Below are 144,179 nucleotides of genomic sequence, written 5' to 3'. Positions count from 1 at the left end.
TTGTAAAACAACCGGCTGTAATCTGTAGGATTATAGTGAAATTCCCAAGAGGTCTTGGAGAGTGGATGTAGGTGCTGGGGTGCACCGAACCACTATATGTTTGTTGTGTTTGTAATGCTTCTTGTCATTGTCTACCTTACACACTTACTTACTTAGATAAATTGCTTGCTTAACTATTATCAGCGCATTCTTTAGTTGCAAGCATATTCAATCAAGCCACATTACTATACATCAAACTGTTGCTAAGTTTAACTTTCACTGTGCATCTATACAACTTAGCATAATTAATCAAAAACTTTCAGAAGTAGGTTAAAAGTTTTAAAAGACCCAATTCACCCCCCCCTCTTGGGTTGTATCTACTGGGCAACAAGTGGTATCAGAGCAGGTGCTCTAAGTTTAATTATTAATCTCACGATCAAGAGCCAAAGATCATGACAACTCAAATAGATAGTTTTCTAGGAGAAGGACAATCAATTGATACACCTCCACTATTTAATGGCATAAACTATTCACATTGGAAAATACGCATGCGCATTTTTATTCAATCACAAAACTATTATTTATGAAAAATCATAATAAATGACCTTCACACACTTTCTGAAACTATTAATGAAAAGGACTTAGCACAATTGAATTGCTAATGCTATGAACATATTATATTGTGCTATTTCAAGAAACAAAGTTTAATGAAATTTCTGCATGCTTATCTGCTAAGGAGATCTGGGATACTTTAGAAAATATTTATGATAAATCTCAGACTAGCTCACATGTGCTTCAATTACATACTAACAATGAGACTGCAGAAAAAAGGTGTTGAATCTCCCACCTCAGTCGAGTCGACTCCCAGGTTGTCTGAGTCGACTCCTAGAGAAAACAGAGACTTAGTTTTGGAGATCCTGTGAACGAGTCGACTCCAAGTATTTCAGAGTCGACCCTCAAGTTAACCGAGTCGACTCCAATAAGGTCCGAGTCGACTCCGAGGCAAATCAGCTTCCTAAAGACAAAGAAGAAGAGGAAGCAAGAAGAAAGGAAGAAAGAGATAAAAAGGAAGAAAGCCTTGACCAAGAAAGAGTCAAGCAAGAAAATAAAAGTTAGGAGCAACAATGATGATATTAGCTCCAAGGAACTACAAGAGGTAACTAACTTGTGCTTTATGGCACAAGAAGACAAGGTAAAAACTGAATCTACTCTTACATCAAATGATTTTCAAGAAGAATTCTCTAATGATGAATTATTAAATGCTTTTCATGATTTGTATGGTGAATGTAGAAAATTAGCTGTGAAGAATAAAAATCTTAAGAAACTAAATTTGAAAATTTCAAAAGAAAGAAATTCTAATGATGAAATACAAGATAAACTAAATTCTGAAAATGAAATCTTAAGGTCAAATTCAGAACAATTGATCCAGAAAAATCAGAATTTAATTAAAAAAAAATCAAAACTTAAGTAAAGAAATTAATCAATTAAAATCTTTTATTAACAAATTCACCGTAAGTTCAGAACGATTAAAAATGATGTTTGAAAGCCAATATGTTGCTTATGATAAATCAAAACTTGGCTTGACTTCTTTACTTAACAATAAATCTCTAGAGAAAAAGGTTATCAATTCACCAAGCAAACCATTAAATAAGATAACTTATTTCAAACATGAAAAGAATGGGCATAACAACTTTTCTCATCGTTCTAAACACAATTAAATCAAATGGTAAAGTTATTACTATTAAACAGATTTGGGTTCTAAAAGGAACTATATGTCCTAACTCTCAAGGACAAGCAAGCTTGGGTACCCAAAATGAAAATATGAGGATGTAGACATAGATGTGCCAAGATACCCATGGAACAAATAGATTCATACAAATGGGTGTTTCTAGACACATTGAAACTTAAAACATACTTATGAAAAGTAATTTTAAATAAACATAATAATTATAATAATAAGAAAATTAGTAATCCTTGCATCTCATCATTATTTTTTGTTTTAGTATTTGATTAAAGTATGAATTGCATGTGTTGATCAATTTTGTGATATAGAAAATACTTTTGGAAATATAATCAAATCACTTCATTTTATAGGATACTTTACTCACTATTGGATAAAGTTGCTAAATGATTAATCATTATTAAGATTAATTCTATGAATTCTCTATATGCTTGATTGAGAGTTTTTTATCTATGGCATTATTGTTTATTGATCATAGATATGATAATGTGTACTTGGTATGCTTTTGAATATATGCACTATGAATACCAAGATTAAAGAAACCATCCTTGGCACATAGAATCAACTCATGCTAGTATGTACTTAATCTCAAAAGACCTTGCCATAGGCTTACTTAGATTATCTACTTAAAGGTCAAAGTTTTGCTATGCATGCTAACTAAAGGAAACAAACAAAAATCATTTCTAAATCTAAAGATGTTGTTTCCATCTCTAAGTTTTCAAAAGCTTACATTGGATTTGTTCTTGGAAAATAAAACTGAAGTATTTTTCTGTATTTACTAAATCTTGTAAAAGCGTTTCAAATGAAAAAGGTTTCCAAACTGTGAAGATCATGGCACAGTGTTGAAAACCAAAATCCTGATTAAGGTTATACAGAAAATAATATTAAATTCAATTATTTCAGCTCCAAGGAATCATAAGTAAAATAGGGTTAATAGAATTCTTGAAGAAATGAAAAAGACAATTATGTATGATAGTCATCTACTTAAATAATTTTTAAAAGACTATCATCACTGCTTGTCATACATATGATTTCTATTAGATCTATTTTTGATGAAAATTTTGATCTTCTGAAAAATGGAAAATGAACCATTGCATATCTTTCATATTTTTCAGTCGTACATGTTATGCTTGATATGCTCTTATGAAAATAATGCCAAATCTGATAGAGATATGTCTATCCTTGGATATCATTCATCAAGCAATGCATTATAGAATATTCAATGAAAAGATTTTAGTTGCAAAAATATCAAGTCATTTTATTCTTTATGAGACTAATAATTTATTATCAAGATACTAAAATTAAATTATGTATGTATATGGTTAATATTTTACATATAACAATCTGAAAACTTGTTAATAATTAGAACCAAATTTGATTTTTCAGATATGCACTTAATGAAGAACAATTGATGACTACTAAAAGACTAAATGAAATAGATCTTGATTCTTACATGATTAGAAGTAAAAGATCACCATCATCATTTGCTTGCTTTATGAGCTTTATATTCTATCAAATGAGTGTGTAGAATGGACTCCTATGTGCTTCCTCTATTAAAGAAGATAAATGTTAAATAACCACCATATTTGAAAACACTCATTACAAATATGATTAAAGCAATATATAACTTGGAACAAGCATCAAAAGCATGACATAAAAGGCTTAAGTAACCTTTTGATAGAAAGTAATAGTGATAAATCTATGCATCAAAAAGAAGAACTTGTGATATCTTATTTGCTCAAAGTATGCATTGATGACATCCATTTTTGGTTCTACTAATGAAGAGTTATATGAAGATTTTACTTAGCTCATGCAAGGTGAGTTTGAAATATGTATGATGAATGAATTAACATCTTCCTCTCAAACTCCAAATTAAGACAAACAAGAAAGGGGATCCTCATTTGACCAAAGTTAGAAAACTCTTATAGAAGATTGCATAAAGAAGGTATGTCTATGACCCCATCTTGTAGAATTTGAAAAGGATGAGCAAAGTAGATCCATTGTTTTAAAGCTGTAATTGAAGCATGATAGAATAATTATTTTATCATACAGCTAGTAGACCAGATTGTATGCTCATTATGTGACCTTGTGCAGACTTCAATCTAACTTTAATGAATCATATTTTATGATAACAAATAAATCATAATCTGAATTTTGATAGAAACAACCGTTTAAGATAAGTTGATTAAAACTTAGCTAACATATCTTATTGATAATTATCTTAAGCAAATAGAATCTAAACTAAATTGATTTTGGAAGTAAGAAATTGATTTGACCTTGATAAATCTTTCTATTGCCTCACATGCGTGTCCTTGAACTATCTTGGTTAATGAAACTATCTCCTTAGTTCAAGTGATATGTGCTTGCTTATATTTAGGCAATCTCTTGAGTAAAGTGACTCAACATGCAACTATTGTCATATCTTATATTGAGTCATCTAGTTAAAAAAAATTATATATATTGGATGAATGTTTTGTATCTTAAAGAAACTAATGACTTTCCTTCAAGAAAGAAAAATGAGAGATTTCAACTTGAAGGATATCTTCATGTAAGATACACTAAATATTCACATGCAAACAAGAGAGAAGACCTTCTTCAGCCAAAAGTTCATACATAAGAAATCTAGTAGGTATTTGACTGAAGAATACAGAATAAATTGGTAATTCTAGATACTTCTCTCATAAATTAATTGAGCAAAGTCAATAACTTAAATCTTATTATGGCATGATTAAGGCTTTAATTATTAATTTTTGATATCATGTCTATATGTATATATATTGATTAACTTATACTTTTAGAAATTGTTTCATGGTTTGCCCAAACTAAAATATATCTTTGCCTATGTCATAACCATGAAATACACAAGTTCACACTTAAAATTTTGATTTAAAATGACTTGTGAGAAGCTATGAATTCTTGAGCATAATGAAAATGTTGTTTGCATGATATACCTATATATGATACATTTGATTATTTCTTTATTCTGCTCTTTCAAGTGAATTACTTGAGAATAACAAAAGAAAGAGAAATAAAGAAAAGATAATGGATATTATTCAAGAGAAGTAAAATCTGAGTAAAGGCAAATACTCCAATCTTAAGGAAAAGCAAAACAAGCATAATATATTCGGGACATTTGTGAGACGTTTGGAAGGGATAAAATCTGTAATTAATTACATTCAAACGGGGAGAGTTAGAAGTGAACATTTTAACCTTTCTATATTGCTCATCATAGGGATGGTGCCAATGGGGAGGCTAGTGGTAGTACCCGGCACTATTTGACCCAACTATTCGGTGTAGGGCATATTAGGGACGGCACAAGAGGGAGGCTAGTGGTAGTACCTCGTGCCCCTTCCCAACTCCACCGGATAGGGAGCAAATAGAGTATAGAGCATAAGAAAGTAAAAATGAAAAACAAAGTTAATGAAGGTATATAAGAAGAATCAAGTCATTTTTTTCTTTCGCTTGAAAACACTATTTAAGGATGAAATCGATGTAAGATTATATTTAAATAGGGGGAGTTTATTTGAAAAGAATTGATTTTGATCCTTGACATGCTTGTTCTTATTATTTTAATGCATGACTTAACACATAATATATTTTGCATGTGGCATGATGCCTTGAATTATGGGTTCTTCAATATTTTGTAATGCTTCATACTTAGACGATTTGATTGAATGTTTGAAATGCTACATAACATCTTTTGTTTGGTTTTATTGAAAAGAAATTTCAGATTTGTCATTCACAATCATCGTTAAAATCTGAAAGTTAAATAAATTTGTAAAAAGGAGAAGAGAAGGATATCTCTATTTAGGCAAAATGAATTGATTTTGTTTTATCCTTCAACTTGCTTAACTTTGGTATAAATTGTGCTAAACATAAATACAAATATTCTGAATATGCTCTTATATGTTTGAAATACGTGTCTTCAATCGTAATGATTTAAGATGAGCTACAATGTGGAAGATCCATATCTCAAATTATGACCTTAAAAGCCTCTATTGAAAAATCTCTATGAAATTCAGAATCTGATTTTGTATAAAAGCTTAAACTCAATATGATTTCTAAATAAAATCTTAATTTTAGAAAAACAGAATTAATCTTGATACCTTGGTTGATTGCTCCGATACGCATCCGAAACATATCATTTCTTATCTTCAAAGTGTATTAATATTGGTCCAAATGATGTGTCTTTCGATGATCTTGATTGCAAACAAAAATTTCTAAATATATGATTTTATTTTGATATTTAAAAAAATTTATTGAGCTTCATGTATACATTACTGAAAAAACTGTGATTAAGAAATTGATTTCTATAAATACACATACCTCAATGATCATCTATATGTTTTTCTCTCCTACATTCTTAAAGACTTTCATCAGAATATATATATAGAGTGAATGATCTTTAAAGCTAGAAATATTTCAGCTCACTCAAATGATTCTTAAAAGAAAGAAAATGTAAATGCTTTTTGAAAGAAACTGAGCTTCAAATGAATCATTTTCTGTTTAATATTTCTATACATTTTCTCTAAGATTAGGGAGAAAGCATAACTTGTTCTTAAAGGATTAGAAAGAGTGATTACTATAAATTTTGAATAATTCTAGATCACTCTACATTCTTGATGTCATAATGTTCAGTTTTATTCACATTTATCATTAAAATCTGAAATTCAACAAAGAAAAGAATGATTAAAGAAGTATGCATCTTTTGAGGGGGAGCTTTAGATATTCAGTATCTTATCCTAAAGCTACTTCAATTTGAAGCATACCTTGATTTTTATGGATTGATTTTGATGAACCTCCTTATATTATAATATTTGCTTTAATTATAAGTTTATACCTTGAGATGAGTTCTATAAAGGTTGACTTATCTCATACATTGAGTCTTATGAAAATAAGCTGAAACTTATAGAAAACATATTTTTGAGATTGACAATTTTATTGAACAATATCTTAAAATTCTAAAACTCTTAATTGGAATGATCAATTAAGGGGGAGAAAGAAAATTTTTTTATATACCTTGAGGCATGTTATTTGGTTAATATATCCTTCTGCACAAATCATGAACCAAATTGCAATTCAAATAGTTGATCTTAAGAGCCTCTAATTTAATGAAAAAAGGGGGAGAATAACGTGTTAAATTCTCTTGAGTATCTCTTAGAAAATCTATTTTGAAATTCACTAATGAGTCCTAATTGGCTTACTCTTTAGAACTTCAATTTTGTGCCAATTCATATCTCTATATATGTATCAAATTGTGCTTATTTTAATAAAAGAATAAAAGAAAGTTTTGTAAATGAACTCTAAGATGTATCAAAAACTGCATGAATTCCATATTTTGGTATTTTGTGCCCCAATGCTCTTATTATCATTAAAGAACTTTGAAGTCATTAAGAATTAATGATCCAACATGATGATATGTCTTTCAAATATATAAGTTTTGATCTTTTATTCTGAAAATCAATTAAATTGCTCTCATGTTGATAAAATACTTAATAGATTGGGCAAAAGGTCTTAAATGAACAAGCTTTCATACTTAGTGAAGAGAGGTTAGATTTCCACTCATGCCTTTCCTTGAATATCATTCGTGGTACTTCTTGAATTAACTTAAGAAAGATTCCACCTACACTTGATTAGAAAACTATCTATGGTATCAAATTAGAAAACTTTTTGAAATCACATTTAATGTGTTCTGTTCTGAAATTATCTTAATTGGCTCTGATCTGTGCTCATTAATCTGATTCCAATATTATTGCCTTGAGTTATATGATTCATATCCTTTGCAATAATTTGACATTGCAAATCAGAGTACAATAAGGAAAAGAAATATTTGAGTATTCTTATCTTTGTGCTTAATGTTTCACTATCTTTTGATGTTGTCAAAAAGGGGGAGAAATATCCTAGTATATGCTCATAAATGCTTTATGTTTTGAATTGAATACAAATCAGCTTAAATTTGAAATATGTTGATTGTGTTAAGCTGATTAATTTAAAGCATTATCAATGAAGTATGTTTAAATATATATATGTTTTCTACTTTCATGCAACTTAGCTATGTAATTACTTTCTAGAACACAATATATTTTATATTGCATATACTCCAAGTTTGTCATCATCAAAAAGGGGGAGACTGATGACCCAAAGATTGATTTAAAGATTGATTTTGATGATCACAAAACCTTGAAGTATGAATACTAATGTTTGTGTTGCAAGGAGAAAGATATTTATTTTGCAAGGAACATAGCAAGTTGGAAGAACACAAGAAGGCCTCCAAAGCTCTCAAGAAAAGCTGGATGAAAGCTACAATTTATTGTCCCAAGTTTAAAGTTCAAAAGATTCAAATTGGAGAAGTAAAATCAAAGGAAAAATTCAAAAGAATAGTCTTCGAGTCGACTCCTGAGGATTCGAGTCGACTCAATGCTTGTCGAGTCGACTCCAGGGTGTAAACAGGCAGAAAAGTCAGAGAGCGATTTTCGACCCTGAGATTCGAGTCGACTCCTGTGGAACGCGAGTCGACTCCGATGGTTGGCAGGTCGACTCCAAAGAAAGCGCGAGCCGACTCTCAGTGGTACACAAGGAAAAAGTCAGAGAGCGGTTTTCGGACTCTGAGATTCGAGTCGACTCCCAGACAGCTCGAGTCGACTCCAAGGCAGCGCTACACCAAGATGGCAGGAAGGCTGTGTTTCGGAAACTGAGAGCCGAGTCGACTCTGAGGAAGCTCGAGACGACTCCAAGACTGGACGAGCCAAAAAGACAGAGGAGGATCGGGGAGTTCGGGCTCTGAGATTCGAGTCGACTCCCAGGACAGTCGAGTCGACTCGAGTGGACAAAATTCAAAATTGGATCCACGGACTCAGTGGATGAGCCGACTCCGAAAATGCGAAGTCAGCTCCAGAAGTTGGCGAGTCGACTCCGGGTTAAGTCGAGTCGACTCCCAGTCAAGGCATGCACTTTAATTCAAATTTGGAACAGTGGTCGAGTCGTCTCCAGTAAAGCACGAGTCGACCCCTGCAACAGACGAGTCGACTCCTGATCGCGCGAGTCGACTCCGATCCCAACCGGTAATATTGTCAGGAAGTGCAGGACTGTGTCCAACTGCTCTATTTTTGTCTCTAACGGCTATATTCTTGTTTCCACGCCATCTAAAGCTATAAAAACAAGAAGAGAGCTAGGGGAGATGCATGGAAGTGGGAGAGAACATTTAGGAAAGAGATTCCAAAGAGATTACAAGGAAAATCTCCCATAAGCGCAAAAGGGCCATCCAAAGCGTAATAGAGAGAAGAAGAGCATCCAGGAGAATCCCAAAGCTTCCTCTCCATCCGGTGCTGCCTCGGTGATCCTCTACTTCGTGCCAAATCAGAAGAGGGTCAAGTAAAGAAGAAGCCGAGCTCCTCCATCTTCAAAACTCGTTTGAGGGCTTCTCTTTACTCTATTTGTTTATATTGTTATATTTGCTTGTTTAAGAAGCTTTGATTTGTTTTAAACTTTGTTTTTAATATCTTGTAACTTGATTCAATCAAGAGATTGAATCAAGGAGTTAAGGTTTGTTGGTGAGCCAAAGGAAAAACCAACGGTGAGAGGTTTGTGGTGAGCCTAGGTCAAAACCAACGGTGTAAGGGTTTGATTGTGATCCCGGAAAAACAATCGGGGAGGTTCTAGTCGGTGAGCCTGGGAAAACCGACCGAGTTCGTTGTGCGCTCGTAAAACAACAAGTTGGGTTGTGAGCTTGTAAAACAACCGGCTGTAATCTGTAGGATTATAGTGAAATTTCCAAGAGGTCTTGGGGAGTGGATGTAGGTGCTGGGGTGCACCGAACCACTATATGTTTGTTGTGTTTGTAATGCCTCTTGTCATTGTCTAACTAACACACTTACTTACTTAGATAAACTGCTTGCTTAACTCTTATCTGCGCATCCTTTAGTTGCAAGCATATTCAATCTAGTCACATTCTATACATCAAACTGTTGCTAAGTTTAACTTTCACTGTGCATCTATACAACTTAGCATAATTAATCAAAAAGTTACAGAAGTAGGACAAAAGTTTTAAAAGACCCAATTCACCCCCCCTCTTGGGTTGTATCTACTGGGCAACACGAAGTATAAGGGATCTTGCTCATCCACTGAATCTCTTCAGATGGGTTGGGGCACATCTTCTTGAAGAGATTTACCCCATGCCTAAGGGGTAATAATCCCCTTTTAGAGGTTTCCATGCCGAACCTCTTCAACACTCCCTCTATGTAATATTCTGTGACAGGACAAGCATCCTCTTAGATCTATCTCTATAGACCTTAATTCCCAAAATATAGGATGCTTTTCCAAAGTCTATCATGGAGAATTCCTTAGACAACCAAACCTTGACTTAGGATATCATCCACGTACAATACGAGGAATGCAATAGCCCTCCCACTAACCTTCTTATAAACATATGGTTCCTCCTCGTTCTTGAAGGAAATCAAAACGATTTGATATTATATCGTTTGAAACGAGTGTTCCAACTCCGAGATACTTGTTTTTGTCCATAGATGGACCTTTGCAGCTTACAGACCTTGTGATCACCATCACAATATCATGATATGCTACAACAACAAGCAATATTCGAATGGACTTCAACATGGCTACAGGTGAAAAAGTATCCTGATAATCAGTGCCTTCGCACTGACTATAACCTTTCGCCATTAGCCTTGCCTTATAGGTCTCTACCTAGCCATCCGAACTTAATTTTCTCTTGTAGATCCATTTACACCTAATAGGTACTATACCTTCCGGTGAATCTACTAAGGTCCAGACTTGGTTGGAATGCATGGGAGTCTATCTCTAACTTCATGGCTTCCAGCCATCTCTCGGAATCGATGTCTAACATCGCCTCGTTGTAGGTATTGGGATCCTTACCTTGATCCCTATCTCCCAATGAGGAACACTTCCTCTACATCCTCTGTAAGTATACCTAAGTACCTTTCAGGAGGATGGAAGATCCTACTAAATCTACGAGGTGGAGGAGGCACAACATTGTACTGGCTCGATATGAATAGGTTCTATAGGCACAATGGCTCGTTGCTCTTTAGAGACTTTCTCTTCGAGCTCAATTTTTCTCCTACTGCCTCTATCAAGGATAAACTATTTCCATGAAGATAGCATGTCGGCTCACAAACACTTTGTGATTCTCTGGGATGTAAAAATTGTATCCAAATAACTCTTTAGGATATTCTATAAAACGGCACTAATTGTCCTATCCTCTAACTTGTCCGCCTGTTGTCATTTGACTTGGGCCGGACATCCCAAATCTTGAAATAACCAAGACTCAGCTTCTTACCATGTCATATCTCATATAGTGTGGTAGGAACAGACTTAGAGGAAACACTATTCAATATGTAAATAGGCTGAAAATAGGGCATCTCTCTAAAGAAACAAGGGGTTGATCAGTGAAGCTCATCATGGACCTGACAATATCCAATAGGATCTGATTCCTCCTCTCCGACACTCCGTTAAGCTGAGGTGTACCAGGAGGATCCATTATGAAACTATACCATTCTCCTTGAGATAATCACGGAATTCTCCACTAAGGTATTCACCTCCTCGATATGATCGAAGAACCTTAATGAGTTTTTCTGTTTGTTTTTCTACTTCATATCTGAACTCTTTGAACCTTTCAAAAATTTCAGATTTGTGTCTCATACACATATCCATACGTGAGTAATCATCGGTAAATGAAGTAAAAATTACAACCCCTAGCTTGTACATCGAATGGGCCACACACATAAGTGTTACTAGGGTAAGTATCGCAGTGACCTCTCCCATGTCCTAAAAGGGATAATTTGGTCATCTTTCCTTGAAGGCAGAATTCACAAATCGGATATGACTCGAAAGTCAATGAGCTCAGAAGCCCATATTTCTTCAATTTGTTTATTCTGTCTTCTCCTATATGACCAAGCCTGAGGTGCCACAAATACTTTAGATTTATCTCATCTCTAGATCCTTTTGGATCCTATGGTACTCACTGTTTGCTCAAATACATTCACAGGTACATCCAAATATAAGTGATAGAGACGGTCAATCATAAAACCATATGCATCCAATTTATTTCTCAAACAAATTGAACAATAGTCTTACAAAAATCTTTCTGTGCTAAACAAGATACAGAAATCAAATTTCTGTTTGCAACAGGTAACAGTCCCTAAGTATCCTTTTAATAATGAGCATATCTGGCATACCTTCTGAAGGTCTGTCACCCTTCTTACTCTTTATGCTTTCCATGTATGTAGGACAGTTCCTCTTCCAATGGCCGTCTTATGATGCAATGGAAACACTTTTCCTTGCAATCGGCCTTTTTTTTGGAACTTCCTTACTTGGCCTTTTCTCGGTCTTCTGCCTTTCACAGGTTTCTTCTTCTTCCAAGTAGACTCTCTCTTGGAAGTAGAAACCAACTCGACAGCGAGAACGATGCCCCTTGAACTCTTCAAGGTCCCTAAGGTAGTTGCCAATTTTATTTAACAATTCTATTTTGGTGCATACAATCTTGTTCATATGGTAATTTACTATAAACTGTTCATATGAAGCTAGAAGGGATTGCGGGATCAAATCCGTTTGCAATTCCTTGTGCATGGTCATGCCGAGCTTCTCAAGCTCCTCTAAGTTCTTTATCATGGTCAAACCATGATCATGGACAGACTGCCCATCACACATCTTGGCCTTGAAGAGCCTCTTGGACACTTCAAAACATGCTGCGTGACTCTGTTCACCATACAACTCTTGTAAGTGATATAATATGTCCCTGGCAATTTTTCATGTTCTCATGCTGGCATTAAAATTCATTGGACATGGATGCCTTTGTGCAGCACCTAACTTTATTGTCATTGTTCGTCCACTTAGCATGCGTCATACGCTGATAGTGACCGGACAAACCGGTAACACGGGAATTTCATGGTCTAGCACATACCCTAATTTCTCACAATTCAAAACTATTTTGTAATTGCAGAGCCAGTCATTATAATTGGGTTTGGTCAAACAGTTGTTCTATAGGATATGAGTTAAGAGTCTAGAAGCTAACTTATAATCCTCAGAGAGTAAGATTCTAGTTAGAATTTTGTACTTGAATTCTATTTATTTTAGGGCCTTTTAAAACAAATATATCTCCCACTATTTTCTCGAATCTCTCACACTCCTCAGGTAGAGAAACGGAAACCTTGCGACTCTAGGTTTCAAGTGGGGTGCTGCGGTCCCACTAATTTACATACCACCTCACCTAACAGTTATTGGTGACAAATAAACGATGAGTGTACAACTCTTGTACAATGCTTCTCAAGCAAGTTGTAGCGCTATCAGGTCTCTAAGTAATGAAGACCTCACCTAACAGTTATTGGCCCCATTCCTTAGTTAAGTCGGACCCACCGTTATAACCGCAGAAGTAAAGCCGTCATTGGGTCCCTCACCTAACAGTTATTGGGCCCAACCCTATCTTTACCCCTACAACATCTCATGCCTAATAGAGAGGTCCAGTCCCCCATGCAACTTGCCCACTGTATCCAGCCGAGACAAATCAACGTCGGAAAGACCTTAGCAGCTCTACTACGGTGGAAGACCTATGGACTTAATATTTTCGAGGAGATTTAATTTAGATCTCTTTTATTTAATTATCTACATCTCATGCAAATAATTATCTAACCGCTATGCATAAACATAAACATAAACATCCAGGCATAATAACAAAAATTAAACTGGTGATGATCATGGATCCAGGATGGGGTCATAGTACAAGCACATGCACGTCAATTGGTTAGATCGTCTTCAACTCTTGACTCGATCTTGAGCACCCTTGGTCCAATTGCCGATCAACTCCTTAATCCATCTCCAATCAACCCCTTGATCTCGATCCGCGCAAATCGTGCTTGTAGAGGCATGCACCGATCAACCCATTGACATGCCAAAACACATCACAGATTACATCCCAGATAACTTTAAAAAATAATAAAATTAAATAATAGTTACAACCCTTTTTCATGAACACGCAGGTCTCTAATACATCAATATAAGATGCACGCAGGCATCTAAAAATCTGATTTATATGCATCACATAACATCACAGAACATCTCAGACATTGCAGAACATTTCAGCACAATTAATGGGTCCATCCATGATCATCACCCATACGGCATCTCATGCATTAAATAAAATTTATAGATCTGAATATTTAACAGATTATGTCATCTTATGAGTTGCTGATCATGCAAGATATGATTCTAAATATTTTTAATCTCATTAACAAATCAATAGAATCATTAATCTAATCGCATAGAAAATCAGCATGCAGAAAAATCAGCAAGCTGAAAATTCTGCATGCAGAAAATTCAGCAAGCATAATCTTTAAATTTTCAGATCTATTATGCCTTAATCATTTAATCCTAATCTTAATCTACGCAACCATGGCTCTGATACCACTGTTGAAATCCCTCGCACGCCGCAGAAAATTTCAGAAAAATTCTGCGCGCAGCGGAAGACATGCGCGAGATTCCGTTCATCGGAATGAACATATTTTAAAAACCGTCATTCGTAGATAGATTAGGATTAAATACTTTTATATGATTAAGAAGATCAGATCTTCACCTTGTGCGGGTAGATGATCACCGCAATCTGATGATCGTGGTATTGTTGAAGGTTCGCTTAAAGCCGCACACGCGTCCGGCCTCTACAGGTATCCACACGAGGAGAGGACCGATCAAAGCTCTCGAATCTCCCCGGGGTGCTAGCTCCCTTGCAGAGATGTCTTTTGATGGTTAAAAACCTCCCTTTGAATCAACTCTTGATTGCTTTGGGGAGGAGGAAGAAGAAGGATGGATCCAAGGGAAGAAAAACAAAAGCCTTGCAGCCTTTTCTTTTTCCTTTGTCTTGGAACCAAAAATGGATGAAGGAAAGGATGCACGTCTCCCTATATTTTTCATTGTCTCACGGGCTGAAAAAACTAGATTGGAAGAGTGCTGTTCATGACTCTTAAGGAGAGGAGAAATCCCCACCTATTTCCAAGGAGGGAGGTCCAAGGGGGGGCCCGCCATGCCCTCCTTTTTTTTTTTTTTGTTGGCGGCTGAAAACCCAGAGGAGAAGGGGGCTTCATCACGGCACAAAAGGGAGAGGAATTACCTGGTACGGCTGCCCCCTTGCCCTCATTTAATTTGGCATGTGGAGCTCCTAAAAAATAGGAGCTCCAAACCTATCCATAAGGAGAGAGGAGGGGCGTACGCCCCTCCTTCTTTTCCTTACGTAAAACCCAAGGAGGGGCGTACGCCCCTCCCTTTTATTCTCTCTAATCTCATGCCCCTATGGTTCAGCCCCTACTTAATCTAATTAAGTGGGGAAAGTTGGGTCCAATGATGAGTCTAATACCTACTCCCAATAGGATTAGGTGCAGCCTTTTTCCTTTCCTTTCAAATCCTAATCCAATTAGGATTTAATTGAACCATGACTCAATTGAACTCTTCAATCCTAATCCAATTATGAGTCTTTTAAATAATTAGATTAAAATTAATTAGGACTTAAGAAATCCTAATCTAATTAGGACTTATATAATTCTAGTCCTAATCCAATTAGGACTCTAATTTGAATCCGAGTCCTAATCTAATTAGGACTTCTAGGAATCCTACTCCAAGTAGGATTTCAAGTTGAATTCAAAATCCTAATTCAATTAGGATTTTAGGAATCCTGGCTCTAAGTAGGACTCTAATTTAATTTGATCAAGTCCAATTAATTAAATCTAATTAATTCAATTTAAATTACAATCCAATTGCAATTATTCCTTCTTCAACTCACTAACTCTTAGTGGGTTTACCAATTATCAATCAAATTGATAATTATAAATTATTTGTGATTCTAAATCATAATTCAAACCATCGGATCGGTCAATACTCTAATGTGTGTGACCCCATAGGTTCTATTCTGTCTGGTAGTGAGATATATTGCGATCTCTATCACAATATCATTGAAAACTCCTTTCAATGGGTTGGAACAATTCCAACTCAACTCACCAGGGATCATCGGATCATCAAGATAGTCCCTGTGAGTCTCACCATCCACTAGTGACACCTAGCCAGCATGTAGTGGCAACCCCAGCAGAATGGAATGATGAACCTCTAGGTGCAGTTATCGTATGATACAGTCTTCTATCGTGGATCCCTACAGAACGGAGGTCATGGATAACTCGTCAAAACCCCGTCGTCTGTCATATGTCTAGATTTATTCGACTTAAGTTCGAGAATGGAAAACTCCCTTTTCCACTGTTACATACTAACCGGCCGGCGAGGATTTTACGAACTCAGTCTCATAAATCACATAGGGATCTCTCTTAACCTATCAAGATCGATAGATTCCATCTAGATGCACCCCCTACTCCTACAATGAACGCTACCTGCAGCCAATCTGCACCACAAGAACCCAATTGGCTAGGGCTCATGTTTATGTGCTCGTCAAACTACATGGCAACCTCACTGTGAATAAGCCGAAGGCATCGCAGGTCAAAGGACTAGTCATACAACTACAGCATAAGTAAGTCACTGACGAGTGGATAGACATCCCAAGTGACTACTTGCTATGGTCACGCTTAGTACCCTTGTTCTCTAACAAGCACTTGCACAATTGCTCCAGTGTCGCCACACTGTGGACTCAAGACTCGTCCATCAAAGAAAGCGATCTGTGCACTAATCTCAGCGGATCGATCACTGTCCTCGTGATGATCCATCGATCAGGAGCAATTCAGAAATTAATCACCAATGACACATGCCTCAAATTCTCAACTCTTGAGAATATGCGTCATCATCTTATTAATTTCTTGGACGATTCATGGACACATAAGAACATGAATGAAAAGAATGCCCATTCTAATAAATTCATTATTAGGTCAAGTACAAATTTATGTCCCAGAATAAAATAATGCGTCAGCCAAATTGGCTTCTAGGGCATACTTCTAACAGAGGTCGTGGAGAAGAAGCTCGCCAAGGGCGAGGCCAAGTGGAGGGAATCCCACTGTGAGGGTGGAGGCTCTCAAGTCCGGAGCTTAAGCTCATGGTTGAGCGTTTTCAGGAGGCGGAAGCTTTGCACACCCTCACTAGGTCAACCCTTCGTGCTGCTGAGGCCCGCTTAGTTGATGCCCAGTCTGAGCTCGCGGGCCAAAAGTACAAAGGGGGAGTCCTCAAACTGAAAATCGAATAGCTGAAGGCTCGAGAGAAGAAGGCTCTAGAGCAGGCTCAGAATGCGGTGCAGCTCTTTCGTGAGTCGGCCGAGTACTGGGAGGAGCTAGAGGAGGAGGCAGTCGATGAGCTTATCCGCGGCTTTGAGGACTTATGGACCCAGGTTCGGAGGCTTTGCCCTAAGCTCAACCTTAGCGGTCTTCAGCCTCACCTAGGGGTCGCTAAAGACGACAATGCCCCTGGAAGCCCCGAGTCTTCGGACAGCGCATCTGCTAGGACCGAGGCCAAGGTGAACCCCCAAGTCGCTCGTGAAGTCGCCCTCGAGGTTGCTTCCGAGGCCGCTTCTGGGGTTGCTATTGAGGCCGCTCCCAAGGCCATTCCCGAGGTCGCACCTGAAGCTGCTCCCGAGGTTGCACATGAGGCTGCTCCCGAGCTCGCACATGAGGCTGCTCCCGAGGTCGCACCTGAAGCTGCTCCCGTGGTCGCTCCCGAGGTCAGCACTGCTTCAGAAGCAGCCTGAGCTTCTTTTTCTTCTTCTCTTTTTTGTATTTTCCATTTTGCTGATGAGGTTGGCCACCAAAACTATTGTACAGCTAAACGGGCCAACCCTTATTTTTGTACTTAGCCTCAGGTCCTTTCATCAATGAAAGCAATACTTTTTCCAATTTTGTTGCACCTTTAAACTTGCTTCTGCTTGCGTTTTTGATGGGCTCTTGTTTTTGATTGCTCGGCTTGGACCTCTTTGGGTATGATCTCGCATGCCGCCTTTTTCGAATCTAGTTACGACATTTTTATTTTAAGTCTCCAGGCTCGGATCTAGCTGTAGTGTGGGTTGAAGGTGTGTCATTATTAGGTCGTAGGAGTTGTGAGTTAGCACAGGCTTGAGTGCTCTTCGATCGTGACATCTGCCTCAGGCATCCAGGACTGTAGTCGAATCTTCGTTAGGTAGTTCCCAAGATCAGAGGAGCCTTAGCCCGCAGTTGACTCGGCGGGGCGTCTCGAACTTGGTCGGGACGTCTTTTAGGTTGTACCCGAGGTCATCACAGCGGATCATCTCAACTTGGTTGAGGCATCGAGAGCTTGGTCGGGGCATCCGAACTTAGTTGGGTATCCGAACTTAGTCGGGCATCGTTAGGTTGGACCCAAGATCGAGGGAGGCTTGGCTCGCGGTCGATGCAATGGGGCATCCCGAACTTGGTCGGAACATCTTTAGGTTGTACCCGAAGTTGTCGCAGTGGGTCATCTCGAACTTGGTCGAGGCATGCCGAGCTTGGTCGGGGCATCCAAACTTAGTCGGGCATCCAAACTTGGTCGGGCATCGTTAGGTTGGACCCGAGGTCGAGGGAGGCTTGGCTCGCGGTCAACGCAACGAAGCGTCCCGAGCTTGGTCGGAACGTTTTAGGTTGTACCCGATGTTGTCGCGGCGGGTCATCTCGAACTTGGTCGAGGGATCCCGAGCTTGGTCGGGGCTAGGGCTGTTAATGAGCCGAGCTGCTCGGGCTCGGCTCGGTAAAAGCCCGGCTCAGGCTGGGCTCGTTAGTCAAACGAGCCCGAGCCCGAGCCCAATATGAGGCTCGTTTACATCCGAGCCCGAGTAGCTCACGAGCCCAAACGAGCTTTAGTCTCCCATGAAAGATCTTATTTCAGCACTATAATTCATAAAAATCTGACCACATAGAAAAAAATAGCATGTTATCGAGCCCGATCCCGAGCTCGAGCCCGATTACGAGCTCGAGGTCGGGCTCGTTCTGGAGCTCGTAATTGAAATGAGCTTTACAAGCTCAAGCCCGAGCCTTTGCTTTGCCAAGCAAGCCCGAGCTCGAGCCCAATACAGAGCTCGTTATCGAGCCCGAGCCCGAGCCCGAGCTTCTGTGAAACGAGCCGAGTCGAGCTCTCCCAGGCTCGGGCTCGGCTCGGCTCGTTAACAGCCCTAGTCGGGACATCCGAACTTAGTCGGGTAACCGAACTTGGTCGGGTATCCCGAGCTTGGTCGGAGCATTCTGAGCTTGGTCGGGGCGTCGCTAGGTTTCCCCTAAGGACTCGAGTCGTTTCAGGGTCATCCTGAGGTTCACAAGCGGATCATATTTAGAGGAAGCGTTGAATAATTAAGGAAAATTCCCAAGAAATGCCTTATTGGCTGTATTTTCTAACATTGGAGACCCTTAGGAGGGCTTCATTGATAATACATCTGGAGGTTCTTGAAGTGCCAACTTCGGGGAATGGGGGTCCCATCAAGGGAATCCAACTTGTATGCTCCGTGTCGTTGGATCCGAGCAACTCGATACGGTCCTTCCCAGTTTGGGGTGAGCTTTCCTTGCTCCGTAGGTTGAGAAGCTTCAGTTTTCTTCAGAATGAGATCTCCTACGTTGAAGAGCTTGACTTTCATCCTGGAATTGTAGTATTGTGCCGCTTTCCGTTGGCACCTAGCCATGCGGATTCGAGCGGCTTTCCTTGCCTCTTCAAGGAGATCTAGGTTGCTTCTGAGTCATGACGAGTTGGAGGCCGCATCATAGTTCTCCACTCTTGGTGACGGAAGCCCGATGTCTAAGGGGATGACTGCTTCTTTTTCATAAGCCAGGTTGAAGGGGGTTTCGCCAGTAGGAATTCGGAATGTAGTTCTGAAGGCCCAGAGTACATTATAGAGATCTTCGACCCATTTTCCTTTGGACCCGTCGAGTCTAGCTTTTAGCCCTTGAAGGATAGTCCGATTTATCACCTCCGTCTCTTCATTGGTCTGGGGATGGACGACCGAGGTGAAGCGATGGTCGATGCCAAGCTCAGAACAGAATTCTCTGAAGCGGGCATTATCAAACTATCAGCCGTTGTCGAGGACGTGGGGGAGCCCAAACCTGTAGATTATCGATTTCCAAATGAAGTCTCGCATCTTCGACTCAGTGATTTGGGCCACTGGTTCAGCCTTGACCCACTTGGTGAAGTAATCGATGGAGACGATGAGAAATTTTTTCTTTATCCGGTGGCTTGGAAAAAGGTCCTAAGATGTCGATTTCCCATTGGGCAAACGACCAAGGGGCACTGATCAAGGTCAATGGGATGAGGGTCGGCGTTGAATATTGGCATTCTGCTGGCATCGGTCACACTTTTGGACAAAGTCTACTATTTCTTTCTAGAGTGTAGGCCAATAATATCCCTGGTATAGAATCTTATAGCCTAAGGCCCTACCTCCTAGGTGGTTCCCGTAGATCCCCTAATGCACCTCTCGTATGGCATTGTCCTCCTCCAAGGGACGGAGGCATCTGAGGAGGGAAGACGTGAACGATCTGCGATAGAGATTGCCTTCGTACAGGAGGTATCGAAAAGCCTGGCGTTTAATTCGGCGGGCTTCGAGCCATCATCAGGGAGGACATCATTTTGCAGGTAATTGACGAATGCGTCTATCCAGCTCGGCTCGGTTTCAACACAGAGAACTGGTTCAGGCTCCTCGGTGCTTGGTGCTTGGAGGTACTCGAGCGTTGTAGTCTTCGGGAGCCCGCTCATGCGGGAAGTTGCCAGCTTTGACAATTGGTCGGCCCTCGTATTCTTTACTCTGGGGATGTGCTGGATATCAAAGGTGTTTAATGTGGAAGTGATATCTCGCACCTTTTGGAGATATTTTGCATTGACGGCTCCTTCGCCCCTCAAAATCTTCCGAGACCTGGCTCACGACCTGTTGGAGTCACTGAAGACCTTTAGGCTTTTTGACCTCGAGCTCTTTGCTAATTTGAGCCCGCAATGATCGCTCGTATTCTACTTCATTGTTTAAGGCAAGGGGAACTCGAAGCGTAGGGGCTTATTTCGCGACCTCCATCCGGGCTGGTGAGAAGAGCCTGCACCGCTACCCTCGAGGTTGAGGAGCCATCACATGTAGAATCCATGGTTGCTCCGGGGTATCCTCTTTTAGTGTGAGCTTGGTCTCGGGGTCGTCTGGTAAGGTGCACTCTACTATGAAGTCAGCTAAGCACTTCTGCCTTGATCTCCGGCCTCGGGCGGTACGCGAGGTCAAATTTCTTCTGAGCTCGACCGTCCACTTTACGATTCTCCCGCGCGATCCGACCGTTGCAGAACTTGCTTTATAGGTTGGTCGGTTAAATACGGCCACGTATGACCTAAAAGTACGGTCGGAGCCTTCAGGCTGAGATGAGCAACACATAGATCGTCTTCTCTAGCTTGGAGTACCGGGTCTCTGCATCCCGCAGAACTCGGCTGGTTGTAGTATATGGGCTTTTAGGATTTGTCTTCCTCTCGAACTAGAACCGAGCCTCATTGCTACGGGGGAGACGGCCAGGTACAGATAAAGGAGCTTGCCCTGCTGAGGTTTTGTGAGCAACGGAGGGGAGCGAGATGGCGTCTGAGCTCTTTAAAAGCTTGTTGGCATTCTTCGGTCCACACGAAGTCCTTTGGTCGTTTGAGAATCTGAAGAGCGGAAGGCATCGTTCTGCTAACTTCGAGACAAACCTCCCTAAGGCCGCGACTCGTCCGGCGAGCTATTGTACTTCTTTAACCATCCTCGGTGGCGTCATCCCTTGTAGTGCTCTGATCTTTTCTGGATTCACTTCAATTCCACGTTAAGTCACCCACAAAATCGAGAAATTTGCCCAAGGTGACTCCGGAAGGTACACTTTGTGGGGTTGAGCATTATCTAGTACCTTCTGAGGATGGAGAATGCCTCGTTGAGGTCGGTTATGTGGTGTTCGGCCGTTTGGCTCTTCACCAATATGTCGTCTACGTAGACCTCCATGTTTCGACCAATCTGGTCTTTACAGATTTTGCTGACCAGCCTCTGATTGGTAGCCCCGATATTTTTCAACCTGAATGGCATCACCTTGTAACAGTAGAGGCCTTTGTCAGCGATGAAGGCCGTCTTTTTCTCATCCTCGGGCGCCATCCGAATCTGGTTGTATCCCGAGAAGGCGTCCATGAAGGTCAGCAGCTGGTGTTCCGAGGTGGAATCGACGAGCTGATCAATCATAGGAAGGGGAAAGCTGTCCTTTGGACAAGCTTTGTTTAGGTCGGTGTAGTCCATGCACATGCGCCATTTGCCATTAGCTTTCTTTATGAGGACCACGTTGGCGAGCCAGTCCGGATAGAAAATCTCTTAGATGAAACCGACCTCGAGGAGTTTGTCGACTTCTTCGGCCGCTGCTTGCTGTCGTTCTGGCGCGAGCTCCATTTTTCCTGCCTCACGGGCTTGTAGTTTGGCTTGACCTAAAGTCGGTGAACCATGACCTCGGGATCTATTCCAGGCATATCAGTGGGCGACCAGGCGAATACATTTGTGTTGGACTGGAGAAACTCGATCAAGCGATCCTGTTCGTGAGGGCTCAGGCCGGAGCCGATCTGTACGGTCAGCTCCGGGCGATCTTTTCTCAAGATGATTTGAAGGAGAAGCTCGCCAGGCTCTGTCCGTTGCTTTTTAAGCTCGTCTCGTACCTCCAGGGTTTCGATGGGCAATGCCTGGGCCGAGACTTGGGCTGATGCTTCAGCTGGTTGTTCTGCTCGGCTCGGCATTTCGATCAGTTACTTTGCTTTAAGTGTCGCCATGTAGCACTGTTTGGCTATTGCCTGGTCTCCTCGAACCTCGTCAACTCCCTGTTTGGTGGGGAATCGCACGAGCAGATGATAAGTCAAGACTACAGCTCGGAGGGCATTAAGGTCGATTCGGCCAAGGATAGCGTTGTAGACCGAGTTCACGCGGACCACTAGGAAGTCCGTCCTTACAGTACTTTCTCTGGGGACGAGCCCGACTATGATAGGTAAGTTAACTATGCCTTCGACCAGGACCGAATCTCCGGTAAATCCGACCAGCGGAGTATTCATTTTTCGGAGCCGACCCTCCGTCATTCCCCATTCTTTGGCAAGCATCATAAAATAATACGTTTGCTGAGCTTCCACTATCGACCAAAATGCGTTTTACATCAAAATTTGTTTACAATCATAGAGATGACCACAACGTCATCATGGGGAGTCTCAACTACTTTCAGGTCTTCGGGGGGGGGGGGGGCTTCTTTCTTAGCCGGTTCTTCGGCCGAGCTCCCTTCGGCAAGGCCTCCCCCTATGGTGTTGGTGCCGACAATGGGTCTATTGTCGTTTTGATTTTCAGGTGGCACGACATTCTCTGCTGGTGCTCCTTCGTCTCGCCGGTTTCGTACGAACTGGTTGAGTATTCCGCAGCGGATGAGCGCTTCAATCTCGTCTCGGAGCCGGAAGCACTCCTCGGTGTTGTGGCCGTGGTCTCGATGGAAGTGACAGTACTTTCTAGATCGTTACCGAGCTTCTGACTCTCGCATTGGTGGTGGAGCTCGGAGATAGCCTCGGCCTTCTATCTCCATGAGTATCTCAGACCGAGTAGCAGTGAGGGGAGTATAGTTTCCGTACCTCCTTGGTGGTGTTCTCTGCCAAGGTGGTGATCTCGGTCGGGGTCGCGGTCTCGGGCGGGGTGGACTCCTCAACCGAGGCAAGTTCTTCTCATGGCGAGGTGACCGGCTCCTCGGGCGACCGCGTTCTTCATGACGCCTCTTCTACCCCTTCGTGGGTCGTTCGGTGGTGTCTCGCCGAGAGCCATGGCCTCTTCAGCCTTTGCGTACTTTCGAGCTCGAGCCAGCATCTCTGTGATGTCGGTAAGGCAATTCTTCTCAATGGAGAAGAGAAACTTATGAGCGAGCTCCTATCTTCAATGCCGACATGACGATAGATTGATCGAGCTCGCGGACCTCCCAAATTACGGCAGTGAAACGATCGATGTATTCCTTCAGGGATTCTTCTTCCTTCTGCTTGATGTCGAGAAGAGAATCCAATGTTCGCCGCTGGTGCCGGCGGGCGGCGAAATTGGCCGCAAACTATCTGCCGAGCTGCTCGAAGGAGAGCACGATACTCGGCTTGAGCTCGGAGAACTAAAGTTGAGCTGTTCCTCGGAGGGTTGCAGGGAAAGGCTTGCACAACAGAGCCTTCGAGGATCCTTGCAGCGCCATAAGTGCTCGGTAGCTCTCTAGATGATCCAGGGGATCGGTGGCCCCGTTGTAGGATTCTATCTGGGGCATCTTGAATCTTGGCGGGATCGGCTCGTCCTCGATTAGACGGGAGAAATGTGACTTGGTAGTGAAGTCGGGGTCGCCCTCACGCCCAATTCTTTGATCCTGAAGCACCTCGATTCGCCGCTCGAGTTCTTCAACCTTCTTGTCGAGTTCTCCGCCTTGGAAAGTCGCCATGGTGGTTTGTTCCGGTACTATGATGCGGTTGGATCCACTAGACCGCCTCGGACTTAATCATTTGGTTATTTTTGCTTTTGAGTCCTTGATGTTAATTTTATTTCAGCATAGCCTTGCTCGGGTTAGCCGACTTGGCCTTTATTAGAGTCGCTTTGGATTTAGTTGTTTCTTGAATTCAATTAGATCAAGTCAAGTTAAGGGGTCAGGTAGCCACCTATAAATAGATGTGGTGAGCACCTATTTCAGTATGCAAAAATTAATTGAAAGGCTTTTGCCCTAGCTCTCTTCCCTTCTTTCTTCTCTTCTTGCGACGCCTTCCCCCTCTCCCTAGGCGGCCGTCCAAGGCCGCCGCCCCCTCCTTCATCCGGCTGCACCACCTCTGTCCCGAGAGGCCAGCCACCTCCTCCCTCTTCTTCCTCTCCTCCTTGATCCCTTCCAGCTTCTTCAAACAACTCCATCCCGTTGGATTATCAGCCCGTCCTTCCCTGCGCAGTCATCAGTCGAAGGCTGATATCTTAAGATCCCGACGTCCTCTCTAGACCCACGACCTACCGCTGGAAAGCTAACGCGGAGATCTACAACATATCCAAAATTGCGATTGATCTGACGGACGGATCTTTAGAAATTATGTCTGCAATCAGGTCGGAACTACCCTTCCAGAAATCAAGAAGAGTCAAGAATCTTGGGATACGGATCAAATTCTATCGGATCGCATCAATTTGGTATCAAAGCAGTTCAATCCTTGGCCTTGGAAGATGGTGAACACCCGCTCTACAACCTCGAAGCAGCAAGAAGCGGCATCTTCAAGGGGCGTCGACCCACATCAAGAAGGCTCGCGATCACCCGCGGCCTCGGCGGACCTGAGACCCGATCTTGATTCCACCGACCGTCTCTTGGAGTTCTTGCGTGGGAATCAAACAACTATGCAGCAGAGCTAACAACAATTGATGGAGAAGATGGATACCATGCAACGCCATATCGAGATGATGTTGCAACTATTGCTAAATCAGCGGCAAGAAACTCCACTGGGGGGAGCTCCGCGTCAGACCCGGGTGGAATCTCCGGCCCCTACCCGTGGACGACCAGGACGGAGGGGACCCCCTCCTCGTGAGCCTCTCCTTCCCAACCCACCAGAGGAGATGCGGCTGGACCAAGGAGAAGATCGACCTAGACCTCGACCCGAGCTCATACCGATTGGCGCACGCGCTAGGGCTCGGGGGATGAGCCCGATTGGCATCGACGACGAGTCGGATATGGAGGATGATCCCATCCAGAATTTTCAGATGAGGAACCAGCGTGTGGGGGAGTACCCACGCCGAGGATATGAACGAGATCGGGACCGTAATGGAGATCGAGAGGGAGGAAATCGCGGACTGACTCTTAGGCTGAAATTTCCCAAGTTTAAAGACGGTGATCCTCTCGATTGGGTGTATCGAGCTGAGCGGTTCTTTCACTACCATGGCACAGCGGAGGACCAAAAGGTATTGATCTCATCTTTTCACCTAGAAGAGACCGCCCTGCGATGGTTTCAAATCGCCGACCGAGCCCGACCTTTCAACGGTTGGGAGGATTTTTCTGTAGCAATTTGTCGGCGTTTCGGCCCTACCGAGTACGATGACTTCTAGTCTATGCTATCAAGGATCACCCAAAAGACTACTGTTAGAGCCTTTCAAGAGGAGTTTGAGAGGATCAGCAACCGAGTGGTGGGGTGGAACGACTCTGCGCTGAAAAGCGTATACCTCGGAGGACTTCGTGTCGACATTCAAGCCGAGGTGAGGACTTTGCGGCCACAATCTCTGGAGGTTGCCTTTGCCTTGGCCCTAATGGTGGAAGAGAAGATCAAGACCACTCGATCAGCGGCACGGGGCAGCTGGACCAACCCCCGGGCCGGCCAAACCGCAGGGGGCTCCATCGGCCAGCCGAGAGCGCCGACGGTTGCAGCAGCCAACACAGGGCCGAGGACCCCTCTTCGCTTGTCAGGTGACGTCAAGAGGGTTGAGCGTCCACCCGGGAGGACCTTGACACCAGCACAAGTGGAGGAACGTCGAGCAAAAGGCCTATGTTTTTCGCTGCGACGAGAAATTTACACCGGGACACCGGTGTGCGCGGCCCGTCGGAGCGGTGATGTTGATCGACGGATTGGAGGACGAGGCCGTGGCTGAAGATGGTGATGAGGTTGCTGAGGACGAGCCCCAAGATTTAGAGGCCAAGGAAGAGGACGTGCCACCTTAGATTTCATTGCATGCCTACTCCGGATCGGCGACACCGAAAACGCTACGCGTGGACGGCATGATCAAAAGACGTGTGGTGCGTATCCTCATAGATACGGGCAGCACCCATAATTTTTTGGATGAGAGGCTCGTCAAACAGATCGGTCTCATAGCAGAGTCGACATTGGGCTTCGACATGGCATTGGGTGACGGAGCCACGTTGAGGGCGGAGGGCATATGCCGAGGCATCACTTTGACGATCCAGGGCAGCCAATTCAAGCTCGATCTCTATCCGTTGGCATTACGAGGAGCTGATTTGGTCCTTGGTACGCAGTGGCTGCAGAGTCTTGGCCCGGTTACATTCGACTTCGCCAAGATGTGGGTGACTTTCAGACGGAGCGGACGACGAGTTAGATTGGATGGCATTCGGCCTAGCCCAAGGGCTGCACTTCAGCCCCTAGTCGGCTTGCCCGGACCCGGCGCGCACAGCTACTTGATGCAGCTCTTACCTCTGTCGACGGAGACCACGACGGAGGCAGGTATACCTACTGATTTGGCTGCTCTCTTACAGGGGTTCGCAGATTTATTTGAGGAGCCTCATGGTCTTCCACCCGAGAGGGAGCATGATCATCACATAGAGATTGTACCGGGAGCAGAACCGGCGAATGTGAGGCCTTACCGCTACCCGCACGTTCAGAAGGAGGAGATCTCAAAGATGGTACGAGAGATGTTGGAGAGCGGCATCATTCAGCCCAGTAGAAGCTCATATTCATCGCCGGTGCTGCTGGTACATAAGAAGGACGGGACGTGGCGATTCTGCGTCGACTACCGGGCACTTAACGCGATCACCGTTAAGGACCGGTATCCGATTCCAGTCATCGAGGAGCTGTTGGATGAGCTTGCTGGTGCGGAATACTTTAGCAAACTTGATCTCCGTGCCGGATACCACCAGATCCGTGTCAGGCCCGAAGATGTGCACAAGACGGCGTTTCGGACACACGATGGCCATTATGAGTTCCGGGTGATGCCGTTCGGCCTCACCAATGCACCAGCGACGTTCCAGGGGCTCATGAATGACATATTCAGACCATTACTACGACGGTATGTCCTTGTATTCTTCAATGACATACTGGTTTACAGTCGTTCATGGCAGGAGCACCTAGAGCACTTAGAGGAAGTGCTGAAAATTCTGCGCAGAAATCAATTGAAGGTAAAGCAATCCAAGTGCCTATGGGCCGAGCCGAAGGTCGAGTACCTAGGCCATGTCATCTCTGCTGCAGGTGTGGAGCCGGACCAAGCAAAGATACATTGCATGACCGAGTGGCCGCTACCCAAGAACCAAAAGGAGCTGCGAGGATTTTTGGGCCTAACCGGTTATTACCGCCGGTTTGTGGAGGGATATGGAAAGATCACCGCGCCACTGACCCTGTTGCTGCGAAAGGGCGAGTTTAGATGGACCGAGACAGCGACGGAAGCGTTCGAGAAGCTCAAGGAAGCCATGACGACAGCCCCGATTTTGGCGCTACCCGATTTCGCCAAACCGTTTGTAGTCGAGTGCGATGCTTCCGGTGCCGGCATTGGTGCTGTTTTGATGCAGGAGGGACGGCCAATTGCTTTCATGAGCAAGGCGTTGTCCCCTAGGACCCGCTCGCTGTCCACATATGAGAGGAAGATGATGGCGGTCATCCATGCAGTCACAAAGTGGAGGCCGTACCTTATCGGCCGCCGATTCATCGTTCGGACTGATCAGCAGAGCCTTCCATTTTTTCTTGAGCAGCGCATACATACTCCAGCCCAGCAGAGGTGGGTGTTGAAGCTTCTCGGCTACGACTATGAGATGGTGTACAAAAAGGGCGCAGAAAATCGAGTGGCGGATGTACTATCGCGCCATCCCGAGTCCGGCGAGTTGGCGGCTTTGACTACGCCGGTTTTTCCTTTTATTTCAGACTTGAGGACCGCCACATGCCGGGATCCGGACCTAGTACAGATCCAGAGGGAGTTGGCAGCAGACCCGAGCAGTCATCCCGAGATGGAGGACCGAGATGGGATGATTCTGGACCATGGGTTGATCCGCGTGCCCACCGATTCAGCCATGCGGCAGGTATTGATCCAGCACTTCCATGATACTCCTTTTGCTGGACACGAGGGATTTTTTAGGACTTATGGGCAGACGGAGGTGGTAAACCGCTGCATCGAGCAGTACTTGCACTGTATGATTGGTGATCGGCCCCGAGAGTGGCTTTCTTATTTACCTTGGGCCGAGTATTCGTACAACACCGCTTTCCACTCAGCCATAGGGATGACACCCTTTGAGGCGGTGTATGGATGAGTACCACCGACGCTGCGAGTTTATGATCCACTGTCACATGCGGACCGGACAGAGGCAGATTTTGAGCTCTTAGACCGCGATGCTACCTTACGGCGGTTAAAGTTCCACATAACGACTGCGCAGAACAGGATGAAGCAGCTGCATGATCGGAAGCACAGAGATCCAGTATACGAGGTGGGCGACTGGGTATACGTCAAGGTGCAGCCTTATCGACAGTTGACACTGCTGCCCATGGCGAACCAGAAGCTCTCTCATCGCTTCTATGGGCCCTTTCAGATAATGGAGCGCATTGGACCCGTGGCGTATCGCTTGGACTTGCCGACTACATCGAGAGTTCACCCGGTATTCCACGTGTCGCTTCTGAGGGCCCGGCTTGGACCCAAGACATCTGTCGGCCCAATCATACATGAGCCACCGGAGGACGAGGTAGTGGAGCCGGTTCGAGTGCTGGCGAAGCGCAGAATACGAGTAGAAGGACGATTGGAAACCCAGATACTAGTGGAGTGGCTGGGGAGAGCAGCAGACCAGGCCACATGGGAGTTTGAGACTGAGATACTTGATCGTTTCCCTGACTTCCGACCTTGAGGACAAGGTTAAGGGAAGCGTGGTGGAGTGATGCGGTTGGATCCACTAGACCGCCTCGGACTTAACATTTGGTTATTTTTGCTTTTGAGTCCTTGATGTTAATTTTATTTCAGCATAGCCTTGCTCGGGTTAGCCGACTTGGCCTTTATTAGAGTCGCTTTGGGTTTAGTTGTTTCTTGAATTCAATTAGATCAAGTCAAGTTAAGGGGTCAGGTAGCCACCTATAAATAGATGTGGTGAGCACCTATTTCAGTATGCAAAAATTAATTGAAAGGCTTTTGCCCTAGCTCTCTTCCCTTCTCTCTTCTCTTCTTGCGACGCCTTCCCCCTCTCCCTAGGCCGCCGTCCAAGGCCGCCGCCCCCTCCTTCATTCGGCTGCACCACCTCTGTCCTGAGAGGCCAGCCACCTCCTCCCTCTTCTTCCTCTCCTCCTTGATCCCTTCCAGCTTCTTCAAACAACTCCATCCCGTTGGATTATCAGCCCGTCCTTCCCTGCGCAGTCATTAGTCAGAGGCTGATATCTTAAGATCCCGACGTCCTCTCTAGACCCACGACCTACCGCTGGAAAGCTAATGCGGAGATCTACAACATATCCAAAATGGAGATTGATCTGACGGACGGATCTTTAGAAATCGTGTCTGCAATCAGGTCAGAACTACCCTTCCAGAAATCAAGAAGAGTCCAGAATCTTGGGATACGGATCAAATTCTATCGGATCGCATCATACTAACTGACCCGGGGTCGATCCGGCTTCCGAAGGCTGTGGCCTTTTATCCTGGCGACTTCTTAGCGGCTCTCTCCAGGGAGATGCTCGGGTAGAGCCCTGGTGACGGCGCCGTTCTTCATTGTTGACCTTTGAAGAGTCATGGGGATCTCAGTCTTGGGACATAGGTCCGTCTGGAAGGAGTGCCGAGAGGACATGAACCCACGGAGGCGGCATAGGAGGGGCCTCCATACGTAGTAGGCCTTGGACTACTGTTGCTAGTGCCTGAACTTGCTGCACCAGCATGTTGAATTGCTCAGGCTGGATCTGCGAAACTTGATCTGCCGGAGGCCTTGGTGGTGGGTTTTGGATTGAGCGGCCAGGGCTTGGCACATGATGCCGGGAGGCATTAGAGGCTCCTCTGCTCCTTAGTCTCATGATCACGACTCGGGCCCTTCCTCTTGTTGGAAACCCTGGTGGTCGCATGCATATATTTTTAAAAATTTTACAGCGGAAGTATGAATTAAACTATTTAATTCCTATGCATGCTAGAGATCATATCTCTACAACAAAAATAGATCCAGGACTTTAAACATTTATCCTAAACAAGTAGGCATGATTCTATGTCTAACATGTAGTCATGCAGAATTTCAACAATCTAGTTGATTTCTAATTTTAATTTTTAATGAGATCAGATCTCATACCTTTTTGCTTTGAGAATTTTGATGATGCCTTGATCATCTTGTATAGCCGCACACGTGTCCGGCCTCAATAGATAGTCCACGCGAAGCTCTAGGAAGATCCACAATTGCAGGAGTGCTAGCTCGTGCACAGGTGCTGCAGTGGCTAAACTTTTCTCCCTCGAAGCACTCAACTTTTGATTCTTCTTCGAGAGGATGAAGGATGGAGATGAAGGAGAAGAAGGAGGAGAGAAGGTGGCTAGCTCTTAGAATTTTTCCAGAATTTAGAACCCTTTCTAAAGACCATCTCAACAAACCCTAGGTGTGGGGGTCCTTTTATAGCCAAAAGACCCCCCACGCCTCACACCTCTTTTGGCCAATGAATTTGGCAGATAAAATTCTCAAAAAAAATTCTGATGAATCGGCAGCTAAGAGATGAACAAATTCTCTTTTAATCTTGTGCCAATAATCCTTAAAAATTAGGGGGTTATTGCGCCCCAAGCTTCAGCTGCACGCCACCCTGTTTGATGCGTCATGCAGTCCCTACAAATTAGGGTTTTGATTTCTATCTTTTTAGGAAGATTTGAGGCGCCATATTCTTTTGAAAAATAGCCCCACGCCTTCTCTTTCCTCACGTCAAAAATTGGCCAAAAATAAAGAGGATAGACACCACTGCTTTTAGGGATAAGGATGAGGTGTCTTTCTTCTCCAAGAAAGAAAGCTAGGGTCCTAAATTTTAGAAATTCTTCTCCATAATAAATTCTAATTATTTGGACTCTTAATCCTCATCAAATAAGAACTCTTAATTGACTTGAGTCAATTCCAATCCAATTGGGTCAAGTCCGATCAATTAGGTTATGCCCAATCGGCTCGGATCGAATCCGATCGAATTAGGTCAAACCCTAATTTAGCCCAAATTGAATCTAATTCAATTTGGCATAATTAAAGTCCAATAATTCAATCAAATTGAATTTATTTGCAATCCAATTACTAATTAAACCTCCAATAATTCAATAATTATTTTAATGCAACTTTTGCTTAGGATAATTTTTCAAACGAATTGACCGAATTATCCCTGAATGATTCTTAATCATCAATCAGCCATTTGATCAACCTAGAAACTTCTATGCGTGTGACCCCATAAGTTCGAACCTAAGCCGGTAGCATAAGAACAACTTTTTGTACTAATCGAAATGACCATCTAGCAATGGTACCCGACGTCCGAATAGGCTGAATGATTGCAAAGCAACATTCAAGAACCTTTGGACTATGGTTATCGTATAATTTATCTCTGTGACTCCTAAATGTCAGGATGACTTCAGAGTTCTGTCAACTCTGTAATAAGTGCATCCATGATATGATTCAACTTTAGAAATCCTGTGACTCCTCACAAGGATTACCCTGGCTAAGGTTTTGCTAAATTGAACATAAGGCATTATCTCCTGTTTCCAGGAGGGGTCAATTCCATCTTGACTCATAATTGACTACGCAAGTACTTGACTGTACCCAGTGACCTTCCGTCACTGAATTAGAAATTCAGGTAATCCGGTACCAAAGTATAGTGAGTTGCTTGCCAGTCACAGGTTGCGGTCTCAGGTCAGAGGGCCAAACTTATACCCATATCCACTCAGAACTTCTCTTGACAGTAGAGCGTTCCGGATTTGGTCACGTTCAGTGAAATGTACTCCTACACTTCACCTGTGTGACATATCAGTGTCTCCACACTCCTTGGTTAAGAGGACAACTAACGTATATGTCACACAACGACCTAATCTCGATAATGCTGTCGTCCTAGTAACAGCATATCATTTGATCGCGAACAGTTTTAAGGACTTGAAGATAAATTCTCCTTTATCATAAAACAAGTCCTAAGGACTTCATCATATAAGAGTTCATTTGAAGATGTACAATAAAATGATGAATAATGCCAAATAACACTTTATTAATTTATCAATTCATTTACAAAATTCAATCATCAATATGCGACGATTGATATTTAGGATACAATTTCCAACACCTTTAGCGCCAACTGTTGCTGGAAATTGGAACCGGGGGCGACCGCGGACCGAGGAGGAGGAGCTCCAGCTGGTGATGTGGTGGCGGACGACTGTCTCCAGCGGACTTGCAAGAAGCCTATGGCCGGGGGTTCCGGCGTAGGCCCTCCGATGGTTAAGTCAGAGAGGAACTTTTTATGGAGAGAAATAATGTATAAATGTATTTTTCGGGCCGAGGAAGAGGAGAGAGTCCCCGTGCCTAGAGCTCTCCCCCTTTTTATAGGAGGGGATGTAGCGGTTATCTATGATCGGACGTGATTGTGCGAATCAATGAATTACCGTAAACAATCCGAGATTTCGGACTAGCTGGTGATCCGTTGAGATCATGTGAATTCAAATGTTGACAGTTGTTGAAGCGGAGATCGCGGGATTTGATCCCGGATATGGAGGACTTGATTTTCAGTGAAGTGGGGGTCGGTTTCTTCCTTTAACTAGATCTTTCTTGGCCTTGAGGTCGATTGGACTTAATTCAGCCGAGACCATGCCTGCCAAGGTCGTGCCGAGATTAAGGTCGTGAGCTCTGGGGTCGTCAGTGCCGAGATCGAGCGCTTAGGGGTCGGGCGCTCTGAGGTCGGGAGCTCTGAGACCATGCGTGCTGTCGTCACGTTCGTTACCAGGCTTCGGTGATTTGACTATGTGCCCCGAGTGTTCCATTTTTTTTCCAATACCAGGTATTCTCTTTCGAGAATTTTTTTTTATAGAAACCATATTTGTAGGAGGAAAAATGATTTTCATGAACCAAACGAGCCTTGATTCAATTCCGGACATACTTTTGAAGTTTTGGACAATACGATCCGGTTTCCGGATTTTTACGCTCCGTGAACTTCACACTGAAATTTCTAACTTACGGCGGACAAACGTACTTCACCGATCACAAGACCGATCAGACAGATTAGAATAAAGTCAAAAGGTTAACAAAAAATTCAACTGGCGCAAACATAGCCCATGGCTAGTTGGCTCGAGCGGTGTCTGCTGGGACCCACTCCCGCAACTTGCCTGCCTTCTTTATGCTACCTGCAGCTGCATTACCGTCGTCCGCGGCTGCTCTCTCCAGTCCGTATTCTCGACCCTCTTCTTCCCAATTCTCTCTCTCCTCTCTTCCTTTGCAGAGTTCTCCCCGCTTCGAAGGAAGGAGGGGAATTCGATTCATCTTGAATACGTCCTACACGAACCAGTCAACATGCATACCGAGTCGTAGTAGACGATCGCCCATGGTTGGATAGCTGATTTCTCTGCTCCCCGGCATACGATCGCCTGCCCTTCCTGCGCCGCCCCATCTCCAGAACTTCTCCTCTTTGTCCTTCTGCAGAGGTAAAGCAAAACCCCCAAACACTCACCTATCTCGTCTCACTTTTTCTCTTTTTAGTATTCAGTCGTGGGATCTTAGGTCAGCGACAAGATTCGTAAAGCAGGGGCTGCTGGGATCTTATGTTTGGTGATGAGAGGTTGTAAAGTCGTAATAATTGAGAATTTTAAAGTAGAGATTGAAGTGGAAGCAGCATGAGAAACATTCTCAAGAAGCTTCACATCGTGCCAAGCCAGCCAGAAGATGCTGAGGCGTCAGCATCGTCATTGCCGACTAGAGGCAGCAGCATCAGCAGGTCTCCTTCTCATCACCCATTGAACCCTGAGCAGAAGCACTTGTCTGGTCTCTCCAGTTGGTTGAATTCTGTTACCAGCAGGCATGCCAGTGCCGGGCCAAGCCCTCCTTCTTCATCGTCCTCGTCATCATCCACCGCCTCGTTGATTGCTAGGGGAGAGATAAGAGAGCAGAAGGATGGCTCGGGCGACTTCTCGTCTGCTGCCTCGGAAGTCTTGCTTGACAGGGTGAGGAGGGCCTCGGAGTCGAGCAGGCTGGAGGAGCCGGACGCGGAAGAGGAGTATCAGATACAGCTCGCTCTTGAGATGAGCGCAAGGGAGGATCCGGAGGCGGTCCAGATTGAGGCTGTGAAGCAGATTAGTCTTGGCTCATGCGCTCCTGAGAATACCCCAGCTGAAGTCATGGCTTACAGATACTGGGTTAGCCATCCTCTTTCTTTCTTCCCAACTCCTGTTCAGATGCTTCTGCTTTTGCTTTCTTCTACTAGAGTGCATGGTTGAATTGATATCTTATGCTGAAACTCTATTATTATTACCATGGTGTTTGCTACTTTGTTTTCCTTTTCCTCTGTGATGTTAATGCTGTCATGAAGTTTATATTAGAAAGGTTCCTCCTTGAATCATTGATGGCTGCTCTCCTGTGCTTTAAAAGTTTAAAGCAAGCCTCCTGCCTTTTGTATCTTTTTTTCTTTATTTCATAAAAAATACTTAGTTAATGCTAACTGATCTTTTCTGTAGATAAGATCCATTGATTTGGTATCTTTTTTTTGGCCCTCAATGGTCCAACAACTAAACCAAAATGATCACTATACTTGTAGCATCTAAATTTGCCAGTACCGAAACCCTTATGTTTAGATAGGTTGGTATCATGTTGAAATTTGAAAAGTCTATGCTTCTTTGATTGTTTCTAAAGACTTAAAGAAGGGAGAACAGGGGAGAACCACAAATCAAGACCTTAACCCCAAATATGGAGAGGTGTATTGCTATCTAATCATATGTAGCATGAAAAACTTCGCTATAAAAAAGATGGTCCTGTGCGTAAGGGTCTCACCAAGGTTTGCCAGATCGGTATCGAGGCTTGTACTGACCGGCAATCGGTTCGGTGCAATATAGGTCTATACTCTATACCGTACCATGTTGGGGCGTACCAAAACAGGAAGAGGGAGGGGGGAGGGAGAAGTAGAGGGAGAGGGAGGGAGGGAGGGGGAGAGAACCTTAACCCTAACCCTAATCCTATGAAATATAGGGTCAAAGAAAAGAAGAGAGGGAGAAAGAGGGACAGGGAGAGGGGGGAGAGGGAGAAGGAGAGGGAGGGAGAAAGAGCTGTACCTAGGCGGCCAAGGCAAACTGTCCCAGTTTCCTGTCCAACCGTAGGTTGCTTTGTCGTTCGATGTTTACTCTAAAGATCTTGTCTCTTCTCTGGTCTCCACGATATAAATTAGTTACTTAGAGAGCATGTAACAAGCGAACTTTTTTATGCTTCTGCGCCCTTGCTGACAACATCCTCTACAAACCTATCCACCACAGCCACCTATAACACCTCCTTAAACATCATCTTTTCTAATAGCAATTATCTTGTTATACAATTTATTTCCTATACCAGAGCAAGAAAAGAATGCTGAGCCTGAAGCGATGGCTTTATAGTTAAGAAGGATTGCAACTACCCAAAATCGGTGCTCAAAAAATTTTTCTCTTGACCCAGATGAAATATATAACGTGTTTATTTCAATTTATCTATATTAGAAATTGATTGAAGCAAGGTACGCCATCTCGGTATCGGGCCCTGTACCGGTGCTACCTTGTTACTATGTCAGTACGCCCAATACGGGGCCGGTTCGATGTACCAAGTGTCGATATGTCTCTCATACTGTATACTGGTACCAAATCGGTATGATGGTACACTCCGTACCATCTAGCTCAGTATCGTATAGTGTACATTGGATAAGTTTTAGCATCTTGAACAAAGCTATAGAAGAACAAGGTTACATAGTAAGTGATTTATCAACCATTTGAATATTTATATTGGAGAAGTGATCAAATTACCCCCAACAAAAAACCTTTGCCCCTTTTGTCACTGAATGGGGTTAGCTTTATGGTTGAGGTATATTACCGATCAAGTTGTAAGGGTTTCATTGTCACACCTTGAAAAACTTGATCAAATTCCTAGATGTGACCACCATTATCTATCAAACTAGCATCAAAATTTAATCCTCCTCAAAAATAACTTATATTGGTCAAATTATAATAACATTTGCATTATCATCCATCTCTTACAGAAAGTCCACTTGCAAGTTTGGACATTCCCTTGGCAATTTAACTAAGCATAAAATACTATATTTCCAGTTTTGTTTCACTGACACTAGAAAGGCAACTTCCACTTATCAAGTTCTCTTTGATGAAAAGACCCTCTTCCTCATTAATCACACTGAAAAGATTATGTAATAAATGCAGTGAGCTACATGAGCTACATAGCTTAGTAAGCAACTTGACTGTGGTCCAAATGTAAGTATCCACTGAAAACAAATGACTTTTTAGTTGAAACACACAGGAAGAACATGACTAAAGAACTCAAATATAAATTTACTAAAATCATTTCAGAATCAAACTGATAGGTCAAAGTATTTGAGGGGGAATAAGATACTATTAGAAGTTCATAACACGTGTTCGGGAAAGGACTCAATAAGTCATGTAAAACCATATATTGAAAAGTTGTCCAAAAGTTAAAGCAAAGGTTCAATGGAAGATCTTAGTGAAGAAAATTCTGGAAATTAAATCCCTCTTATAAGGAAGAAAATGATCATGATCAAAACACCCTTTCATTAAGCTCTGAATTTTCACATATTCTTATAAGATTTAGTTATTCACTCGAGGCCACTCATATCCTCATTTCAAATATAAGCGAGGCCACTCATATCCTCATTGATAATTTGAAAAAGACCATTTATTATCCTCATTGATAAATGCAAATGAGGCCACTAAGTATCGTCGAGGTCCACTCTTACCACTTGGCCAAGGATTCACACATACCACCTAGGTAGAGGTTCCCATTGATATTTGGACTGAGCCTGCTCATGTGTAGGGTTGCAAACCAGCCGAGCCAAGTAGTAGGTTGCTTGAACTTTGCTCCACTTGAATTAGATCTTATATGTCCGGAACTTAAACAACTTGACTTCAACTGTTTAAGCTTAGTGCATATAATCTTTGATTTGTGTGTTTATCGAGCCAAGCTTCACTATTGTTTTTGGCAATTGGCTCATGTTCAAGCATGTCTCATTTATGAGCCGAGCTCCAACAACTATAAAGATGAACACCAAAAACTATTTGAGCTCTACTCATTTTCTAGTTAAGCTGAGCTTGAACTGAGATGAGTCCAAGCTACTGAGATGAAAGATGACCACTTTCATCTTGAATTTCTTTTTCTTTATGAATCCATTTTTTTTTTGTTTTGACAAATCCCATTCTCTTTAGTGATTTGTCATTGTAGACATCTGAGTACAGTAATTCCTTCTTGGTCTCCCCTTCTAAGTTCAAATTGAAGTAAGTGAAGACTAATGTCAGAACCATACCATAGGAAAGTGAAGCTCCTTTTCTCTGTCCTTGAGCTTCCATGTATCTAATCATCAAGCAGGGTAGGTTCAGTGGTAGTCCTTGAATAACATGATGCCTTACTAGTATGTCTCTTTCTGAGATATGTTCAAATTTTTCTGTCTTTGGGAATAACATCTTGTTAATCATGTGATGCAACAGACGCATCTCTGCATTCAGTTGATTGGCACTGACTTCAGTCCAATCTTCTGTGACTTCTCTATTCAGAATGGTGCTTATCCCTTCATTTCTATTTTCTAAATGATCTCCATTCTCTCCATCATTTGGAATCCGAAGAGCATCTCTGAGAATCTCTTCTGTAATCAATATAGGAATATCTTTAACCTTGGACGAGATCAACCTTGTCCAAATCTGGCATTGTTATAGAACTCTCGTACCAAGTTTGGATAGGTTGGCACATTTAGTGAACACAGATATTCCCAACCCATCTTTAGATTTTGACCTAATGGGAAGTTCTCCTTCTCCAAAAACTCGAAATCCACTCTTCTTCCGGTGGAGACATTTCTTATGGAGAGGGGACCTTGCTTTGAAACGGAAGACGGAGGTGACAGAAGGGACGAATCGGGCTGAGGTGGCGGCGTTTCTTGTCTTTGTGGATTCACGGCTTTCTCTGCCCTAGCCTTCGTTCTCCTCTTAGTTTGCGGAGTGGTATTTTCCTCTTTGGTCCGGATGTGAGTTGCTTTCTTCTCACCATTGGAAGATCAATCGGGATCTCGAAAAGATTTTCTAGGATTTTTGGAGATTTTTTGTTTGAAAGAGTGTTTGAAGACTGAAAACGTTCTAAGAGGAATGAAACGTTTCAGGTTCAATGTTTCAGAGAGAGCGTTCTTAGAATCCGTTTAAAATAGTTTCACTTTACTTGACTCATTCATCTTATGAGTCGTTCCCTGTAGATTAGGGGTCGACTCTTTTAATTTAAGAGTCGTCTCCTGTAGGTTAGGGGTCGACTCTTTTAACTTAAGAGTCGTCCCTTACTACATGAGTCGACTCCTCATTCACATAAGTCGTCTCCCCAAACAGTTCAAGAGACAAAATGTTTTTAAATAAGATTTAAAAATTGATTGCAAACCACATATCAAATCAACTAAAATTCAACCAATAATAGTCAATCAAAATATGCAATTTAACATTCATAATCAGTCATCAAAATGGATCACAAATGCATAATTTACCTCTAAATTTACAAAAGACTTCTTCATTAAGAGGTTTAGTGAAAATATCTGCAATTTGTTTATCAGTATTTATAAATTCCATTTTTATATCCCCATTTTGAGCATGATCTCTTATGAAATGATATCTGATTTCTATATGTTTAGATCTTGAGTGTTGTATGGGATTTTTAGTCAGATTTATGGCACTAGCGTTTTCATACCTTATAGGAATTTTATTTTGTTTTATGCCATAGTCCTCGAGTTGTTGCTTAATCCATAGGATTTGGGCACAGCAACTTCCTACAGCAATATATTCAGCCTCAGCTGTAAATAGTGCTACGGAATTTTGCTTCTTGCTAAACCAATAGATTAAGTTTGTTCCAAGAAATTGACAAGTTCCACTTGTACTTTTTCTGTCTAATCTACACCAGCAAAATAAGCATCTGAATATCCAATTAAGTCAATTGTAGATGTCTTAGAATACCATAAACCTAAATGTTGAGTTCCTTTTAAGTATCTTAATATCCTTTTAACAGTAATTAAGTGTGATTCTTTAGAATTTACTTGATATCTTGCACACATGCAAACACTATGCATTATATCAGGTCTACTTGCTGTAAGATAGAGTAGAGAACCAATTACTCCTCTATAGAGCTTTGAATCAAAAGATTTACTATGCTCATCTTTTTCTAATTTACAAAAGAGGCTCATAGGAGTACCTAATGGTTTTGAATCTTCCTACCAAACTTCTTTAAGATTTTCTTTGTGTATTTGCTTTGGCAGATGAAGATTGCATCTCTTGTTTGCTTGATTTGGAGTCCAAGGAAGAAGTTGAGTTCACCCATCAAACTCATCTCAAACTTACTTTGCATGAGCTTAGAAAATTCTTCGCATAAACTTTCATTAGTAGCACCAAATATAATATCATCAATATATATTTGAACAATCAGAATATCAGCATTTTTCTTTTTAATAAATAGAGTTTTATCAACATTTCCTCTTGAAAAATTACTCTTTATTAAAAAGTTATTTAATCTATCATACCAAGCTCTAGAAGCTTGCTTCAAGCCATAAAGTGCTTTGTTCAATCTAAAAACATGATCCGGAAGTTTATGATTTTCAAATTCGGATGGCTGTTCTACATAAACTTCTTCAGTTATGAAACCATTTAGAAATGCACTTTTGACATCCATCTGAAATAATTTAAAATTCATAAAGCATGCAAATGCAAGTAATAGCCTAATAGCTTCAAGTCTAGCTACAGGTGCAAATGTTTCATCAAAATCAATTCCTTCTTCTTGATTATATCCTTTAGCTACTAATCTAGCCTATTTCTAATTCCATCTTCATTTAATTTATTTCTGAAAACCCATTTTGTCCTAATTCCAGAAATATTTTCAGGCATTCTAACCAAATTTCAAACATTGTTTCTTTCAAATTGATTTAGTTCTTCTTGCATAGCCATTAATCAATTGTTATCTTTTTCAGCTTCTTCAAAAGATTTTGGTTCTATTTGAGAAACAAATGCAAGGTGATTACAAACATTTCTAATAGAAGATCTAGTCCTAATGCCATATGAAGGATCACCAATTATTAAGTCTCTAGGATGACTATATGCATACCTTCATTCTTTTTGTAGACTAGTTTTACCTTTAAGCATTTGATCTTCTTCTTTTGATTTTCATCATGTTCTGAATTTTCAGATGCAGAAATATCCTTTAGGGTTAACTTTTTGATTTGCTTGTTAAGTTCTCCTGCATCATCATCGAGATTTACATTCTTTCTTGAAGAAAGGTCATTAGATTCATCAAAAATAACATGTATTGATGCTTCTACGACTAGAGTTCTCTTGTTGAATATTCTATATGTTTTGTTTGATGAAGAATATCCAAGAAAAATAGCTTCATCTGATTTAGAATCAAACTTTCCCAAGTTGTCTTTACCATTATTTAGAACAAAACAATTGCAACCAAAAACATGAAAATATGAAAGATTTGGTTTCTTATTTTTCATAAGCTCATAAGGGGTTTTTTTTAGAATAGATCTAATAGTAACTTTATTAAGAACATGACAAGCTGTATTTATAGATTCAGCCCAAAAATACTTAGGTAAGTTACTTTCATATAACATTGTCCTAGCCATTTCAGTAAGAGTTCTATTTTTTTTCTCTACAATTCCATTTTGTTGGGGTGTTCTTGGTGTAGAAAAGTTATGATCAATACCATTTTTAGTGCAGAAATTTTCAAAGTCATGATTTCAAATTCAGTTCCATGATCACTTCTAATTTTGATGGTTTGCAGTCCATGTTCATTTGAAATCTTTTTATACAGTTTAGTGAAAGCTGAAAATGTTTCATTTTTGTGCGCCAAAAATAAAACCCATGTATATTTAGAAAAATCATCCACAATAACAAATCCATATAGTTTTCCACCTAGGCTTGCAGTCCTAGTTGGTCCAAATAAATCTATGTACAGAAGCTCTAAAGGTCTAGTTGTGGAGACAACATTTTTAGATTTGAAAGAAGCTCTGGTCTGTTTTCCTAATTGACATGCAGAGCAAATTTTATCTTTTTCAAATGATAATTTAGGCAAGCCGAAAACAAGTTCTTTTCGGATGAGTTTTGAAATTAAATCCATGCTTGCATGAGCTAATTTTCGATGCCATAACCAGCTAGCCTCACTATTTTTGGTTTTCATAGCTACCAAACAATCCACGTTTTTCATGAGTATTTGATCTAAATCAACCAAATACACATTTTCATGTATATGTCCAGTAAATATTATACCACTGTCATTAGTACTAGAAACTAAGCACATAAATGATTCAAAAGTCACAACATATCCTTTATCACAGAATTGACTAATGTTTAGTAAATTATATTTTAATCCATCTACCAATAAAACATTTTCAATAAAAGTTGTTGGAGTGATCCGAATGTTACCAATACCAATGATTTTGCCTTTTCCATTATCACGAAAGGTAACCATTCCTCCATCTTTCTTTTTGAGGGACATGAATTGGGATTCATCCCCTGTCATGTGTCTAGAGCACCCACTGTCCAAATACCATCTTCTGTTTGATTCATGGGATGCTAGACACTCCTGCAAAACAGAATTTAGGCTTTCATTTTAGGTACCCAAGCTCTCTTGGGTCCTTGCAGGTTAGCAATAATACTTCCTTTTGAAATCCATATCTTTTTTAATGAAACATTACTTACAAGATTCTGGCTTTTAGGATTGCATGCATTGTATTTCTGTTTCAGTTTGTCTAACTTAACTAGTGCAGATTTCGGTTGAACATAAGTTGCCTTTACAAATATGTTTTTCAATGATTTATGTTTTCTCCGAGGATTATATCCTAAACCAGCTTTATCATAGACAACTTTCTGATTTTCAAGAATTAGATTTAATTTTTCAGAACTTAGGGTGAATTTGTCTACTATAGGTTTCAGTTTTCCAACTTCTTTAGCTAACTTCAGATTTTCTTCATGCAGTTCCTTTTCATTATTCAGAAGCAGAGCATTTTCTTTTTCCAATGATTGGTTCTTAATCTTTAGCTCCTTATTCTTTAAACTAAGCTTTTTATATTCAATCATAAGCTCAGTAAAAGCATCCTGAAGTTCATCAAAAGTGAAATCATATTTAGTATTCAAATATACCTCATTTTCGTGTGCCATTATACACAAATTTGCAGCTTCTTGTTGCTGTTCTTATTCTCCAGAGCTGGAGTCATCACTGTCACTCCAAGTAGCTAGCATAGCTTTCTTCCTTAACCTTTTCGGAGCCTTTTTTAATAAAGGACAGTCAGTTTTGAAGTGTCCTGGCTTTTTGCACTCACAGCAAACATATTGCTTCTTATGATTATTTTCTTTGCTTTGCTCCTCCTTGATTACAGGCCTTTTCTTGAAGTTTTCTCTATTTCTTCTGAAAAATTTTCTGAACCTTCTTGTAATCAGGGCCATTTCCTCACTGTTATCAGATTCAGAATCCTCGCTCTCATCTTCATGTAGAGTGGACTTAAGAGCAATGGTTTTGCGCTTCTTGGGTTCGTCCTCCTCAAGGTTTTGTTTCATTGAAAGCTCATGAGTCATTAAGGAACCCAGCAGTTCTTCCAGTGGGAGAGAGTTGAAATCTTTAGCTTCTTAGATGACAGTGACCTTTGCTTTCCATGCTCTAGGAAGAGACCTAAGAATTTTTCGAACAAGATCACTGTTAGAGTAAGATCTATCAAGGCTTTTCAAGCCGTTTATAATATCAGTAAATCTAGTAAATAATTCAATTATAGACTCACTGTTTTCCATTTTAAATAATTTATATATATGCACTAGCATACTGATTTTAGATTCTTTGACCTGGTTAGTGCCTTTATGTGTAACTTCCAGCCTATCCCAGATTTCTTTAGCAGTCATGCAAATAGATATGCGATTAAACTCATTTGCATCTAAAGAACAGTAAAGAACATTCATGGCTTTTGCATTCAGCTGAGACATTCTTTTATCATGGTCATCCCATTCAATTTCAGGTTTGAATAAGGTGATGCCATCTATAATCTTAGTTGGTGTGTGAGGTCCATTGACAATAACAGTCCATAAATCATAGTCAAGTGCTTGAATAAAAATACGCATACGAGCTTTCCAATAAGTAAAGTTTGTGCTACTGAAAAGAGGTGGTCTGTTGGTAGATTGCCCTTCGGCAATAGAGGATCCCATGATGGCTGCCATGATCTTTAACTCTTGATTGTTAGATCAAAAAGTTACTATGAGTACCAGGCTCTGATACCACTTGTTGCCCAGAGGTGCAGCCCAAGAGGGGGGTGAATTGGGTCTTTTAAAATTAATAGCGTGAAGTGACTGAGTTACAGTTATCTTCTAGTAACTTGTAGACTTAGCAGCGGAATTAAAGTTGCACAAATAAAGCAGTGAATAAGATGAGGAAAGCAGTTAGAAATATGCAGTGGAAGAAGAGAGATAAACCACACACAAACATCAGAATTTATAGTGGTTCGGTGCACTCCCAGCACCTACATCCACTCCTCAAGCCTAGCTTGAGATTTCACTATAACCCAGCAGATTACAGCCTGATTGTTTTTCGGGCTCATAATCAAAAATCCAGTTGGTTTTTCCAGGCAACCAACCGAAAATTTATCACCGTTTGTTTTCCGGGCTCACAAACAACCCAATTGGTTTTCAGACAAACCAACCAAAAATTTTACACCGTTTGTTTTTCCGGGCTCACAAATAATCCAGTTGGTTTTCAGACAAACCAACCAAAAACTTTTTTCCTTGCTGAATACTTCCGATTCAGCAACTTCCAATCAAGGCTTGGAAGAGCCTTTATAAGTTTCAGACAATTGAAACTGTTACAGCAACAAATAATCCAAATAAATGAATGCTGTAACTAGAAAACTTAAAGCTTCAGAGTATATAGAATGAATCAATAAAAATGAAAGTTGAAGCTGATGAAGAGGTTGGCTGTGGAGGAGTGTCCCAATGCTCGAACACCAACTCTTCTTGATGTGATGAGAAGCTTCGACTGATTTTCTTACAGGAGCAAGTTTCAGATGAATGTCGGTGAGGATGATGAATTGTTTAGCTTTTTCTTCTTTCTTTTGTGGAAACTTTTCTTTCTTTGACTGAATATTTCTCTCTTTTCCTTTGTTGTTTCCCTTCTAAGGTTCCCTTGAATTTATAGACGAGTTCTTCAGAGGGATTTGAATTACTTTCTTTCCGTTCTGATGGGAATCTTTTCTGTTACAGAAGAAGACAAAAGTTGTTGTTGCAAGCTTCTCGTTGTGGTCCTAGCAGTACAGGGGTCGACTCATGTAACTTAGGGGTCGACTCATGTTTATCCTGGGTCGGCACTTCAAGATATTAAGACGGCTCTTGCTGTGATAACTTCAAAAGGTCGACTCTTTAACCTTAAGGGTCGACTCATATTATTCAGGAGTCGCCTCTTTAAACACAAGGGTCGACTCATCCAATAATTTTTCTGTCTGACGCTGAGACTGAACTGGGGTCGACTCTTCGAATGCAAGGGTCGACTCTTCAATTTCGGGGGTCGACTCATTTGGAACAAGGATCGACTCTTTAAACTTTGTCTCAGGTGGTAAAAGCTCTTTGTTTAATTTGAACTATACAAGGGTCGACTCATTGACTGTGCCACTTGAAGAAAACATGCGAGAGTCAACTCAAACTTGTTCTTTTTGCTTAGGGGTCGACTCAAGTTTTTCAAACAGAAAACTTTAGATTTCATTTTTGATCTCCATGGATTAGATTAAGATCATTTTCCTTTTAGAACATATCTAATAAAGTGTTTATGAAGAACTAATGATTTTGCAATGCTTCATTTCTTCTGATTTTTCTTGACTTATAAAACTTCACAATTAAGCCAACATAATTAGTACACAACATTATCTCAAGTGTTTTGTAATCATCAAAATTCATCCTTTAGGGTTGACATCACATAATTCTGAAGTTTCCAAGTTAAAAAAAAGACTGAAAATAAATTTATTACTGAAATTCAGATTTACAAATAAGAATATATTAATTTCTATACAACTTTAAAATTGAAGTCAATTAAATAGTTTGAAATTCCAAAGATCATAACTTGAGAAACAATATCATTGTTTAGACCTTCAAAATGGCAGAATCTTGATATTGACTGCAAGCTTCAAAGAAACAAATAGAATTTGGCTCCAAATCACATGAAAGAATTACTTGTAGTCCACTGATTTTTGAAAAGATGCAAGGATTCTAAATTTCTAAAGACATGTAAACATGGATGTGAGTTAAGAGATTCAAAATCCGAAAACAAATCTTAAAACCTTAATTTCTAAAGTCATGGAAGAGTTATTTGCAGAGAAATTCAAAAGTTTTTGAAAAAGACTATGCAACTTGGAGTATCAAAATATGAAATCTTGAGATTGATTTCAAAATTTAAATAAATAGTACTTAATAAGTCAGGATGTATGGAGAAGTTACTTACAAGGAAAAAACATATAAATAGGAAAGGACAATGCAGTTTAGAAATCGAAACCCTTGATGAACATAAACTGATCACGAGTTTCAAAACACTATTTAAATGAAACCTAAATTCAAAATAGCATTGACATAATTACTTACAATTTGATGTTAATGAAACCCTTCTTCTGATTCTCCTCTCTCTAAAGGTCCACACAGTCCCCACACTTCTTTCTTCCCTCTTTAAGTTGATCTCCTTTGCCCTATTTATAGGGAAGGATGGGCAGTTCATCTATCGGGGCTCACCAGGTTGGTTCCCAAGTAGGTTGGTTGCCTTAGGTCATTTAAGTGGGATGGTGCCAATTCAAGTGGGTTATGTGCATGGCTCTGTAGGCAGGCTAACAAGGACAGATTGGGAGACAAGTGGACTAAGTTTCATTCCATTTCCATTAACTTCAGGCATTACATGTAAATAAGGAGGAACCACCCATTTGAATTCCATGAAAGTATTTAAAATTTCAATTCCTCAAGAATAAAAAGTTGATTTCCCAATTCTCGTTCAAAACTTGATTTTTGGCTCCAAGTCAACATTTCAATTTTCAAATGCTTTGAGTCAAAATTTCACTTTTCAAATGCTAAGGAATGTCTTAAAACTTAAATTTTTATAAAGGGAATTTTGCTTATATACCCTTGTAAAAATGCCCAATTGGGTATTTATCTTCGCAAAGTTACACTTTGCATATTTTTCCCTAGATCTAGTTCATTTTACAAATTTCCCCCTACCTTCATTCTTTGTTGGTAACCATTAGATGACATGTTAAATTTCTGTTATTAGGTTTATGAAATGATATCTACCAAAAATAGATATGAAATGACATTTTGACCCCCGTAGAGTCCGCTCAAAAAAATCTAAATAAAATATCTTTTAAGAGCTAAATCGAATCCCTAACCATCAAGTGAAAAATAAACATCTTAACCACCAAATCAACATTTGATGATAGCTTAAAATGATGATTCATTTTACTTATAATGATTGAATTGAATTGTTTCTATTAGCTTATAATACTTGAATAGCCATTTTTCCTTTTCGAAAAAATGACTCTAGAAATTTTTTGAAAATTAGATGATTTATGATTATTTTATGTTTATTTTGCTGTTGAAAGGTAGAGCAATATTTAAAATAAAAAATTATCAATAGCTATGAATATTCTTTTATCTTTGACAGTAAATAAAAAAATAAATATACTCCATTTTATTTTCTAGATACTTTCAGCATTTTATTGCATAAAATAAATAAAAAATATTAATTTCATTTGAGAATAATTAAAATACATCATATAAGTTATTTTAAATAATTAAGTTTATATTCAAAAGATTGAGATGAAATATATTTATTTTATTTTTATGTCAAATAGGAAAGAATATGCATATTTGTTGGTAAATTTTTAATTTAATTAAATAATATTGATGTGCATTTTATATTACTTTTTAATGGAAGAATAAATGTAAACTATTCATAGGTCATCTAATTTTTTAGATTTTTTTTTGAAAATTTAATATATACCATGTAGAAAAATATGCAGAACTACTACTACTAATTAATATCTTTTATTTGTTTTAAATAGTAAAATTTTAAGAATATCCAAAGACTAAAATGAAATATGTAGTATGTCAAAATTTCTATCAAAACGGAGTTAAAAAAATTGATTATTTAGATATTATAAGCCAGTAGAAATAATTCAATTCAATCAAATATAAGTATGATTAATCATCATCTTATGTTATCATCAATTGTTGTCGTGGTGGTTAAGTTTATTTATTTATTTATTTTTAACTTCATAGGAATTTGATTCAGCTTTTAAACAATCTTTAGTTTAAATTTTTTAGATCTGGTTCTTTGAGATCAAAAAAGTGGTTTTGTAAATTTAATAACACTTTGATGGTAGCTTAACGATGTCATTTAATGGTACCCAAATTGAGGGTAATGGCTAGGGTAAATATGCAAAAAGAACTGGATTATGAATATGTAAATTGTAACATTGCAAGGGTAAATATGAAATTGTGTATTTTTACAGTGGTATCTATACAAAAATCCCTTTTATAAATTTTATTATACCTAAATATTGCTAAAATCCAAAATTCTGGCTAGAAAAGTCTTATGCACTAGTGTCTAAGTCTCTAAGATGCATAATCTATTATGATACTAAACAACACTCAACACCTTGGCAAACTAATTCATTTTCGTATGTCCACGAACATTCAGATATATGTATTTTCTAATATAAGTTGGGTTATTACATTTATAAGTTTCTCTTAAATTGGTGTTGAATCCTGTCAATGGCAACTTCAGGCAGGAGTGAGATCTATCATGAAATTTAGATTTATAAGTGGCTAGTAGCATGACCTACCTTGTTAGTTATGCAATTATAGATCATGCAAGAACAACACTCTAATAGGATTGGTTCAACCATCACACATCATAGTCAGTCCATATATGGGCCATTTGCTTTTATAGGAGACAATCTATTTCTTTAGCCCCTTATTATTGTCAAGATGTTCATCATAGATATCCTTCAGGCCTGAAGGATCTACATCGGGACCGACAGCCTGTAGTACGTATTGTCTACCACATTCGCTGGTTGTGGATGAAGTAGAATCAGGATCTAATAGCTTGCCATATATCATTTTTCTTATTCTTCTTATTCTTCTTCAGCATTGTGTCAACCCTCTGCTGCTTCGAATCTCTACTGGGGAGGCAAGTGGATTTAAATTATGGATTGCTACTCCTGGTAGAATCTCTTTGGATGACTTTTTTTTGCTACCAAAAGCCTTCAGTATAGATGCAATCCGGCCACCGCCTCTGCTAACGGCCTTCGTAACTGAGGAGGTCCTCTTAAATTTGGATATGCCCTGTTGCTTGCAGAATGAAGCCCGATTTGTAGTACGAGAGACCAAATCGAGCCTTATGCCTGCCCACTTTCTCCTACTGCCACGAATTATTTCTCCTTTGCTGAACTCTGTATTACACTAGTTGCATTGCCACTATTGCCGGCCCGAGAGCATTTGCTCATGCTCCCAGCCAATTCACGCTATAGGTCCTTTTTTCTTGATAGCTCTATTCCTATACCGGATCGATCAAGTACGCTAGTTTATTAATTATTTAAGATTAGCAAAATATTAATACAAGGACAGTAATTTTTTTCTCAAAAAATACATTTGATTTATCTAATACATAACCTTAATTTTTCTTATTTATTTATTTATTTATATATTTTTAATAATTTTTGTTTTTAAAAATATTTATATATCATAAATTCAGAAAAATATGATTTCTACCTCAGAAATTACTTCTGAATTATGTAATACGTACTACTAATTTTTAGTATTAATTATATATTTTAAATTATTTTTTATTTAAAATTAATTTAAAATATTAATATTTAAAAAATAAATTTTAGCTCAGATCTATGTAGAACCTGATAATAGATGCTACATATATTTTTCTAGGCTCTTAGGCATGCATAAAAAGTTATTTATTTTTTAATTTTTTTAAATTTAGGCTTAGACTACTGTGCGCATGATTGCAACAAAACTTGAATTAATGGACACCAAATTTTTATATAGAATAGTTTGCATGCCCCTAAATATGTTTCTGATTATATATATATTTTTTAAAAATTTTATTCTTTTTTAATTCAAAAAATATTTTTAAATTTTAGAAATTATATAAAATTTAAAAATAAAAATTTTTATGTCAGCGTGTACGTCGGCCATAGATCTACAACTTATAAAATAATCAAGCCCAAATTCAAAAATTTGGTATGATCTCTTATTTTGCAATATTTGAGCTAATATTTTAAACCCCTCTAGAAAGAAAAAAAGAACGAGATAAGGGAGAGGAAGCATACCTTATTTAACTTTGCCTCTTTTTTCTGATAGCCTGAATCAGTGTTTGTGGATTTTTTGGACAGGTGGTGATGATGGCACTGTGGCAACTCACCGCTGGAAAGGCCTTCTTGGGCCTTCCCAATGCCGCTGAAGGGGCTTTTATAGCCTCCAGCAGGCCACTGCTGCTGTGGCAATAATGCCACAGTGCTACCTGATTCGGTGCCGGTCGGTTCGCACCGAGTCGACATCAAACCGGTTAGTTCCGATCGGTTCTGACCAGTTCTCCACGGTTCCAACTTGTTCCAACCGATTTCGGTCGTCCCGGCCCGAAAAGGACCGGTTTCATCCGGTCCCATTGCGGGCCGGAACCGTTTCTATTAGCGAACAGACCTGATTTACAATCGGGTCGGGTTCGGTACTGGCTGAACTGGGAGGTTTGGCCTGGTTCAGCTGACCTTGCTACATACTAATACTTGAGATGGTGGATGCCCTATTCTATCCTGGTCAATTTTTTGACCTCTCCCATCCCGACACTTGGGAAGGTGGCCTATCCTGAGACTTGGAATGGTGTGATGCCCTGCTGTCCCACCAGTATTTAAACCCTTGATTTGTCTACTGATTTTTTTTCCTCACGTGTCATCATCGTCTTTCTATTTTCCAGATCCTCTAAGGAATCAATTAATGTGCATAAGGCAATATATAAACATGAATGCATGATTTACAAGCAAACAAAGGTCACTGCTTGTTTTATGAAATTTATATGGTTTTATAATCTCAAGCAAGCAACTAGAATTATGAAGAAGATGGGAACCAGTAGATATGAAGTCACCTAGCGATCCAAGAACATATCTCAACAACACTATAAAACAGTAATATCATGAGATTTTATATTTTGATCAATGGGCAATAAGATCAAACATGCATTTCATTTAACTCATCCAACTGGTAGCAGAGCTGGCTGATTGATAATAGATTCCTTGAAAAGATGCAACCATACTGTGAGAATTGTGAAAGCAACAAAAGAAATGCATAGAAGAGAGAAAAGAAAAGAATAGAAGAGAGAAAATATGTAAAAGAAAGGCAAACAAAGGTACTAATTGAACAATTATTATTTTTGTGCTAGTTGACTAAGTTAAATGGTTGAAAATACCCTCCATTTGCAGGCTGCATACACAGTCAGATTCAGAACAGACCCAATAACTTGTAGAGGACAGTGAAAGATATTTCATGTAATCTTCAACATATTTGACTCCATTTTATTAATAGAACCCCGTGTACAAAACATGTTCAATATTCTCATTCAGCATCTGAATTGTTTTTCTAAATTTATTTTTTTGGCATTCTTTGGCGTTTGGTATGAAATGAAATGGACATGTCCTGAGTTACTGATTCAGGAAAGGTCTAGATAGGTGGGTCCAGCTGCCCTTTTCAAATGTATATAATTACATTTTATTCTCATGCTAATTGTTCTCATGTCATATGATAAAAAAGTCATGGTAAATTGTTATGTTAATTTATTCAACAAACAGTGTGGTGTCCTTGTTAGAAATTTTTGCATTTTGTTTCCGTATTGTTATCCAGGACTACAAGTTTCAGTAATATGCTTGTATCACATGAACTAGTTCTACAATATCATTGTGCTGTGATATTATTTGTAAACTTCTGCAAAATCTAAGAAGCCAGATGCATTTAGGCCAATTTGAAATCAAAAGAAACCATTCATCATTTTGAGGTGTTATTGACCTTGTTCTCATGTTTCATGTTACCATTTTCTGTTTCCAAGTTTAAATTGATATGTTCAGCAATTCTCTTGCTTCTTTTGTTTTCTAGCATCACGCCACTACTTAGTTATTGTATGTTGTTTCCTTCTGGCATATTTCATCTTCGTATGATTACTGAAAAAGCCAACCTCAAATTGTTTGGAAAAGGCTAGATGATGATATGATTATTGGGAAAAAAAGACTGCTTTTCCATTTAATATTCATGATTATTATGTGACTTTTAGTGTTGTTATATTTTCATTGCAAGCAAACTTTATCCAGGTAGAACGACATATATATGGATGCTCTTAATATGGTGGTATACTGTAGCATCTTTCTTTTTTTAGTTATATCAAGAAATATTGTTCCAAATTTTTGGGTTTCGATTCTCTTGTCACGACTTAATCCTTTTTTTGACTTGTCTCTTATGGTAGATTTGTTTGTGCTTCACAGAATTATAATGCCCTTAGCTATGATGATAAGATCTTGGATGGCTTCTATGACCTCTATGGTATTTTGGTTGCGTCTTCATCAGTAAAGATGCCTTCCCTTGTTGATCTGCAAGGAATGCCGGTTTCTGATAGTATCAGTTGGGAAGCTGTATTGGTCAATAAAGCTGAAGATGCTGACCTCTTAAAACTTGAGCAGAAGGCCTTAATGATGACTCTTGAATCAAGGTCAGAATCTTCTAATTTTGCTGCCAGTGTTTTGGTGCAGAGACTTGCTATTTTGGTTGCCAACTACATGGGTGGAATATTTTATGATCCTGAAAGCATGTTGAAATCATATCAAAATCTTAGTAACTATTTAAGAGCAAGCTCTGGAAACATGGTGTTGCCTCTGGGCCGTTTAACAATTGGTTTGGCTCGACATCGTGCATTGTTATTTAAGGTCAATAACCCTTCTTCATTACTTTAAGTGACACTCATAAATGAATTATTGAGTTAGTCTGCTTTACTCTACACCAGATATATTGAATGTATTTTATGCCTTACCTATTGTTATTCATAAAATGGTTGGATGGTTACTCTTGGTTGATCCCTAGCTGAGCAATATCTCGGTGCTTGCTGATGAACACTGACACATTCTTTTATTTTTTTCTATATAGAAGCAGTGTTTTTAAAACCAGACTGGACAACAAACTAGCAAGCTGTTCGGTTCTTGGGTCGACCGGTCGAACTGGCCAATCCAGTCGGTGATGTGCGCAAGGTGTCATTATGATGTCATAATTATATTTTATTTTTCAAAAATGATAAAAAATAGGAAAATCAGAAAAAAGAAAAAAATCAAAAAAAACGAAAAAATAGCAAAGATAAAAATAGAATTTTTTAGCCTATTTTTAATTAATGTACACCAAATTCATGCAAATAAATCAAAATAATATGAATCTAGATCAATATAATAACTCCTAACCAATCCATAAACCGTGATCCTAACAAAGTCCTCATACAAAGTTCAAATCCACATACAAATACATCAAAACTTGTATCCTCTGCATGCCTTGATCAATTAAAGAGCAACACATTATAATGCCCATGTGTCTCTAGTTCGTTTAACAACCATGCAAAAATATAGAGTTTCAAACAATAAGCATGTTCTATGTAGTGCCCAGGAGTGTGTGTTACTTGTCTACAAATTCAACACAAAGCTCATGTCAAAGAAAGGGAGAGACAAATAGCTAAACTTGTGACTATGGTTATTGGAGGCACTAGGACAAATTGACTAAAGAACAGGGAATAAACCATGGGCGGTACTTAGCATAAGGTTGCCAACAATAATGGCATTAGAAGGAAAGATCCAATACCTCTAAAAAACCAGAGACCCAATACCTCTCAAAAACAACTAAAAGAATTTGCTGAAAGCAAGAATAGAGATAAGTAGTAACAACTAGTAAATGATTCACAACTTCGACTCATCTGATCCACTAGTATGCTTGAGATCTTTGTTTGGTAAGCCACCACCTTAAGTCCAAGCTGCTTGATGCTATGCAACATCTTTGCTATTGACACCATTGCCTTTCCTTCCTTTTTTTCTCTTGGTAAAGTGATATCTTTTCTGTAATTGTTGTTGTGGTGGAAGTCATAACTAGGGTGCCCCAAGTAAGTAGTGACAAGGTCGTGGCATAAGGTCCAAAGTAACCGAAGATTCTCATGGCTATGATCCACCACCACAGTAAAAAGTGCCATTACAACAATAAAGTTGGAAGACTTCTAGGCTCTAGCCACTTAGAATCCTTCCAAAACTAAAAATCATATTCATTCCATAATTTCTACAGTAGTGTTAGTGTGTGCAAAGCAAAGCGCCAAACAAGGAACACTCTTCATGTTCGGTTCCAAAAGAAGTTTGGGTGGCTGCAAAATTCTTCCAACACTAGTTTTCATTGGAGCGTTGATTGTGGTGATGGGCCATTACCATGAAGAGAACTCCCGATCTGGATTAGTTCGTCTGGTTCTACCAGATTTGACCAATTGTTGACCATTTTTTAAATACCCTTTGACTCGAACTAGATTGGCGATCAATTCTCGATTCTACTGGTCGAACTAGTTGGTCCGATCTGGTCTAGTCTGGTTTTAAAAACATTGTAGACGAGCAACCCATACTTTAATTGCAGTCTATTCTTAGGTACTAATGATGAAAAGAAGTTCATCTTCCTAATCCTGAATAGATTGGAAATGGAATGCCATTCATCTCTAAGTATCAGTACGTTTAGGCTGATTTCCACATGCGAACCAATTGTGCAGACCAAATGCAATTGTGACAAAGTACAATCGTTAAGTATATTTTTCTCCAATTATCATTGATAATGAGATATTATAAATTTGTTAAGCCTATGCAAGTCCACGTCTTCAACCGTCTGTATGCTCTACTGATGACATCTAGGGTGTGTTCGGATGCACAAGTTAATTTTGATATTCATGAATATACTTTAATTTTAAAATTTGAAATTATTATTGTGTTATTTTTGTTACGCAATGAAATATCGTAGAAATCCTAAAAAATGATATTGGAAATGTTTTCTTTGGCATATTATATTTTGTACACTTTATAAAAAATCTAAACATTCAAATTCAAAAAATTAAATGAAAAAGATAAAATCATGAAGGTGGCTAAGAAGGAAGTTAAGGAAGCGGTACAAGAGGCTAGATTTAAAGCATACAAAAAGTTACATTGCAAGTTACAAACTAATGATGGGGAGAATGATATCTATAAGATTGCAGGACTAAGATAAAGGAAAATTAGAGGCTTGACTCAGGTTAAATACATCAAAGATGAATATTAAAAAAATTTGGTTAAGGAGGACGAGATCAAAGAAAGATGGAGAAGTATTTTGATAAGCTATTTGATAAAAGTGATGTAAATGATTTAGGAAGCCTTACTAGTTCCATTGAGGATAGAAATATTAAGTGTACACATAGAATTAGAGTATCTGAGGTAAATGAGCCTATGGAAAAAGATTAAAAAAAGGAAAAGTGGTTGGACCTAATTGATCTCTATTGAGATTTGGAAGGGTTTATATGGTGTGGGAGTAACATGGTTGACTAATTTATTTAATAAGATTTTAAAGATGAAGAAGATTCCTGGTGAATGGATGAAGAGCACTATAGTATCGATTTATAAGAATAAAAGTGATATTCAAGATTGTTTTAACTGCCACAGTATTAAACTCATCAACCACTGGATGAAACTTTGGGAGAAGGTGATTAAGCATAGATTGAGGTATGACACATATCAGAGAATTAATTTTGTTTTATGCCAAGAAGGTTGATTATAGAAGCTATTTTTTCTCCTTTGGAGGTTAATGGAGAAATATAAAAAAAAGATACAAAATCTTCATATAGTTTCTGTTGATTTAGAGAAAACATATAATAGAGTACCTAGATAAATCTTATAATGGGTGTTAGAAAAGAAAGAATTTTCCTTTAGATATATTAATGCGATTAGAACATGTACAATGGAGCGGTTACTAGTTTGAGAACTATTGGTGGTTGTATTAGTAAGTCTTCGATCACAGTTGATTTACACCAGGGATCTGCTCTAAGTTCTTATCTTTTTGTGCTAATTATGTATAAGCTTACTAGGTATATTTATGGCGATATTTTTTGGTGTATACTATTTATAGATGATATAGTCTTACTGGCTGAAACTAATGTTGGGGTTAAATCATAGGTTGGAATTATGGAGTGCATTAGAATCGAAGGGTTTTAGATTAAGTAGAACTAAGACGGAATACATGAAATGTAGTTTTAGCAAAATTAAAAATAGAGATGGAGTGAAAATTGATGATTATAAAGGTCCTAAAAATGATAATTTTTGGTATTTGGGTTCGATTATCTGTAAGAGGAGATTGAAGATGATGTTATTCATAGAATTAAAGCAATTTGGAAAAGATGGAGAAGTGCAACTAGGATATTATGTGACCATAAACCTGCCAAGTTGAAAGAAAAGTTTTATAGGACAACCACATGATCGGCTATGCTTTATGGTACAGAATGTTAGGCGGTTAGAAAACATCTCTACAAGATAAGTGTGGCTGAAATGAGAATGTTGAGATAGATATATAGTATAGAATAAGAAATGATGTTATTTATAAAAGGTAGAAGTAGCATCAAGTGAGGACAAATTGAGAGAAGGATGGCTTAGATGCTTTGGACATGTAGAATGTAGGCCGAGTGATGCACCGGTATGAAAGAGTGAGTTGATACATGTAGAAGGATAGAGGGAAAGAGGTAGACCGGAAATCATTTGGGCTGAAGTAGCATGTAAGAACTTGAAATTTCTACATCTTTCAGAAATTGTAGCCCTAAGTAGAGTGGAATGGCGGAAAAATATTTATGCAGCCGACCTCAACTAGTTTGGGATTATGGCTTATTTGAGTTGACTCGAGTTAAACAATCTTAAATTTTGTAGGTAGATATTAGCTGTAACTATATAGGGTTCTTTTTCCAAGTATTTTCTTAGATAGCGGGATTGTTTACTAGCACAACTATTGCGACTGACTTCCAAACTGATGTTTTATATACAAAGACTAAACCATCAAACGACGATAAATGATTAGGAAGTTATATCTTGTAGGACATGATTAAAAGCCAATGATATAATCTTGAGCTTATAGGACTTATCGTGTTACATTTATCTTGATTGTTCCAAGTTAAACCACTCGCCACCTTCTTGAAGGAGTGTAAAAGTATATAGGCTGTGGACCAACATGATACATATATTTTGTTGAATGTTACAACACTAGGTCTAGACTTGTATGGAATCATATGCTAGTCCGCATAGAGATTTGCATCTTGCAATAGTATAAGTTGTTTTTCGTGTTGCTGTTATTAATTTAAACCAATTAATGGTTTGTGCATGCATCTTTTTACTAGATGAACATAACTAATTCATATACATTTGGCATGCTAAACTATCAGAGATATTTGTGTTGATTTTGATTGAGATTTGCATTGTGTAGTTCGTAAGTATTTTTTTGTACTTCATGTATTAACATGTTTTGGCAAGGTCGGCTGTGCTGAAACCGGAGCCCAGACTGGTTGCTCGGCAATACCGAATGGTATGCCCCCGTACCGTTTTTTGCCGGCCCCGTACCAACACAGTAGAGGAGGCGGGGGAGAGGGCGAACGAGAGAGTGGGGAAACGCGTCCCCGACTCGTGCCCGCGCGCGTTCCACGCGGTGGGAATTGCGGTCGACGCGCGGGGAACCGCGCGCGCGATTCCCCGCACGAGCTCGTCGTGCGGGGCAGTGAGCCCACGCGCTATCCCGCGTGGCCGCTTTTAATGCACACGTTTTTTTTTAAGAACCGAACCGGTACTGGTCTTCACCGATACGTCGGTTCGGTCGGTTTGTCCAACCTTGCCCTGAACAGCCCGGTTCGGGACAGTTTCGCTGACCCTGCGTTTTGGTATCTTAAATATTTAAGTTCCTGTTGGTATCTTATCTATTGCTTTATCATTCCATATACTATCAAATGTGTGCATTGCACCATACAACATTGTGATTGCCATGGACTGCGATGACCCAAGACCCCACCCAAAACGGCTAGCTAGAATTTATTGTTTGTGATTCTTGGCTTTATATAATTACCCAAATCTCCCAAATGCATAGCCAATATGGGACTAAATAGACATGGAATGGAATCAATGGATCCTCACATGCTTCCCACATTTATGCCCTAGTGTCTTCTCCAAGCAAAGGGTCCAAGTTCAATTACAAACACCATAATCGGCTTGTGGTTAGTCCACAAAGGGCCCATGTTGCATTGCTTCCTAGTCCTTATGGGCCATGGCCTTGGTTTGCTTTGATACCATTTGTAATGACCCATGACCTCACTTGAAAAGGCTAGTCAAAAGTTATTGTATGGGGTCCTTGGCTTTGTAAGTACCCTAGATATCCCAATGCATAGCCAATGTAGGTCTAAACACACTCTTGCATGGGTCTCACATGGACAAGCCCATCCGCTTATCCTCCAAAGTGCCTAGATAGGCAAGTGTGAAGGAAGTCTATAATATATTTATCTAAGATTAAAAAATCAAAAATTTGTTGATATAAGAATTATAAGATCGAGTGAAGTTTTCTCTACTTAGTATAGTAGAAATCAGTCTTTAGACTGAGGTTTTTACAGTTTGGTATCTTTTTTAACTTAGCAGGTGAATGAAATTGAGATATCTTGGCCAACATGAAAATCTATAGATATTGAGCTATCTTCATAGGTTTAAATCCTAATATTAGGATCCATTTTGGTATGAGGCTAGGTCAATCTGATATTTGGGTGGACCAAAATGGTCATTAACAAGAGTAAAGAGACAAAATCAAAAAAGTTTAGTATGTGAGAACATGTGCAGTCATGTCATTAGTTCCATATCGATTGTGCACTAGGAGGATCCTGAGTACTTATACAAGGCCAGGGAATCTAGATAATACCTTATTTGGCTAGTCTTTTTGGGCGGGCTCCTTGGTGCTTGACTAGATGAGACTCTGCTACACTAAGACGGAATTGAAAGCCCATGCTAACATGTCCTGAAGCATAGAAGGTTAAGTTTTCACAGGAGAACCAGGGTCATATGTGTTACTAGATTGGATCACCAATCTAGGAGGTTACTTTGATGTGCCTGACTAGATGCAGATATGCTAAACTAAGATGAAGTTGAAAGCCCATGCTTACATGTGGTGAAGCATATAGGGTTATTAATTGGCAAGAGAAGAAGAAGGTGCTTAAGGAGAGGTTTTTGCCTCCCTATGGTAAAGCACCCTTTGCTATTCTGCATGGAAACAATTATGACCAAACTTTTACTGGGAAGATTCCTAGAGAGGAAATTTGTGAAGGAGGAAGAAGCATTCGAAATTTCAAGTTGTCAAACATGTGTAGAAGCGAGAATGTTGAAGGTAATGTTGAAAGCTACAATTTAGTGTCTTTACATCAGATTGGGACATAGGGTCAAGTCCACTTTTTTGACTATGGAAGTGAAAGAAGAAATGAAGAAGCTTTCCCAGAAACTGGAAAACACGCAAGGCCTTAAAGACTTGAACAAAGAAATGCTTCCTGAGATTTGCTAAATTTGAGGTGCTTAATGTTGTAAGTGAGGATGGAGATGTAGATGATAGATATTTAGCAATGATGTTAGTAAAAAAAGGTGAGATCTAGTTTGGATCATTCACAAGAAGGTAGTTTGTTAGTTGAATTTCCCTAAGAAGAAATTAAAGAAGTCAGGAAACTTACTTTCGAACAAGTTGGCTCACAAGTTCCACCAGAGTTTGAAGAAATTGCAACATTAAATGAAATACACATTGGTAATATCTATGTGTCTCAAGGCAACATTATGATGGGCAAAGCATATACGGAAAGTGATAAACTTTAGGTCCATTTCAAAGCAAGATTTAGTTTAGTCATGCACAATCATGTTTGATTGGATCATACCTCAAGTGGGTTCATGACATGGCATCCAATGATGGGGATTCATCATATGTAAACATCAGATTTAAGATCAATCAGCAGAGTTTTGACTTGAAAGAACTCGAGGTGAGTTCCTGTGCAGCAGAAGCGAAAGAAAGATTTAAGTTCTTGTTATGATGCTGTTTTCCTCTTAATTTTTGGCTACGTTTAGTTTTTAGTGTTGTTTTCCTCTTAAATTTGGCTATCTCAATTCTTAGTTGACAGCTTGATGGGTCTAGTTGTTGCAGTGGTACTAATCATGCTGCATTTATGAACAGTAAGCATTGCATTGCAATGGTACTTTAGGGTGTCTAAAAGGGGTTTTTGTACCCTTTAAATATGAAGTGCAGAATATGAATGTATTGAGGTTCTTTTTTCTCTTATCGTGCCATATAATAAGCATGGGGCTTGCAGCCCTACATGTGATTCCTGTTTTTCACAGTGAGTCTGGTTTTATCTTTTTCTTTCTTTACCTTTCACTTTTTTTGTTTGGTGTTTTTCCAAGTCCTAACCTGCCTTTCTTCCGATTATTCTTGATTAAAATTATAATTCTTTCCCATAGGTCTTTTACTTCATACAAGTATCATATTTTCCCCAGAAAATTCCAGCTAGTTTTTGATTTTGACTATTCAATTGCATTTATTCTTAAAATGCAATGTGGACCCTATAGTCCTAAACAATAGGTTAATTAATAGCCATCCATTGCCTTTCCTCCACAACATTAACATTCTAGTTTATTTTATTTTATTTTTTAAATAAGAGAGCCTTGGTGCAATGGTAAGGTTGCTTCATTGTGACTTGGGTATCATGGGTTCAAAACACAAATAGCCTCTACATATGAGGCAAGGTTGTGTATGTTTGAATGCCCTAAATGTTGCAATGGTGGGAGTAGGTAGGGTCGGCGGAACTGTTCCGGCAGTGGAAACGAAAACCATTGTTGGAGGTAGAGAAGGAGAAGGAAAGAGAGAAAAGGAGAGAGTGAGCGGGGGAGGGAGGGAGAGGGAGAGGGAGAGGCCGACGGAGCGCTGGCGTTGGGGCAGCAGACGGAGGCCGCATTCGTCCTCCTGTTTCATTAAAAAATAGAGGTCCGATCGTTAAAAATTTTTGAAATTTTTAAGTGAAGTTGGCAAATCGCGAACCGACTTTACTTAAAAATCGCAAAATTTTTTAGTGGCTGGACCTCTGTTTTTAACGAAACAAGGGAACGGCCGCAACCGCTGGCCTCTGCCACCCTTCGCCGGCCTCTGCCACCCTTCGCCGGCCTCCATCCCTTTTTTTTCCTCCCCCGTTCGCCTTTCCCCCGCCTCTTATACTGTGTCGGTATGAGCCCGACATGGCATGGCTTGGGCTTGTACTGACTTGTCCCGCCGGGCAACCAGTACGGTGCCCAATAATAGTTCCGCTGATGTTGGGTAAGAGCGTCATGCATCGGGATGCCCTTTTTTTGTGAATACTCAAGTCTAAACTTGGAATACCAGTGAGCCCTTATACTAGCCCTAGCATTCTGAAATTGTATCAACATTGTTTTTGTTTCCCCTTGACCGTCCTACATTACCATTTTGTGTATATATAAAGATTCAACTCTAACCTTATAATTAGTCATAAGGAATTAGAACTTTCCTAGCCTGATGTGTCAAATGAGGATTTAAAATATTTTTTTTTAAGACATGACTCCTATCCAAGGTCAGAGGAATCAGTACTGAGCACCGTACCGGTTCTCCGGCGGGATGACTCGGTACGGGCCGTGCCGGGCCTGTACTGAGAGAGGGACCGTGGGAGAGAAAAAAATAGAGAGAGAGCAAGCGGGGAGGGAGGGCCGAAGGAGGGTAACAGACATCGGCAGAGTACGGCGGAGGCTGACCTTGGCCGCGGAAAGCGAGGCTGCGGCTGTTGCCCTATTTCGTTGGAAATAGGGTCCGGCTGCGGCCTTCAAAAAATTCACGAGGCCGCAGCTGTTGCCCTATTTCGTTCGAAACAGGGTCCGGCCGCGGCCTTTAAAAACTTCGCCGCCCTCTCTCTCTCTCTTCTTCCTCCACTAGCTCTCTCTTTCCTTCTCCTTTTCCGGCTCCGGCTCACTAGTATGTTTCGGGACGGCTGGAACCGCCCGGTTTTGGACGGTTCCGCCGACCCTGTTCTTATCATCACAAACCAAAAGAACTAAAAGTCTTTACAAGATGAGTTAAGAAGCCATATGACGCTATTGGGTTCTACTAGGACTTGGAAGATAACCAACATATGTTTTTGGAACCTTTTCAAAGCAACTTTGAAGAGGGATTAAGATGGAAATTCAGAAGCCTAAAGATCTTGTTTTCTATTTGCTGCTATAAAAGTAAGAAGCAGCCCCTTGCCTATCTAAAATGAACCAAAGATCAGGTTTAGAAAGCTGCTAGTATTTGCTTGAGCTAAGAAGATATATATTTTTGTCTCTCTTTAATATTCTGAATGAACATTAAACTGCTGGCTTGTACTGCTTGATATGCATTTCTTAACCTTTTCTTCCTGCTTATTTGGACTAGTTCCATACTGGCCGTGCCAAACCTTAACAGCCCCTGTACCACTGTTTGTACAGTACTGTTCGGTGTCCATATGGGTCTGTATGTTGATTTTTAAATCCAAGGTTTTTGACTGACAAAGGGTCAAACAGAAACAGCCCCTTGAAATCATTATGGGTTTCCCTGAACATCTCTGGAAATTCAGTCATTTTTTTGTTGATATAGTGAAAAAATAAATGCCATTGGTGTTGAAAACTTTTCAGAGTAATTAGATGTTTGCATGATTTTGTTGCCCATTTCTTAGTTAGTGCTAGCTTTTCAGAAACATTACTTATACATTTGGTTCATGATTTCCTTGGTTTCTGGATCCTTGTTGCTGTGATTAAGAACTTAGGTCCGCTATATGATACTGTCTCAAACAATTTTTCTTCACCATTTCCTTTCTTTGCAACACTCAAGCTTCATATTTTTCTAATTTTCCGCTTACTAGCTTCGCAACTCATCCTTGTAATTTTTTCATGCTTTCCATATTTGTTATATTCAAATACGTTCTCTTAAAAGCCTAATTTGGCACCCATACACTAGTGCTGACCTTACCACTCTCCTATGTGATAACTCTCAAGTCAACAATTGTATAAGCTCTAGAAGTATGCATCATCTGCCTCGCAAATGGCTGTTTTATTTTGCAATCATTTTCCACTAAAATTGTATTCATTTGTCTTGTTTTCCTTTCGGTTCTTTTGCACCCTTATCATCCATGATTTGCCTCCATAGCCCCTATGAAGTGTACAAATGTGTTCTCCATTCTCCCTAGTGAAAGAACAGCTGACATTGAGTTTATGTGAAATTGTCCTCATAGTATCAAAGGTATGACATCTTCATGATTTTTTGTATAGATTGAAATGGAAGAAGGATAAAAAATTAAGAAATGTTACTGAAGGTGCATAACTATATTTGGATCTAATTATTTAAGCTCTATGAATCAAGTGGAACAATGCAGTATAATAGAAATTGTGTATGATAACTCGATAAAAGCTTGTTGGAGAATGCAGGTTGTGATCATATTGATCATGAGATTGACATATATTTGTTATGTTGGTTTATGTAAACTTGTTTTGGTTAGAACTGAATATCCCATGGTATACATGGTTTATCACTAAATTTTCATTTTGTGTTTAATGTAGGTTTTGGCTGATAGTTTGGGCATTCCTTGTCGGTTAGTGAAAGGAAAGCAGTATACTGGATCAGATGATGGAGCTTTGGATATTGTAAAATTCAATGATGGAAGGTAATATTCTTTCATATACAGCATTATCCTCATCACAGCAATCAATTTGGTTTCATGATTTTTGCTTATCTGAAAATGGGATTGTAGTTTCATAGTTTGCAAAAAATCATATAAATGCCATACTCATCTTGTGCTTAATGATTTGAATTAGACTCTGGATATGGTTGATCTTGATAATTTGGCAAGCTGAAGGCCTTACGGATATCCATAAAATAGCATGTGAAGATTTCTGCTTTACATCATTTTCTCTTTGAATTTAGGTCTCACCTATAACCCTATTTCTCATTTCCCCCTTGGTAGCTTAAATGCTCTGGAGTAGAGAGATTTGTTTCATCTAGAGGTTTAATATTAATATCGGCAGGATACTTGATTGGTAAGTTTCTGTTGCAGGGAATATATTATTGATTTAATGGGGGAACCTGGTACTCTTATTCCGTCAGATGGTGCAGGACTGACTCATGAATTTGAAGATAATTTCTTTTTTGTTAATGCTTCTGTTAAAGATATCAACAGCATTCATATAGGCTCTTCTAATAGTGAGTTATCAAATTCTACCCGTCCTTATTCCCAAAACGAGCCACTCGACAAGAGATCCATCTATCCCAATCGTGAAACTCCATATAGTGGTGGAGTCGCAAGATCTGATTTGAGTAATCAAGATTGCCAAAAACTAAGTTCTTCACCTTCTTCAAGCAACTGGTATTTAAACAAAAATCTGAATATGCTAGATGTTTCTGGAAATTTCGGCACTGATAGCATTGCAATGACTCAAGAAGCATCTGGTAGGGTAAGTCACCCTTATTGTATTGCAAGATCGCCTTCTTGGACTGAGGGCATCAGTTCTTCCACCGTCCACAGGAAGAAAGTAAAGGATGTCTCAGAGTACATGATTAATGCTGCTAAAGAAAACCCCCAGTTAGCTCAGAAGCTTCATGATGTGCTGTTAGAAAGCGGTGTTGTGGCACCACCAAACTTGTTTTCTGAAGTATGTAGTGAACAATCAGAAGCTGCGATGTCTGAGGGCCTGAATCTGAATGAAGGTAAAGATGAAATGAAAAGACAGAAGTGTGGGTTTAAACATAAAGCTCAAGCTGATAAGGGTCATGGTCCTTTTTTGCCTCATCTGCCTAGCCAAGATGTCCAGCGAAAAGTGGCCCTTTCAAGGTTACCGCTCGATGCACTGAAGCCTGTCGAGGGTTTGGGGCTTCATTCTCCTCATGATTTTCAAGTAGCATCTGCCTGCAATCCTTGTTCATCTCGATCTGGAGATGCTTCTGCACAGTTGCAGGAGACTTCACTGCAGTTTATAAAACACATGCCTGTTGCTGCTGCAGCTGCAACAGCTGCCGTAGTTGCATCATCAGTGTTTGTTGCTGCAGCTAAATCAAATACTGACATAAACTTGGAAGTTCCTGTTGCTGCAGCAGCCACTGCCACTGCTGCTGCAGTAGTAGCCACGACTGCTGCTGTCAACAGGCAACAGGAGCATTTGGAGTCATATGCTTCTGAGCCTGCTGTATCTGGTGGTTGTCATGATATTGATTCAACAGATAAAAATGAAGATCTGGGTATTGGGCAGGTAGGAAGTGGTCATGGAGATGATTGTGGTCTTGGGAAGGAACAGGACGCCCCTGAAACTCATCCAAAAATGGAAAGAAGTTCTGAAAAGTCAACTGGCACTGAGAGTGCAAAATCTGATATTGCTATTGACGATGTTGCAGAATTTGAAATACCATGGGAGGACATTATGCTGGGCGAGCGGATAGGGCTTGGTATAAAATTGATATTACTTTTATCAACTGATAACCTTATACGGTGCTTTCTATTTTTCTCATGAAAAATGTATTACATCACATCACATTCATGCAAGGTAACCCTAATATTCCTTTTCCTGGACTTTTTTTCCTGCCCAGGGTCTTTTGGGGAGGTGTATCGGGGAGAATGGCATGGAACAGTGAGTTTTTATCTCAAATTATTATTTTCACTCATTGTATTGCATTTAAGATTTTATGATATATCATTGAGAAAATTTTGATTGGTGAAATTGAAAATTTGTAACTGACCGTGTTTCACAGTTTAGGTGGATTTATGGGTTCTAATCATAATTATGTTGAATTTATTGAATTTCTGGTAAAAAGGAAAGAGTTACAACATGACTATTCTAGGTTACAAATTCGTCCTTATTTCATTTCTATTGTTTCTATTTTTGGATCATCCAACCATTCTACCAGCAATGCAGTATGAAAATCATTTTACCTCAATATATATAATATTATTCAACTACTATATCACATATACAAGATTTTTTTTGTTTTGAAGTAAAGCATTTTCTTTATATTTGTTCTGGAACCCTGTCAATGTAGTGAATCTAAGTAGTTCAACTCTTGTATCTGAGCATTTCAGTTGTTGGATGTGACTGTTTAAAGTTTTTATTCTAGTGTAATTAGTTTTATTAAGTTTATAATATTAGTCTAGTATTTGTTATTATAAAGGACTAAATTGGACAGGTTGGTTTATGTTTTAAGTTATAACTGCTCAGTACTTAAGGGTATTTTGATTATTTAAACCCTTGTTAGTGGTAGTGCTTGTTAAACTTCTCTCACATAGACTTTTGTTCATTCAGTCCGTGGTGATTAAAGTCTTGTGTATTTTATGCGTTCTCTTTTTAATTTCATTCTTTTTCTTTATGTTTTATTTGGAGTTCTTGATGCCGGACAGCAATGAAGAGGCAAAATTAGAAAAAGAAAGAAGAGGAAGGGGAGGAAGGGAAAGAAGGGAACTAGGTTTCACACCTAGCTTTGGCTCTTGGTTTCACACCAGGGCTTAAAGAAAGAGAACTATTTCTTCATTCATAGCATCCCCATACAAACGTATGGTCCAACATATATACAAGACCCAAAATACAAAACCTCCCTACAAAGAAGCCAATCTCACAAAAGGCCCTCAAAGATAAAAAAAAACATAAGCCCAAAGGCCATTAAAATGAAACAAAATCACTCTAACCATAATGAAATTGGCTGGACTATCCTCCTGCAGCACTCCTGCGGCGACTATAGACCCGAGTGATGGGTGGTCTGGTATTAGTGCCCGCACCAACTCCTCTTGGGTGGAAAGAAGTCGTTCTCGACAAGCGCAGCCCGGTGCGGCTTTGGTAGTACTCCAACAGGTCCGGGTCAATTTGCTAAAGCTCATCTCGCATGTGCCAAGTGGAATCAGACTCTAGTCGTCCTTTCCAATGAACCAAGAACCGCTGGATGCCTCTACTTGTAAAAACTGTCTGGTCGTCTAAAATGGAATCAATTTGCTCTTTTTGTGCTGGTGGGAGGGGTAAAGGGAACGAGCTGGTATGGGATCAGGAATAGGGAGATCATCGGGCTCAGGAGAGGGCTCGACAAAAGGGTCATCGGGATTGTTGGTGGACCCTTATAAGCAACCAAATCGTTAACATTAAAAGTTGGGCTAATGCCAAAATCAGATGGGAGATCAATGACATAGGCATTAGTGCCAACATTGTGCAACACCTTGAATGGTCTAGCACTATGAGCCTGCAATTTTTTAACGATTTCAGGTGAAAACCGCTTAGGGCGAATACGGATCATAACGTAATTCCTAGTTTGAAAATTCTTTATCACGCCTGTGAGAATTAGCTTGCAGTTTATAGTTAGCATTACTCGCATGAATGCGCTTGTGGATCTTCTGATGCAACTTATGAATATGGTGTGTAAATGCATGTGCAGACTCAGAAATTCTAATATGGGGTGATATGGGTAAGATCTAGAGGTTTTCTAGCCTTATAACCATGCACTACCTCAAATGAACTCATGCCTAGAGACCTGTTGGCTGAGTTATTGTATGCAAATTGAGCTACAGAAAGGATTGAATCCCAATTACGGCTGTTTTCGCCCACAAGACATCTCAAGAGGCTACCAAGACTTCGGTTCACCACTTCTGTTCGGCCATCCGTTTGTGGATGATAAGCAGTAGAAAATTTGAGCTTGGTGCTAATCATGTGCCACAAGGTTTTTCTGAAGTAACTCATGAAGCGAACATCTCTGTCTAACACGAAGTAACTCATGAAGCGAACATCTCTGTCTAACACGATGGTTTTTGGAAGTCCATACAGTTTGACAATCTCATCAAAGAAGTTTTTGGCCACTTTGTAGGCATCAGAAGATTTGGAACAAGGGGGAAAGTGGGCCATTTTAGAAAAACGGTCCACAACTACAAGAATGGAATCATGCTTTTTGAAGGTACGAGGAAGACCAAGCACGAAGTGCAAACTGATGTCGTGCCAAGGACGATCTGGCATAGGCAAAGGGGTATAAAGGCTAGTGTTTTGTTTTCTGTGTTTGGCTAATTAGCAAGTTCGACATTGGCCAATGATTTTGGCAACGTCCCTTTTTAGACTTGGCCAGAAGAATTGATGCTCCACCTCTTCAATGGACTTGTCTCGTCCAAAATGCTCTGAGGTTCGTGGAATGCAGAGCTTGGTTGCTTTGAACAATAACCATCTTGAAGATGAAAACCATCTATCAAGGGTTCTTGTCCATCAGCAAGGGCCTTGTAGAGTTCTTCAAAATCAGGGCAAGATAAGTAGTCCTCTTTGAGTCTGTCAAAGCCCGTGATATTGACAGACATGGCCGAGAGTAGGGCTACTCGATAACTCATCGCATCAACAACTTTGTTTGTGGCACCTGATATGTGTTTCAGGACAAAAGTGTAGTTCTGGAGGAACTCAACCCATTTGGCATGTTGAGAATTCAACTTCTTTTGGGAATTGAGGTAGTGAAGAGCTTCATGATCAGAGTAAAGGACGAATTCATTGGGAAGTAGATAATGGCGCCAATACCGTAGAGCCTAAACTACGGCTAAGAATTACTTGTCATAGGTGGAATACTTCTGCTTGCCTCATTTAGTTTCTCACTAAAATAGGCTATAGGATGATGTTCTTGGCTGAGTATACCTATACCGAGGCCAGATGCATCACACTCTCCTTCAAATGCCTTGCTGAAGTCGGAGAGGCATAACTGGCGCCTCAGTCATCCTCTTTTTGATGTCGCCAAATGCTTTGGCAGCTGCGCTGGTCCAATGGAAGTCGTTTTTCTTATGGAAATCAGTGATTGGTGATATAATCATGCTGAACCCCTTAATGAAACGACGGTAGAAAGTAGCAAGCCCATGAAAACTACGAACCTCACCGATGTTGGGCTCGGGCCACTGTACTATCGCTGTGACTTTCAAGATTAGCAGACAAGCCCTCTGAGGAGACAATGTAACCCAAGAAGTTGACATGAGTAGTGAAGAATGAACACTTCTTGAGGTTGGCAGGTACGTTCTCATTTCTTAGGGTTGTATAGACCTGTCTCAAATGGGCCAAATGTTGCTTCTTTGATTGACTGTAAATAAGGATATCATCGAAGTACACGACCAAAAATTTACCCATGAAAGGTCGCAGTGCTTGAGTCATCGCCCGCATAAAAGTATTGGGAGCATTTGAGAGGCTAAAAGGCATCACCAACCATTCGTGCAGGCCATCTTTTGTCTTGAACGCAGTTTTTCATTCATCCCTAAGGTGAATTCGGATTTGATGGTAGCCACTTTTCAAATCAATCTTCGAGAAGATCGTGGCGCCTGCCATCATATCCAACATGTCGAGTCGAGGAATGGAAAAACGGTATTTGACCATGATTTTGTTGATGGCCCGACTGTCAACGCACATTCTCCAAGATCCATCTTTCTTTGAGGTGAGGAGTGTAGGTACGGTATAAGGACTTAAGCTCTCGCGAATTAACCCTTTGCGTACGAGCTCACTGACTTGCTGTTGTAGCTCGGCATGCTCAAAAGGATTCGCTCAGTTGTGGGGTAGGTTAGGAAGAGTTGCTCTCGGAACCAAGTTGATGGCATGCTGGATGTCATGCAGAGGTGGCAAATGATCCGGAAGGTCTTCAGGGAAAACATCTTGAAACTCCTCAAGAAAAGAGAGGGCTTCAGCTGGTAGTTCACTCTGACTATCTAGGTGAACTTCTTTGGCAAGTAAAACGAGCACCAAAGATTCATTGGACACTTTTCCCTCAAATTCAGAGGGACAAAGGAGGTGATCCTTACCCTTTGACACTTCTCTTTTCTTGCTCTTTTCAGGTGCCTTGGGTCTCAAAGAATTGAGTTTGATCTTTTTGCCCTCGAACACAAAAGAACAAGAGTTGGATCAACCATAAATGATAACATCAAGGTCGAACAACCAATGTCTTCCTAAAATTAGATGTCCCACATCCATCGGGATTATGTCACACCAGATGGTGTCTTTGTAAGAAAGGATGTGAATGGGTACAAGACATCTTTCTTTGATGTGAATAGAAGATGTGTCAATCCAAGAGCCCTTATAAGGTTGGGGTTAGGGAACGGGAGTCAAACCCAAGCGGGAGACGATGCTAGAGAATATTGCATTAATGCAACTTCTGTTGTCAATGATGACCTTACAATTTTTTTCTCCGTACTTAATATAAGTGTGGAAGATCGAGGTTCTTCTCCAGTCATCAGTTTCTTTGGGTTGGGCGAGGGCACACCTGACTACACTTATGGTGGATTGGTCAGACTGTCGCTGAAGGTGCAATTGGTAGAGGTGTAGTGCGGATGCACCCTAGGTTATCAGGTCTTTCATCACACTCCTCATCAATGTCTTGAATGTCGTATAGATTTGGTTCATAGACTTGCTCCAAGTCATCTGCATCACCTCTTTGCTCATGATTACCAATAACAAGAGATTTGTTAGCACATTAGGAGGCAATGTGATCAAAACCTTGGCATTTGTAGCATTGAATTATGGAATTTGGTTTGGAAAGCTCACCAAAGATTCCTTTGCCTTTGGTATCTCGGCTTGGGGTAGGGGCGGTAGAAGGAGGTTTAGGAGAAAAGGACTTCACAGAAGGTCTAGACCCAGAAGAATGAAAATTGGCGAAAGTGCCCCGAATGTCAGAGCGCCTCACTAACATGGACTTGGAGACCTGCTCATAGTTTTGCACGAATGTATAAGCTTGGTCTAAAGTAGACACCTCTTGAAGGCCAAGTTCCTTTCTGAGCTCATCATTGAGACCTCTTCAGAATCGGCTCAGGACCATTTTCTTATCTTCAATCACATTACATCGCATCATTAATTCATCAAATTGGACGATGTAGTTAGTGGCTGATCTGTTACCTTGTTTCACGTTGTTCCATCGGTCAAGGAGATCATCTTGGTAACTGAGGGGCAGGTATTTTTCTTTGAGCTTTTCTTTCATCTCTATCCAGTCAGTTATGGCAGGTTGATGCCTCTTAGCCAGAAGCTGTTCGGTGCTTTGCGAGAAAAGTTTATCTCAACCAATGAGCTTCATTCTGGCAAACCAAATCTTCTTTTTTTCAGACAAATTATACCGCTTAAAGTAGTCCATCTCGTGCAACCAGTCTGAAAAGATCTTTGGGTCAAGGCAATCATCAAAGGTGGGGGCTTCAACCTGAATGCCTCTCATCACATCTTCATCATGGTCAGAGCTTCTCTGGGTTCTACATTGTGTTGATACCCCTATCGACATTAGGGAATGGAGCCAAACCTGTGTGACGAGGGTAGGCTTGAGGACGACCTTGGAAAGGATAGTGTCGAAGTTGCCCTGTTGAACAGATCCTTGATGTTCTAGGGCTTCATCCTTGACCTTTGGGCCTTCAAGTGGGAAACACTACCCTCTTTAGATCCAATAATCCTCTGAAGGGATACCTCAACTAAGTTTAGTTGGGCATTGATGTGGGTAGACACTGTTGTCAAGTCTTGGATGGTCTTCAGCAAGGCTTCGATGTTGGGATCCATGGCAAGTTGAGATTCTAAATAGGAGACGACACGACCACTACGAAGGTGCATGTAATGGGTGTGCAAAATTGTGCATAACCTTACAATACTAAGACAGTGGTGGTTCTTAGGCAGACCTAATGCATGAAAATGATGCCTAGAGATCAATGTGTATGCTCAACATAAACTGAAAGCTAATCTCAAGCAAATGAATTCAAGCAGAGGATCATGTAGGAAATGCAAGCAACTGCAGTCAGATAGTGCCAGCATTCTGTGTTGCAGGGTATCGCGGGGCCTCGAAAGACTCCCAAAGATTAGGCAACCTAACGATTCATAGCAAAGATGGGCCCACTACAAGAGATTCTCAGTGCTGTGGCAGTAGCATGGTGAGAGAAGGATATCTCATATTATTTGGATGTATGTGTTGAATTTGTAGTAGGATAAGCCAACAATGCACCAAAGAGTTTCTAGATGCTGAATTTTAAACATGCAGATAGTTTTACTAGGAAAGGAAGGAATTTGACTTGGGCTGGTGATGACAACCAGAAGCACGATTGCAACAATGGAAGACGGCGTCTGGTGGCAACGTTAGAGGGCGACGCGGAGCTTGGGCGGTTGCGACGAGACGTCAGGAAGAAGGAACAAAGATGTGCGAGGATGAAGCCCTTCTCTAACAAGCCCCGCTCCTGCTCGAGAAAAGGCTTTAATGGAACCAGCCTTTGCAACAGCAAGCTGGTGAAGCGAGTACCTTAGGGACGCTGTCTCGCTCTACTACGCCTCGAAGAAGTCGAATGCGAGAAGCAGCGAAGCAGAGGCGTCTCTAGGGGAGGGAGAAACTCCTGCGACCCAGGCCCGCCAGTGCTGGAGGTGCCGGCCGGGAACCGTAGCCCCATTACTATTCATTATCTCCTTCATGGGTGGTTGTAGGCGGTTGCTCCTGATTCTGCGGCGATGTGTCGCGTGGAACGCGACGATGCTCGGGCGATGGAGCGCAGAGAGCAGCGGTGCTTCTCTCGGATCCGGATGAAATCGGCAATCGGGAACGCACGGGAGCGTGTGACAGTGTGGTACGGCGGGGCGGCGATGGGGCACTCGGGGACGGCGGTGCTCCTCTCCTAGGATCCGACGAAAGGCGGCGGCGACAGGGGTGTTTTCCCCTTCTTTTCCTCGGGAGCCACCACAAGAACTAGGGGAGCACGAGAGGCATCGCAGAGGCGTGCGCGGTGTTTCCTCCTCTCTCGCGCCTGGTCGCCGGCTGTCTTAGGGGGGAAGAAGACTTTCCCCTTTCCTTCTGGTGCGCCGCCGGAAGAAAGAAACAGATAGGGGAAGGGGGGTTTGGGTTTTCGGCTTGGAAAAGCAGAAGTCACTTCTCGGCCGGGAGAGAAGTTGCCTTGGAGAAGACACCCATTTTCCCTCAAGCCTGAGCCCGCACGTGATGAGCAATGCCCACAACAACCTAGAATTTTTTTTTTTAATGTTGTAGCAGGTCTCTGATACCTAGCTAATGCCGGACAATAATGAAGAGGAAAAATGAGAAAAAGAAAGAAGAGGAAGGCGAGGAAGGGAAAGAAGGGAACTAGGTTTCACACCTAGCTCTGGCTCATAGTTTCACACCAGGGCTTAAAGAAAGAGAACTATTTCTTCATTCATAGTATCCCCATACAAACGTATGGTCCAACATATATACAAGACCCAAAATACAAAAACCCCCCTACAAAGAAGCCAATCTCACAAAAGGCCCTCAAAGATAAAAAAAAATACATAAGTAAGCCCAAAGGCCATCAAAATGAAACAAAATCACTCTAACCACAATGAAACTGGCTGGACCATCCTCCTGCGGCGACTGTAGACCTTAGTGATGAGTGGTTTGGTACTGGTGCCCGCACCAGTTCTGCTAATCTTTTTTTAAAACATTCAATATAATGGTTGTACTTTCACGTCTTAAAATGTTGTCTCTTCCAAGTTCCATATGCAACTATAGTTATGGTCGGTCACCGGCCTAAATTTAGATCAAGGATTGGTTGGGGAAACTAATAATTCATAAAATTTATCCTCAAAATCTGTTGTTCATGGAAATAAGTGGCATTTGATATATAGAGCAAACTAGAGTATCATGCAAAGTAAGGCCCTGTTTGGAATGGTTGCCAGTTTTCAGTTTTCAGTTTTTTTAAAACTCAAAAATTTAGGTAGAACAAGTGTTTGGTAACCAAATTCCCATTTTCAGTTTTTTTGAAATTTGTTAACTAGAATCTGCAAATTTTAGAAACCAGAAAATGTGGTTTTGACTTTTTGAAAACTGAAAATTGCTCACAACCAACTCCATTGCCCACCATCGGCGACCACCACAATTGCTGGCTGAGAGGCCACAACTTGGTGCTGGCAGCCATTGCCACTGGCTGCCTCTGCCAGCCATCATCATCCACTGTTTGACACTTTGACACTTACCAACACCGTTGCTATAGATTGCTATTGGTCACCACTGCCAGTCATCACCGGCTACCAATCGCTATCCACGACCACCTACTGCTGCCACTATTCGCCACTGGATGCCAGCCATTGTCGGCCACCTGCTGTCACTTGCCACCACCACAACCCCTTGCCGTTGACTGTCATCACCATCGACCATCGTCAATCGGCACCCACTTGTGCCATCCATCATCACAATCTTGACTCTTGACCACCATTGCCATCAGGGTCTGACGAACTGGCCCGTACCGGCCGATTCGGATTGGTCCGGTCTGTAACTGGTATGCCGGAGCAGTGGAAACCGGTACGAGCCGGTTCTGTGCCGGAGACGAAGAAGATGAAGAGGAGAGAGCGTGGGGAAGAGAGGGAGGGAGGAGACTTGTGGCCGCCAACGGAGAGCCACGAAGGAGCGGCGGAGGCCGGGGGGGCGGGGACGTGGCTGCGACCTCCGCCGCGCCCCTGTGGGTTCCCCCGCCCCCCCTCGGCTTCTGCCGCCCCTCCGCGGCTCTCCGATGGTGGCCACTGGTCTCCTCCCACACTCTCTTCTCCGCGCTCTCTCTCGTTCTCCGGCTCCGGCGGGGAAGAGCGGGAACTGTACCGGTCTGGTAGGCGACCGGTATGCTTACCGGACCCGGTACGATGAACCTTGATAGCCATTTTCGTTGCCAAATAAGTTTCAAGTTTTAGATATTTTAAAAAAAATGTGGTTTCAATTTTTAACAATTTGGAAATTGAAAATTGGCAACCATGTCATGCTACCAAACTTTACTACTCATGACCAATTAAATCAAACAAGGTTCACCTACATACAACCTTACTATGCAGAAAATAGCTTTAGGTCTCTCTTTTGAAGTGTTGAGTCCAATGCTTGTACAAAAAGTACTTCAAACTTTTTGGTAACCTAATCGAATAGGTTTCTATGCAAAAGTATAATAAGAAAGCTACACAGCTTAGTAAGTAGCCAAACATATTGAACAAGATGGAGTCAATTGTTATATCATATTAAAATGATAGAAGTAGTGTTGATGCGTCATGGCACTCAAATAGTTGCAAAATTAGATTTTCAAAGAGTTATCCAAATAAGTACATTTGCCAAGATGGTTCATGTTGAAAGAAGATAGCATTCCTTGTTTCCGTCTCTAAAATCGTAACCTCCATGTAACTTGTCAAAACTTACATTGTATTTTCCCACGTGCCCATTGAAATCTCCAATAAATATTTTTTCTCTACTAGGAATCTCTTGAATTAGTCTATTGATATCATTCCAAAAGCGTTGCTTTGTAGTATCATCCAATCCTATTTGAGGAGCATAAGCACTAGCGATGTTAATAAATTCCTTTTCTAATTCTAATGTTATCAAGATTATTCGATCTCCTATTCTCTTAGTATCTACAAACTCATCTTTGAAACTTTTAGCTATAATAATTTCTACTTCATTTTTATTCTTAGCTTTCCTAGCAAAGTCTACCAAACTATTTTTGTACTGGGTGGTGACTGGTTCAGTACGGCACATGTCCGTACCATGCCATTTTGAGCATACAAAAACAGGGAGAGGGAGGGGGACCGAGCAAGAGAGAGGGGGGAGAGGGAGAGCGAGGGAGCACGGGAGGACGTGGGAGGAGGGGGAGACTTACTGGTGATGACATTGCAGCGTTGAAGAGGGGAGAGTGAGAAGCGTTCGGTTGAGAGAGAGGGAGGGGGAGAGATAGAGAGATGGGGTTGTTTTGAATTAAGAAAAGATAAAGAGATCTCCCTTATTCTTGTTGGTCAGGAGCACGAACTCCATGCACGATAGCAAATCCCCTCAAATTGTTCAGGATTTGACGAGATGGCTCTGGTCGGGGGAGGGAGAGGAAGAGAGGGGGTAGGCTTAACAGTAATGGCCGATGTCGAAGAGGGGGGAGAGCAGCATCCGATGGTGAAGCAACTAGAGAGCCCTTGAAGGTTCTTGAACAATTGAACTGGATGGGGGGGATTTAATAACCGAACTGACTCGACCTACTGAACCATTCTAATTTGGCATCGGTTTGTTTTGGTATGGGCTGAATCATCTAGTTTGGATCGGTTCAGTGATCACTGTTTCTTAGTATATCAAAGTTTATAACCTGTCTTACAAACTTCCTATGCCTTTTCTGAGTTTTTTCTTGTCCACTTAGCCTCTTGGAGGCAATCTATGTTAATTCTCCTTCTAGTCATAGTATTTATTAATTCCTTCAATTTCCCTATCAATGACCCTATATTCCAAGCTGCTAAATGCATCCTACTTTATTAGATTAACTTCTTTACCCACACCCGTCCATTAAAGTGTGAGAACTCTTGCCTACTTCCCATCATATCCGGGCATTGTTGTTGTGCGTCGCTCTTGGGGAATGCCTTAGATAATCCTCGCCAAGGTCCGCCGATCCGGTATTAGGTGCTGTACCGATCGATGCCCGATTCGGTTCCATACTGGTTCGGACCGAATCGAACCGACCTTATCGGTAGGGCATGCCGGTTCACGGATTGACACACCCTAATTTTTTTTGGTTCTCTTTTCGAATCTTTTCTATAAATTTAAGTCTAATGTGATGTTTTTTTTTGATTTTTTTGATATTTTTATGATTCCAATTTGTCCGAGATGATGCATCTTATTGCTTTAAAATGATACAAATTATAAAATAAATATAAAATATTCTCAAATCAAAATACAATCAATTATATACTTTTAAAGTCCAACAAACATACATAATATCTAAAATTGGGTCGAGTGGCAATGCCTCCCGAAGATATTCGGATCATTAGCATAATCGGGAGGCACATCAACCCACCTATCTAACCAAGCGACATTGTAGTCTTGTACGTTCATTCAATAAGGAACGTGGGCCGGGTTATAAGCACTTGTGGATCTTTTGCTGAAGCTCTGGCTCTAAGAGGTATCCTCTGGCCGATAATCTGATAATGGAGGGGCCCATCCGAATATGCCGGCAGCAAAATTCGACCCGTGAGATGCTCCGGGCTGCGGAGGGTAGTAGCCACCGAAAGTTGTCTTAGATGCACTAATCCATATTCGTATCCGTATAGGTCATAGGCTGTCTATGGCTGCGGATAATCGGATTCAGTATACGACTTAAAATCTGATACGTTTATAGGTTCTATCCTACGTGTGAGGTCGTTTGCAGCTGCATCGTGTCCTGCTGAATGACCTCGAGGAGCCCATTTTCTATATACAATCGTATCTTCGCGGGCTCTATCAGATTGTCTACTGTGGTTCCTATCCTGTGTAGCATGTGTAAATTGAAACTTACCGGTATATCGAAAACCATCCTGCGGCTGTCTCATGAGCAGTGGTCACCTGTCCTCCACTTCCTCCATGGCCAGCTGATCCATGACCACCAGAATTGTCATCGCTGCTGCTCTAGGACTCCTCGACACTCTTCATTGGGGCTGCAGATGTCTTATTTTTTTAGTTTGCTGGGCAGTTGCCTTCTTATGCTTCATGCCCCTCTCTGTGTGACTGTCGCTCTCCTGACTGAGATGATCGGGTAGTGTAGTGGCCTCGTCCGAGCATATCTCGTTCATATCTCTGATCAGATGTTTTGGACAAGGAGTCATGTGGTGACTGGCTCCTCTGCGGTTGTGGTGACTTGATCAGTTTTAGGAATGTGTGGAATATTGCGCTCAGCCCATTGCCCTCCATCGACCATAGTCTTGCTAGCTGGCTAGTCGTGGAGGCGATTCTGGCTCATCAAGCTACGGCTCCTGCTGTTGGCCCATAAGCCATTCGATCATAGGATCATCGTCATCATCAACGAAAGCACTATGGATTGGATCTGCATACTCGAGCTCCACTTCTTTTTGAATGAACTTTAGCCTCAACCTTAGATTATAGTGGACGTATATAAGGTCGTTGAGATGCTTCCTTGTCAACGGTTCCTCTGCTTGTTGTGGATGAGGGTGATGGTGGACCAGTTGCGCTCACAGTCACTCGAGGAGACTGTCTGGAAGAGGATCCAGATAGCTATTCGCTTAAGATTTTTCGTGGACAACTTAAAATAAATCCACCATTCAGCTGTAAAAATATTTAAGATAAATAAATATAAGATAGTACCATATTAGTAACCATCTAACATTAGGTGAATGCCCTCCTGATATGTAACATATTCGTATTCATACTTGTCTTACTCACGGCAGCCGTTCACTGTCCAAAGCTATTGCTGCTCTTTCTAAATAATTTGGTCTATGAAAAAAATCTTGTTGTACTATGTTAATAATAGAAGATTCCGATTAACTTACATATGCCACTTAAGTTACCTGTTTTAGATATAGGGCCGCAACTTCTGGGTCAGACTTCATCTTGTAAATAACATACGCAGAATTGCTAGAAGTTCGTTATCAATACCAATTCCAGCTACGTTGTACTGGAACCGGAGGTTCAGGTAGTATGCTGTACATAGAGGAGACCATCTTACTTAAAATTATACAAGTACAGGAGCAGTGTAATTTTCAATGTTTTTGCTTACTTGCTAGATGCAAGTCTCTATCTATTTGGTAATCCCATTGCCGCTCAATGATGTCGATGTACTTTTGGGCATGGGCTGGATCTGCTTTCATTATCTGAGCCTTTGCCCTCTCCATCATGTGATACAAGAAGCCCATTTGGGAGTAGGGTGGTTCTATATACACCCCCCCTATTGCTCAGGACACCCCCCAAAAACCAAAAAAAAATACCCAAACTAACCTTTAGTGTAATTACCATATTGCCCTTGAAATTTTCTCATACACCCCCCCTTCCTCCTCCTCCGTTTCGTTTTGAAAAGAAAAAAAAAACCCCCCCTCAAACCCCCCTTAAACCCCTCGATCCATTTACATCGTTTGGGCGATCTTTGAAGGAGATTTAAGCCCCATTCGAAGCATGGACAAGCAACTAGTGATTTGGGACGAAGAATCGGCCGCAAAGGTACGTGTTCCACCTTGTTTCGAAATTTTTTTTTTTCACGGTTCGTGCTCCGTTCGGCACTGGATCGCCGAACAAAAGGCTTCTGTTCGGCTGAACAGTGCCGAACAGAAGCCTTCTGTTCGGCAACCCTCAACCGAACAGAAGCCTTCTGTTCGGCTGCACAGTGCCGAACAGAAGGCTTCTGTCCGGCACTGTGCAGCCGAACAGAAGGGTTCTGTCCGGCTCTGGGCAGCCGAACAGAAACCTTCTCTTCGGCACTGTGCAGCCGAACAGAAGGCTTCTGGTGCCAAATCGCGTGCCGTGCTGAATTTTGTGCCGAACAGATCCTCTGATTCATTAATTCTTGGTGATAAATTATTTTATATGTAGGGCTATGCTACAACCGAATCGAGTATAATTGGATCAGAATTTGTACTGGATTACACAAGCGAATTTACAACTTACGAGGTATTATAATGTATTGTGCAATTTTGTATTAGTTTAGCGAGCTATTTTTACAACTGTGTACTTACATAAATTGTTTAATGTATAGATCTTCAAGAGTAGAGAGGACTTGTGTAATTGGTGTCGTGAAGCTGGGAGGCGAAATGGTTTTGTTGTTGTAATCAAATCATCCGATGCGGGTACCATTTCTAAAAAACCCAGAATTACGTTAGGTTGTGAGAGGGGTGGGACGTACCGAACCAAAAAAGAAAAGCGAATAAAGACTGCCTGTGGGACAAAGAAGTGTGGATGCCCTTTTGCATTAAGAGGAAAGAAATTGGATACTGCGGATGATTGGATATTACTGGTCGTATGTGGAGTGCACAATCATCTCGCTGCAGAGAATCTGGAGGGGCACTCATATGCAGGGAGATTATCTGAGCAGGAGACGGAATTGAGTGGCATAGGAATTGTACTAATACGGATGTTGTGCATGACTTATTTTGGGCACACCCTGGCAGCATTGATTTGTTCCGTGCATTTCCCCGTGTGTTGATAATGGATTGCACGTACAAGACGAATAGGTATCGTCTTCCGCTCTTAGAGATTGTGGGGGTGACATCTACTGACATGACATTTTCAATTGCTTTTGTATACTTAAATTCTGAGCGGGAAGAAAGCTATACTTGGGCATTAGAGAGATTGCGCAGTGTCATAGCTGATGATGTTTTGCCTGAGTTGATTGTTACAGATAGAGACTTGGCTTTGATGAATGCAATTCATAGAGTATTTCCTACTGCTAGACATTTATTATGTAGATGGCATATTAGTAGGAATGTTTTGGCCAAGTGCAAAAAATTTTTCGAATTGAAGGAGAAATGGGATAAATTTATTATGAGTTGGAATGTACTAGTGCTGTCCTCCACGGAAGACGAGTATAATGATCGCTGGAGTGCACTGCAGAGAGAGTTCGGTACCTATCCAGATGCACTACAGTATGTGTCAGATACTTGGCTGAGCAAATACAAGGAAAGATTTGTTGCGGCGTGGACGGATACATGCAGGCACTACGGAAATGTGACGACAAATAGGTATCAGAAATAAAGACTCATTTAATTTTAATTTGCCTCAATTGTTATATCTAACTTTCATTTGTTTACTAGGGTCGAGAGTGCACATGCGAAGCTCAAAAAGCAGCTTGGATCAAGCCAAGGAAGTTTCGAGTCATCTTGGACTAGAATACATGGATTGATTGAGTTGCAGCACAGCTCCGTTAAAGCCTCATTGGAGAAGAGTTTATTGGTAGTGCAGCACAACTTCAAGCCAGCTGAATTCAAAGAGTTGCGAGGTTTCATATCTATAAGTGCGTTAAATCATGTCCTCGCCCAATCGAAACGAGCCAATTCAGTTGGGTTTGATGATTCAAATTGTGGGTGCGCTATTCGACGCACACATGGTATACCATGTGCTCACCAGATTGCGCGGTACAGGGTGGAAGGTCGGCCCATTCCTCTCGACTGCATAGATCCTCATTGGAGGAAACTTGATATTCTGCCTACCCCCCCGTGCAGCCAATTCAGTTGAGTTGTGATGCAGAGTTAGATTTGATTGCGCTACGATTCAAGAAGTTAGATGGGGCTTCTCAATTGCAGATGATCAAGAAGTTACGAGAGATTGCAAGTCCAGATAGTACACCTCTTTTAGAGCCTGCAAAACGGAAGACCGGTTCACGTGGGCGCGCTTCAATGAAGGTTGATACGTCTACTCGACGTGACCCGTCTGCGTTTGAGTTGGTTCTATCTGGACAGGATAGTTATTCACCTGGTGTTGAGAAAGTTACCATCCGCAATCCATCTACTCAGATTCAAAAGAGGCGGCCCAAGCAAAAGGTAAGTACCAAATATTTATTTCCTTACAATAGGTATCACAACGTCTACGGGACGGTCCGTGCCGTGCCGGTATGTGATGTGCCGATACGGGACATGTCGGGACGTGCCGTGCCGAGATGTGCCGATACGGGACATGTCGGGACGTGCCGTGCCGAGATGTGCCGATGCGGGATGTGCCGTGCCGAGATGTGCCGATACGGGATGTGCCGTGCCGAGATGTGCCGATACGAGACATGTCGGTACGTGCCGTGCCGAGATGTGCCGATACGGGACATGTCGGGACGTGCCGTGCCGTGCCGGTACGGGATGTGCTGAGACGGATAACTATTTGGATATTTCTGCCATTGTTACATATTTTCTATCATTTGATATTATTTGCAGGTTTTTCGTACTAGAGCCCAGTCACATACGCCCATTATCTATATTGATGCTATTCCTTCTGCCTTGAGACCATACATCCAGCATATCAAGGATGTAAAAGCTGATGGGAATTGCGGATTTAGGGCAATAGCTGACTTACTGGGATTTGGAGAAGATGACTGGGTGCGTGTTAGGAAGGATTTATTGCAAGAGTTGCAATGTCATTCGGACCACTATCGCACATTATATGGTGTGGAAGGGACGATTGCTGAGATCACTCATGCATTATCATATTATGATGATTGTCCACCATATGACAGATGGATGACTATGCCGGACATGGGTCATCTTATAGCATCCTGCTATAATGTTGTCCTATACCATCTCTCGTTGCAACAATGTCTGACCTTCCTACCTCTCCGTTCTGTGCCAGTACCTCTTCTATCCCGCAAAGATATCGCTATCGGATTCGTAAATGGAAATCATTTTGTTGAGGTACTACGTTCACAACACTTGCGAATATTTAATTTTGCTTATTTAATTTTGCTTATTTATAATTTTGTAGCTATTAATATTTTCTTATTTCTAATTTTGAAGGTGTTCTTGTTGCCGGGACATCCCGTTCCGCCAGTAGCGACCAACTGGCGAAAATATCATCTTCCTTGTGCTACCGGATGGGAAAATTCATATGAAGCCCGGATTCAACAGTTCAAAGAGAGCATCTCACCTAATGTTATAACTAGCGAGACAGTAGAGTTAGATTGATTATTTATATATGTACAATTTTTGAAAGTTGTAAATTTTTTTGGGCTCTTAGAGTCATGTACTGTGAAACTCCATCATCAATATAAATCAAAAAATATCTGTCTTCGCATTTTTCGGGTATTGGGGGTGCTGAGGTGGCTCTCCATCAGCTGGGAATACATATGAAGACTGTTGTTTCCGTTGAGATTTCAGATGTAAACAGAAACATACTTAAGAGCTGGTGGGAGCAAACAAATCAAACAGGGGAACTAATAGACCTTTCTGATGTACAAGAACTTAACGGTGACAAGCTTGAGCAGATGATTAACACATTTGGTGGGTTTGATCTGGTTATTGGTGGAAGTCCATGTAATAATCTTTCAGGTAGCAACCGCTATAGTCGTGATGGGCTGGAGGGTAAACATTCATCTCTTTTTTATGATTATTTTCGCATCTTAGACCTTGTGAAGTGTATCATGGGGAAGAACTTCTGATTGCACCATCTCACTTTCTTGTTTTTGGGTCAGTGAATCTAGTTGTATGTTACATCAGGGTACGTTACAGCAGGCATCATCATTTCTGAAGGAAAAGTTGAGCAGGCATTATCATTTCTTTTGTTGGAAAAGAGGGCTCTGTGATGTTCTTGGTCAGGTGAGCGAAGCGCAAATAGGCTGCGCGCTTTATTTGGGGGAGTGAGAAATTAAGGGGGTGGTAGAGCATCTTTTAAATGTTTGCCTTTGATGATTGAGGCGGATTTTCTGATAAGCAACAGTTATGTTAGCTATGTATTTAAAATGTTGAAAGATCATGAGTCATGTACTGTGAAACTCCATCATCAATATAAATCAAAAAATATCTGTCTTCGCATTGTTAGATTGATTGTTATGTGCACTGTTATATTTGTGTAAAATAGAACGGGCCAGGCTTTACAAAGATTACACGTAAATGTACCAAAAATATATATTTTTCATTAATATCAAAGGCTTTACAAAGATTACAAAGGCTCCATCAATCCCTATGACGCCGTCGTCGACGCGTGTACTGCTGTACGTCCGAATGAGAGGGTGCTGGATCCGAATGAGAGGGTGCTGTACTTGGGCCAGGCTCATCACCCAGAAGTAACTGATGCATCTGACAAATAGCATGAAATAGGTGCCCGGCACCTAGTGACGTAGCCTCTGAGGGACCCATCCGTACAATGTCGGTACTGATACCGAGTGCATCTGCATTACGCCGCCGGTGCATGTCAGCATCATCATGACCTCCCCTATCTCCAGAATGAGTACTCGAGCGCAGATGAGGAGGCTGAACTGCAACGTGCGTGATACGGAGATACCACTCCATGTATCCCGGTACGCTGTCTGATGGCCGGGTAACTGGGTGGCTCCTGCTCGCCTGGCTCAGCACGTGGTCCTCCCACCGCTCCCAAAGCTGATCCATATAGGAGTAATGTATCCGGTACGAGCCTGCTGTGGAACCTCTGTTGGCTCGCGTAGGGGCTAGTGGCGCTCGAGGGATGGTCTGAATACGACCAAACTGTCTAAGAACCCTTTCTGGATGATAGGGTTCTACGATATCAAGGCACTTGATGGAGCCACTAAAAAATGCGATATCAACATATGGGCGATCTCCCCGAAGCCGATGATGGGGATCCCAAATAACCTGCAAAACAAAAGGTCCATTTCAGTTTTATACTATATCGCATATTAAAAGTACTGACAAACACAAGCAAATGGTAATATGATACGTACCTCATCGATGCTCAAAAGGTCCAATGACTCACGTAGAACCACTAAATGGTCCATCGTGGTACGGGATGGAGTACCGGGCATCCAGCGGTGCACGCGGGGACTGGCATCAGTATACTCAAGCGACGGGTGAGGACTGAGTGCTGGAAAATGCTCATAAATCCATGCCTGCAGAAGCGTCATATAACCACTGATCTGTCTCACTGATGACCTCGACGCAATCCCCAACTGCCGATACAAATATGCTAAGGCAGCTGTACCCCAGGCATATGTGCTCACCCTATCCAGATCCCGCAGTAAACACAGATACGCTATAGGCACCCTGGTCCCACTCTTATCAGCAAAGAGTGTGCAGCCTAACAAAAATAACAAATAGGCTCGTGCTGCACACTCTATCCTCTGCTGGCTGTCTCTATCAGATACAGAGTGAAACTGAGTCCTCAGCCACTCCATCCTCACAGACTGACCGCGCGATGACAGTACCTCCTGACGCGCGTCTCCAGCTGACACCTCCAACAACTCCACAAGTAGCTCCTCAGCATCCCGATCACTCATCCTCTCAGGAGAAACTGCTACTGAGGCACCTGCGACAGGAATCCCTAAAATGGCGGATACATCATCCAACGTGATAGTGATCTCGCCAAATGGTATATGGAAGGTGTTCGTCTCGGGCTGCCATCTCTCTACGAAGCCCGAAATCAGAATCTTATCGGTGAATCGATAAGAGCACTGTACTAACTCTATGAGGCCCGACTGCCTCAATAGTGCTTTGAACCTGGTATTTGGTTGGTTTGAAGACCACCACTTCCATTCACCAACCTTGGCAGTATGGTTCATGCACTTTAGTGGAGCCCGTTCCTGTAATATAAATGTATAATTACTACTACTTTATAAAACATCAATAAACAAAATATAATGCTATAACAAATAAACAATACCTGTTGCCTCCAAATGGAAGCTGCTATATGCGTCCTGAAACTGATCAGGACGGACTCATCCTCTGGACCTCCTGGACATGGTCCAACGGACTCATCGTCTTCGCCCCTAGCGGGCATATCATCATGCTCTGACTCAGGAGAGGGCGATGGCATATGAGCAGGCTCGGGAGAAGCAATCCTAGCACGACGTCTCCTAGCTGACGCCGTAGGTCTAACTCTGGCGGGACCGGGATCCATGTCTGAAAATATAGAAATTCAATGTTAGGCACGCGATTTGGCACCAGAAGCCTTCTGTTCGGCTGCACAGTGCCGAACAGAAGGCTTCTGTTCGGCTGCACAGAGCCGGACAGAACCCTTCTGTTCGGCTGCACAGTGCCGGACAGAAGCCTTCTGTTCGGCACTGTGCAGCCGAACAGAAGGCTTCTGTTCGGTTGAGGGTTGCCGAACAGAAGGCTTCTGTTCGGCACTGTTCAGCCGAACAGAAGCCTTTTGTTCGGCGATCCAGTGCCGAACGATTTGGGGAGGCGGGAGGGGGGGGGAGCTACCTCGAGGTGGTCGTGGAGGCGCCGGCGAGGTGCTCGTTGCTCGGGAGATGGCCGGGGAGGTGGTTCCGGGAGAAGCCGGCGAGGTGGTCGGAGATCGGGAGAATGCCGGCGACGAGAGGGAGAAGGGGGAACGGGGGGGTTTTGGGCGTTGGCGAGGTGCACTGCACCGACCGGCGACGAGAGGGAGAAGGGGGAGACGGAGGGGGTTTGGCCGCCGGCGAGGTGCTTGAGGCGAGGTTTTTTGGGCGGAAGGGAGAAGCCGGCGGGTGTTTTGGAGGGGAAGAGCGGGGAGGGGGGGTTTGGGGGGTGTAGAGAGCAATTTAGGTGAGGGGGTGGGGAGGGTGGGGGGTAATTTAGGAATTTTTAATTTTTTAGGGGTGTGCTTAGCAAATGGGGGGGTGTAGAGAGTATTTAATTTTTTTTTAATTTTTGGGGGGTGTCCTGAGCAATAGGGGGGGTGTATATAGAACCTCCCATCATGTGATACAAGAAGCCCATTTGGGAGTACCTCTCGCTATCCATGGCCTAAAGCACTTCTTATAATAGTTTGATAGCCTTTGCTATCGCAGTGGCCCGCTGCCAGAATGTCTGCCTCGTTGCCAAGTTTTCGACCCTACTCTCTTCAGTGCCGTGCTGGGCATATCTATTTTCTTACCACTTGGAACTGACAAACATCTGACGTAGGGCTGCTTTCTTCTCAAGAAGGCTATCAAGTGCAACGTAGTTGGTAGGAAACTGTGACTCCTGGTCTCAAAATCTCTCCCCCTGCATACCTCATTAGTGAAAGAATCCAGGTATGGTTATAAATATACAAGATGATGGTTTGGGCTATCTTCACTGTATGCTGCACCTTACGGATCTTCGCAATGTCCAACATCATGAGGTCGATACAATGTGCAGCACATGAGGTCCAAAAAATGTGTGGCTATCGCTCCATCAAGATCTTCCGGCGGCCTTATATTATGACCCATTATCAGTGACGACCTGCATTGCATTCTCCTCTCCTATTCGATCAATCACCTCCTCCATAAGTTTGAGGATGTACGTGGAGTCGTGCATCTGATCAGAAGCATCAAACGACTTATGGAAGAAAGTCTTCGTATCACAGTATATTAGAAAGTTAGTGATGCTCCGCCTGGTAGGACCGGTCTAACCATCACACATCACAGTCAGTCCATATATAGGCTATGCAATCCATTTCTCTAGCTCCTCCTTATTGCTGTCAAGATGCTCACGTAGATGTTCTTCAGGCTTGGAGAATCTATACTGAGACCGACAGCCTGTATGGCGGAAATAGCAGATCTGTAATATGTATTGTCTGCCACATTCACTGAGATGTGGCTAAAGTTGAGCCAGGATCCAATAGCTCGCAACATATTCTTCTCATCCTTCAACAATGAGTCAACCCTCTACTGCTTTGAATTTTTGCTGGGAGGGCATGTGGATTTAAATCATGGATTGCTGCTCCCAATAGAATCTCTCTGGATGACCTTTTTTTTGCTACTAAAAGCCTCCAATATAGATGCAATCCGGCCACCGCCTCTATTAACGGCTTCTTTGACTTAGGTCCTTCTGAACTCTGGATCTGCCTTGCTGCTCGCAGAATCGGAGCCCGACTCGTAGTGTGAGGGTCCAAATCGAGCCCTATGCTTGGCCACCTCCTCTTGCTGCCATTGAACATCTCTTCTGACTTTCTGGAGTGATAGGAAGGTGGTTCTGCCGTTCGGCGTTCACCTCCGCCTTTTTTTTAGTAGCCCTCTCCTTCGCTGCTTTGAAATCAGCGAAGTGCTTCTTTATTAGCTGCCGAACCTCTTGAGGGCATTTGTAGCATATAGGTACGTTGGGATAACCACCAGCTAAGTACTGCTTCAACCTGGTTATCCTTTCTTTTCTAAACTCTGTCTTGCACCACTTGGACTGCTATTGGTGTCGGTCCGAGAGCATTTGCCCATGCTCTCAGCCAATATCACGCTCTGGATTCTTTTTCTTTGATGACTCCACTCCTACACCCGGTCGATCAAGTACGTCAGTTTATCAATTATTTAAAATTAGCAAAATATTAATACAAGGACGATAATTATTTTTTACCTCAAAAAATATATCTGATTTATCTAATACATAATCCTAATTTTTCTTATTTTTTATTAATTTATATATTTTTAATAATTTTTAGTTTAAAAAATATTTATATATCATAAATTCAGAAAAATATGATTTCTACCTCAAAAAATACTTTTGAATTATGTAATTCGTACAACTATTTTTTTGTAATTTTTGGTATTATTATATATTTTAAATTATTTTTTATATTTATAATTAATTTTTAAATATTTCAAAAAATTAATTTCAGGTCAGAGCCATGTAGAACCCAATAATGGATGCTACATATATTTTTCTAAGCCCTCGGGCATACATAAAAGATTTTTTATTTTTTATTTTTTTTCAAATTTAGGCCTAAGCTACTGTGCATATGATTGCATTAAAACTTGAATGAGTGGACACATAATTTTTATATAGAGTAGCTTGCATTGCCCTAAATACGTTTATGATTTTATAATTTTTATTTTATTTTTTATAAAAAATATCCTTTTTTAATTCAAAAATTTATTTTTAATTTTTTAAAATATATATAATTCGAAAAATAAAAATTTTTATATCAGCATATACATCATCCATAGATCTATAAAATATAAAAAAATATACCCAAATCAAAAAATTTGGCATGATCTTTTCTTATAGATCTATAAAATATAAAAAAATATACCCAAATCAAAAAATTTGGCATGATCTTTTCTTATTTTGCAATTTTTGAGCTATTTTTGTAAGGTCCCCACAAAAAAAAAGGAATGAAGAAGATAGGAAAAGGGAAGCACACCTTATTTAGCCTTGCCTCTTTCTTTTAATAGTGTGAATCAATATTGTATGTGGATTTTTTGGAAAGAGAAAGGCTTGGACTGACCATTGGGAAGGCCTTCTTGGCCTTCCCCTTCAGTGGCATTTGGCTTTTAAAGCCGACGCCATGCCAGAGCACCCGCTTATTGCCACAGCGGGCTACATACCCTTGACTCTGTGCGCATCGAGTCCGAGTTGAATCGGATGGAACCGGCCGGTTCCGGCCAAAAATTTACCGGTTCCAGTTGGTATCATTGAGGTTCTGGGATCGGGTCGGTTCGGTTCTGCCTGAACTGGGCGGTACAGCCTGGTTCGGCAAATCTAGATCCTCGCTCAACTTTCATTGCACATGGGTCCAATGTAGCACATCGGTAGGAGGGAACACCTAACAGATTTCTTATATGAGTTCATGTTCTTAGGACGTGACTATAATTTTATGCTGGCCGTCAACCTACTGTAACCTTTATCTAGCTTGGATCTGTTGTGCACAAAACATAGTTGTAGTTAAATTTGAATCCTAGAAATTATCTATGTAAATTACCTTCAAAAGAATTTCTTTTGGATTTTTTTTTTTAATTTATGAGCTTATGAGGTCTTTTGCTTCTTTATTGATATTGCTACGAGAACAAAGTGATGGCTTCTTGATAGACTTGATGTTTGATAAGTTTTTCTTTCTCTTGTTATTAAAATCTGAAACAACTTTGACCTAATAGTTGGATTAAGGTACTATTGTGCTAGTGCTATCCCAGCCTGTCATTGACACTTCGGCTGTATATTTCATGCCATGCCATTCTTGTACTTGGCATGCCTGGGCATGTAGGACATGCTCTAACACATAGAGCCGTGTTGCATGTTGGTAAGGCACTGCATGGTATATGCTGCTCCATGCTGATTGTGCCGAAGCAAATTTGCATAGAAATTTTATTCATATAATTGACCATGTTAGTCATGTAGTAGACTAGTGCTTGCACATTATTCTATTTTGATGCTTGTAAAAGAGGGTGTTATAAAAAATCTGACTACATATCAAAATTCCATTCCATATGTTACAAATATAAAAGATCTGCATAATAACTAGGGGTTTAATCAAGCTGAGCTTGATCAAGCTTGGATACAGTTGAGCTCGGTTTGAGATTAATTTCGAGCTTGAACTTTGAGATCAAACTTGATTAATTTCTCATAATTCTTGTTCAGTTCTTAAGTTACCAGAATTGGGAGTGGTGTAGGTGCAGGTGTAGGGAAGTGATATTATTGTAGAAAAACTTTTACTAAGGAAGCATTTCGGAAGTGGCTGCAGGTTTGAGATTCGAAGAAGATTCCATACAAGGTCAATGACCTTTAGTAGAAGATTCCGGTTACTATGCTAAATTTGATCTTAATTTCGACCAAGCTCAAAATGAGCCTAACTAGGCTAAAATCAATTGGAGCTTGAAACAAGCTTCGCTTACAATTGACATAGAGCTTGATTAAGGATTGATGGCATGCTTGTTTCAGGTCTGAAATAATGATCAATTGATTCAAACTTTCAAAGAATAAAAACAATGAACTAATTAAAGCTGTAATGCGACATTTCCTTTTCTTTGAATATATCGTAATATATACAATAGAAATGTGTTCGAGGCTTCGAGCCTTATCAAGCTGATCCTGATTGAGCTGGTGAGATTTTGTTAATTTTGAGCCCACTTTGCTGGTTCAAGCTTGATTTATTTAGCTTTGAATGAGGTTGATTTGTGCATTCCTCGGGCTGAGCTTGGTCCAACTTGAGCTGCTTACTTCGTTTGACAGCTCTAATAATTACCAAAGTAAAAGGAAAATTGCAGAAAGAATCACTTGCAAAAATATCCAAATGTATGTGACCGCATAAATGTCTGTGGTTGTACAAATGCTCTTTGCATATGCAAATATTAATTTGATCTAGTGTTTGGAACGCTAATGTTTGATTCAAAGATGACATGGAAATACACACTATTTCTTATCAAATGATCTATTCAGCCATTTAATGTGATTAAGATCAAATAAAAGCATCTTGTTCATATTTGAAGCTTTCCTCAAGTGCATGAAGAGCGAGTTGGAGATTTGAATGGACACCTATAACCATACACTGTGTAAAGTGATGTAGGACAATGTAGGAGTTTATGAGGATGTATGAGGCTTTAGAATATTTGGTTATTTTTACCTGGAATTTTTTGTATAGACCTGAATCATCAATAAAAGGGAACAAGCAAAATGATTTTCCTAAAGAAAATAGGTAATGACTAGAATATAACATATGGTTTATGATTTTGAGGTTCAAATTAGTTATTGAAGGCTTCATGTCACTGATAATCAAGAATTAATGCTTACCGAAATTCTGGGAAAAATTCGAAATTCAACTGATTGGGAACTTTTTGTCAAAAAAAAAGGATTATGCACTATGATGAAGGTTGCCTATGTGAGGAGAGAAAATATATGAGATCCTATGAGAGATGCATGGTATTAAGCCTGATCGACCGTGGTTGAGAAAAAGAAACCTATGTTCTAGAGCAGAAAGAAAAAAGAAACTCGTGATTGGTTGGGAAAAAAGGTTTAAAGAAGAAAACAATTATCTTTATGAAATAAAGGGCGAATATAGGTTTCTAGAAATTGCAAACTTTGGCTTTGCATTAAATTGCATTTGAAAAGGCATCAAATAGATGAATTGAAGTGCTGGTCAACATGCATGATACGGCTTGGTATACATGGTGCTAGTGCCCTACTATAACACAGCATCAACCTAGTATCAGCTGCTTGCAGTGCATGCTATGTGCCAGTCACTAGCATGGTATGGCATGAGGTGGTATCCGCCATGCTAATTTTAGGTTGGCACTCCATTGGCACATGATACCTCTATCCATGGTAAAATCTGCTTGAAAACATAATGCCAATGATTTCAAGCCAGTTCTAGTCCAACCTAGAGGGTTTCCAATCAGCAATCCTACTTGAGGTAGGGCATTAAAATTAATACTAAAGTAGCCCAAAGAAATAACCTGAAAATTACAATGAAAATAAACTAGAATGCCTAAGCTACTCACATTAGCATTCAAAACTGAAATTTTAGCAGAACTCGTTAGGGCCAGGGAGAGCCTTTGTAGTAAAAGAAAGAAGCCTTGACGAGTAGTTAGCTAGTTATACTTGAAATAAATAATATATTTTGTGACAATTCGGAGATAAGGGGTCTGGAATGCATATGGATAAAATCCTTTTCAGTGAAATTAAATATTAGAAATTAGATATTTGCTTTTATTTTTAGATTTATTAGAAATTTTTATTAAAAACCTTCTTTATCATATATTACATTTTAAAGGTTTATGTGTCATGTGAAAGTTAAGAGGGTCGTGCTGCTATATTTACTATCAATCATATTTCAATCTTAAAATGAGACCGATGTTTATCAGAGATTTATATTCCAAACTATATACTTTTTCAATTAAGATAATAAATAAACATGAACATTAGGAGGTCTATTTTTTAGCCCTAGTTCGCTTGGGCTTTGCATGGCAAAATCCTCTGTTTTGGTTATATGATTTAATGCTGGTGAAGTCGCCCTGTGTAACTTGGACATGCGCATTGTAAACAACAGTCAGATGTCAACATTGGTCTTGTAGGTTTTACCAAGAAGATATATGATTAAGGATTGAATTTAAGTATGGACTACCATTTTAGCCTTAATGACACATCAGAATCATTAGAATGACCTCCATTCTTTAATTTATGCTTCAAATAAAGGCCTTAAATATTATACTCTTTTGAAAAAAAGATTTTTTTTCATAGTACTGCATAAATAAAAGAAAAACAGAGAATGAATTTAAAAGTTGAACAGTTATCGCTATACATAGTATGTTGTCTATTCTTCATATTCAGAAATAGGTAGTTAGGCACAAGAAGCTATAATATTATTGATAGTATCAGTTGTCTTTGACAAATTTCTTATAAATGATATTGATATAGATTATAAAATCGTATGCATTTATCTACATTACCCCGTTATTCGATGCATTTATCTATTCTGAATTTTGGATTGACTTTTCTTTCGTAGATTCATCTTTTCTTTTTTCTTCTGGCTTTTGTCCCTTCCATTTATGTCATGGTAGTATGAAGATACAGAAGTTACTACTTCCTGATATTTCCTAATGGCCTTTCATGAACCATACATCACTGAACCAACTTCAACTGGGTTGAGCCAGCCTGTGCGAGTGGTTCACCCTGGTTTCACTGGTTCTTCCTGCTAGCCAGGTATATGCTGCTTCACAGAATCACGGGGCAGAAATGACATGATACAACCATGTAGGTGCACATGGTACCAAAAGTGAAGAAGTACCTGGTTCATATGTACTTTGATGCCCAAAATGATGCTACAGAAGATTCGTTAGCTTCTTCAAGATATAAAGAAATCCGATTTTTGAGTGATAATTCAGAATTGTTTACTGGGGTAGTCTCAAACTAGAATAAGGATTCATCCTCATATTGAGATAGGTACTGTACACGAATCTTGATATTGGAGTTAATCTTTTTGAACCAGTTGGTTGTTACATGGTGTCCCACTTGATCATAAGTTTCTAGTTAGGATGTGCGCTGTTAGAAGTTACCAAAATCTTGTCTTTGAATCTGTATAAATAATTTCACCTGTTTGTTTTTCCTTTATGAAGTTTTCAGTTTGTTGTTTTGAAAACTTGTTTTCTTTTTCTCTAACCAGGAAGTTGCTGTTAAAAAGTTCTTGAACCAAGAAATTTCCAGTGATGCTCTTGAAGAATTCAGAAGTGAGGTATGTAACTCATATCTCCTATTCTATTCCTCTCTAGCAGAAAAAAGGTTGCCCAATTTATATTTTCACTTTATGCTAATTTGATTCTTGTCTTTCAATCTTTGGATGAGGCATCTAGATTACCTGCTTTTGGCTTTGTTATGATCCTAGTTTTGTACTATGCTTACCCCAAGTGTTGATGAAAAGGCTACTATTATCATTTACATTTTTGGTATCCAGGAAGATGATACTTTGGTTGTGAGTTGCAACTAAATACCAGCAGTATGACACAGGCGCCTTATCAGAAAGAGAACTAGACAAAGTTTCTGAAATCAAGTCTTTTCAGGGAAAGCTGATTTACTATGACTTGATAACTTGTTTGCATATTAGTTAAAGAAAGTTGTTAACAAAAAAGTTATTAAAATAAATTTCTCTCTTTTTTTGCATTTCCAGTTTTCCTGAACCTGAACATAAATTTTGGAACTTTGTAACTTGTGTCAGTCATATCTTCTGCTGTAAAATCACCATAGATGTCCAAACTTTATTCATTTAGGTATTCTTTATTGCTGCTGCATCATCTCTGAATGTCATGTTCCATATGGTATATATTACGTCCAAGTTATAGATTTGCTTTGGCAGCTACATCTTTATAAAAGCTAATACAAATTGCTTGGAAAATGCAGAAGTTTGCTAATTCAATGTCTGTGAATTGGTCATTTCTGATGCAGCTTTGCTTCATTGATCAAGTCATAGTTACCCTGCACATTCCACTCTAGGTTCTTGTGCAGGGGAAGAGTTATCGTAATCCTATGATATTAAATTGGCTAATTCACAATACTTGTCACTTTATCTGCTTGTATCGTGGGCTAATAAGAGAGGTTGCAGCCAAAAGTAATTTTAATCTTCTGTTGCAAGCCCCTGTATTGCCTAAAATTTGCCTTGGCTATGAAGTTAATTTCTAACAGGTTGAAACCAGATTGATAGCTGGTCATACAATCCGCCGAATCCTTCCATGGGGCCTTCTCAACCTCAAGTTGTTCTCTATAGTTAACCCCATATTTTATGGGAAAAGATTTTGAGAATTGTGACGAAAATGGCATCACCGATGATGATTTTCTGATTTGCCTTTTTCCATAGTAATAAATGTAATATTTTGAAAATGAGTTTGCTATTGTCTTTATCTTGTAATGTTTACTTTCTTAGTGTGTATGATTTACACGTTAATAAATTTTTAGAATAAGTAACTCCTTTTATTAATTATAGAATGTCTTCTGTAATTTGGCTGATTATTTGTTTGACCCTTTGTGTTACTTTAAGTTGAAAATTTATCATTTAACTAGTGCTTTTTCCCTTGTTTTTTGTTCTTAAGGTCCGGATAATGAAACGATTACGCCATCCAAATGTTGTTCTCTTTATGGGAGCTGTAACACGCGTGCCTAATCTTTCTATTGTTACGGAATTTCTTCCTAGGTATGCTTACTCTTTATTGCATATTGTCCATTAACTAAACAATTATTTCTCATGGATAATTTAATCCCTAGTTAGTTTGGATAATTGGAATCTTTTTTGTTTTAAGTTCCCCTTTCTGTCTAGGTCTTATCAGCTACATGAGTTTGAGTCATGGAGGTGTCTCATGTTTCTTGAATAATTGTTTTCTACTTAGCAAGGTTTCAAATGCTAACTATGTTTGTTAGCACATGCCATGATGGGCTAGTATTGACACCTAAGGAACCTGAATATGAAACAAATTATTTTCTGAAATATTTTTGATTGAAAAATATATTAAGTCCTTTTCTGATTATTTATTTATTTATTTATGGAGCATGTGACATGCATGTTGGCATGCCAATCGGCACCAACACTAAAACATCCTTGTTATTTATTATGTGGGCAACTGGGGATGCATAATACCTGGATTATTGATAGTTGTTAGGTATGCAGCTGGATTGAGTTTAAATTATTCAGAAAATTAATAGATTTGAAACATACTAAAAGTCAAAATTTAGAAATAAATCAGTAGAATTTTGAAAAAATAGGGTTTGAAAACTTGGCTTCAGTTTTGGCTGGGCTTGTGGGGTTTGAGCTTTGAAAATTTTGGTAGTTCCTGCACCGAATTTTGGAATCTTTGTTATAGAATAAAAAACTGAAAACTTGGAAAAGAAGAAAATAAAATAAGCAACAAAAATTTATTACATGACATTCAGATTATTTCTAATATGTAGGTTCCTTGCTCTGTAGTTTCAACAATTTGGAGCTGAAGTTCATATTTGCATATAAGTGAAATTCATAAATATACTAGGACTTTATATCATGAATGTATAATTTGCTTCTCAAGCTACAGCGATCTGAAAATTCACCATACTTAGTTTGGATACCAAATAGCTAACTACACCCTAAGTAGATGTAACCATATGTGTCCACCATGTAATCAGCTAATCAGTGAATAAAGTTATTCTCTCTTTGGTTGGTGCTCCCATGGTTAGTGGGTAGAGAGAGAGAGAGAGCTCTGGTGTTACCTAGATTAAGTACCTTTTACCCCGTTTGATCAAATAAAGTTATTCATTATGTTTAGCTGGTGTTTGGCCAATTAAGATAGTAACCTTTGCTTATCACCCTTTAATTAGCAAACAAACATTGCTTTAGCAACTTTAAGGTTGGAACTAAGCTTGGGTTAACCCTAAGATCATTAGGTTAGGCTAGATTTGGGTCAGGCTGCAAGCTTGGCCTGAGAGTTCGAGCTCGAGCTCGGGCTTGGGTTGAAGAGCCTAAATGCAAATTAGGCTTGTCTTGAAGCCTGACTTGGAGCCCAACATAGCACGATGTGACACTTAATAACGCTGGCTCCCCGCTCCATGCTCCCTCTCGAGCTTGGGTTGAAGAGACTAAATGCAAATTAGGCCTGTCTTGAAGCCTGACTTGGAGCCCAACATAGCACGATGTGACACTTAATAATCTCGGCTCCCTGCTTCATGCTCCCTGTAATCCTTCGCCTCTCTCTGTCCATGCATATTCTAGTTCCTTGTGCCTCCTCTCCACCCCTCCTCTCTCTCCCACCTTGCTTAGTTACCTTAGACCTCCACTCCCTCTCACCCATCCTTGTGCACCTACCCCTTCCTCTCCGCCTCTCTCTCTCACCATCTCCTCTCTCCATTCATCCCATACCTCTGCATCCATAGCTCCACCCTCTCTCCCTTCCTGAGCCTGGCTTGAAGGCCAAAAATTTCATCCTAGGTGGGCCCGAGCTCCATCGAAACTCAATCCGGCTCAGTTCCAGCCCTAAACAACTACAAATCTTTCTAGTGTACACTACTTAGTGCATTCAAATATTTTCTTCATCATTTGTTAGTAGAATAGACAGATATCTTAAATTGGGTGTTGCCCAGCTATGCAACCTAAGAGATGGGGATGAATTGAGTTTCTAAAAATTTACAATTATGTGCAATTAAAAATTCGGCTTTTAAAGTGCGTGTGAAGTGAGTGAAGATGTGTAAGAGTAGATGAATGAAGGATCCTAAATGAAGAACAAAACACAACAAACAAACACACTATTTTATAGTGGTTTGGTGCCAAATTCAGCACCTACATCCACTCTCCAAGATACACTTCTTGGGAATTCTAGTATAATCTTTCCAAAGATTACAACCTGATTGTTTTGTTTGGGCTCACAGTCAACCTAGTTGATTTTTTTGGAAATCAACCAAAAACTACCCCTATCAAAGCCTTTCCTAGGTTTGATAATAATATAATCCAATTCAAGATTTGGATGGATCTTTTCTCAAGTTTCAACCCTTTGAATCTTGTTACAGTAGAAATTTAAGAATATAACAAAAAGAAGCAAAGCTCCATGATGAGCTGATTGTTACTCGATGAAGCTCTTGTGGAAGCAGTTGTTGGCCTTGATGAATGCTCGGAAGCTCTACACTTAATGCTCTTGTAGTGTATAGGATGTGATCTTGAAAGCTCTCACTTAATGCCCTCTTCTGTTACTCTTATTCACATTTGTTTTATTGATTTCTTGGGTGTTCCAATACATTTATATCTTGAAAAATCGTTAAAAGACTGTTTATAGCTATTGGAGGGGCTGAAATAACCATTGGGAATGAATAGAGTTGTTCTGAGTTTGTAGAAAAATTAGCGGAGGGGTCGACTCAACTTCTTCAAGGGTCCACTCGTTATCTTCAGCGGTCGACTCTTTTTCTTCTCAAATTGACTCAAGAAAGTGTTGAATTTCACTGCATTCCGTCTTTCTTCTACCCCTATTCTGGGGTCGACTCGTGATTTGCTTGGGTTGGCTCACAGAGGGGCTATTTTTCACTACTCTTTGTATCCTATTTGCACTATTTTGGGGTCGACTCATGTTCGGCAAGGGTCGACTCATGTTCAGCAGGGGTCGACTCGTGATTTGCTTGGGTTGACTTGCAAAGAGGTTGTTTTTCATTGCTCTCTAGCTTTTGTCTGAGAGTTGACTCTTGAATTCCTTCAAATATAAAGTCTTCCCTCTAAGCCTGCGGGCATTCAAGGGTCGGTTCCTTGTGACTTAGGGTCGACTCCTCTTATGCAAAACTTCATAAAAAACATGTTACATCTTTTCCACCTTGAGCATTTTGGATTGAATTTTTCTTTATACATTTGGATCATTTTGATATTATTTTTGCTTCATGTATGCATTCTTAAATACTCCACAAGTACAATTAGTATTTTTTTTACTCAAATATTTTGTATCATCAAAATCAAACTTTTTGGGTCAACATTGGGCATTTCTATTTGTACTGTCAAGGTTAAATGACCATTTAATTAAATGCATATAACTATGACACTATATTTGTTCGTTATAAGAAAATGTCATTGCTATGAATTGTGTTATTTTCTAGTTAGCATCTTATTAATATTTATATGTACTGTAATAGGGTTCTTTTTGGGGGGCTTGCCCATAAAAGGTTATGTTTGTTGTCTATCCCTATTTTAATTCAAGAAAGAAATTAGAAAACTATCAACAATTGAAACTATACATATTCCATGTACGCAAAGAAATAAAGAAATAACCCTAGCATGACAGCAAAAAGAGAAGGAAAAAATCCTTTAGCAAGCATCTATGGCTAATTTATGTCCGGCCAAAACTGGTCAGAATCTCCAAAACTAGACCTGAAATGAAGGGTTCATCTCGGTTAGCCTTGGCTGAAAGTGATCCATGTCAGCTGAAGCCTAAAACCTTAGTGGGATCCATGTTATCTGGATCAGGTTCATGTGCTGACTGTAATTGCATGTAAATCCTTTCAATATCTTAGAATTTCTTTGTTTGGGACCTTGCGAAAGTGTGATACTTATTTTGTTGAGTGCGGGTAGTTTGGGCTAAATTGAAGGGGCCCGGGTGACATATGGTGCAGTTATTTGTATTTTTTTACATACATTTGGCTTTAATTTACTTGACCTTTCTGGACAAAATGCAGAGTGAGTTTGGAGTTGCAATGCAAACTTCAAATATGAGTTGATATATAAATAAAGGACACTTGTTGCAAAATTTGAATAGGACAATATTCATGTTGGTTTAATTCCTTTGGCATATTCATAAAATTATATTATATGCTGCATGAACAGAGGACGATTAATATTGTTCATCTAAAAGAATACATGGAGGTATTTATGTGTTTAGTGCTCATTCCTGAATATATGGCATTCTGTTGTAGAATGAGTTTCCAGCTTCTGCTGTTCTGCAGCAAGCTTCAGTTGTATTAACATTAACTAGAACTTTGGAAAATGGGATGTGCATTGCAGAGGTAGTTTGTTCCGGTTGATTCACCGACCCAATAATCAATTAGATGAAAGAAGGCGTTTAAGGATGGCACTTGATGTTGTACGATTACACTGACCTCTGATTAAGTCTGTCATTTGCATATGATTTATGTTTTCGTGAACTTTGTGAATGTAACCAAATTACGTCATGTCACTTTTTGACACCAGGCTCGTGGAATGAATTATTTGCATAATTGTACACCTGTGATAGTACATCGTGATCTGAAGTCTCCAAACCTTCTTGTTGACAAAAATTGGGTTGTCAAGGTAAGACATGGATTTCAATAAATTTCATATCCTTCTGGCTTTTATCTCAATTTACTATATTCTTTTATCGTTTAAGGAATGAGATTTATTTTATTTTACCAACACTTTAGGTTTGTGATTTTGGTTTATCTCGAATGAAGCACAATACATTCTTGTCTTCGAGGTCAACGGCTGGAACAGTAAGCCTATCTTTAGTTTTGCAGATACTTTATTGTATATTCTTATACTCATTCAGTCAGAACTTTCTATCCGGCATGTGTCTGGTAAATGCTAATGTTTATCAAGATAAGTTACTCCTATAGCTATTATAACCTAGTTCTTGATTCTAATTATGGGACCTCTTTTCTGTTTGTTATCGCATATGCTAATTGTGCAGTGAGGTAATTTCCCTATTCAAATCTCCTTAATGTGGATTATATTCTTGCTTTACTAATTTGTGTTAATCTTGCATTGGGTGGGCATGTTTTGTGCTTATCAAACCACTAGAAATGAAGTCAGTTGCTGTGAGACAATTTTAGGAGGTTTTTGATCGAACAGACAACTTTACAGGTTGAATCAATTTAATTTGATTGAATAAATCAAGTGTCTGAATTCAAATTGTATGATTAGTTGAAAGTGCTTAAAAAATAAAAAAGGAAAATTATTACCAAAACATATTAAAATTATGCCGCAGGCAAATTGATTAGCTTGGAGACTAATACGAGTCTTGTGATTATGATCTTTTAACCTTTTTTATGTTTGAATAATTATTTAAATTCTCATACGACCATTATAGAAATCGAAAAGCTAAGAATTATTGGTAGTTCACAACCGTATATAAGTGATATTGGGTGGTATGGGCTGTATTGACTAGATCTTGAGCCTATATGACAAAAAATGTCATATTTCCAGCCTTGCATGACAATGAATGACGAAATTTTAGCTCTTGATTTCTATGATTATATCAACACGGATGCCTTTCATAGTCTGAAAAAGAGTTTTCACTACCTAATGATGCATATTTAATTAGTTCAGTACAGAACTTTTCACTTTTGGCATGCAACCTAAGCTTGCCTGGTCCGGGCTTTAACATGATATCAAAAAGTCAGTTTCAGCGTAATTTTCAAAACTCAGGTTCAAAATTAGGTTAAGTTGTTACTTTGGGTGGTCTTGTCAGCAGGCAACAAGCTGCAAGTCATAGAGAGAGCAACAAAATGGCAATTACTGTTTCAACCTTCATGAATGACTCATTTCATCTAGCAACTCAAACTTTTGGTATGAAAAAACTTGTATTTGCGGTTTGAACTAGTAGGGTTTTGGGAGAGCTAACCAAAGAGAGATCATTGATCATCATCATTGCTGTTCCCACTACCTGAATTCATCAAGTACTTTGGATTTTAGTTGGAAATCCTAGCTTTTAATATTAAGTTAATAGGGTTTTTCAGAGAGATTGAGAAAGATGGAAACAGTGGGAGGCGTTAGTTTTACAGTTTGAGCTTGTAGGATGTTATCAGAGATAACCAGGAAGAGTGGCCAACCTGGGTGAAGACTGATGAAGCTGGGTCTGGTTAGCTAGCAGAGGCAACCTGTGGACAAAACAGGGAAAGTTTGAGATGTGTGGAGAAGCTATACGGAGGAGGCTGGAGGTGGAGTGATGGTCAGAGGATGCTGCTGTTGGATGGAGGATCCTGAGGTGGAGAGAGTTAAGGTCAAGGAGAGGGGTGGAGGCAATTCCAAAAGTACTCAGGCATTAGCATTTAGCATTGACAAAAGGGAACACACATGGTGATTAATGTTTACATATATCTTTAGGAAGATGTATATTTATATAACATAATGTAATATAACCAATTTTATATAATTTAATAGTTTTAGGTTTGTGTTGGGTTGGTTGCTCGACACCTCATTCCAAGCTTGAGTCAAATAAATCTGGTTTAGTCTTGCCCAAGTCTAATCTAGGTTGGACTTGGATTGGCGTTGCATGCCTGTCAACACCATATCTGAATAAGATATGCCAAGGACCTCCTTTTGAAATCAGCTTTAGTAAATGATTATAAAGGCATGGTTTCAAATTCCAATGAGATGTCCCATGGGATGCTGGATGGGGTACCATCAAGTATAGGGATAGGACGGTCTTGCCATCATCTAAGCATCCCGATTTGTGCATCTTGGGACATCTCCTATCCCAAATGTTTGGATAGGGTGGGTTCTATGAAAAAATCGGGACAACCCTATCACATAGGATTTAAAACCTTGATTTAAGTATGGAACGAAATTTTGTTCCTTGTTGTCCTTGTTTTGATTTTCTTTTGCCTAACCTTGCAATAGCTGCAGAGCGTGGCCTATAATTGATTCTATTATAATAGATAATTAGATATAACATTGTCTGCTATCTTTTTTTTTAAATTTTTCGTACATTAGCTTTGCTTTGTTCGTTGGTCTTTCTCCTAGATTCCATGACATCATGAATAAGATATAACTAGTCAAATCAAAACTAATCTTTCATAGCCTTGAAGCTTTCCTCATTTTTAGCTTTCTTTAGTGCCATTTCATCTTCCAGTAATTGTTGCTACTTTCTAGGAACAATACTTCGTTGCCCCAACATGTGGCTCCCCCATCTATAAGTATTGTCAATTGAAAACTTGTGGGAAGCATGCTTGCCATCTAACCTTTTTGCCCTTTATAAGGAATCTACCTACATGCAAAATGGCTTCATCTAAGGATATCCACCTGTATCAACAGTTATGGCTAACTCTAGATTTCTGAAATGAATGAAAGAATCCAGGAATCTGCCACAAGTCAACCGTGCTTCGATTAGGGAAATAACCTTTCCATCTTTCATTAATCCCTGTTTTTCCACCAAAATCCTATTATCCTGAACTTTGTAAGTTGATCTACTCTATATTTCCTGCTAATTCAAGTAAAAGTTTCAGGCCTTGTTTTTCTTTTTTTTTAATTTTCATTTTTATCTTGGGTTCTGGATCTCCACTGCATATCTCGTCACTTTGCTGCCTGTTGAGTTTGATGTCTATTTAAATGCATGACATGTTATGAATGGTTGCCAGGCTGAATGGATGGCACCAGAGGTCCTAAGGAATGAACCTTCAAATGAGAAGTATGTTTTGCTCCTTCTGTTATATGTATGCAGGGATTAGAATCTTGCATTGGTTTTTGGGGGTTTGTCACTAACTTTTGTGCTTGTTACGTTCAGATGTGATGTTTTTAGCTTTGGTGTCATATTATGGGAGCTATGTACCTTGCAACAGCCATGGGAAGGAATGAACCCAATGCAAGTTGTTGGTGCTGTTGGGTTTCAGCACCGTTGCCTTGATATTCCAGATGACGTAGATCCTGTCATTGCTGACATAATAAAAAAGTGTTGGCAAAAGTGAGTATTCTTCATTATTATTATCAAAATTTTGATGCCTTCTGGAGAAAATCCATTAATTGATAACAGATGCAAATACTATCTTAAATTCTTAACTATGAGAAATGCTAGTATTGTCTTTCTGCTCTACTTGGCATAGTTCTGGAACATAGTGCTGAATAACATTTTCCTTTTCACCACCATACCTGAGCAGTCACTGCATTTCTTGTTTTGGGTGCTATAGAATTGTGCTTTTGCTTGGTTGTTTTGAAATATATTTTACATGATATGCTATAAGTTAGAGGTGAAGCCAAGGTTCGCCATCTCAGTACCGAACTCCGTACAGGTGCCGCACCAACATAGTGTTGGTGTGGTACGGTACAAGATTTTTTTGGCGTACCTACATTTTTTTGATGTACCCAGTGTTGGTACGCTATCTGTATCGGGTACCAATATCGAACCAGTACGGTATGGTATGCCCTGTACCGTCTGGTTCAGGCCGGTAAGGCGTACCATGGGTGAAAGTATTTACAGGCAAGTTTTTTGGTATTATATTCTTGAATGATCAAAATGGACAATATAAGTTTGGCTTATTGGTGTAGCATCTACATACAGAACATATGTCATATAAATGTATGTATGTATATATTCAAAAGAATGTTTTGTCTAATTGAATCCGAAGCTCTTGTAGATTACTGTATAGTTACATGCTATCTTTTCTCTTTCAAGGTACTCTGTATTGTTTCAACTTTCAAGCATTTGATTTCCTAAATAATTGTTGTTTGTTTCACGACTAAATTTTCTACCATAACTCTATATTAAAGAATTACTGTTGGTATATTTTTCTATCAATTGATATATGGTCCGTGTCTGTACCTTTGTCGTGCCTAGTGTTTTCAGGAGTGTTTCATCTAGTTGATTCCGTTCCTGTAGAATACCATATAGCTATATGCTATCTTTTCTCTTTCAAACTCTCTCTTTGTATTGTTTCAAACGTTTGATGTCCTATGTAATGACTATTTGCTTCTCTCCTACTCTCTCTACCATATTTTATATTAAATGAATTACTGTAGATATATTGTTCTATAAATTGATAAATAATTCATGTATGTACTTCATTGTTTCCCAGAGTAGCCTGTTGTTAATGTATATATTGGGTCACATGACTATTTGTATTCATAGTTACATGACGGGAAGTAGCCTGTTGTTAATGTATATATTGGGTTATCATTCTTGATACTGGGTTTACTGTATCATTGCTACCCCTTCGATTCTTCCCACATTTCTTAGTTTCAGAGCCTTGTTTTGCACCCAGGCTTGTCAGCTTAGCCTTGGACCCTCAACATGGGGGAACTGAACATCAAAAACTTACAAAATACATAAGAGGCCTTTGAGAAATCCTTCATTGATAATTTGTCAGAGAACAAGTTCACAAATCTAACTATTTTATTCCCACTAGTACGATCTTATCTACATAAAGAAGGAAAACAATCATATCTTTTATTTCCTTCATGTATATTTGAGCTTTCTTAGGATTCTGTTTGAAACCAAAGTCTTTAATTTCTTTATTAGATCTTTTATTACAACCATAAAATGCTTGTTCGAAACCACGGTTGTCATCATCAACTTGCATGCCATAAATTCAGACATCGGTGTAGCATATCCTGTGGAAGGATGCATCTCACCTTTTTCATCCTGCCTTCTGTTCAATTGTTTAGATGTCTGTTTTACCATATTCTATAATCATCACATGCAGCTGTGGCCAAAAGAATCCTGTTGCATTTCATTTTGGAAGCTTATGATAAGGTTACATCATAGTAAAAACCCTTGAACGTAGACTTTTGCCACAATAGAAATATAACTTTACCCTTTTGGATTGATCAACTGAAGTATATATACTATTACTTCTCATGTAATTATTCTCTGATTCCAGCAGCAATCCACCTTGGAATCTTCATGCCACTGACAAATGCCTGATAAGAGCATTTTTCAATGTCCTCTCTCTCAAGGGAAAAAGATCTATAATTAATAAATTAGAGGAAAGAGGACACTCTAATTTCAAGGTCATGATTTCTAATATTGGGTTTAATATATGTTCTTATTCATGGGAATAGATGGCTGATGGCAGGAGGTTTTCTCCAAGGAGATCTGAGATCTGCTGTCCATTGGACAGAAAAGGCTATATGATGAAAGGGGAAGGAAGAATACAAAATGTTGATGAAAAAGACAAGAATCGAAGTAGGGTGGAAAAGAAGAGGAAAGGTTACCCAGATCATCTCTTTTTAGAAAGAATTGCTTCTTCCTAGCTAAAGCCAGCCTTCCTAGTTTAAAAATTTTAGAGGGCCCAACCATTGATCTTGTGGACAGTCCAGAGAATCGAATGTATACTAATGACACCTTGATCCCCGCAAGCCTCAGAAATTGATGTAAGACTTTGTGTCGAGGTTGGTTGGATCCTGTAAATTAGGGGCAAATTTAGGGGAGACCAGGTGTCTCACGAATCGCCCCTAAACATATTTCTCTTTCACCTATGCCAATTTAAAAGCCTTACTTATATGAAACCATCTCCTGGATCTTGCGTGATCACCATATCAAGCAGCTCTAGTGTCTATTTTCTAATGTGGCCCTTCATAAGCAGCCCATTCCCTTGTATTTCTTCTTTTGTTTTGAAAATTGGATTGCTTTTTCCTTATCCTCTTTTATAGATGAACATCCATCCGAGTTGTGAAATGCTTGCACTGTATATGAGATCTCCCTAATTACTTGGCTTTTGTTTTCCCACACACCTCCTCATCTTTTGCTTCCCCGCCAACATGGTAGTTTGTTATTTGACCATTGGTTTTGTCCTTCTTGTTCCTCCCACTACTCTGATGTGCATTTGGTTTTGTTGCTTGCGCTTATGAGCTTGTCGATGGTGAGTGCCTTCTTCTCCCATTATGTATTTTCATAAAATGACTAGATATTGAGACATGTCCATATACACCAATTTAGGTTTTTTCTTTTGGTTCAAATAGTTTTTAGTTAGCACTTCAAAAAAGAATTCAACAGATAATTTGGCCTATAGCAAGCATAGATGTTGTAGCAATGATTGGAATACTCACTAGGATTTGGTATGGTATTCCTCTTTTGACCTAACTTAGCCATATATCTATATGTAGGCTATTTCTTTAGCTTATACAAAACTAGAAATATAATATTTGAACCATTGATCCATTTATAAATGCAGGGTTCTTCTTCATTCTTAATGAAGCCATATGTTCCGATTACCTTATCAAAACGTATATTCCAACTCCATGAAGTTTGCTTTAATCTATAAATAGATCTTTGAAGCTTGCATACTTTAGACTCATCTGCAGATGTAAAACCTTCAGATTGTATCATATACACTTCCTCTTCTAAATCCCCATTTAGAAAGACGGTTTTAACATTCATCTGCCAGATCTCATAATCTAAATGTGCTGCCATTACCAGCATAATTCGAATGGATTTGAGCATTGCCACAGGAGAAAACGTCTCGTCATAGTCAATACCATAACGTTGACGATATCCCTTGGCAACCAGACGGGCTTTATAGATCTCTACCTTTCCGTTTGCGCTCCGTTTTCTTTTGAAAATCCACTTACACCCTATGGGTTTAATCTCTTCGGGTGGGTCAACTAATGTCCATACATCATTGACCTTCATGGATTCCATTTCGGATTGCATGGCTCCAAGCCATTTATCAGAGTCATACCTCTGCATTGCATCCATATAGGTGATCGGATCCTCATCGTTTTCATCAAGTTCGACAGGATCCCTGTCTCGGACCAAGAAACCGTAGTATCTGTCCGGCTGACGTGGTACTCTACCTGATCGTCTTAATGGTGCATCTAAGATGGGTTCGAGATCTGATCTAATCAAATCTGACTCAATAGGTTCAGTGGATGGTGTTGGGTCTTCTACATGTTGAACTTTCCTAAGTTTTATATTAGAGCTTCTACTTCTCCAAGAATACAGCTCTATTGCTTACGAACAACTTTTGTTCTTCAGCAAGATAGAAATAATATCCTTTAGACTTTTTAGGGTAACCGACAAAGAAACATTTGTCAGACTTGGCTTCAAGTTTGTCTGCTTTCAAACGTTTGACATAAGCCGGACACCCCCAAATTCTAAGGTGAGAAAGTACCGGTTTCCGTCCCGTCCACATCTCATGTGGTATTTTATTCACAGATTTACTTAAAACCTTATTAAGTATATAACATGTTGACTCAAGTGCATATCCCCAAAAGGATATGGGCAGATCAACAAACCCCATCATGGATCGAACCATGTCTAACAGTGTTTGATTTCTCCTTTCTGACACACCATTATATTGCGGTGTACCAGGAGGAGTCCATTGGGAGAGAATCTCATTTTCTTCTAGATATGTCAAAAACTCACTGGAGAGATATTCTCCTCCTCGGTCTGACCGAAGAGTTTTAATACTCTTTCCAGTTTGTTTTTTTACTTCATTACGATATAATTTGAACATTTCAAATGATTCAGATTTATGTCTCATTAAATAGACATAACCATACCTCGAAAGATCCTCTGTGAACGTAATGAAATATGAATATCCACTTTTGGCATTTGTGCTCATTGGCCCACATACATCAGAATGTAAAAGGGTTAATAAGTCACTGGCTCGTTCACCTTTTCCGATAAAAGGTGATTTGGTCATATTTCTAAGAAGACATGACTCGCAGGTTGTCAATGATTCACAATCATTAACATTGAGGATTTCCTCTTTACTTAACCTGTTCATCCTGTTTTTGTTAATATGACCTAGCCTATGATGCCAAAGGTAGACATCCATGACATTATCTATTCTAGGGTGCTTACTTGACTTGTACATTACATTAACAGGCTGTGACTGTATATAAATGCTATTACTCAATTGTCCATGCATTACAGTGACACCATTCAAATGATATCACAATAATTTCTTTTTATTGAAATCTCATAACCTTTCATGGCCAAAAAGCCTACAAAAATTATGTTCAATAAAAAACTTGGACAAAAGTAACAGTCACTTATGACAATTATATGAGAGTTGAATATAAGTTTAAGACTTTCTAAAGCTAGAATTGGAACTGGTCTTCCATCTCCAACGTTCAGGAATCTTTCGCTTTCTCCAAATCTCTTATTGACCTGAAGTCCCTGCAACGAATTGCAAATATTAAATAGGCTTCCAGTATCTAATACGCAGGTCGAATTGTCACAAATTGAGAAATTACAAGGTGTTATCATATAAGTACCTTGATCAGCAACTGATTGCATCTTTCTCTTTTGCCTGTTTGGGTCAAGGGAGCCAATGTATTGAGGACAATTCCTCTTCCAATGCCCTTGCTTCTTACAGTAGAAGCACTTTGCCTTACTTTGATCGGCCTTTACCTTCTTGGTCTGAGTTGGCTTAGCATGCTGTACCTTTTTCTTTTGATTCTTATTTTTCTTCTTTCCTTTCTTAAAGGGACCACGACCTCTGGACGAGCCTCCCACTAAATTCACCGACCCTTTTAGGAGTTGGTGATCCTTCTCAAATGTTTGTAGTAAATCCAACAATTGGTGATAATTTACTACCGGTTTCGTTATACGAAAGTTGCTGAGAAATGGGTGGTACGAACTAGGAAGAGAGTTTAGTATAGCATCCTTCCCCAATTGATCATGAAGGGAAAAATCGAGAGTGCTCAGGCGCTCGATCAACTCAATCATGTACAATACATGATCGGTCATCGACGCCCCATCCTTCATCCGTGCGCTGAAAATAGCACAACTAGTCTTGTGCCTTTCAACGTCGTCAGGAGTGCCAAAAGATTCGTTCAACACTTGAATGATCTCTTCAGACTGCGCATTCTCAAACCTACGACTGAACTCGTCGTTCATTGCAGCAAGCATAATGCAGCGGACAGTGATACAGTCACTGAGCCACTTCTGATAAGTGTCTCTGACTGTACCCCGTGCATTGGCAGTGGGCTGCTCAGGTGCTGGATCTATTATCACATAAAGGATCCGTTCATGCTCTAGCACAATCTTAAGTTTTCTAAGCCAGTTATTGAAATTGGGTCCAGTCAACTTGTCATTATCCAACAATGAACGAAGTGACAAACTAGTGGCCATTTTTGCATAAAAGAAAATCGGCTATCAGTATATGAATTGACAATACCCTAAAGACTTGGACTTTAGTCTAAAGGTTCTCCCACTATTTTATACAAATTTGTAGCCCCTACCTTAAATTTGAAGAATTACACTTAACTTTTTAGTGAGCACTAGAACCCAATAGATCGCATATGGGCCCGAGTGTGGCTCGGCCAACCCATATGCACCTATTGGTAGGTTCTGAACCAATTGTTTCACCAAACAATTTCTAGTGATAATTTTGCCCGTCTCTTCGGCAGGCGTGTGGCGCCTCCACCGAAAATTCTGATTAGGTCCAACCATTAAATGACAGGGTTCCGTGTAATCTACTAATAAATGACCAAGCCCGAGTGTGGCTCGGCCCACCTGATCACCTATTGAAGGTACTCGACTCATATATTGAATGACAATTTCAATGGTCAAATAATCACCAGGCGTGTGGCGCCTCCAATGATTATCTGGCTATTGGACCTATTATCATCCAACTTAATGGAAGGCTATGACCTAGTTATCTCCATAACTATTTCATTTTATGGACCTAATAATTTTAGAGGGTTTAATTTAATTGAGAATAGATGAGAAGAACCGGTTAATCTAGATCCTCCCACTGACTTCATCAAGTCAGATTAATAAGAACTAGATTCAATCCGGTTAAGGAGGCACCTAAATCAGTCATACTGATTATCCTTAAAGGCATGGGTCAACTCGAATCATTAAGTGATCCAATCAAAATGTGATTGACCATGTCAGCCAGGAAAGTGAGATCGGTGGAAGGGATATGCCATTAACTCGACAAAGACGAATCAGTGCAAGTAGCTCCCAATTAAAAACCACCGGTCAAGCTGCCAAACTTACCTTAGATACCGACTGGTTAATCAATTTCGATTTGATTACTCAAATGACTTGGGCTCTACCTCTGAGCCTCAATCAAGTTCCATTTTAGTCTAATCAAAGACATGGAATTTGATCAACTACTACTATTGTATTTGACCTAGAGTTTCCTTGACCTAATCTAGTTACTACTTAATTAGATTTGATCAATTAACTCTAATTAGACCATGTTTGATTCTAACCTTAGGTTTAACCCAATCTTAAGAACTCGATTCAAGCTAACCCAAACCCCTAAAGGCTTATGCAATTGTCATTTAATTGAGTTACAATTCTAGATCTAGGTTTTCATATCACTTAATTCTTAATCAAGTGTAAGTTTATGAAAATTTAGATCATTGCATAATCCTTTTAATTACACCTTAATTATAAACTTTCAGTTCTTAAATTTTTTTTCAGATCTGAGTTTGATAATTAATCATGTGTAATTCACCTTTTAATTCATGTTTAAATCATTATGATTTATGTTCATACATCATATATATAAACTTTCATGAATTAATTCAAACATCATACAACTTTTGCATTTATTTTTAGATCTAATAATTCTTTTAAAAACAGAGATTAAATGAATCATATATTTTATTTAGATCTAATCTAAATAATTTTATAATTTCAGATTTATTCATATTACATATGTTAACATAAACATTGCATCACATAAATTCAAATTTCAGATCTAGTTAATCATGCATAATCAGCAATTAAATCAATCATAAAAATACTTTAGATCTAATCTAAACATGTTCATGATTCCAGATTTAATTGCAATGATTAAAACATAAAAGATTAAACAAAGAACCTGGCTCTGATACCACTGATAGTGATCCTATGATGCTAGTAGTGATAGCATGCTCAAATTTAAAATTTTTCAAAAATCAATGGCTATACCTGTTCAGGTTGCCTACGTACCCCTTCACAAGGGGGATCAAGTCACACGTAGTTCTTTTAATTTTGAAATTCGCAGTGGAAAATCGAATTAAACATTTTAATTCTAGCATGCATAAGAAATCAAATTTCAAAATATCACTACAAGTATTCATGATCAATATGCCGGAATCGTTTAAACGATTATGCTAAAATCATTGCATGATTAATTTCAGATCTGAAATGAGATTATTAATTAAGTTCTAAACTTAATTAATCTAACACCCAACTAATCTTCGAATGCCCATCGAATAGGCTCTGAAGATTACTCTGTGAAGAGCCCCAAAAGAGGTTTAACCCTCAGGGATTGGAATCTATAAGTGATACAACTTTGGATCTAGATTCATATCTTTATGAAATCTGAAAATAATGGATCTGATGCTTGAGCTTCGTAGCCACACACTCGTCTGGCCTCTACGAGTAATCCACGCGAAGCTTTTGGAGTGATCCAATCCTGCAGAAGTGCTAGCTTGCGCAAGATCGTCCTTTGTTGAATTTTGATCTTCCCGACGCTATCAACTTTTGATTCGTCTTTTTGGAAGAACTTGGAGGAATGGTTAGTAGGGATTGAAGAGGACTTAGATCTGATCTAAAGGCTCTTATCAGGGATCCCTATCAGCTATGGCGAGATGGAATTAGAGGAGATGGAATGGGCGAGATGGCAGGCTGAATTTTCATATTCCAACACAAGGAATTAATCCCTTTTTAATGGCACGCCATCTGATCATTTGAATTCGAAATTCAAATGGAAAGCTGGTATATTGTTGGCGCATGAAGGGGTTGGTTGTAACAAGATAGATCTTATCTTGTTTGAATTCAAAATTCAAACACTAGATGGGTCATAAGGGTGAGATAATTTGAAATGGATGGTGCTGATTTGATTTCATTCAAATTTAATTCGAAATTCCATTGATAATCATCTAGCCATTCTCCCACATCTCCCACGATCCAAATCCCATCACTTTTCATTGAAATTCCACGTCCGGATCGAATCCCTTGAATTCAGCCCGTTCACGAGTTCCAGGATTTTCAGAAGGAGTCGACCTTCCCGAGCTCGAGTCGACTCCAAGTCGCCTCGCGTCGACTCCAAAGTCGACCCGAGCCGACCCCTGCTGAGACGACAGAGAACTTCCCTGATACGCCCACCTAGTCGACCCCTTCATAGCTCGAGTCGACCCCAAGAAAACTCGAGTCGACCCCACCTAGGAAAAATAGAAGTCGTCCTCTGGATTCTCTGAGTCGACCCCAGCCAAGCTTGATTCGACCCCAGCCCATCTCGAGTCGACCCCAAGGAAACTCGAGTCGACCCCACCTGGGAAAACAGAGGAGTCGTTCTCTGAACTCTCTGAGAGAGTCGACCCCAGCCAAGCTTGAGTCGATCCCAGCTCGAGTCGACCCCTCTTTACTTCGAGTCGACCCCAATCAGGTCAAAACCCTGATTGAACCCAAAATTGAATCCAATTCAATTTGGCTCATCCTTAGTCCATTTACTCAATCAAATTGAGTTTATTAGTAATCTAATTACTAATTAATCCTCCAATAATTACTTTAATTATTTTATAGGATAATTTGCTAATCGGATTGACCAAATTATCCCTGAATGATTCTCAATCATCCATCAGCCATCTTGATCAATCAGGAAACTTTTATGCGTGTGACCTCATAGGTTCGAACCTAAATCGGTAGTACAGGAACGACTTCCTGTACTAATCGATGTGACCATCTAGCAATGGTACCCGACGTCCGGATAGGCCGAATATATGCGAAGCAAATATTTTGAAATTCTGGACTATGGTTACTGTATAATTCATCCCGTTGACTCCTAATGCTAGGATGACCTCAGAGTTCTGTCAACTCTCTAATCAGTACATCCACTATGTGATCAACTTTAGAAATCCTGTGACTCATCACAAGGATTACCCTGGCCAAGGATCAACTTCATAGCATATCATTTGATCGCGAACAGGTTTAAGGACTTGAAGATAAATCCTTCTTTATCATGAAATAAGTCCTAAGGACTTCATCATATAAGAGTTCATTTGAAGATGAAATGATGAATAGTGCCAAATAACACTTTATTAATTTGTCAATTCATTTACAAAATTCAATCATCAACATACTGACGATTGACACTTAGGATACAATTCCCAACATCCTTGTCACTATGATGAAGCATAACCCTTCAACTTAATGGCTACTAGTTTGACCTTCTTGTTGTCAGGTAGCTCTAGGTACTCAATTACTCTTTCCACCTCGTTAAACCAGTCCAAGACTTTATCTGGTTCTCTCCAGAAAATCCTGGTGTATCCACCTTTGCACGTGGACCTCTATCATTGTCAGCCCTCTAATGAGCACGAGGCTGTCTTACTTGGGGTAGGATCTCCATTTCTTCTTCCGATGAATCATCCAAAGGTTGTTGCTGCTGCTGAAATCTTTCTACAGCAGGTTGACCTCTTCCATTCGTCCGTTGATAAACATGAACTTGCTGTCCTCTTTGTTTCCCAATAGCTGCATTAGGAGGACCAAAGATCCCTGCTTGTTCAAGCCTAGAACATAGGTTAGCAAGGTGGTGTTGTAGGTTCTCCACATCTCTGGTAGCCATTGTTCTATTATGTGCTGCTTGAGGTGCTTCCAAATCCTCTTGGTTCTGCTCCAAATTGTTTCCACGCCCAACCATGGATCCGCAGTAATCACAGATCAAAAATAGCAGGTTCTGATACCACTTAAAGTAAATCAAAGTAAGAAAACTGAATAGATCACTTTAAAGATACTCCAAAGTCCAAACACTGTTGGAGCCTGGATTTCTTGAAGGGAAATCAAGGGAAAAACCTTGTAAAAAAAGGAACTGAGTTCTGTCCAAAAAAGTTGTTGTAGATTAATTCCATTGTATTGCTTACGTCCTTTACAACTCCTTTATATAGACTCCTAAGCAATCACCTTAATAATGAACCTACATTGGAAATAAAAAGTATTTACTCTAGTCAGCCTAGAAGACACCAACATTAAATACATTCAACTTAGAAGACTGGACACTACATATCTCATAACTTTTGCAGAGAACAAGACTGAATTACTAACTGATTTTCCAACTTCCAAGAGCATTAATTTGACTCTAGACTTCTGTTGTAGAACTGATTTAGACAGGTAACAGTGACACTAACCCATGATTTTTTTTTATATTCCCACACCAATATCTCCTATGGCTAGCATCGAGACCTTCGCATTGGATCCCATCTTGAACTGAATTCACCATCCTCTAAGGACTTGCTCTGGAATTCTTGCAAAGAATTATAGACATGTATCGTGAACCCAGAGTCCACAATCCAAGAGTTGGAAGGTCCAGTTAAATTATTCACCTCAACTACCATATACACATCACACATACCAGGTGATGCCTATCAAGCTGCCATCATGACTGACATTGGCCATTTTGGGACCTGCATCCTAGTGTTGTGCCGCTGATAAGTGAGTCCATGCTCCCAAGGTTGGAATCCTGGACTACATGTGAACCTCGGTCTCCTAACCGACTCCAAGCCAACTCTAGCATCTTATGAGCATCTCTCATGCTCTCAAATTGGCCTTTAATAGATGAGCACATCAGAAGAATAATCTTTCTAGCCTTATAACTGACCCAATGCCATTGGAGGTAGGTAACATTGGCATTCTCAAATGCTTTCTTATCAGCTTGCTCTAGTGACTCTGCTGTATCTAACATCCTGGAGACACCCTCACTAGTGATGAGGCTCCATTTTTATACCATTTTTTATAGTTGCTCAGAACAACCAAGCGATCAATAGTCAAAGTAAGCATACAATGCCCATAATTACTAGAAAGTATGTATCTAGCAACGTAAAATTAAACATGAAAGGTAAACATCTCATGATCATAGAAATAATAACTAATTGAATTATAAATTTTTAATTATTACAAAGAAAATCAGGATTTTCAATTCAGCAGTACTGTTGTGCCAGAATCTGGTATAATCCCTCAATGCACCGATTCAATCATAGAACATACTGAGTTCTCCATCCCATGTTATACCTGCATGTGTGTGCACTGCAAGCAAGGGCTAAGTTGATGGAATAGATACAACTATCCTTCCATCCTTCGGTGAATACTAATATTATGAATACCATCATCAACACCAACATTCCTGAAATAGGATACTCAACTTCTTGTCTCGGTTCTTATGGAATATAACATCTGATGTTGTGGGGTCCCTGTTGTACACATTAGTTAAGTACCATCCACCATCTCTATTAGAAGTCAAAATCTTATGGTGAGCTCTACATGGACATGTACTCCTATTCAATATCACCGTTTCCTGTACATGCTCAATTACAAGCATACTGATAAAAATGGAGGTTGGCCTCTGCATGAGCATGCAGTTACCCCATATACTAGCACCTCATAGGATGCACTGTGGACAACTATGGTGGCTTAACTATATAAGGCCACATAATATTTAGGTTTTGTTTGAGGAAATAGCAGGCTTCGACCTTCTTGATGACTGGTATCGAGAGAGAGATTATATATCATACGTTTTTGAAATATACACATCTAAATTATATTAATAAGCATGCAATGCAAGAGGTCTTATATATTAATAATCACATCATTCCTAGGGTTCCTTATTCCAAGAGGAACTCGGTTGATATTCGAGTCGAGTCTAGTTGAGATCTCGAGTATTGCTTTTTTATGATCGAGTTGAGTTCGAGCTTGGATATTAAGGCTCGATCGACTTTGAGCTGAGTTTTGAGCTTGAGTATTTTGAACCGAGTCGAGCTCAAGCCTCTAGCTACTCAACATTGCTTAGTTACATCCCTACTGAGAATTACTATCCTCAACCATTGCAATCCACATGCCTATCTTCCAGAGTTTTGCTTAGTCTGAATTTCCAGCAACCTCAAGCTAAGTGGATGCTCTAATAAAACAACTTGTCTTATAAGTCTTTTTCTCTCTTTTTCTTTTTCTTGAAGAAGGAAAACCCTATCCCTACATATGCCTCTTTCTTTGGATGGCATGTGATGATGTCGCCTTATGATTGGATGCTAGAAACCCTAGGGTGCCTCCTCTTTCATAGAGGGGAGGTGCCATGGTTTCGTAGTGTGGCACCCTAGAGTCTTGGACTATGTTGAGAGAAGACAAGGAAGAGGAGAAGTTGATCTTGCTTGTGCTGCTGCCTAGAGCCCTGATATAATACTAGGAGAGGATAGGGTTGTCAGCCCTCATTGGGACCACCCCTTCTAGATTATGTGCATTCCTAAGAGAATGTGCATTCCTAAGAGAATGTGCCATCCAGTTGGCACAAAAGGTGGGGGTAGTGGCCACCATCCTTAGTTCATCCCTAGGGTTGACCCTGGTCTGGTCTTGCTAGATCCAACCTAATCAAATCCCTATTCCTAAGCTATTTTTATATCACAATCTCTTCAACAATCAAATCTGGATCTTACTTTATTCGATCTATGAGAGATTATCAACTAGAATTGTATTCCAATTGACTTGGAGATAGATGGCACATGATAGATGCATTTCTGATACAGGTCACTTTGGTTCTCGCTCACCAATAACCTACCTCTTCAGGTTTGCTTTAGTCAAACATTAGCAACATGGTCTAGCATGAGGATATGGTGCTCATATCGTATTACTGAACCTTGGTGAGTAGGATGAAACCAATTCATCTCCCTATTCCTCCACAAGCTATATCCTGCAATTCAATCCACCTATCATTCCATTGTCCTTGTACGACCATTGAGTACTAGTGTACTACACTATCAAACTTTTGGTCATATGATATCATGGTTTTTAGAATCCTAGATCATGTCAGACATCTTTTTATGAAAATTGTTCATATGATACCCTGAAAATAATTATTATTAATCATAGTAATTTTGTAAAAACAAGTATTTCTAAAAATCTTTTAAGTTAATAACTGGAACTTAGGTCTTGTATGGCTGACCATCTAGACAATATACCATTATGATGGTTTCCATATTGGACAACCTCACTCATATCTAAACTAAGTAAACCATGATAGTCTAGGATGTCCTTATCAATGCACGGATCTGATTGCAAATTTATCGACCTCCATAATATGGTTAGGTGTTATGTCATATAGGTAAAGAGACCACTTGCAAGCTGTGCACCTAGTTCGCACCTTTAGCTCCTATAATGCTTCAGGAGGTGTATCACTAGTGTTGTGTCACACCCTAGATCTAACTCAAGTTGAGGAACGTGACAATCTGCTGCATACATGTAATATAGGGGTCCCACGAGCATGCAAGGAGACAACCTATTGATAGTCCACTATAACAGGCAGGATAATAATCAAAATTTCCAATTCTTATGAAATTTTCATGACTCAGTAATTCAAATTCCAAAGCATATTCAGTTTTCATATTCAAATAACTTAACATAATTCACATATTTCTACATATAACAACATTCGAGAGGGTTCTAACAAAATTGTAAAGGTTGGTCTGATGTGGCCAAATAGAACATCACTTTAGTCTCACAAATCCAACCTCTACCCCTCACTTTTAAGCCTCGGGCTCTGTAAAAACATAGAAATCAAAAGAATCAGCTAATAGCCCAATAACTAGAACATAACCAAAGGGGTCAAGCAAGTGTAACAAATATTAGTGCTTGATACAAAATAATTTATTTAGCAATGTAATGTCTTGCGATCAAAGTCATAATATAACTTCGATATGTTGCAATATATATTATACTTATACATATATATATATATAATTTGCAAACCGATTATTTACATATGATCCAATAAGAAATTTTAGAAAACAATATTAAAAGTCAAAGTTACTATACCCAAGTTTCCATGAATATCTTATAATCATACATTTACAAAAGTATTTTATCAACTCATCAATCTATATAACTACGACCAGAAATAATCTGTGACAGGGCCCAAAGTACTGCACCTAAACCCTGTAGAGTAGGTCCAAAGTACCACACCTAACCCTTGTGGAGTAGGTCCAAAGTACTGCATTTAACCCCTGTGGAGTAGATTCAAAGTAATCAAATTTCAGAACAATCAATCCCAAATGCTAATGTATAACCCCTGTTTGGCAGGGTTCCAAACATAGTCAGATTGAAAGTTCGGTACTTATACCCAAATCCAATTTATGCAATAAATATTTTTGCATATGTTTTTGCAATATACAAATTCGGCTCAACATGTAAAAATCCCAATGATGGATAATTACCAAAATTTCAATAATAAATATGCAAACATGGTTTTCCAAATCAATACATTTACATATATCAATGTACAGATTCCAAAGGCTTATGCTGAAGTTTTCAAACTTCAATTAACTGGAATAATTCTAACAAAACTCGTGATTTTCAAATTACATGGATATAATGGATATTCAAAGGCTATTTAATACAATATATTCATGCTTGATCCAATTTTTAAAAGTACACAAAACAAATAGTGCAATTTTGAGTGTATTTGGCAATAATTGAATCAAAGTATATTTCCAAAACTATATATATATATATTATTTAAAATTTGATTTGATTAGGTGGAGGTTACTTACCTCGCAGACGTCACAACCATCTAGTTTAACCAGCTCACAGAGATCCTTCAAAACTTAATCATCCCAAATCAAACATTTATCAAATTAGGCCTACATCAATATTTTAAAATAATTTATAAAAGTCTCCAAAATTCCTAAAATTTCCAATTCTGATATAACATTATTACGATAGGGAAACGAGCACTCACTTTCCCTATTCGTTCACAAGGAAAGAAAGAGAGAATGTGGCACAGTGGAGACCCTCTGGAGCTAGCTTAGAGAGAGGGAGCGGGAAAGATTGGGAGAAAGAGAATGAGTGAGGGACGGTGGGGAAAACCCTTCCCTTCCTCTTCCTTGCTTTCTAGTTCTACAAGGAGAAAGCAAGAGAGGCCAGAATAAATGGAAGAAAGATAAAAGGAGAGGAAAAGGAAGAGGAGGAAGAAGCAGCAGCAGAAGAAGAGAGAGAGCGCATGCATGGGGAAGGAAAAGAGAGAGTGAGAGAGGCTCGAGAGCCTGGTATCATGTGTGGAAGGGAGGGCATGGGAGTGTGTTTGTGTGGGGAATAAAAGAGTGTGAGAGCAAAAGAGAGTGAGCGAGAGCGGGAGGAACAGAAATGAGCGAAGGAGAGAGAGGGAACTCTCGGGCATGTGTGAGAAGAATAGTGCCCTCCTCTCCTTTTCTCACCCGTTGGACTGCCTAAGACTGTGTCCACTCTGGGATGTGCCACAGATCCGCCTATGGCGGTGCCCGCACATGGTGCGGCCTGGGCACTGGTCTTGGTGCATCTAGGCCATGGGCCTAGGTATTACATGTTGACTATTCAATGTGTCTCATCTTGGTGAAGGAGGAACACCGTGAAGTTACTATCCACCTCAGTAGCCTTATTAGCTGCGATGCCTAGCCTCACCCAAAGCTGTGAACACATTTTGAGTATGTAAGTATATCCAATCTTCTCTATGAAAAACACATCCCCACTTGGATGAGCCTTCTGGAGCACTCGCGGAAAACTTTTTGACTTTATGGCTGATGAGACACATACACCATACTATTTGTGTGATCATAAAAGATAAAAAATCCATGTATTAATCCACACGATACTTACAATTTTCTTGCAAGTAGCTTTTAGGGAATACGGTACTTTAAGTCTCTAACATTACCACCATGGTGGCAGCTGGTGATGCGCATGAAGTTAGGGTGGAGATGGCAGATAGTAGTGTCAATAAAATTGACGGTGTTTTGGGTTTGATGATCTTCACGTAGAATGTAAAATTGGATCTTGTAAAGGAATTACTGTCAGAATTTCATAATATTAAGTTGATAGCATAGATATTCACTTAATCTTGACTGACTTAGTAGACAATAGAATGCTGCACAAATTTACTTTTCATGTAGAACTTTAAGATGATAGTTTTATACTAATTTCCATCTTGTAAAAATTTGCTTGAATTATTTCTCGTAGAAAGTAAGCGGTCAAATTTTATGGAAAAAAGGTAAGCAGTCAAATTTTATGGCCAAAATCATACTGCAAGAGAAGCATGAAAGAAATGCACAGGCTAATTGCTATTGTTTTAATGCTCGTGCGTGGTTTGAAGTTTTGCACAAATCTCCAAACCCAAACCATAACAAAGGTCATTTGCAAAGTTCTGGCCAAAGCTAACTTATAGGGACACAATAATTCTATATATGAGCTATTTATGCTATTTTTTTCCATTTCATTATTCGTTATATTCATAGAAATTTCAGTATAATAAACTTTAGTTTTTATGAGCTTGAGAAGATTTAGGAGTATACCATTATTAGATTCCAAAGAGATCTTGATAAATGTAATTATTTTGCTTTTCTTTCCAATTCTCATAGATATTCAAATTGTTTTATGTTACATTGCGATCAGATGGTGAAATGATGCACAAAACATTAGTTTTATACAGTTAAACTTAGATATAGTTTTTCACATTGTTTCAGTAAAGCACCACATATAGTGCATTCAAAGGTCCCCAAACAATATAATATACTGCAAATTGATGCCTAACTTGTTCTCGTCAACTATTTAATTTTGATTTGTTTATTGTTTCCTCCTAGTTTTAATGGGAACTTTTGAAGCTTTTGTGAATTCTCAACTGAACTGTGAGAAACTGAACAAAACCATAAGGAATACTACAAGGATCAAGGGTTGGCCGAGCCAGCATTCGCTTTCTGCCTTTTTTAACCGAAAGAGCTCAACACTTCAGTATGCATTTTCCTTGGTTCCTGCTTAACCGGCTTGGCATCGGACCGTACAACCAAGCGGTGCTACTCCACCAAGAATCGGCATTCAAAAAATTACCAAACACCAGAACTTATTTGGTTCGCTTGGAACCAAAACCAAGTTTTTAAATTTTTGGCTTATAATGCCATGATAATTGGCCATTTTAGGGTGAGTTGAATGAGTTGTTGCTTTTGGAACAAAGTGGTAGATCATGTTCATGGAAAAAGTAGTAATGCAAGGGAAGCATGCGCCATAGAAATACACTAAATTGCCTGAAGATACCACGTATGCAAATACTATTTTTGACCAGATGATGTCAGCTGAAGTTGGAATTTGAGGTCTACATCTACATGAAGGATTGAGTAGGTTGAGGAAAGCAAGATAAGTGAAATAAATGCAAGATCATTCTATTTTCAATTAATCAGCAATCAAAATCATGTACACGTGCACAGGGCGACAAGATGGAAACTTGTTTAAGAGAAATAAGAATAAGGTGATGACAAAGAGTTTCCATGATCCACACTAAATTGACGCATTTGATGCATCCTCTAACAATGGAACTTCTTGATTTTTCCTGTTTTTCCCTTCTTTCTCTATCTCTTACTTTTTTCAGAGATGAGGCCTAGCTCTCGGGTTTGTTAGACACATATTTATAAGAGAGGCCAGCCTCCTATTCCTATAGCAAGAGTGTTAGGGATTCTGTGATGTAGGGGCGCAGCAGAAGCGCGAGATTTTATAAATTTTTCATAATGAAATCCCGTAACATCAGACACTAAAACCAAGATCACCTTAATGGTAACAATTAAACTTATAAAATAAATGTAGGAATAGAAGAATACCTGTAACCCTAATTCCAATATTTAGAATTTTTAATAGACGCTCAAGTGTTCACCCTCCAACGTTGATCCACACGGAAACTTGCTTTAAGATTTTAACTCCAAAAGAACTTAATTCTTGATGCTGAATTCTTTCAAAGAATTCAATTGGCTTCTAGGCAAAATAATACTTCTCAAGTGCTTTGCCTTTCTCCCTTTTCCTTTGGCTTCCTTCTTCTTTCTAATTGTCTTTTTCTTTCCTAATTCTCCTTCTAAGCCTTTTGTCCTAAAGAAGACTTTTTGTCTTGATTTAGAACAACCTTGGAGAGAGTTGTAAGAAAGAAGGGATTGGATTGGTTATTGGAAACCCGGGAATGCCAACTATTTATAGTTGGCGAGGGCGTGCTCTTGGCGTGAGGATGCATCACCAAAAGATGCATCCTTACACGCTTCATGATGGAAGAGGCGCCTCATCAAGAGGCGCCATCCAATTATTAAGCAAGAGGTGCCTCATCAAGAGGCGCCAATCCCCACATGCCGCACATGCCCCATATGCCCCTCATGCCTAAAAAATAGGGAAGAGGTTAAACTCAAGAGGCGTCATCTTTATCCCTTCATTCAATGGCTGATGGTGATCCAAAAGCCACCAAAGATGGCACCTCATTCATCTTGCGCGTGAGGATAAGAAGAGGAAGTTAAATGGATAAGAGTCCTTTAACTAAATGGATTCTTCATCCTAATCCAATCCAATTGGGTTCAAACCAAGCCAATTAGGTGACAACTCTTGGTTAACCCAAACTAGGATATGGTCTAACCAAAAAGCTAATTTAATTAGATCAATCCAAATGAAGAATCAAATTCGAATCCTATTCGAATTAGGAGTTAGAGTTTGCAACACTACGTGCTAGCATGTTCATTCTGCAAACATGATTTAATCTAATTAGATCCTTTATTAGTTTTCTTGTGTGTGACCTATTGGGTTCCACATCTAGCCAGCAGTAGGTCTAGGTGCAAGTTGACCTGATTTGATTAGAACTCTTCTAATCGATTTAGGTCCAAACTGTGCAAACCTGAGCTTAATAATTAGAACCCTTTCTAATTGGTGATCGAATTAAATTTTTTAATTCGATCAAACCTACAAGACAAGATTGAATCCGGAAGATCTAGCAACGTATCATGTCTATCCGGAAGATATGAAATTTGGTAGAAATACCAAATATACCCTTCAGTGGCAAGTTACCGTACAATTTAATCCTTCAATCAAGCTACATCCCGAATATGTATATGAGTATGGATCTATGTCAAACTCAATTACATATTCATGTGTCTCTCAATCTTCTAATGATAATTCGAATAATGAAATATTAGAAACTCTTTCTAATTTTCATTCTACTTTGATCAAAGACTCCCTGAATTATCATGCGATTAGAGTAAGTAGGATGCGATCTTCTCTTACTAGAAGTGATTGATTTCTTATTGACCTACTCAATTCACCATATCCAGAAGATCCCGTACACGACTTTAGTCATGAATGAGTATGAACCAAAATATGGATTCATGTGCACAAGATACCATGGTGGTTTCAGGTCAAAGGATCAATTGCACAACTCCCACTAAGAGAATCATCTTTTGACATGTAAGTAAGACTCCATAAAATATTTTCTTAGCAGGTCAATTCAGTGAACTCATTTTTTAATGAGCACCCACATCTTTGTATTAGTGTCTCCACACAAGTGATTGTGAGATTAATCATCCTCTCTATCGAGCATACAAAAGATGTGCCAGTCTTTCTGGTAACATTGATCCCTAACTCAATGTATCAACAACTGAAAATATTTTAGATTAGGGTTTTAGGATTTTAGGTCTCACTTGCATGATCTCATCATAGCCCTAAAACTATTGCCCTAATCTATGGGGTCAATTATAAATATAAGATGCAGCATATGATGAAACATAATGCCATTTCATTTATAATAAAATATCATGTACATGAGCTAAAAAATTAAAAGAAATTCTATCGTAATACAGATTATGATTGGCTTGTAGGGCATTATTCTTTCAATCTCCCACTTGCACTAAAGCCAATCTTTAAACCCATACAATCGAGGTTGCGATCGAACTGCTGCTGAGGTAAAGCTTTAGTAAATGGGTCTGCTAAGTTGTTCTTCGTATCTACTCGTTCAATGATTATATCTTGTCTTTCGATAATCTCTCGAATGAGGTGGAAGTGTCTTAGAATGTGCTTGAATTTGTGATGAGACCTTGGTTCCTTTGCTTAAGCAACAGCTCCAGTGTTATCACAATAAACTGCCACTGGATTTGTAATCTCAGAAACAACACTCAATTCAGTGATGAACTTCTTCATCCAGACAACTTCCTTAGCAGCTTCACTTACAGCAATGTATTCTGCCTCAGTAATTGAGTCAGCTACAGTCTGCTACTTGGAACTCTTCCAACTCACTGCACCACCACACAGGGTAAAGAAATATCCTGAAATGGACTTGCTATCATCTGGATCTGACTGAAAACTAGAATCAGAATAGCCTTGTAGTTTTAACTCAAATCCTCCATACATTAGAAAAACATCTTTATCCTTTTCAAGTACTTAAGAATATTTTTTACTGCTTTCCAATGATCCTCTCCTGGATTAGCCTGAAATCTGCTTGCTATGCCCAAGGCATAAGCAACATCAGGCCTAGTACATAGCATAGCATACATTATTCACCCTATTGCCGAAGCATAGGGAATAGAATTCATTCTATTCCTTTCTTCAGGTGTCTTAGGAGACATCTTCTTAGAGAGATGTATGCCATGACCTATGGGTAAGTAACCTCTTTTACTCCCATCCATGCTGAACCTTTTCAGCACAAGATCTATATACCTAGACTGGGACAAGCTTAGCATCCTTTTAGATCTATCCCTATGGATCTTTATTCCAAGTATATAGGATGCTTCACCTAAGTCTTTCATGGAAAACCTTTTTGATAGCTAAGTCTTGACCGATTGTAACATTGGAATATCATTTTCAATGATAAGTATGTCATCTACATACAAAATTAAGAAGACAATAGCACTCCCACTTGTTTTCTTATACACACAAGGTTCATCCACATTTTTGATAAAGCCAAACTCTTTGACTGTTACATCAAAATGGATGTTCCAACTTCTCGATGCTTGCTTTAATCAATAAATGGATTTCTTAAGCTTGCATACTTGATTTGTTCTCCCATTTGAGACAAATCCTTCTGGCTGAGTCATGTAAACTTCTTCCTCAAGATGACCATTAAGGAAGGCAGTTTTAACATTCATTTGCCAGATTTCATAATCATAGTATGCAGCTATTGCAAGCAAAATTCGAATAGATTTAAGCATAGCAACTGGTGAAAAAGTTTCATCATAGTCAATTCCTTACCTTTGTCTGAAACCTTTTGCGATCAATTTGGCCTTGTAAGTTTCTACTTGGCCATCTGCTCTAATCTTTTTCTTATAGACCCACTTGCAATCTATAGGGGGTTACACCCCCAGGTGCATCAACCAAAGTCTATACTTGGTTGGTATACATTGAGTCTATTTCGGATTTCATGGCCTCTAGCCATTTGTCAGAGTCCCTACTCATGACAGCTTCCGAATAAGTTAGAGGATCATCGTTCTCAACGATGTGGGCTTCATCATTTTTGCACTCTTTCTGATCTTCGGAGAGATGTGTTGTGGTTGTACCTCATCTATGGGTACATGTATTCGAGGAATATCTTGTGTCTCTATTTGTAGGTCTTGAACTTCTTCAAGTTCAATTCTCCTGTCACTGTCCCTTTCTAGGATACTCTTTTTCCAAGAAAGTGGCATGTCTACCAACAAAGACCTTTTGTTCAGTAAGTTGATAGAAGAGGTATCCTATATTCTCTTTAGGATATCCTGCAAATAAACACTTATCTGATTTAGCACTTAGCTTATGTAGATACAGATTTAGAAGGTACCCTGTTCAATATATACGCAGCAATTTCTAGGGCAAATCTCTAGAAGAAAATAGAAAGGTCTGTAAAGCACATCATGAATCGTACCATATCTAATAGAGTACGATTTCTCCTTTCTACTACACCATTTAACTGTGGTGTATACGGAGGGGTCCATTTAGAGAGAATACCCTTTTCTTTAAGATGATCTAAGAACTCACTAGAAAGGTATTCACCTCCTCGATCTGATCGAAGGATTTTAATACTCTTTTCAGTTTGTTTTTCAACCATACTTTGATACTCTTTAAACTTATCAAAGGCTTCGGATTTATATTTCATAAAATACACATATTCCAATCTTGACAAATCATCAATGAATGTGATGAAATAAGAGTATCCACATCTAGCTTGAGTTGTCATAGGACGACATACATCTGTATGCACAAGTCCTAATAACTTGCCCTTTCTTCATGTCCAGTGAATGGAGACTTAGTCATTTTTTTCATAAGACAAGATTCACAAGTTTCTAATAATTCATAATCATAAGGATCAAAGAATTCTTCTTTGTATAACTTGTTTATTCTTGACTCACTTATGTGACCAAGTCGGCAATGCCATAGGAAGGTGTTATTCACCTCTTTTCTCTTTCATTTTTTGCTTTCATCAATACGAAAGATATTGTCATTAACAGACAGAACTAGAAGACCATTTTTCATAATGCCATTGCAATAATGCTCATTAGAAAAAGAAATAGAGCAACCATTGTCCTTTCCATTAATTTCAAATCTTTGTTTTAACAATAAAGTAATGAAAATTACATTTCTGATAATTTTAGGCATTTAATAACAATCTTCTAACTCTAAGAGCTTGCCCGAAGGCAACTTCAAAAAGTAGGTTCCAACGGCTTCAGCCTAGATGGACTCTCCTCCAGTGCCATAAAGCTCGAAGTCATCCTTCTTCAAACTTCTAATTCTCTGTAGTCCTTGCAATGACTTACTGATATGAGAACCACAGCCAGTATCCAATACCCATGAATTTAAATTTGAAGAACTTAATGACAAATTGGCATGTACCATATACATACCTTTTGATGTAACTCTTGCATCAGGCTTTACAGTTGCAAGAAAAATCTTGCAATTTCTTTTCCAGTGGCCTTCCTTGCTGCAATGGAAACAGGTACTTGATCCGGAGACTTTCTTTCCTTTCTTCCTCTTCATTCTGCTACTTTTAGGTTTCAATCTTTTCTAAGAACCCTTAATGCCTGTTTTCTTCTTAGACATTCCGTCTACAAGGAGTGAACTCTTTTCCTTCTTGATATGGCTCTCAGCTGTCTTAAGCATATTTAACAGCTTAGGCAAAGAGGTATTCAGTTTGTTCATGTGATAATTCACAATAAACTGAGAGAAGGATTTTGGGAGTGACTATAGGATTAAATCCTGACTTAGCTCACCATCCATCACAAAACCCAATTGACTCAATCTAGTGATTAAGTCAATTACCATGAGAACATGGTCTTGTACGGATGTCCCTTCACTCATTCTTGCACGGAATAATTGCTTAGATATCTCATATCAAGCAGTTCTACTCTGTTCTCCATACAGCTATTTTAAATTGAGAAGTATAGAGTGAGTATCCATGCTATCATGCTGCCTTTGCAATTCATTGCTTATGGAGGCCAATATGATATATTTAACAGTTCAACTGTCATTCTGCCACATCTTGTATGTGGCTACCTCTTCTTCAGTAGCATCTTCCCCTACCGACCTAAGGTCAGGGATTTCGAGGATATAAGAAAGTTTCTTCTTAGTGAGAACGATCCTTAAATTTCTCAACCAGTCCACATAGTTAGAACCGGTCAACTTGTTGGCATCCAAGATGCCTCTCAGTGATAGTGAAGAAGCCATTAATGCAAAATTATTCTACATAAGCAAAGAACAAAACTAACATAAGCAGACCATTCATGATGGCATATATACAATTAGATAAGGATTTTTATCTAATTGTTACTTCCACCATTTTATCGAATATCATAGCCCTCTTCTATGATAAACGAGAAACCCTAATTGGTTTTTCTTAGTGGGGTTGAGATCCTAATTCCTCATAGAGGCCTTGCGGTTTCACAACAAACCTTTATGAGTTCAGAGGTAGGAAACTCTTTCCAATTGTATCTCATGCAATTCTTAATATTATCCTGTCCTCTAAAACACTTATAGCCTTGTGGTTGCACAACAAACTATAATGTTTAAGTTAAGTCAGACTCTTTATTTTCATACAGTCATATTTGAATAATATTGCCCTTGTGGTTGCACAACAAAATAACATATCAAAACATGATGCAAGCATCTCTATGCACCAAGACAATATGACATTAATCTCCATAGCAAGCCTTGTGGTTTCACAACAAACCTGCTTGGATTTTTGACAAAATACTGTCTTGGCATGAAGGAAGGCTCAAAGTAGTGTTTTTCAACATTAAGCTTTCCATAAAAGATAATTAACTAAATTGGCCAGGTAAGTAGGTGGGAGGCTTCCCGTGCTTTCGCAACGGTCCTAATTAAGTAACCACCTTTGACACTTTTCTGGACACCAATTGATCAATCAATCCAGAATGGGTCAGCTTAAAGTATCTTTCACTACGACTTAATATAATTTTTATGAGGGCTTTCCGGGCTTTTGTACATTTTATAAATGTAACATATATTGCATTTCTAATGTAATAAGCAAACATAGCGGGGAATATGAACATGCTTCAATATATCTTATATGAAAATTCATATGAAGACATTTGAACAATATAACATTGCTATCTCATAGCAAATATCAAAACTTAAGTGATCATCAATCGCTAGCATGATCATTTGATTGAACTAATAAAGGTCGACTCTAATACCACTATAAGGGATTCTGTGATGTAGGGGCGCAGCGGAAGCATGGGATTTCATAAATTTTTCATAATGAAATTCCATAACATCAGACCCTAAAACCAAGATCATCTTAATGGTAACAATCAAACTTATAAAATAAATGTAGGAATAGAAGAATACTTGTAACGCTAATTCCAATATTCAGAATTTTCACTAGGCGCCCAAGTGTTCACCCTCCAACGTTGATCCACACGAGAACTTGCTTTAAGATTCTAACTCCGAAAGAACTTGATTCTTGATGCTGAATTCTTTCAAAAAATTCAATTGGCTTCTAGGCAAAATAACACTTCTCAAGTGCTTTGTCTTTCTCCCTTTTCTCTTGGCTTCTTTCTCCTTCTTTCTAACTGTCTTTTTCTTTCCAAATTCTCCTAAGCCTTTTGTCCTAAAGAAGACTTTTTGTCTTAATTTAGAACAACCTTAGAGAGAGATGTAAGAAAGAAGGGATTGGATTGGTTATTGGAACCCCGGGAATGCCAACTATTTATAGTTGGCGAGGGGGTGCTCTTGGCGTGAGGATGCATCACCAAAAGATGCATCCTTACACACTTCATGAAGGAAGAGGCGCCTCATCAAGAGGCGCCATCCAATCATTAGGCAAGAGGCACCTCATCAAGAGGCGCCAATCCCCACATGCCGCACATGCCCTACATGCCCCTCATGCCTAAAAAATGGGGAAGAGGTTAAACTCAAGAGGCGTCATCCTTATCCCTTCATCCAATGGCTGATGGTGATCCAAAAGCCACAAAAGATGGCGCCTCATTCATCTTGGGCGTGAGGATAAGAAGAGGAAGTTAAATGGATAAGAGTCCTTTAACCAAATGGACTCTTCATCCTACTCCAATCATGGCGTCATCAAAACTTAATCCAATTGGGTTCAAACTAAGCCAATTAGGTGCCAACTCTTGGTTAACCCAAACTAGGATATGGTCTAACTGAAAAGCCAATCTAATTAGATCAATCCAAATTAAGAATCAAATTCGAATCCAATTAGAATTAGGAGTTAGAGTTTGCAACACGTGCTAGCATGTTCATTTTGCAAACATGATTTAATCTAATTAGATCCTTGATTAGTTTTCTTGTGTGTGACCCATTGAGTTCCACATCTAGCCAGCAGTAGGTCTAGGTGTAAGTTGACCTGATTCGATTAGAACTCTTATAATCGATTTAGATCCAAACTGTGCAAACCCGAGCTTAACAATTAGAACCGTTTCTAATTGGTGATCGAATTAAATTCTTTAATTCGATCAAACCTACAAGATAAGATTGTCATCTAGCAACGTATCTTGTCTACCTAGAAGATATGAAATTTGGTGGAAACACCAAATATACCCTTCAATGGCAAGTTACCGTGCAATTTAATCATTCAATCACGCCGCATCCCGAATATATATGAGTATGGATTTATGTCAAACTCAATTGCATATTCATGTCTCTCTCAATTTTCTAATGATAATTCGAATAATGAAACATTAGAAACTCTTTCTAATTTTCATTCTGCTTTGATCAAAGACTCCCTGAATTATCATGCGATTAGAGTAAGTAGGATGCGATCTTCTCTTACTAGAAGTGATTGATTTCTTGTTGACCTACTCACAACCTTTGTACACAATTCACCATATCCAGAAGACCCTGTACACGACTTTAGTCATGAATGAGTATGAACCAAAACATGGATTCATGTGCACAAGATACCATGGTGGTCTCAGGTCAAAGGATCAGTTGCACAACTCCTACTAAGAGAATCATCTTTTGACATGTAAGTAAGACTCCATAAGATATTCTCTTGGCAGGTCAATTTAGTGAAGTCATTTTTCTAATGAGCACCCACATTCTTGTATTAGTGTCTCCACACAAGTGATTGTGAGATCAATCACCCTCTCTATCGAGCATACAAAAGATGTGCCAGTCTTTCCGATAACATTGATCTTCGACTCAATGTATCAACAACTGAAAATATTTTAGATTAAGGTTTTAGGGTTGTAGGTCTCACTTGCATGATCTCATCATAGCCCTAAAACCATTGCCCTAATCTATGAGGTCCATCATAAATATAAGATGCAGCATATGATGAAACATAATGCCATTTCATTTATAATAAAATGTCATGTACATGAGTTGGAAAATCAAAAGAAATTCTATCGCAATACAGATTGCGATTGGCTTATAGGGCATTATTCTTTCAAAGAGATGAGTCCATCTTGAAGGTTTAATAAGAAAGAGAAGCAAAGCGATGAATGAGTGAGAGAGAGAGAGAAACTAGGTCAACTGAGGTTTCTGTACTGCCTTATCCCATTTTCCTCATGGACATGCTATAATAACAACATAACCAAAGTGGATCAACAATAATATGAAGTTTAGACAAAGTGACAATGCACAATAATCTTTCATGCATGATAACATGTTGCAATCTGATCCCTAGCTGAATGAGCCAAGGCCCATTTGTGTGTTATGTATCTGTAATTTACATATCTCTGTGTGAAGTGGTTTCCTAGGAAGGATTCACAATTTTAAGCAGTCAAAAGAAATCCATATATCATTGCAATGTCTCTAGTTTGATGTTTATGACAACTAGCCATTCTAACCCTTACTGAATGTAGTACATAAAGTTGCCATATGATGTAATGCCCAACCTACTCTTAAGAGTAGTTATATTGTCCAGAACGAGTCAATCCTTCTATTAAAAGCACAAAATTTTCACTTCGAATTTTTACAAGGAACACTTTTGGACTGCTTTCTCAACTCCAGTGTTAATGTGTGAAACATGCCTGATACTTTATATGAAAATTTTGGAGTAGAAATATCAACGGTACATCCATAAAGTGTCTAAAATATCAAATGGCTGATAGGACACATTCCTATTCCATCAATGTAAGTGATAAAGGTCTCACCAGAATTATTAAGGGTCTTTCAACTTGCCATGTAACCAGCAGCTGAATACTCACTTTTAGCGCCACCTCTAATCTATCAGTTCATGAACAGTTATGTCATAGCACATATTAAGATACCAACATGCCTTGTGGTTAATCTATTTACTCTTCATCATGTGTTGATGGCCACATTTTATGTCAATTAGGTGTTGCAGGTTGTGGACTCTTTTCGGTCATAACCAGTAATAGATCCCCTTGCTGATTCCTTGTCATCTTTGTCATTCCATTGTCTGAGTTGTCTTCCAATCACTCAGTTCATGATTTTGTGTGCATATTCATCCGAAATCCGTTTTGGCACTTTCCATATGTATGATGAGTCAGGGCTTATTCTTCCCAATCAGTGCCAGCTACATGTGCAGCAAGTGCAAATATTTTCATCAGTTGTTTCCTTGAAAGTTGTTTGAATTTTCATGCACTAATTGGCAGGCCTTGGAGCTACCTCCAAAACATATAGTACTTCCACATTAAATAAATGGTTGTAGAAATATGAATATCTCATCTCTTGTTGTATCTAATAAATTATTTTATTTCCTAAAAATTTTTCTATTTTTCGTTTTTGGTTTTATTATTATCATTCTTTGAAATATGTGCATCATAATGGTATAATCTTAGCAAGGAGTCTTTTACTAATGTTACTGTAGAGACCCAAAGATGCGGCCCTCATTTTCTGAGATCATGGCAGCCTTAAAGCCATTGCAGAAACCTGTTTCTAGTTCCCAAGTTCTGAAGCAGCGAGTACTGGTAGCAGACACTAAAGATAAAGGGGAATTATAGCGAGCACAGGAAGGAACAAATGCTGAAGTGGCTGTCTGAAACCATTCAGTGTTTTGAGGATGCCATCTTGAATACTATGCTGGAGTTCTTGTAACAATTTCATTGTATTGTATGAAATAATATCTGTGGGAGTTCTGGAGCCGAGGAGATCGGTTGCTAGTCATGTACCCACCTTCAGAATTGTAAAGTTACTTGAATTGATTGTTGTTTGGCTGATAATCAAGTTCCAGTTGCATCAATCTGTCACCATTCAATGAGAACAAGAATCCTCCTTCACAAAGCAAGATGAAGAAATGAAGAATGCAATGAAAGGATGAAACAAGCAGGAACAGAAGCAGCCAGCATTTTGTTTAGTTCCATAAATTGCACATCATGGATTTTATGACTGGTTGCTTAAACTGTTTCACTTATTATTGTAAACTGAGATGTCTATACTACTCTCTGTAAATCTGGATTCTTTTTGGCTTTTTTTTCGTTGTTTTTTGTTCTTTTTTTTCTTCCTTTAACTAAAGGGTTGTGCACCCTAAAAGAGTTGTAAACTTTTTAGTAGTGTGCCATTCTTTAATCCAGTCTTGAGATTTCTTGCATCATCTGGTAGTACATTCAAATAGTAACAGCCATCATCCATCCTGTCAACAATGATAGATTGAAATCGATGCAAGGTGACGGTGCATCCAGTTGAGCGAAAGCTTGGGCTTGCAAGCTTCTGCTGTTTGTGAGTTTTTTTTTTAAAAAAAATTAAAGAAAACTTTTGAAATGATAATGTACTAGTTTTGTTCTATTTATTCATGAAATTATATTTTTCTTTAGTTTAAAAGTGATAAAACTATTTTATTTTGTGTATATGATTATATTTTATTCAACACAACTGTTTCAGTTCTTGACTCTGCTGCGAAATTTCAATCCAGTTGTGCACCAAAATTTTGGTCTGTTCATGACGTGTCAGTTTGGAAGACCTCGGTCTCTAGTACTCCGTGCCTTAGTGCCTTAGTTGATCCTGCAATAGAAGTCTGCCGAGTTTCTTTCCCTTTAGTGCAGTTTCTTGGAAAAAAAAATCATTTAAGGACCTGCAATAGCAAAGGTCATATTTTGAAGAATTCTACTAGGAAATAGGATGAAAGGATAGAAGGTTTGTTTTACTGCCATGATATGTTCAAAAATTTAAGCTGCGTTTGGATGCAAAATAGATAACCAGGGGTATATAGATTTTAGTCAAGTTTATTCTCTGTTTGGTTGACATTTCTGAGATGAAATGGTTTAGACCGCAATAGGTTGCGATCATAACATGTAAGTAGGTGGTCGTTTGAGGTGTGGGGTGGGGATCTTACACACCATTGTTGTTCGCTCCCTTGAGGACTGGTGCCAAACACGGATCATTAGATATCCAGGAGAGAGCTTGGTGTTTAAATTTACTATACTGTCCCTCATGAGATAAAGTTACCTAGGTCGAGACACATTTGGGATCTCTGACCAAATAATTTTATCCACTACATTTTGGGATCCGTTTAGTTAGTTAAGTTGGTAACTTGCTCTTGACACAGACGGAGGATGGGAAGGTTGATGAAATTTGGAATGATAGCAGCTGATCTCTTTTTTTTTTCTCTCTTTCAATAGCGGCTAGGGTTTCTTGTGAATGGAAAAAGGAGAAAGATGATGGGATGGCTAATGGGTTCAATTGGGTGTAGGTTGATTCAACCGTGTGCAGAAATTGCTGATGGATTGTGGATGCAATAGGAAGTGGGCTTGGACTCATTGTTGGATTAGGTTAGGATGTGAAGGATGTTAGGAATTGTGTCATAAAAGTCAATCGTCAGCTTGTTGATGATTGAATTGTATATGAATTAATAAATTAATAAAAGATTATTTGGCATTATTCATCGCATATATTTTGTACATCTTGAACTCTTGTAATGTGATGAAGTCCTTAGGACTCTTTTAAAAGATAAGGGAGGATTTGTCTATGAGTTCTTAAACCTGTTCGCGACTAAACGATATGCTATTACTAAGACAATAGCATTATCAAAAATAGGTCGTTGTATGCCATATCGTTAGTTATCCTCTTAATGAAGAAGTGTAGAGACACTGATATGCCATACAGGTGAAGTGTAGGAGTATATTTCACTGAATGTGATCAGTTTCGGAACGCTCTACTGTCAAGAAATGTTTCGAGTGGATATGGGTATATGTGTCCCTCCAACCTGAGATCACCACGGTGACCAACAAGCAACTCACTGTACTTTGGTACCGGACTATCTGAGTTCCTAATTCAGTGACAGAAGATTATTGGGCTTGCGAAGTCTGTGTGTGAGTCAAGATGGAATTGACCCTTCTTGGTGACAGGAGATAATGCCCTTGTGTTCAATTTAGCAAAACCTTGGCCAGGGTAATCCTTGTAAGGAGTCACAGAATTTGTAAAATTGAAACACATTATGGATGAACTAATTAAAGAGTTGACATTGAACTCTGAAGTCATCCTAAGCATTTGGAGTCATAGGGATGAATTATACAGTAACCATAGTCCAAGGGTTTCAGAATATTGCTTTGCAATCATTTGGCCTATCCGGACATCAGGTACCATTACTAGATGGCCACTTCGATTAGTACAGGAAGTCGTTCTTATACTACCGGCTTAGGTTCGAACCTATGGGGTCACATGCATAGAAGTTTCTAGGTTGATGAAATGGCCGATCGATGATTAAGAATCATTCAGGGGTACGTCGGTCAATTTGATTGACAAATTATCCTAAGCAAAAGTTGCAGTAAAATAATTATTGAATTATTGAAAGATTAATTAGCAATTAGATTGCTAATGAACTCAATTTGAATGAATGATTGGGCTTAGGTTGAGCCAAATTGAATAGGATTCAATTTAGGCTACATCAGGGTTTGACCTAATTGGATTGGGTTCAACCCAAGTAGATTAAGCTTGACCCAATTGATGGGACTTAACCCAATTGGATTGGGTTTGACCCAAGTCAATTAGAAGTCCTTATTTGATAAGGATTGTGAGTCCAAAATTTCAGAATTAGATAAGGAGAAGAATCCCTAAATTTTAGGAGAAGATTGACACCTCATCCTTATCCCCTTGGTAATCCTTCTTAGAGAAGGAGTATTCCACAAAATTAACATAAATTATTCCCCTCTTATCTGCCGTATTTCTCAAAAATTTTAGAGATTTTATCAGCCAAATAAGTTGGCAAAAATAGAGGTGTGGCGTGGGGGGTCCAAGGCTATAAAAGGACCTCCACGCCTAGGGTTCAAGATATGCTTCTTGGGGTTTTCAAAAGGGTTCTGAAAATTCTGAGATTGGGCCGTCCTCCTCTTCTCCTTCCTCTCCTACATCTCCATCCTTCATCCTCTAAAAAAACGATCAAAGGTTGAGTGCTTCGAAAGAGAAAGGTTCAGCTATTGCAGCATCTCTGCGCGAGCTAGCACTCCCGTGGAGGTAGATCTTCTTGGAGCTTCGCATGGACGATCTATAGAGGTCGGACGCATGTGTAGCTACAAAGCGTGATCAAGGTGTCATCAAAGACCTCCAGCGAATCAGGTATGAGATTTGATCTCATTAGAAATTAAGATTAGATCTTAAACATGGTTGCTGAAATTTCAGGGTTGCTGAAATGAGGTAAATGTTTAAATTCTAGGATCTATTTTCATTGTAGAGATCTGATCTCTAGCATGTATAGGAATTAAATAGTTTAATTCATGCTTCCACTGTAAAATTTTTAAAATTATATGCATGCGACCACTAAGATTTCCAATAGTGGTATCAGAGCCACAGGTTCAAAGTAGTTTAAACATTTATGCTTAAAACAAGTTTTCTAATCCTAGTATTCAAGTAATCTAATTGGAATGATCATCAGGCCGTCCGGTCATAGGAGAAAGAAGGGTTCATAACCCTCTTTTTCCATTTAATGAGATCTCTTATGGCGTGTAGGGGTGCCACTGTGATCCAATCCTTGAAGATGAACCACGAAAAAAAGATTAAAAATAGTTTTAATCTTTGTAATTAAATCTGAAATCATAGATATGTTTAGATTAGATCTAAAAGAGATTTATGATTGATTTAATTGCTGTTTTTATATGATAAATCAGATCTGAAAATCAGATGCATATGATGTATGTTGTTTAGATTAAATTCATGTTAGTTTGTATATATGATGTATGAACATAAATCAAATAAGATTTAAACATGAATTAAATCTGAAATCAGCATGTTTAATTGACAAACTCAGATCTGAAAATAAGTTTTAAGAACTAAATGTTTGTAATTAACGTGTGATTCAAGACTTATGCAATGATCTGAAATTTTTCATAAACCTACACTTAATTGAGAATTAAGTGATTTAGAATTGTGAATTGAAATCTATTTGACATTGCATAAATCTTGGAGATTTTTGGGTTAGCTCGAATCAAGTTTTAGTGAACTGGTTTAGACCTAGGGTTAAAATCAAAGATGGACTAATTGGAGTAATTGATCAAATCTAACTAAGTATTAATTAGATTAGGTCAAGGATACTCAATCAAATACAATAGTTGTACTTGATCAAGTCCATGTCTTTGATTAGACCAAATGAAACTTGATTGAGGCTTAGTGGTTGAGCCCGAGTCATTAGGATAGTCAAAATCAAAATTGATTAACCAGTCGGTGTCTAAGGTAAGTTTGGCAGCTTTGACCGGTGATTTTTAATTGGGAGCTACTCGCACTGATTCGTCTTTGTCGAGTTAATGGCATATTCCTCCCACCGATCTCACTTATCTGGCCGACTTGGTCCATCATTTTTTGATTAGATCACTTAAACATTCGAGTTGACCCATTCCTGTAAGAAAAATCAATCTGACTGATTTAGGTGCCTAAGAACCGCATTGAATCTAGTTCCTTTTTAATCTGACTTGGTGAAGTCAGTGGGAGGATCAAGATTAATCGGTTCTTCTCTTCTCTTCTCTCCATTAAATCAAATTCTCTAAAATTATTAGGTTCCTAGAATGAAATAGTTATAGAGATAACTAGCTCAAAGCCTCCCATTAAGTTGAATAATAATGGGTCTAATGATTCGATAATCATTGGAGGCGCCACATGCCTGGTGCTTATCGGCCATTAGAATTATTATCCATAATATAATGATCCAATTGTGCTCTCTGATAGGTAATCAGGTTAGCCGAGCCACACTCGGGCCTGGCTATTTGTTAGTGAGTTATATTGAATTTTGTCATGTTAATAGTTGGACCTAACTATAACTTTCAGTGGAGGCGCCACATGCCTGATGAAGAGATGCTTGGGGCAAAATTAACACTAGATTTTATTTAAATGAAATAATTAGTTAAGAACCTACCCATTCATGCACATGAGTTAGCCGAGCCACACTCGGGCCCATATGCGATCATGTGGATTCTAGTGCCTACTAAAGGGTTAGGGTAATTCTTCAAATTGAATGTAGAGATTAACAATTTGTATAAAATAGTGGGAGAATCTTTATTCTAAAGTCCAAGTCTTTGGGTCTAATTAATTCATATATTAATAAGGTTCATGATTTTTTTTATGCAGAAATTGCCACAAATTTGTCGCTCCGATCCCTGTTAGATAGTGATAAGCTGATAGGACCAAACTTTAACGAATGGCTTAGAAAGCTTATGATAGTCTTAGAGCATGAACAGACTTTGTACATTTTGACAGATCCGACACCTGAGCAGCCCGCACCCAATGCCGGGGAACGGTCCGAGAAATTTATCAGAAATGGCTCAGTGACCGAGTCACAGTCTGGTGCATCATGTTAGTTGCGATGAGCGATGAGTTTAGTCGTAGATTCGAGAACGCTCAGCCCGAAGACATGCTTTAAATGTTGAACGAGTCTTTTGGCATTCCCGACGACGTTGAAAGGCATAAGACGAGTTATGCCATTTTAGCGCCCGAATGAAGGATTGGGCTTCAGTTACCGATCACGTACTGTATATGATCGAGTTAATTGAGCGCCTAAACACTCTCGTATTTTCCCTGCATGATCAACTGGAAAAGGATGCGATTCTGAATTCACTCCCACGATCGTACCAGTCGTTTCTTACTCATTATAGAATGACAAAGCCTGCAGTTAATTACAACGGATTGCTGAGATTACTGCAGACCTTTGAGAAGGACCATCAGCTCCAAAAGGAGTCGATGCATGTGGTAGGAGGATCATCGGGAGGGCATCGTCCCTTTAAGAAAGGGAAGAAGAAGAAAAATAAGAAAAATAAAGTGCAACGTGCTAAGACATCTAAGCAAAGTCAGACCAAGAAGAAAGCTGACCAGAGTTAGGCAGAATGCTTCTATTGCAAGAAGTAGGGGCACTGGAAGAGAAACTGTCCTCAGGACATTGCCTCACTTGATCCGAACAGACCGAGCAAGAGAAAAGTGCAAACAGTTGCAGATCAAGGTACTTATATGATAACACCTTGTAATTTCTCTATTTGTTTTAATTCGACCTGGGTATTGGATACTGAAAGTCCGTTTAACATTTGCAATTCGTTGCACGGACTTCAGGTCATTGAGAGTTTGGAGACAGGGAAAAATTTCTGAATGTTGGAGATGAAAGATTAGTTCCACTTCTAGCTTTAGGAACACTCAAATTAGTTTTCAATTCTTATATAATTGTCTTGAGTGATTGTCACTTTTGTCCGACATTTTTATTGAATGTTATTTCTATAGGCCTTTTGGCCAAGAATGGTTTTGAAATTTCAATAAAGAAGAGTTATTGTGATATCATTATGAATAGTGTTACTATAATGAATAGACAATTAAGTAATGACATTTACATATTATCGCAATCTGTTAATGTAATGTACACATTAAGTAAGCACCCTAGAATAGATAGTATCTCAGATATCTACCTTTGGCATTGTAGGCTAGGTCACATTAACAAGAAAAGGATAAACATGTTAGCTCAAGAGGGTATCCTCAATGTTGATGATTGTGAATTATTGACCACCTGCGCATCCTGTCTTCTTGGAAAAATGACCAAGTCATCTTTTACTAAAAAAGGTGAATGAGCCAATGATATATTGAGCTTTGTATATTCTGATGTATATGGGCCAATGAGCACAAAAGCTAGAGGTGAATATTCTTATTTCATTACGTTTACAGATGACCTATCTAGGTATGGGTATGTCTATTTTATGAGACATAAGTCTGAATCATTTGAAATATTCAAACTATTTCATAATGAAGTAGAGAAACAAACTGGAAAAAGCATTAAAACTCTTCGGTCAGACCGAAGAGGTGAATACCTCACCAATGAGTTTATGACATATGTAGGAGAGAATGGGATCCTCTCTCAATGGACTCATGGTACACCTCAATATAATGGAGTGTCAGAAAGGTGAAATCGAACCGTGTTAGACATGGTTCGATCCATGATGGGGTATGCTAGTCTGCTAATATCCTTCTGGGGATATGCGCTCGAAACATCTTCCTATATTCTTAATAAAGTTTTGAGTAAGTCTGTGACTAAAACACCACATGAGATATGGACAGGGCGTAAACTGGTGCTCACTCAGCTTAGGGTTTGGGGGTGTCTAGCCTATGTCAAACGTTTGAAAGCAGACAAACTCGAAGCTAGGTCTGATAGATGTTTCTTTGTCGGCTATCCAAAAGAAACTAAGGGTTATTATTTCTATCTTGCTGAAGAACAAAAGTTGTTCGTCAGCAATAAAGCTGTTTTCTTGGAGAAGGAACTAATGGCTCTAATGTTGAACTTGAAGAAATTCAACATGTAGAAGAACGGACACCACCCACTGAACCATTAGAACCTGATTTGATTAGATCAAGCCTAGAACCCATTATAGAAACATCCTTAAGGCGATCTGGTAGAGTACCACGTCAGCTGGACAGATACTACGGTTTCTTGGTCCGGGACGGAGATCCTGTTGAGCTTGATAAAAATGATGAGAATCCGATCACCTATATGGAGGCAATGCAAAGGAACGACTCCGATAAATGGCTGGAAGCTATGCATTCCGAAATGGAATCCATGGAGGTCAATAATGTATGGACATTGGTTGACCCATCCGAAGGAATAAAACCCATAAGGTACAAATGGATTTTCAAAAGGAAAAGGGGTGCAGACGGAAAGGTGGAGACCTACAAAGTCCATTTGGTTGCCAAGGGATATCGTCAACGTTATGGTATTGACTATGATGAAACGTTTTATTCCGTGGCAATGCTCAAATCCATTCGGATTATGCTTGCAATAGCAGCACATTTTGATTATGAAATCTGGCAGATGGATGTGAAAACTGCCTTCTTAAATGGAGATTTGGAGGAAAAGGTGTATATGATACAACCTGAAGGTTTTACGTCCGCATATGAATCAAAAGTGTGCAAGCTTCAGATATGGATTAAAGTAAGCTTCTCGGAGTTGGAACATACGTTTTGATAAAGTAATAGAACATATGGCTTCATTAAGAATGAAGAAGAACCTTGCATATATAAATGGGCTAACGGTTCAGTTATTGTATTTCTTGTTTTGTATGTGGATGATATTCTCTTAATCGGAAATGACATCCCTGCATTAAAAAAAATAAAAGTTTGGCTATCATCACAACTCTCCATGTTGGATTTGGGAGAAGCATCCTACATCCTAGGGATGAAGATCTATAGAGATAAATCTAAAAAGTTGTTTGGGTTGTCCCAATCCACGTACATAGATACCGTGCTGAAAAGATCCAACTTGATGAATTCCAAGAAAGGCTATCTTCCGATGGGCCATGGAATTCAGCTCTCTAAAATGGATTGTCCGACAACTCCTCAAGAAAGAGAGACTATGAATAGAATTTTATATGCCTCAGCAGTGGATCTATTATGTACGCAATGATATGTACTAGACCAGATGTGGCATACTCACTAGGGGTAGTGAATAGATACTAGTCTAATCCAGGTAGCAACCATTGGAAGGTTGTAAAAATCATTCTTAAGTATTTGAAAAATATTAAGGACCAGTGGCTTGTCTATGGAGATGCTGACTTGAAATTAGTGGGATACACTGATTTCAGTTTTCAGTCAGATCAAGATGATAGCAAAAGTGTGTCAAATTATGCCTTTACTCTAAAAGGTGGTGCTGTCTGTTGGAAAAGTTCCAAGCAGCATACTATGGCTGATTCAGTGTGCGAGGCAGAGTACATCGCAGCATCCGATACTGCCAAGGAAGCTGTATGGATGCGAAAGTGCTGCCCAGAGGTGCAGCCCAAGAGGGGGGGGGGGTGAATTGGGTCTTTTTAAAAAATAATAATGTGAAGTGAATGAGTTACAGTTCTCTTTTAGTAACTTGTAGATTTAGCAGCGGAATTAAAGTTGCACAAATGAAGCAATGAATAGGATGAGGGAAGCAGTTAGAAATATGCAGTAGAAGAAGAGCGATAAACCACACACAAACACCAGAATTTATAGTGATTCGGTGCACTCCCAGCACCTACATCCACTCCCCAAGCCTAGCTTGAGATTTCACTATAACCCAGTAGATTACAGCCTGATTGTTTTTCGGGCTCACAATCAAAAACCCAGTTGGTTTTCCCAAGCAACCAACCGAAAACCTATCACTGTTTGTTTTTCCGAGCTCACAAACAATCCAGTTGGTTTTCAGACAAACCAACCAAAAAATTTTTTCCTTGCTGAATACTCCTGATTCAGCAACTTCCAATCAAGGCTTGGAAGAGCCTTTACAAGTTTCAGATAGTGAAACTGTTACAGCAGCAAATAATCCAACTAAATGAATGTTGTAACCAGAAAACTTAAAGCTTCAGAGAATATAGAATAAATCAATAGAATTTTCTTATTTTTTAAAGTATTTTTCTATTTCAGTAATTCTCCTCTGTTGATTAGCTGCCAGTTGCCCCAATCCTTGAAGTTCAGATTTTATTTTTTTTACCAAGTCAGTGAGATCAATCACTGAATTCCAGCAGACTCCAGAATTGAACAGTGCTTTAATAATGTTATCTCTAATAAATTTTAACTGCCACTTCTCAAGTCGAAGTGAAGGATCTGATGGTCTTTGTATTGGTGGAGGTTGACTGATTGGTGGCTCTTTTGGAGATGCTTGAGTAGGGATTCTTTTGTGTCAACCCTAAAGGATGAATTTTGATGATTACAAAATACTTGAGATCATGTTGTGTACTAATGACATTGGCTTAATTGTGAAGTTTTATAAGTCAAGAAAAATCAGAAGAATTGAAGCACTGTAAAATCTTAAGTTCTTCGCAAATATCTCATTGGATATGTTCTAAAAGGAATTGATCTTAATCTAGTCCATGGAGATCAGAGAAGAAGTCTAAAGTTTTCTGTTTGAAAGACTTGAGTCAACTTCTAAGCAAAAAGGACAAGTTTAAGTTGATTCTGATAAGTTTTATTCAAGGAACACAGTCAAAGAGTCGACGCTCGCAAAACATGAGTCGACCCTTCTGTAGTTTAAAGTAAATAGAAAGTTTTTATCGCCTGAAAAAAGCTTGAAGAGTCGACCCTTGTTCAAAATGAGTCGACCCCCGAAATTGAAGAGTCGACCCTTGCGTTTGAAGAGTCGACCCCTTCTCAGTCTCAGCGCCGGCCGAAAAACTAAAGTGTGAGCCGACCCTTATGTTTAAAGAAGCGACTCCTGATGAAGATGAGTCGACCCTTGTGTTTAAAGAGGTGACTCCTGATGAAGATGAGTCGATCCTTGTATTTAAAGAGGCGACTCCTGATGAAGATGAGTCGACCCTTAAGAATTAAGAGTCGACCCTTTGAAGATGACACAGCAAAAGCTCTCTCCACGATTTGAAGTGCCGATCCATAAATAACATGACTTGACCCCTAAGATACATGAGTCGACCCTTGTACTGCTGGGACCACAACGGAAAGCTGTGAACGATTTTTGTCTTCTTCTGTAACAGAAAAAGATTCTCATTGGAACGGAAAGAAGGAATTCAAATCCCGCCGAAGAATTTGTCTATAAATACGAGGGAACCTCAGAATGGAAACAACAAGAAAAGGAAAAAGATTCCATTGAAAACAAAAAAGTTTCCACTGAGAAAAAGAGAAGAAAAGCTTAACAGTTCATTTTCCTCACCAGCACTGTAATCAGCAACTTTCTCTTGTGAGGAGATCAGTCGAAGTTTCTCACTGCATCGTGAAGAGCTGCAGTTCAGACATTGGAACATCCTTCCACAGCAAACTACTTCATCGGGTTCAGCTTTTACTTTTATTGATTTATTTTTTATATGCTCTGAAGCTTTAAGTTTTCAAGTTACAGCATTCTTTTAGTTGGATTAATTGCTGTTGTAACAGTTTCATTGATTTGAAACTTGTAAAGGCTCTTCCAAGCCTTGATTGGAAGTTGATGAATCGGGTGCATTCAGCAAGGGTGATAGTTTTGGTTGGTTCATCTGAAAACCGACTAGGTTGTTTGTGAGCCCGGGAAAACAAATGGTGTAAAGTTTTTGGTTGGTTTGTCTGAAAACCAACTGGGTTGTTTGTGATCCCAAAAAACAAAAGATTTCGGTTGGTTGCCTGGGAAAACCAACTGGATTTTTGATTGTGAGCCCGAAAAATAATTAGGCTGTAATCTACTGGATTATAGTGAAAATCTCAAGCTAGGCTTAAGGAGTGGACGTAGGTGCTCGGAGTGCACCGAACCATTATAAACCTTGATGTTTGTGATTGTGGTTATTTTCTTCCTTTTCTCTGCATATTCCTTACTGCATTCCTAACTTTCATTTACTGTCATATTTGTGCAATCTCATTTCCGCTGTTGAATCTATAAGATATTAGTAACTCATACTCTCCATACGTTTTAACGTTAATAATTTTTTTAAGAGACCTAATTCACCCCCTCTCTTGGGCTGCACCTCTGGGCAACAAGTGGTATCAGAGCCTGGTACTCCAGAAACTTTTTGATCTAACAATCAAGAGTTAAAGGTCATGGTAGCCACTATGGGATCCTCTGTTGCCGAAAGGCAATCTACCAATAGACCACCTCTTTTCAATAGCACAAGTATGAGAACTTTTATTCAAGCACTTGACTATGACTTATGGACTATTTTTATTAATGGACCTCACACACCAACTAAAATTGTTGATGGCATCACCTTATTCAAACCTGAGATTGAATGGGATAACCATGATAAAAGAATGGCTCAGCTGAATGCAAAAGCCATGAATGTTCTTTACTGTTCTTTAGATGCAAATGAGTTTAATCGTATATCTATTTGCATGACTGCTAAAGAAATCTGGATAGGTTGAAAGTTACACATGAAGGCACTAACCAGGTCAAAGAATCTAAAATCAGTATGCTAGTGCATAAGTATGAATTATTTAGAATGGAAAACAGTAAATCTATAACTAAAATATTTACTAGATTTACTGATATTATAAACGGCCTGAAAAGCCTTGGTAGATCTTACTCTAACAATGATCTTGTTCGAAAAATTTTTAGGTCTCTTTCTAGAGCATGGAAAGCAAAGGCCACTGCTATTCAAGAAGCCAAAGATCTCAACTCTCTCCCACTGGAAGAACTGTTGGGTTCCTTAATGACTCATGAGCTCTTAATGAAACAGAATCTTGAGGAGGATGAACCTAAGAAGCGCAGAACCATCGCTCTTAAATCTACTCTGCATGAGGATGAAAGTGAGGATTCTGAACCTGATGACAGTGAGAAAATGGCCCTGATTACAAGAAAGTTCAGAAAATTCTTTAGAAGAAATAGAGAAAACTTTAAGAAAGGGCCCGTGATCAAGGAGGAGCAAAGTAAAGAAAATAAGGAGCAATATGTTTGTTATGAATGTAAAAAGTCT

The 144,179-nt window shown here is 39.5% G+C and overlaps 1 protein-coding gene across 8 annotated transcripts; it reads left to right on the top strand.

Moving 5' to 3' along the window:
• The first annotated feature begins 33,672 nt into the window (after nucleotides 1-33,672).
• LOC103695944 (probable serine/threonine-protein kinase SIS8) lies at nucleotides 33,673-131,974 on the top strand. 8 transcript variants are annotated; one of them, XM_039116087.1, is made up of 14 exons: nucleotides 33,674-33,962; nucleotides 34,039-34,670; nucleotides 52,067-52,504; nucleotides 63,224-63,327; nucleotides 63,718-65,099; nucleotides 65,241-65,281; nucleotides 92,793-92,861; nucleotides 94,210-94,310; nucleotides 98,613-98,691; nucleotides 98,799-98,897; nucleotides 99,008-99,076; nucleotides 101,942-101,991; nucleotides 102,088-102,264; nucleotides 131,255-131,974. In XM_039116087.1, the coding sequence occupies exons 2-14, from the start codon at nucleotides 34,152-34,154 to the stop codon at nucleotides 131,385-131,387; spliced, it is 3,261 nt and encodes a 1,086-aa protein (XP_038972015.1). In that variant the 5' UTR covers nucleotides 33,674-33,962; nucleotides 34,039-34,151; the 3' UTR covers nucleotides 131,388-131,974. The 8 variants fall into 8 exon arrangements, 7 of the variants coding, with proteins under 7 accessions (XP_038972020.1, XP_038972015.1, XP_038972018.1 ...); XM_039116090.1 differs by having other exon boundaries at nucleotides 33,675-33,962; nucleotides 34,133-34,670; XM_039116089.1 differs by having other exon boundaries at nucleotides 33,675-33,962; nucleotides 34,064-34,670.
• The last annotated feature ends 12,205 nt before the right edge of the window (nucleotides 131,975-144,179 follow it).

The sequence above is a fragment of the Phoenix dactylifera genome, unplaced genomic scaffold, assembly GCF_009389715.1.
Source record: "Phoenix dactylifera cultivar Barhee BC4 unplaced genomic scaffold, palm_55x_up_171113_PBpolish2nd_filt_p 000051F, whole genome shotgun sequence".
Lineage (NCBI taxonomy): Eukaryota > Viridiplantae > Streptophyta > Magnoliopsida > Arecales > Arecaceae > Phoenix > Phoenix dactylifera.
The sequence above is the reverse complement of the archived record's forward strand: the minus strand, read 5'-3'. Positions and strand labels throughout refer to the sequence as shown.

What these genes read in the sequence shown, in the direction of transcription:
- LOC103695944 (XM_039116087.1), top strand. Translation starts at nt 34,152, where the DNA reads ATGAGAAACATTCTCAAGAAGCTTCACATCGTGCCAAGCCAGCCAGAA. An exon ending in GTAAAATTCAATGATGGAAG is followed by an intron (nt 63,328 to 63,717) that starts GTAATATTCTTT and finishes TTTCTGTTGCAG; the next exon opens with GGAATATATTATTGATTTAA. An exon ending in GGGGAGAATGGCATGGAACA is followed by an intron (nt 65,282 to 92,792) that starts GTGAGTTTTTAT and finishes TTCTCTAACCAG; the next exon opens with GAAGTTGCTGTTAAAAAGTT.